Consider the following 144179-nt stretch of genomic DNA (forward strand, 5'->3'; position numbering starts at 1 on the left):
CTGCCGATGCAGGGGACACGGGTTCGTGCCCCGGTCCAGGAAGATCCCACACGCCACAGAGCGGCTGGGCCCATAAGCCATGGCCGCTGAGCCTGCGTGTCCGGAGCCTGTGCTCCGCAACGGGAGAGGCCACAACAGTGAGAGGCCCGCGTACCGCAAAAAAAAAAAAAAGGGAATAAAGGCCTAACTGTAAAAATAAAAACTATAAAACTCTCAGAAGAAAACATAGAGGGAAAGATTTGTGACACTGGATTCAGTAATGATTTCTTGGCTATGACACAAAAACACAAGCAACAAAAACAGATAAATTAGACTTTACCAAAATAGAAACTTTCGTCATCAAAATATACTATCAAGAGAGTAAAGAGACAACCCACAGAATGAGAGAAAATATTTGCAAATCAAAAATCGGATAAGGTATTAAAATCCAAAATATACAAAAGAACTCCTACAACTCAACTACAACAACAACAACGAAAAACACAATTTAAAAATCAGCAAAGGACTTGAACAGGTGTCTTGCAAAGGATTTATACAAATGGTCAATAAGCACATGAAAAGATGCTCAGTATCATCAGTCATTAAGAAATGCAAATCTAAACCACAATGAGATACTACTTCACATGCATTAAGATCGTTAGTACAAAAAAAATTTTTAATAACAAGTGTTGGTGAGGATGTGGACAAGTTGGAACCTTTGTGCATTACTAATGGGAATGTAAAAAGAATGCAGCCTCTGTGGAAAATAGTATGGAGGTTCCTTAAAAAGGTAAACATAGGATTACCATTTGATCTAGCAATTCCACTTCCAGGCATATACACTAAAGAACTGAAAGCAGGAACTCAAACAATACTTGCACACTAATGTTCATAGCAGCATTATTCACAATAGCCAAGAAGTGCAAACAGCCACTTTATCCATCAATAGATGGATAAACAAAACGTGGCATATACATAAAATAGAATATTATTCAGCCTTAAAAATGAATGAAATTGTGATACATGCTACAACATGGATGAACCTTGAGGACATTATGCTAAGTGAAATAAGCCAGATAAAAAAGGACAAATAGTGTATGATTCCACTTATATGGAACCCAGAATAGGCAAATTCTCAGAAACAGAAAATACAATAGAAGTTATGAAGGGCTAAGTAGATGGGATAATAGGGAGTTATTATTTAACAGGTACAGAGTTTCTGTTTGGGATGATGAAAGATTTCTAGAAATAGATAGTGGTAATGTTTGAATGTACTTAATGTCATTGAACTGCACATTTAAAAATTGGTTAAAATGGTAAATTCTGTTATATTTTATCATACTAAAGAATGAAGACAATGCATTTCTTTAAAATATGGTTATTTTCCTAATCTGGTGATCTATTTTTAAGCATTTTAGAATATGTGGCCTCAAAACTTCATCGATTCTTCTAAATATTTTTAGATTCTCCTTCCCTCTGCCCCATTCCTAAATCTCACCCTAGTTGACCAACTTCTATTTAGAATAGCAAAACATTACTTTCTTTTCTTAGAGCTTATTTCTAACAACCATCATCTAAATTAGCAATCAGCAAACTATAGCTCTGGGGCCAAATTTGGCTTACCACCTGTTCTTGTACAGCATGTAAGGTAAGAATGATTTTTACATTTTAAAATAGCTGAATAAATTAAGACAAATATTTCATGACACATGAAAAATATATGTGATTTAAATTTCAGTGTGATAATAAAGTTTCACTGGAACACAGCCATGCTCATTCTTCTATGCACTGTCCACAGCTGCTTTCATACTAAAAAGGCAGAATTGAGTGGTTGCAACACAGAGGACTTGGCCTGCAAAGCCCCAAATATTTACTATCTGGTCCTTTACAGGAAACCTTCGCCAACACCTGATGTAAACGATCAACTTGGAAAAGGCCAAACTGCAATGTAAAGCCACACTGAATTTTCCACTGAGCTAATGCAGCACTTGGTCATTTTTTTTTTAATAGATCTGGTGGCCATTTCAGACTGAACTGACCTTTACTTTCACAAATCAAATCAAAATTTCTGAAAGAAGCACAAAGTTATTTTAAAGACCATGGTGAATAAGAAATTGGGGGGGGGGGTCACCACTATATTTGAAGAGTTGAGTGACTGTGGCAGAAAATGCTAGTAGCTACCTACCCCATTATCTATATTCCCCTTCTTCTGTGATAACAGAATCCCCAATGTTTAGCTGCACCAGCTAGAAAGGCTTGTATGACACTTCTGTGAAGTGTACATGATTTGGGGGTTAAGGGAGACTACCCTTTCCTGCTGCCTAGAATATGGATGTAATGGCTGGAGGTTAAACAGCCATATTCGATTATGAGGCAAAGCACTAGAGAGGGCGAGTCATGAAGACAAAGATCCCAGGTCCCTGACCTTGTGAGCTGCCCTATTAACCCTGGATTTCTCTTCGGGGAAAGAAAAACAAGCTTTTATCTTGTGTAAGCCACTGCCATTTCACATTTTCTAACACATGTGGTCAAACCTCGTCCTAAATACTACAGTGGTATAAAGAAATAAAGGTACGGACTTCCCTGGTGACGCAGTGGTTAAGAATCTGCCTGCCAATGCAGGGCACACGGGTTCAAACTCTGGTCCGGGAAGATCCCACATGCTGCGGAGCAACTAAGCCCATGTGCCACAACTGCTGAGCCCGCACGCCACAACTACTGAAGCCCGTGCACCTAGAGCCCTGCTCTGCAACAAGAGAAGCCACCGCAATGAGAAGCCCGGGCACCGCAACGAAGAGCAGCCCCGGCTAGCCGCAACTAGAGAAAGCCCACGCACAGCAACAAAGACCCAACACAGCCAAACATAAATAAAATAATTAATTAATTAATTTTTTTTTAAAGTCTTGATTAACAGTAAGGTGAAAAACAATGAAGTGAATTAAAAATACATTTAAAAAAAGAAATAAAGGTAAAGTTAACCCTAAAACACAATTCTGAATGAGATGAATTTTAAGGACAAACGTATGGCCTATTTGGGAATGGCTGAGGGGAAGGACTCAGGCGACCCATTTGGTCAGGGCCTTACATTAACAGAGGATAACAAATGGGCATATTATGTCTCATATTATTTAAAAAGTAGGCTGCAATTTGTACATATGCTTGTATATTTATAGAAACTCTCAGAAAAGATACATAAGAAACCAAAAACAGTGGTGCCTTAGGCAAAAGGAACTGGGGGACTATTTAAACTTTTTAGTCATGAACCTGTATTCCCTTTAAAATTTTTTTTCTTAAATCTTAAAGTTCTGAAAAATAAATTAATAGTACAAATGCTGCAAACTCAAGCCTAAATTCCCTAGAATGCTTCAAATAATAATGATGAAAGATTTGGGGCAGTCATTTGTATTTTAAGACAGATTAGTATAGTCAGATTGCTTTCCATCAATAGACTAATTATTCATTTATTCATGCAAATACTCATTGAGTAACTACTATGTGCCACTGTCCTTATGGAAATATAACCATAAGTCAGTCATCAAACAAGTAAAATGCAAGTTGCAAATAACAAAAGGGCATTTCAAAGTCAGGAAAGAAAGGAGAAATAATGGTAGAGCCTGGGACACAGCGGGGCAGGCAGCCCTGGGTCTCACTGGAGGTCTTTGCACAGCCACAGGACACTGAACTCCTGAAGGATGGGGCAGCGGACAGCTAGGAAGGGGATGTGATAGAAGGACCACAGGGACCTGTAAGACATTTCCCCACGTCTCATGTCCGATCTCTCACCCCCGGCAAGCTGTTACTGTGATGGCACTCAGCTCACCTGTGGTGTCAGAGGGTGAAGAATGGGACAAATGGAGTTGGGGGGCACGGAATGTAAATTGGTGCAGTCACTATGGAATACTGCATGGAAGTTCCTCAAAAAGTTCAAAATAGACCTACCATATGATCCAGCAATTTCACTTCTGGTTATACATCCAAAGGAAGTGAAAACAGGATATCAGAGATATCTGCACGCCCACATTCAATGCAGCACTATTCACAATATCCAAGGCATCGAAACAACCTAAGTGTCCATCAAACGATGAATGGACAAAGAAAATGTGGTATCTATACACAGTAGAATATTACTCAGCCATGAGAAAGAAGGAAACCCTGCCATTTGTGACAACATGGATGGACCTTGAAGGAATTATATTCAGGGAATTAAGCCAGGCAGAGAAAGATAACTAGGACATGATAACACTTATATGTAGAACAACGAAGTCAAACGTCAAACTCATAGAAACAGAGTAGAAAAGTGGTTGCCAGGGACGGGAGGTAGGAAAAATAGGGAGAGGTTGGTAAAAGGTACAAACTTACAAACTTCCAGCTCTAAGATGAATAAGGTCTAAGGAGCTCATGTATAACATTATGACGATAGTTGATAACACTATATTGTAAAATTGAAATTTGCTAAGAGTGAAACTTAATGTTCTTACAAAAAAAAAGATAAATATATGAGGTGATGGATACATTAATTAACTAGATGGGAGGAATCCTTTCATAATGTATATCAAACCATCATGATGTATATTTTAAATATCTGTTTTATTTGTCAATTATACTTCAATAAAGCTAGGGAAAAAACTGTAAAAAGAAAAAAATCTTTCCAATAATGGTTTTAAAAGGGGAGTTGCGGAGAGGGAAGTGTGCCCTAGCCATTGTGGGGACCTTTCCAAGGACAGGCCAGCTCCCTGGAAGCACTTTTGAGCACGCATGCAACTTAGACCCTCAGCTAGGTGAACGCTGATGACAAGACCCAAAATTCATTAATCCCCAAATCAAAAGCAATTCATCATCCAGCTAATTGATGGATCAGTTTAGTCAAAATGGCCAAATTTCATACATGCAAACTTATTTCCCAACAAAAATCCATATTTTACCTTCAAATAAACAAAGATGCTTCATTTTAATCAGTGCCACACAGCTCCGGCAGACAGAACTGAATCTTATCTTTATTGCCCGTCCTTTTCCTCTCTGTGTTCAGAGAATAAAAGACTGATGCTGACAAGGTTACACTAAAGCTATTTTCTGTCTCTGCAGAGGAAAAAATAGTCTTTATTTTTAAAAATCTTCCAAATTTAAAAAAAAAGAAAAGAAAAAAAAATCCCAGCAGAGATGAGAAAGGTCAAAAGGGATTTTCAAAAATTAAGTCGCCCCAAAGCATCACAGCAGAAAACTCTCCAAGATGATGTTGGTTTTTAAGCAGGGGGAGAGGAGACCCACCACTTCTGAGATTCCAGCTTCAGCTGAAACTAAAAACTCAACTAGGAATACCCAGAGATATAGCGATGATGACATAAACAGCTCACAAAGAAGCCCCCCAGTTCTAAGATGTGGGGGAAACAGCAGATGCTTTTTTGGCTCTCTGCAAACTCCTGAGACCCCAGGTGGAAACTGTGAAGTAAGAGAAGCAATTTGGTATTTAAATCTGTGAGGAGAGGAGTACACAGAACAAAATGGAACGAGTATCAGAGAAAATCAAGATTTCTTGTGGTGTTATTCCCCAAGTGCAAGCACTCTGCCTACTAAAACAGCTGTGAGAAATCCTGACTTTCTTACACTCTTTCATTACCAAAGCCGTCAGATTTTCCTTTACTCATGCAATTTCCATCACCTTCAAAAGAGAATGTTCACTCTTTCAAGAAGCAAAGTCCATTAAAGTTTTGGGGGGTCAGGGGGGTGTTGGTTTACAAATAAAAATTATTAACCTAAAAAAAATCTTATATGAAGTTGAGATGTAGTAAGTTCATTTTCACTCATTCTGCACCTTACTCTTCCCAGGAGGGTCTAAAGTGCCTCAGTAGCTCTGAAGACCTCCTAGGGCAATGAAAGCCGCATTCCGTGGAGAGGCAGCCCTGACGGTATGAGGGCTGGAACCCCCATTTCCTGCCTGCTTATGAATCAGACTTTCCATCATGCTCACCTCGGATGGGAAATAAAGATGATGCAGGGGCTACTCACTGTTTCTTTACACTTCTGGTCCTACTATACAAACACTCCATGTAGCCACATTCCACGCTTCTAGAAACCCCAATCTTTCAGAGCACGGCCAAGAAGGTGGGAGCAGTTGGAGTACCCCCAACACTGAAGATCTCCCAGAGCTGACTTATGAGGCCTCCTGCAGGTCCTTTACTTGACTCCTCTGTATACATTGTTTGGTTAGCTGATTCTCCAGAACAGAAGCAGCTTATTAAAAAAACAATTACAGGCAGGCACACTGACTTCAAACAAGGCACTTTTTAAGAGAGGATCAATGGGTCCATATTTCCGTCATCACAGAAAAAGTTTATTAAAGAAATAGAAATGGTAAATAATAGTATTTTAGGAAATTTTCTTTCAAAGTGATTTACCTGAGCAGTAAACATGGAAAACCCTTCCCTTCTCAATAAAAGGGCATAAAGAAACATTTTATTAGACCCAATTACTATGATTATCTACCAAATATTGAACTTTTAACCACATGCCAGGCTCTAGGCTAAATGCTCTACATACATTATCTCATATAATTTTTTACCGTATCAAGGAACTAAGACACAGAAAGGTTAAAAATAAATGCAGGGGTCTTCCCTGGTGGCGCAGTGGTTAAGAATCCGCCTGCCAATGCAGGGGACACATTTTTGAGCCCTGGTCCGGGAAGATCCCACATGCCGTGGAGCAACTAAGCCTGTGCGCCACAACTACTGAAGCCCGCGCGCCTAGAGCCCGTGCTCCGCAACAAGAGAAGCCACCGCAATGAGAAGCCTGCGCACCGCAACGAAGAGCAGCCCCTGCTCGCCGCAACTAGAGAAAGCCCGTGCGCAGCAATGAAGACCCAACTCAGCCAAACATAAATTAATTAATTTACTTATTTATAATAAATAAATAAATGCAAGTCTGTCTAACTCCAGAATCCCTACCCTAGTCACTACACTATGCCGTCCTGCATTGCTCTCCCATTGTTTTATGTACATGACGAAACTGCACAAATTTTAAACTCTATAGAAATAGGAATTAAGTCTTCTACTTATCTACATAGTGCCATGAAACTCAAGCAAAGGTCAGAGCATCAAAAGGCATTTAAATACATGCCAAATGGACTTCAGTAGCAAATAACTCATTTTTTAACAGTCCTATTTCTGCAAATCCTCTAGAACTACCCAAGGAGGCATCCGAGCCATGGCCCCCTCTCTGACGAGGGAGGCAGGGATGGGCACAGTCACAGCATCAACACACACGTGTCTCTTCCTCCCTTTGCACTGAGAGCCCAAGGACCATGGGTGATTTTAGCAACCAACGGACCCAAGGAGACACACCCTGGAGCCTATGGAGATTCCCCATCAACTAAACTGAGCACAGGAGTGAAAATGACCAGAAATGTTTCCCAGTCAGCACTCACACCCCTCACCTGTCCAGAACTACGTCTTAGACTGTAAGACCCGAGGCTGGGTCAACATCCTTTCTGACTGAAGGCGAATTAGTGGAAAATGAAAGCAAAAACAGGATTCATAGGCTAGTATGTATGTATCTTTAATTCAGTATTAACTTTACCTAATGTCATGTGGCTATTTATTCAACCCAAACTGACACAGAAAAAAATTTACAAGTTTAACAGCCAGTTTTTTAAAAACCCAAGACCCAATTATTCCATATATGCTCTTTCTCTTCCCCCACTTTTCCACACTTCCACTTTTTTTTTTTTTTTTTTTTTTCGGTACGCGGGCCTCTCACTGTTGTGGCCTCTCCCATTGCGGAGCACAGGCTCCAGACGCGCAGGCTCAGCGGCCATGACTCATGGCACGTGGGATCTTCCCGGACTGGGGCACGAACCCGTGTCCCCTGCATCGGCAGGCGGACTCTCAACCACTGCGCCACCAGGGAAGCCCCACATTCTTATTAAACCACTGCAAACATTACCAGCATTTAGGATGGATAAAAAAGAAATGAGAGGAAACAATGAGGCAAAGATGAGCCACTTTGTTGTCTGAACCAAAGGCAAGCAAAGAGAAGAAAGCCAAAAGAGAAAGTAAGATTTGGAACCTTTGTTTTCACTTAGCTGTACTTAAGTCACCATATGCAGTTAAGAGCTAGTTTTATTTTCTTAAACCTTTGCAGATATCTTCAGGTACACTCAAAGGTGCTAAGGGGCCTCAACCCTAACACCGCCCAGAATACTTAGGCCTAAATTAATAAAATCATTTGTAATAAGGGATGTCCCTGGTGGTCCAGTGGTTAAGATTCCGCGCTTCCACTGCCGGGGTTGCAGGTTCAATCCCTGGTCGTGGAACTAAGATCCCACATGGCGCAGGGCGCGGTCAAAAACAAGAAAAATAATCATCTGTAATAGCTAAGATGTAAACAGGACCTGAAGTAAAAAACGGCACATGCGAATATAATTTAATAACTTATGGCGTTATCTACTGACTTGTATATCTGGCACAGACCACAGGGGCAGGGCGCAGACTGAGTCAGAGGCAAACATGGGAAGGCACCCATAGCCCTGCTCCCATAAGGAAGCCTGGCAGAGATGCTCCACGCAGCCAGCCCCTCACTACAGGCGGGGGCGTCAGAACATCCCAAGGGGACCTCCAAATGAGCAAATCAGAGCACTCCCCTTGCTCAGAATGCAGACAAGCAACCTGGCAACTGTATTTTGGCTTCTACTCCCAATTCTTCTAAAAGGAAAGTACACTCTGGCCAGCAAAACTGAGTTTCTAGGCCCCCTCGGCAGATACGTCTCGTTCTAAATTGAGAAATAGACATTTGGGTTCACGCATCAGTCTCTGCTGGCCTGGTTAGTGTTAAGGCACGCCCAGGGGTGACGGCTCAGCTCTTGGGGTGCTGACAAGCAAGATTCCGTGCCAGGGAGAAGCACTGCCGAAACATGCTAGGCTGTCTCCACGGATCAGGCATTTTCCCAGAAACAATCCTGCCTCATCAGCCTCCATCAGACCTCCACGACCTCCACCTAGGCTGAGCGGCAGCTCCCGAAGCTAACCGTAGGCCCTGCTTGCACACGCTTAGCTCAAACTGGCTTTCAGATTCACTGCTTAAGATCTGGAGGGGAAAGGAGTGCGTGCAAGGGTGAAGAGCACACAGCCTGCTGCAAGCCCATTCGGCATGCAAAACGCAGGTGGGCGCCCAAATAACTTCACTACGGTGACAGGGCCAGGCTAGCAGCTTCTGCAACTTTGACTTTTTGAGAGATTATATTGCCCTCTTGTGGGATATGGGAAGGTAAAGTTTCACGGCTCTTCCCCTTCCCTTATCCAAGGACACTATGGAGAGAACAAGCCCCAGCTTGGGGCAAGAGCAAGACGGTCACCACTTCGGAATGTGGGCAATGGTAACTGTCACATCTTTTACTTTTTCAAGAGAAACAAAGTCCAGACTTCTTAAAAATTGGGAAATATCACATTTTAGCAACCAATTCCTTTTTGGAGGAAAAATATTTGGCAAGCTCCCCATTTGTGAACTGGGTATTGCACGCTAGTCTGTAGAATAGTCTGGTGAGTCTGGAAAACAGGGTGATAGAATAGTTAGCATTCCGAGTATAGTTAGTATACAGGGTGTCAGCACAGCTCGGGGAGGCTGGAACAAAGTGCATGGTAGGGAATAGCGGGAAAGGCAGGGTAGGGTCTTGAATGATGGAGAGTTGGTTCTTTGATCAACGGGCTTTGAACTACCAAAGGCTGTGAACCCAAGCCACGTGATCTGAGTTTTAGAAAAACTGCTGTCAGAAATAGCATTGTGTCTAGTCCCAGCCAGAGCAGAAGGGAAAAGAGAACCAAGGAGCTCAAGTAAGCACCCTGCCCCCCAAACGTGGTAGAAAACTGCAAGATGCTGTGTCTGTGGGTGGGATCTTCTTGCTCAGATTTAAGGCTTCCTGAGAGAAGAGCGCAGAGGCTCAGGAGGGCCACAGCTGTGTCGCAGGTATTACCAGATGTCTCCTCCACCCACAACTAGAATGTGGGACCTCCCACCGTGGAGGCTCCACAGGCAGAAGGAAGCCAGTGATGCTGACTCTGCTCCTGTGGAGGTTAGGGCGTCCGTGAACAAGACCACTAGACGGGCCAGGGAGAACTGGAAAGCATTAAAAACCTCCCTGCGAGGTTTGACTAATACTTATGGGGGGCGGTGGCGGTTGAAGTGAAAGGTCCTTTCCCAAGGGGGATTGAGAGGCAAGTCAGAGCTCCAAACAGAAGACACTTCTCGCTGATGGCGATGGAGAGCGATGAGTGCCCGCATCACATGTCAAGGCTGCTTCCAGACAACCCTTGCCAAAAACTCCTGTAAGAACAGACTACATCTTTACCTTGCTTCTTTTTAATCAACAACTGAAAAGATCTGAAAGCCTCAAAACCATGTCTCTTCTCCTTAAAGAAACACATGCCTGTTATTTTTGAGGCCAATACTCCACGTAGGAGCTATGCGTTTCTTAACGTGTGGTCCGTAGCCCACCTGCATCAGAATCACGAGGGTTCATTGTTAAAACTTGCAGATCCCTGGACCCTCAGGCCCACAGAATCAAACTATACAGAGGCAGGGCCCAGGAATTCACGTCTTTCAAAGGGCTCTCCGGCGGATTCTTAAGTACACTTAAGTTGAAGAACACTGCAATTTCAGACATTCGCATGTCTGAAGGGCACCAGGTGGGGAAAGCTTTGTCTCTCTCCAAGGACAGTAGTATAAGATCCATTCCTGTGCTACAGTCGTCATTGCAAGGCTATCAAATCATAATCCGTGGTTTGAGAATGCCTCTAGCCCAGTGATTCTCAGCCAGGCGGATTTTACCCCCCAGGGAACATGCGGAGATAACTGAAAGCATCTTTTATTGTCACACCTGGGTGGCTGCCACCGACATCTAGTGGCCAGAGGCCAGGAATGCTGCTCAACGTCCTACCAGGCACGGGACAGACCTCCACGTCAAAAATACCAAAACGTGCCACAGCTGAGAAACCCTGAGCTAATTCTATTTTCCTACGTTGGTACTGAAATGTAAACAAGTTAATTTTCAGCAATTTCTTTTTTTTAACTGCCTAACAGCCGAAACCCTTCCTTTAAGGAACTCCCAACCACGTTCATCTTGTGAGAGGCAGTGCCCACCTCCAGAAACCAAAACATAAAACACGCCTCCCAACACCCAAGTCCACAGTGAGGCCTGAGCACGTGACCGAAGCACAGCAAATCAGAAACACCCACCTGGAAATTTTAATATAGAACAAGTGATGCAAAAATAAACAAATACAAAGTGGGGTGAGAGTGAAGAATTTGCTCTAGAGGAGTGACATCGGCAGGGCCAGGGCTATGTCCAGGGGCAGCATCCTCAGCAGATGGTCTCTGGAGAATGACTTGGGCTGTGGCTCTGGCCTCCTGGCCTCTTCTATACCTTCCCATCTGCCATCCTCGGCTCTCCACCCTTCCCCATCATTCTGTGCATTGCACCACAGCTTTTCGTTTGTTTAAACCTGCTTAAGCCAGCCAGTGTCCATTTAAGTTGCTTCAACCAAGAATTCTGAATACTATAGCCATCTTAAAAGCTCTCGTTAGTACCAGCATCATCATTAAAAGATAGCCACACCAAGTTCCTACACCTTATGCAAGGACTAGAAGCTTGAGAAGCTAAGGACAGCAAAACAGAGACCCTAAATCCACACACTATAAGGACTCAGAGAAGGCACCCAAGTGCGCTATGGGGATGGAAGACTTGGACCTAGGCACCATGTTTTTCTTTCCTATGGTACTGCATTATGTGACATTACTTAAGATCCCCCAAAGTCCTTTTGGGGAAGAAAGCACCTTAATAAAATCCATTTCTAAATAGAGCAGTAGAAGAGAAACAGGAAGGCTTGATTCATGGAAGTGTTAGAATTTCAGGAACTGCCATCATTGGCAGCAAGGAGCAAGGAGGGGCTTTCAAGCCCACAGCCCAGCTTAGAAAAGGCCCCAAGGTGGTGTGCAGTGAATCGTCACAAGGCAAAAGAAGCATGGGTCTCTCCGGCATTGCAATGCAACACGTTTCAAAAGTCCATACACTGCTTGTTGGACTTGAAATACATTTCCCACAAAAGTATTGCTTCATGTGATGGCTAGAGTCCCAGGCTAGCCCACAAAAGCCTCCTAAATATGAACTTCTACACGTAGACATAATCAGGGAAAGTTACGGAAGCAAAACAATGACGCTCCTTTATACATTATCCGAAGGTTATCAAAGGGCTCTCAGAAAAGAAGGGGCACCAAGTAATGAGGCAGGTTCAGAAGGAGCAGCGGATGGAGACAGGAGGCTCAAGTCTGCACATGTGCTTTACGCATTAAATACAAACGTCTTAATAACCCTCAACGTCCTTGGTTTTTCAGGCACATATGGATCTCAGCTTATTCTTCATATCACATGTACCCATAGTTCTTTCCTCTGCAGTAGTCTTTCAAGTTCAATCATCATATTAAAATAAATGGTATGCTCCCCTTCCAGAAATCTGGGTTTTCAGCGCTCAAAGGGACCCTAGAGATCCTTTCGTCAAAGCTCCTGTCCAAGCAGGAATCCTTTCCACAGCATCCCAACAGGCGCATGCCCAGCTCAAGGGCGAAAGGCAGTCCCCTTCAAGTCCCTACGGTTCTAACTGCTACAAAACTCTTCTTTCTTCGTATTCACCTCGGATAAGCTTGCCTGAAGTGACCACTCCGTGGTCTTAGTCCTACCCTCTGAACAACCCAGAACAAGTACAGACCCTCCTCTGCAGAATATAGCCTCACTGACTGTCTATCCGTCTACTGACCCTGTCAAGTTCAAGTTCTCTCACTTCCAGAATGCATTCCCCACAACCTGGCCTTCGTGATCACTTGCTGGTAGGCTTTTAAAAATACAGTGCCCAAATGGAAAAGCAACCTTCAGTTGTGATCGGATCAAGCCCGAGTCCAACGAAGTAATTACATCTGCTGACTTGGACACCCCACTGTCATTTAGCATGAAACGAAGTTAATGTTTCTTATCAGTCACATCATACCATCAAGATCATATGAAACTTGTGGTTAAGTAAAACCCCCAAGACCTTTTCACAAACTATGGCCAAGACAAACCTCTCCCATTATGAATGTGTAGAACTGATTTTTCATCCCAAATGTAGAACTTCATGTTTACTCTTAAGTCTCAGCTTGGTTTTGGGCCCTGCATTCCAGCCGGTCAAGATAAGTTTGAATTTTGACTCTGTCGTCTGTCACTTGCTATCTTCTTCTCATTTTGTGTTTTCGGTACATTTGATAAGGATGACGTCTACGTCTTCGTCCAAGTTTTGATAAAAATGTGGAACCGACAGAGCTAATGATGGAGGCCTATGGCATGGTACTAGTGATATTGTTCCAAGTAGGCAAAAAGCCAGCAGTCAACACTCTAACGGGCCTGCTTGTTCTATGAGCTAGGAATCCACCTCATTACACTATCATCCAATCCATCTTTCACCAACTTCATCTTCAAGGATATCTCGGCAAGAGTCTTCAAGAAGCTATTCATTTCTCCTAATCATTCTTCTTCCTACCCATTCCCTCTTATACAAAACGGCCCCCTCCCCAAACTGCCCAGTTTTTACCATGTAACTCCCACAGCTCAGCTGACTGGACCAAGAGGAAGGACCCCGGATGCCAGAGGAACCAGGTCACAGGCTGATCCAACCAGGCCCTCTTCCCCTTGAAATGTGGAAAGAGTACACTGAATTCTACTCAGTCTCTTTGGTTACCTGAAACGGTAAGCAGTGTAAAGCAAGGGCTGGGCAGCCACACATGGCAGAGGTGCAGAGTGCTGAGAGGAAGCCAGATAAGACATGCCCCCAAGATCACACTAGGCCACAACGAGGCCTGAGACAGACATTCATTCTCAGCAGCTACTGAGTAATTTTTGGCAAACTCAAGAGAACATCTGTCCATCTTCAGCTCTGTGACACATCTCCACTTTTCCCTCACTTCTCCAAGATCACCAACAGAGGCCCTAGGAGACCTCTGCAGACACCTTCAGAACACTGAGATGGAAATTCTCTGAATCTAGAAAAAAAAGCTGTTATGGACAATAGGGGCTACTGCATTGGGACTTCCCTGGTGGCGCAGTGGATAAGACTCCGCTCTCCCAATACAGGGGGCCCAGGTTCGATCCCTGGTCAGGGAACTAGATCCCACATGCATGCCGCAACTAAGAGTTCTCATGCTGCAACTAAGGAACCCGTCTGCCGCAACTAAGGAGCCCACCTGCCACAACTAAAACCCAGTGCAACCAAGTAAATACCTATTTTAAAAAAATAGGGGCTACCTCACTGTCCGAAGATCATTAATTTTTAATTTTAGTTTTATTGTGATAAGAGCACTTATCACACTTTAGATCTTTAGATCTATAGAGAACTTTAGATCTATCCTCTAAATATTCAGTGCACAGTACAGTACTGATGACTACAGGTACAATGCTGTACAGCAGATTTCTAAAACTTATTCACCTTATACAACTGAAATTATATGTGTTGATTAGAAACTCCCCATTTCCCCCTCCCCTCATGCCTGGCAACCACCATTCCACTTTTTAATTCTATAAATTTGACTATTTTAGACAACAGGATGAGGAGAATCACATTTGTCTTTCTGTAACTAGCTTATTTTACTTAGCATAACATCCTTGAGGTCCATCCATGCTGTCACATATTACAGCATTTCCTTGGTTTTTTAAACTAAAGAATATTTTATTGTGTATATGTACAATATCTTCTTTATCCGTTCATGCATCAGTGGACATTTAGGTTGCTTCCACATCGTGGCTATTGTGAATACTGCTGCAACAAACATGAGAGTGCTAAGATCTCTTCAAGATCCTGATACCAATCCTTTTGGATAAATACCCAGAACTGGGACTGCTGGATCATATGGTAGCTCTATTCTTGCTTTTTTGAGGAACCCACCATACTGTTTTCCATAATGGCTGCACCACTTTGCATTCCCACCAACAGTGTGAAAAGGTACACAGAATGGGAGAAAATATATATCCAATAAGGGGTAACTTCCAAAATACCTAAGGAACTCATATAACTCAATAGCAAAAAGAATAACTTGATTTCAAAATGGGCCTAGGACTTGAATAGACACAGATGTATGGAAAGAAATGCTCAACATCACAAATCATCAGGCAAATGCAAAGCAAAGCCACAATGAGATACCCCATTATTAAAAAACAAATACTGGGCTTCCCTGGTGGCGCAGTAGTTAAGAATCCGCCTGCCAATGCAGAGGACATGGGTTTGAGCCCTGGTCCTGGAAGATCCCACATGCCACGGAGCAACTAAGCCCGTCCGCCACAACTACTGAGCCTGAGCTCTAGAGCCCACGAGCCACAACTACTGAAGCCTGTGCAGCTAGAGCCTGTGCTCCGCAACAAGAGAAGCCACCGCAATGAGAAGCCCGTGCACCACAACGAAGAGTAGCCCCCGCTCACCGCAACTAGAGGAAGCCTGTGCACAGCAACGAAGACCCAAAGCAGCCAAAAATAAAATTAAATGAATTTATTAAAAAAAAAATACTATTTGTTCTTTAACAATACTATTATCAAAAAACAAAACTGATGATCACTGATTTTTAGAAGCCCAGAGATGTTAAAGGACCTGAACAAGTTCACAAACTTTATCATTAATCAAAACCAGGACTAGAATGCAGACATTCTGACTCACTGTCCCAAATTCTTTCCTTAACACTACCCACTGCCCTCCCATTTGAAGCAGGATACAAAACAAGGGATTCAGTCAATTCTTTGCTTTTCATCTTGAGCTCTTGTTCACAGATTTATGTAGACTTTATTTGGAGAACAGAGTTGAGATATACTTGAAAGAGAAAATGGTAGTTTAAGAGGAAAAGTTTTGATTTTTAAAAATAATCACGTAAATGGTAACGTTTCTAAACTAAGTAACTGACCAGCACAGGCAGAAATTTAACTTGTTCTTTACCTTACAACTCAATTTGTTAACATAAGAAGGAGGGGCTTTTGGATATCCTGGATATCTAAAATACATGGATATATCTGGCTAAGTGGTTAACTTGACAGCCATTTAGAAACACTGTCGTTTCCTTTTAGAGAAACAATCACAGATACTTCAAAGTTATTCTGAATGAGCCCGTAAAGAAAACTCCAGAACAGAATGGTAGAGTATGCTATGCAGTGAGGATGCCTTTAATCCCTGGGTCATTGTATTTAAGACTTGGAAAGCTCTAAACTGAACAGAAACTCAACCTTAATGTTTGTTAATGTCAGTCGGAACTTGAGAAGTATAATCATTGCTGGACTCAAGGGCAGACGGCCCTACAAGGGCAGACGGCCTCCCAGCTGTGTCAAGAGCAGATTCAATCTTTGCAGACCATCCCTATATCCTTCACATTTAATCAAGGTCCCCAAGCACTTCAGCACATCACTCTGCTTTCATTCTCTTCAGAGCATTTTTCACTACCTACCAGTGAATAAACAAAATTAACTCTCCCCTAGAGTGCAAGCTCTTCATGAGAGCAGAGATCTTGTTCACACCTCCCAGAACCTCATGACCTAGAACACAGACCGGCATCTTATTTATATTTAAATAGTAACACTTATCTATGCCTTCCGATGGACGCCAGGCATTGTTCTGTTTGCTTAATAAGGACATAAGCCTCACAACAACCCTATGAAGTAGGCTCTGCTGTCATCTGCATTTTACAGATGAGGACCCTGCGGCACACAGGAGACTGTGCTGTAAGATGGGTCAACGAGACACAGCTGGCGAGTGGAAAGGCTGGGATTTGAACCCAGGTGGTCTGGCTTCATGATCTGTGCTAACACCTATACTCAGCTGGCTCTCATACTAAATTCATCAATAAATTATTTGTTGAATTTTTTTAAATGCCAAGAATAGAGTGGAGATTATACATTTAAAACAAAATATTAACGAACTACAAATCCATTCTGGAGATCTAACTGAATAACAGGCTTAACGTCGCTCTGATTCAGACACTGGACATCTATTTTAACAGAAAAAGAGAAGAGAGAGAGACAGCGAGAGAGGGAAATGCTGCTCCTTTAAGTACTTCTTCTGGGGAGAAGAGTGCTTTATCTGTTATTCGCCTGCTCCAACCCGTCAGTGGCTCTCTTTGCTGCGTGAGCTCACATTCTGAGGCACGGACGGGCCCCCGTGCAACCTGCCTCCATGGAGCTTCTGGTATGATCCCCCGCTTCAGGCCTGAGCCCTCAACGTGGGTGTGATGTCTCCATGTCTCTGCCCCCCAGGTCCCTGCAGCTGGTGGAGACAAGCCCTCACCAACATAACATTTTCCTTCAGAGCTTGCCCCGCCTGCTAAGGTATAGTTATTACCCCTGTTTTCAACTTGCACAAGCTTGCACAGTTACAAAGCGACAGAGCCAGGATTCAAAACCAGGCAGCCTGACCCTGGAGCTTACTTTCCTGACCACCCCAAGCATATCATTTCCCCTTCCTATAGCTTGCACGGTACCCCCTCCCAGAGTGATCTGTCCCACCTCTGAAATCCTACGTCACTTATTGTATTCATCTCGTTCATTTGTAGCTTAGCTATGCTTTCCCCCCACGGGACATGTCATCTCCTCAAATGAACTTTATCACCTGAAGGCCAGTCTAAGATATTTTAATATCGATGGAGGGAAGGGTGTTTAAAACTACCCAGGACAGAATGGAATTGGAGTGGGGTTCTCTAAACTCATCTGCTTAGAAACTCTAAGACTGAGGAGATCATTTTAACGACTAATTTGAATTACTACTAAGCTGTACTCAGCAATTTCCTAATATCTGAAATTTGACTAATTATGTATACTGACTTATACTCATTTTACAAGATTAAGGGTATATACAAACAAATATTAATTCTGATATCACAAAAATACCATTATTTTTGATGAGCATATAACATTCAAGTGCATAAGTTCTACAATAAAAATAATTCAGTGTTAAAGTGAAAGATTTTTTTTTTTGTCCTGGCTTCTCTATCTGGATTCTGTTAAAGATAAAAAGTCACCAGCAAGCATCTATTAAAAGCTGTTCTTTGTCTTTTTCTCTTAATCAGAATTTATGAAGTCAATTTTATTTAAATTAAAAACAAGAATTCTTCTTGAAACATGTAATATCAAACCAACTCCTCGATTTTTTTTCCTTCCTCTTAATTTATAACAGAGACTCTAAGAAAATAAAATCTAAGGTTAAGGAAATTTCCATCGATGTGAAGAAAATATTTTCCAAAATTAAAATAACAAGTTCCTCCCTGGTTAACATAACTGATTTAAGTTGCAGATACATGGCTGCCCCTGAGATCACCTTCCTCCCCAAGGTCTGTGAAAAGGCCAAATTCACATCCTTTTCAACAATTTGCAAGTCCTCTATGGGACTACCTTTTTTATGAAATGCTGCACATACTACCAATGCTACATAAATATTTCATGATACATTACCCAGTCCTGGAATTTCCTGCAAGATTGCACAAAGTCTTTAAAACACTGCACTGCAAGCCATAAAATAATCAGATATAAAAGTAAGCTGTATCAATCCCTTGATTAACCACAATTTTTTTTTACAAGAATTTCAGAAAAAGTACTGTTACTACATCTTAATCTCAGGAGAGACATTTGCTATTTATATTACTTTACTAAAAGGCTTTTAGAATTACACCTCTTTTTTTACATCAGGTAATATTTCTCAAATGGACAGGAACCTTTCCGTTATAATCTACGCTCAAAAATTACCCAGTGTGACTTGAAAACAGATCATAGACTGAATTGTAACATCTAGCAGAGTCTGATACACAATAAAAGATGAAAAAAATTTAATTGTTGATCTAATTGTGCCTAAAGCTTAACAAAATGTGTTCTTGTATATTAAAATTAACCTCAATGCTTCAAACTCCTTATCTGTAAAATAAGAAGAGCTAGAGACTGCTAAGATCCCTTTCAGATTTAAAAAGCTAATAAGCAGGACTTCCCTGGTGGCTCGGTGGTTGAGAATCTGCCTGCCAATGCAGGGGACACGGGTTTGAGCCCTGGTCCGGGAGAATCCCACACGCCGCGGAGCAACTGAGCCCGTGCTCCACAACTACTGAAGCCTGCATGCCTCAACTACTGAGGCCTGCATGCCTGGAGCCCGTGCCCTGCAATGGGAGGGGCCACCGCAATGAGAAGCCCGCGTGCACCGCAATCCTCGCCACTAGAGAAAGCCTGTGCACAGCAACGAAGACCCGACACAGCCAAATAAATTTAAAAAACAAAAGAAAAAGCTAATTAGCAATTTATTTTATCTACAGCCCTCCCCAGAACCCTCCTCCTCCCCACCCCCAGTTGCAAATTTAGTAATCTGGGACAAGAACAGCTCAGTAAACAGAAAACATCCCCAGGGAAAATGAAGGCTAAGATCAAGGAATCAAATTTCCAAGCTAAGCCATGCTCCCCATGTTGAGGGACCACCCCCCACCCCCCGCAAATCCCGAAGGATAATAATGTATAAGAAGGTGCTTTGAAAATTTTCGAAACACTACAGAAATGTAAGGTAGTATAATACTGAAAACTGTGAAAGGTGGCCTTTTTTTCAGTAACAATAAGTACTGGGGACATTCAGATGATCTTATTTTCTCATATACAAAAGTAGGGTGACTACAAACACTCCAATCCCCCAGTGTAGCTCTGTTGTGTCAAGAAGATTAAGTGATAGGATGGTTAGAAACAACTTTTAAACTGTTCCATTACTGTATCTCTACAACTCATGAATATTTTTGCTTACTTGGCACTGATCGCGCTGAAAAGAGAGTATAACACTTTATGGTAATAATACCGATCGCCAGATCTTGATTGTCAAGTGGAGTGCTGCTGTGGATGGAAAGCCTTGAGCTTAATGCAGGAAAATGCGCCTGGTTTTTTAAAACCTGCAAAGCTCATTAAAAAGTTTTATGAGGGGTTGGAATCTCCAGATTTAGATATTTGCAACACCTTCACTTTGTCATCTGTGATCTACTCTCAAGGTATACCACTTCCTGAGCTCTGCTGGGCTCTAAACTCTAATTGCTCATTCTATAAAACTTAAGGTAAATCTATAAAAAATTACGCTGAAGAAAAACCCAGAACGAGGTGTTGTTTTCCCTTTAGGCTGATCTAGCAGTGAGACTTGGTTGGGAGAAGGCTGCCATCTTGTGGCCAAAAGAAAGAACTGGCTCCAAGAGCGCTGCCCATTCCTCGAGCCTCTGACAAGCTGCTCCCACACAGGACGGCTACCTATCCAGCTATCCGTGTGCATCCTGAGCCTCCCCAGTAACAAGAACAGAGTCTTCCAAAGTTAAAGTTGAGGACTTCCCTGGTGGTGCCCTGGTTAATAATCTGCCTGCCAATGCAGGGGACACAGGTTCAAGCCCTAGTCTGGGAAGATTCCACATGCCACAGAGCAATTAAGCCCGTGCACCACAACTACTGAGCCTGTGTGCCTCAAGCCCGTGCTCCGCAACAGAAGAAGCCACCGCAACAAGAGAAGCCACCGCAACAAAAAGCCCGCGCACCACAACGAAGAGTAGCCCCGGCTCGCCGCAACTAGAGAAAGCCTGTGTGCAGCAACAAAGACCCAATGCAGCCAAAAATAAATAAATTTTTTTTAAAAATTAAACTTGAAAGGACATTAAAGAACTATTTGCTCAAACAAAGCCTCAGGAGGAAAATGCAGTGGAAGAGGAAGAAAGAGATGTGGGCTTCCTTCCCTCCCTGGCAGTCCCAAGAGCCTCCACAAGTCTCCTGATTTTAAAAACTTGGAGGAACTGAAGCCCTGGGAAATCAAATGACTCACTCAGAAACCCCAGGCTCCCCTCTCCCACTGAAACACTCTCTCCTCTGACCAGTAGTGTTCATCTTCACACATACTTTTCCTCCAGATTTCTCATCAATTTTTCCCATAATCTCAGGCTGGCAAAGTAAAAAATCTTCGACTTCTAAAGCTTAGAGAACACCTATATAATTCCTCTCCTTCCTTCCCAACCCATTTCTAAGCAGATTTAATTGGGGGTGAGAAGGAAGCCTTCCAAATGAGACTCTAGGTCAGGGTTGTCCAGTGTAACTCTGCAATGATGGAAATGCTCCCTATTTGCACTGTGCAATAGAGTAGTCACTGCACATGCATAGCTACTGAGTGTTTGGAATGTGGCTACACACGTGACTGAGTATATTTTATTGAATTTCAAACAGTTTAGATGAAGTTGCCACATGTTGCTAGTGGCTAACCTACGGGACAGCACAGCTGTAAACCCAGGCTCCCTAATCCATTCCGGTATAACACCTTGACAAACAAAATCCATCTATTTATTCAAAAGGATATGTTTTGACTGCTCTGTGGAGAACAGTGTGTTAGTATTATACAGCACACACACACAAATAGAAAACATGAGCTCTGCTTTCCACGAGTACACAAAGAGGGGAGAAAGCATGCAGACAGATAACTAGAACCATTAACAGAAAATGGGGTCCCTCTCCAAAGGGAAGCTACGGGGCTCGATTACTGAGATAGGCAACAGATGCAGGGCCTTAAAAGATCATGCAACAGGAGGAGGTGACACAAGCATTTTAGAAAAGGGGCAGTAAGGGTAGGGGAAAAGAGATGGGGAGGGTCACAAGGTCTGCTTAGGGGATGCCAGGAAGCCCAATCCAGTATGAGTGGTTTTATGTAAGGGGGTCATGGAGAGAACTAGAAAGGTACATTAGGACCAGTTTCCAAACATAAAAATTAGAGACCCAAGGGGAGAACAATGAGAATAAAAAGGAAGGAACCAATATAGATTTCAAAAGAGGATGGTTCGAGACTTTGGAGATGATATGAATACTGGGGATGGTGGAGGATAAGAGATGATTCAAATTTTTAAACCCAGGATAAAAAGACAAGGATGTCCACCTAGCCACTTTTATTCAACATAGTTTTGGAAGTCCTAGCCATAGCAATCAGAGAAGAAAAGGAAATAAAAGGAATTCAAATTGGAAAATAAGAAGTAAAACTGTCACTGTTTGCAGATGACATGATAATATACATAGAAAATCCTCAAGATGCTACCAGAAAACTACTAGAGCTCATCAATGAATCTGGTAAAATTGCAGGATACAAAATTAATACACAGAACTCTCTTGCATTCCTATACACTAACAATGAAAGATAAGAAAGAGAAATTAAAGAAATAATCCCATTTATCATCACATCAAAAAGAATAAAATAGCTAGGAATAAACCTACCTAAGGAGGCAAAGACCTGTACTCAGAAAACTATAAGATACTGATGAAAGAAACTGAAGATGACACAAACAGATGGAGAGACAGACCATGTTCTTGGATTGGAAGAATATTGTCAAAATGACTATACTACACAAAGTAACTGACAGATTCAATGCAATCCCTATCAAATTACCAATAGCATTTTTCACAGAATTAGAAAAAAAAGTTTACAATTTATATGAAAACACAAAAGACTCCAAATAGCCAAAGCAAACTTGAGAAAGAAAAATGGACCTGGAAGAATCAGGCTCCCTGACTTCAGACAATACTACAAAGCTACAGTAATCAAGACAGTATGGTACTTGCACTAAAACAGAAATATAGATCAATGGAACAGGATAGAAAATCCAGAGATAAACTCACATACCTATGGTAACCTAGTCTATGACAAAGGAGGCAAGAATATACAATGGAGAAAGACAGTCTCTTCAATAAGTGATGCTGAGAAAACTGGACAGCTACACATAAAAGAATGAAATTAGAACAGTCTCTAACATGATATACAAAAATAAACTCAAAATGAATTAAAGATCTAAATGTAAGACCAGAAACTATAAAACTCTTAGAGGAAAACATAGGCAGAACACACTGTGACATAAATCGTGGCAAGATCTTTTTTGATCCACCTCCTAGAGTAATAAAAATAAAAACAAAAATAAACAAATGGGACCTAATTAAACTCAAAAGCTTTTGCACAGCAAAGAAATCATAAACAAAACAAAAAGACAACCCACAGAATGAGAAAAAAATTTGCAAATTAATCCTGACAAGGGATTAATCTCCAAAATTTACAAACACCTCATGCAGTTCAACATCAAAAAAACAAACAACCCACTGAAAAAAATTGGCAAAAGATCTAGACAGGCATTTCTCAAAAAAAGACATACAGATGGCCAAAAAGCACGTGAAAAGATGCTCAACATCAGTAATTATTAGAGAAATGCAAATCAAAACTACAATGAGGGGGACTTCCCTGGTGGCACAGTGGTTAAGAATCCACCTGCCAATGCAGGCGACATGGGTTCAATCCCTTGTCCAGGAAGATCCCATGTGCCGCGGGGCAACTAAGCCCATGCACCACAACTACTGAGTGTGCACTCTAGAGCCCACAAGCCACAACTACTGAAGCCTGCATGCTCTAGGGCCCACATGCCACAACTACTGAGCCCACGTGCTGCAACTACTGAAGCCCATGTGCATAGAGCCTGTGCTCCACAACAAGAGAAGCCACTGCAATGAGAAGCCTGCGCACCGCAATGAAGAGTAGCCTCCACTCGCCACAACAAGAGAAAGCCTGCGCGCAGCAACGAGGACCCAATGCAGCCAAAAAAAAAAAAAAAACTGTTAAAACTACAATGAGTTATCACCTCACGCCAGTCACAATGGCCATCATCTAAATGTCTACAAACAGTAAATGCTAGAGAAGCTGTGGAAAAAAGGGAATCCTCTTACACTGCTGGTGGGAATGTAAATTGGTACAACCACTATGGAGAACAGTATGGAGGTTCCTTAAAAAACTAAAAATAGAGCTACCATATGGTCCAGCAATCCCAATCCTGGGCATATATCCAGAGAAAACCATAATTCGGAAAGATACATGCACCCCAGTGTTCACTGCAGAACTATTTACAAAAACCAGGACATGGAAGCAACCTAAATGTAACTAACCATAGACAGATGAATGGATAAAGAACATGTGGTACATATATACAATGGAATATTACTCAGCCATAAAAAAAGAATGAAAGAATGCCATTTGCAGCAACATGGATGGACCTAGAGATTGTCATACTGAGTGAAGTAGGTCAGACAGAGAAAGACAAATATCATATGATATCACTTATATGTGGAATCTAAACAAAAAAAGGTACAAATGAACTTGTTTACAAAACAGAAATAGAGTCACAGATGTAGAAAACAAACTTACGGTTACCAAGGGGGAAAGGGGAGGGGAGGGATAAATTGGGAGACTGGGATTGACATATACACACTACTATACCACTACTATACATAAAATAGATAACTAATAAGAACCTACTGTATAGTATAGGGAACTCTACTCAATACTCTGTAATGACGTATATGGGAATAGGATCTAAAAAAGAGTGGATATATGGATGACTGATTCACTTTGCCGTATACCTAAAACTAACACACATTGTAAATCAACTATACTCCAATAAAAATTAATTTTAAAATAAATAAATAAATACACCCAGGGTAAATGGACAATAGAAGGCACCATTAATGGGACAGATACTGGAGAAAGGGAACGTGGTGACTATCTGAAGGTTGTTGAAGTTGAGGTTGATGAGATAACCAGATGGACCAACAAGCACTCTGAGAAGTGAAAGGAGACTGAAATAAGAGAAGAGAGGCTGAGGGGTGTGAGAGTCAAACCAGAGACCCCTGACTGAAATCAGAGTAGAGGGGTAGGTACAGGAGGAGGAGGAAGCAAAGAAGAGACCCATGGACAGACTCTGCATCCAATGGGAAACAGCCCCTTTTCAGGGGTGAAGGAGAAACAGAGAAGGAACGTCCCCTACTACAGGGACAGGACGGAGACTTCTCACTGCATACCCTCTGTACCTCTTCAAAGAGCATTCCTGGCTTCCTAACTGGAATGCATACTGGGCAAAGATGGAGACTGTATCAGATATTTCAATCCCAATGTCCACAAGGGAGCAAATTAAGCCCCAGTCCTACCTGAATAACTCAATACCTCAAGAAGAGACGCGAGGGTATGTAAAGGGCCCCAGCAGAGGGTGAGTCGTAGAGGTTTTGCCTCAGTATGTGGAAAATTAGCCCTAGATTAAAACACTGCTCTGGATCCCCCTAACCAACCTTAAAAAGCAGGACCCATGCTTCTATGTGATCTAGTTCAGCGGTTCCCAATCCTGGCAAATGGGGAAATCACCGAAAGACTGCTGGTGGGGCCCACCCTCAGAGAGGATGATTTAACAGCCTGGGAAACCAGTATCACTTTAAAGCTCCCCAGCTGACTCTAGGGGGCAGCCACGGTTGAGAACCACCCACTGATGCCAGAGATGTGTAAGATTTCTCACCCAGTTACTAGAGTTCCCTTTAATTCTCCCCACTACTGATGACATTTTCAATATTCACATAACAAAGTTAGCAAGTGTTTTTTGCAGCTTTCCAGATGCTAACGTATTTTAAGCACAACCCATTAGCAGGAGTCTCACACACATTATCTCATTGACTACTTAGAGAATCCTGGAGAAGTTCAGTTACCTGCCCAAGACCCCACAATTAACAACAGCCCATGAGGGCTGACCCCAGAGCCGCCCCTCTTTTCTGTTGCTCCTGTGCTGTCCTCAAGCCCAGCAATTCTTACATGTCCTAAGAAGGAGGTGAAAGAAGCACCTCAGGCGTTGTGAGATACAGGAAAGGAGTCAGCGGCAGAACTTTGACTAAAACCCGTGATTTCTCCCTGGAACCACCTGCTTCACCCAAGCATGGTTAATAAAGGCAATGGCCAGGAGAGACACCTGGCAAGGCCAGGACAAGTGAGCGCAAAAATAATTTCCTTTCCTTATTCTTGTTCAACTCTATACCAGTGTGGACATGAGTTTTAGAATACCTTACACTCCTAAGTAGTAAGAATTTCTCTGAATGAGAAATTCAGTTACATGAAAGGATTCCTCTTCCCCAAAAGGAGACCAACAAAAGATGCAAGACTTGGCCCAACCTGGCCAGGGGGGTTTCTATCCTTGTCTGACACTCTCTAGGCTGCAGGGAGGGGAGCACAAACTCTGCGGGTCTGTGCTCATTTTCAACGTCCGCGCAGCTCTCGGCGGGAAGGAAAACGGAGAAGGCCTGAGAACAGCCACGTTCATCGGGGCTGATTCAACGCGGCGCGTTAACTGCTAACAACAGTTAGCAGCAGCCTAAAAGAGGCCGCCGACAAGTGGACGCACCCACCGTGGTGCTTCCTGATCTCGAAGCTCAGGGTCAGGGCTCAGCCTAGCTTTCAGAGTCTGAAATTCCAGGTTCCTGGGCCCTAGGCGCGGGCGCGGACGCCTTACCCGCAGGAGCACAGGTCGCAGATGCACTTCCTCTTCATCGGGGCCATGCACAGGCCTGGAGGCCAGCGCAGGGCATCCCACGCCGCTGCCTCCTAGACGCCGACCGCCTCGCAGGGGGCGCGCCGAGTCTCCTGGGTCTTGGCAAATATCCTGAATACTGACTCCAGAGAAAACTTAAGTGACCCTTTTGCAAACTCCGGTCTTCCGTTTCCTTCCCTGAGCCGGCCTTGCACCGGGGCAGAACAGAGCGTGAACCACGCGGGCCCGGGAGACCGCCCCCTGCACGCACCGCCCCGGCCCCTCCACGCACCGGCCCCGCCTCTGCCCGCCCCAGGCCCGCTGGGCCTCTGTGACGTCACCGGGGCCACGGGTGCACCTGTGAGGTCAGGAATCCTGCAGCGGCTTGCCTGGCAGGCCCAGGACCAAGGTCCCCTGTTGGGCCTTGTTGAAACCTCGGGAAAAGCGAAGACTGTGACGACTTTGGAAAGCTCGTGGGTGCACAAGTCAGCAAACGCCCTGCTCACTTGGGCAAAAAGGCCGAAAACCCCACCTTCATCACACTGGGTGGCATTTTCTATCTCTAGGATCCATGGTGCCCCTTGGTGTAGAAAGGCATCCATTTCCAGATCTTCCTTGTGGAAATCGATGCCTTCAGCTCTTCACACAGGCCTCGCACTCTGAGAACAAAGCAGTTTCAGGGCGCCTCGGCCTTGACTGCTCAAGTGGGCGCTCAATCACTGCCCCAGGTGATAGTAATGATGCCGGGGCAGTGGTCCTCAAGTTTCCGTGTGCATCAGAATCACCTGGCTTGATAAAAGCCAGATAGCCACACCCTACCCCCGAGTTTCGGATTCAGTGGACCTAGCAAGTTCTGAGCCACTCCGATGCCGCTAGGCCAGGGGCCACACTTTAAGAAGCACAGTTTGGGAGATTATTTTGCCCTCTCTATAACCAGCCTTCCCCTATTATAGTGTTTCTTCAGCTCACCTGACCCTGAGAACCACTACAGAGCCTACCTAGAAACCACTGGCATCAATAACTCTAATCTGGGACCCTAGTTTCAACAAGAGGCCAGGTGATTTGAATCACAAAGCAAACTCAGGAGACACTGCTCGGATGGGTGGTTTGGAATTAAACACGATGATTTCCCCATTGTGGGACATGGGAACTTCAAGTATTGACAATCCTATGGTTGTTTTTTCTTTCCCACACTTCCTCACTCTTCCCATTAGTTTTTGTGAAGGAGTGAGTCAGTAAGTCAGAGGCATTTTAGACTGCAGAACACTTAATATTCAGAGGTTTTTGTATTTTGTTCTTCCACGTTCGGCTCTAGAATAGAGCTCAGCAAAGTATTGGCAACAGGCCACATTCAGCCGGCCACCTGTCTTTGTATGACCAGCAAGCTAACAATGTTCTTTTACATTTTTAAATGGTTGAAAAAAGTCAAAAGAATAATACACGACCCATGAAACATATAAAATTCAAGTTTCGGTGTCTACAAAATTTGTAGAAATATTCCTGATTTTGCCTCTTGGCCCACAAAAGCTAAAATATTTACTATATGACTTTTTACAGAGAAAGTTTGCTGACCTCAGCTCTAAAAAGTCAAAGAGGGAGATCCAGAGGGGAGCAAAGCTTACTGATCATTCTTAAGAACAGGGGAGGGTGAAGCTGCTCCTTGCCTTCTCAGTAGGAGGTCAGGGCCCTAACAGCTGAGGATGGAAACCTGAGGGGACAGGATGGAGACAGGGAGGCTATTGGAAGCCGAGGAAAAACCTGCATGCCATCCCTTGCCATTGACAGGGAACATCACATGGGCCTTACAGAGGAACTACAGTGATGAACACCAGCCTTCTCTTGACAGCTGTCTTAACATTACCTATGAATCTTCCAGAAGAAAAATGTCACACTCATGCCCCCAGACTTGGATGAGAAGCACCCCCCCACCTTTCAAACTGCCCTTGTGGAGAGCAGCTTTGTCAACAACCCATGGCACTCCCAACTTCCTCCATCCCTGCTCTCAACAGAGGGTGGAGATCTCGAAAGATGAAGATGGTATGGATAAAATGGCATCAACACTGGTACTTTTGTAGAGCTGGTGCTGGACAAGACAACCTTTCCTCCCCCTCCCTGTTACAATTACTACCCATGTCTTGTTAGTTCCAGACAACTCTACCGTAACTCATATAAACAACTCTCTAATCCTGTTCCAAAACGTCCTTGCCTATGAAGAATTTACTGTCACTTGCTATGCATTAAACACTTTTGCATACTTTCCCTTAAGCTCTCTTGTCCATCTCTTAAAACTGGCATAAATCTGTCTTACCCATATTGCAAACAAGAACACTGAAGCTAGGAGGTAAACTCACTCAAGATCACACAGCTTATGAGTACTAGAGCTGAGATTCAGGCCCACTTTGATCTTTCTTTTCAAACTTGTCCTCCCAGGAAAAAGAATGAATGGGTAAGTTGGAGATCTTAGGGACCACTGCAAATGGTATTTTATCTTAAAATTTTATATTTACTTCTTAATATGAGCATCTTTAATATTTCCCCAAACTCTTTTTGTAAAATTGACACTCAGTGAAGCTATACAATTTCTTTCCTGTGGCCTTAAAACCCATCCAACCCCAAACTCACTGCTGTATACCATCGGAAAATCTACTCTTTGTAGACCACTGTTAAAACTCTATAGTTACTCCTCTGAGTACAAAGCACTTTAGCAAACATTGCCTTTTTTACCATCTTTAATTATTTGAAATTGCTAAACTTCATTGGCACCAATAGAAGACTAGCCCATCATGACACATAAATTGGGCATCTACCATTCACTCCACAAACACTTACTGATCTCCTATGATGAATCAGACACTGTGCTGAATGACAGAGACAAGGAACAGGAACCTCATGGAACCTTAATATAGAAGGAGAAGCAGGTGACCAAAATATCGCCCAAGTGTATCATTATGAACTATGTTAAGTATCAAGAAGGATAAATAGGGGGACCTGGTGAATTCTATCAAATATTTGAGAAAGAAGTAACACCAATCCTACACATGATCTTTTAGAAAATTTGGGAACACTTCCTACTTAATTCTACAAGGCCAATATTACCCGGATTCCAAAGCCAGACAAAATTGTCACACGAAAACTACAGACCACTATCTCTTGTAAATATAAATGTAAAAATCCTTTAAAAATATGAGCAAACTGAACCAGCAATATTTATAAAGGATTATATGCCATGACCAAGAGGAGTTTATACCAGAAATACAAGGTGGTTTTAACACTGGAAAATCAATTAATGTAATATACCACATCAGTAGAATAAAGGACAAAACTACTTGATCTTCTCAATGATTCAGAAAGGCATTTGACAAAATCCAATAACCGTTCTTGATTTCTTTTTTTTTTTTACAAAATCCTCAGGAAATTAGGGAAAGAAGGGAACTTCCTCAACCTGATAAAAGTCATTTACAAAAAAGCTACAACTACCATCATGCTTAGCAGTAAGACTGAATATTCCCTGCCACTGTGAGGAACAAAACAAGATGTCTGTTCTCACCACTTCTATTCAACACCCTACTGGAGGTTCTTGCCAGTGGAATAAAAAAAAGAAAAAAGAGTTAAAGGCATCCAGATTGGGAAGGAAAAATAAAACTGTATCTACAGATGACATGGTCCTATACTTAGAAAATCCTAAGAACTCTACACACACACACAGAACTACCAAAAACAAGAAAGTTAAACAAAGCTGCAGGAGACAAGATCAATTACAAAATCAATTGAAATTCTACATACTAGCAACAAACAATCCAAAAGTTAAATTAATAAAACAATGCAATTCACAATAGCATAAAAATGAATACAACACCTAGGAATAAATTTACCCCTTAAGTGCAAGACTTTACAGTGAAAACTACAAAGCATTTCTGAGAGAAATTAAATAAGATATAAATGAATGGAGAGATATATATAAATGAATGGATCAGAATATTCAATATTGTTAAGAAGGCAATTCTCCCCTAACTGATTTATAGATTCAGTGCAATCCCTATCAAAATCCCAGCAAACTTTCTGTTACAGAAATTGGTGTGCTGATCCTAAAACTGTATACAAAAGGCAAAGGACCTAAAATAGCCAGACAGTTCTGAAAAAGAACAACAAAAAAGACTTAAACCATTCAATTTCAAAACTTAGTATCAAAATTATAGCTAAAGTAATCAAGACAGTATGATATTAGCTACAGATAAACATACAGATCAAGGAAAAGAATGGAGAATCCATAAATAAACTCTTACATTTGTGGTCGATTGATGCCCAAAAAGTGTCATGGCAATTCAGTGAGGAAAGGATGGTCTTTTCAACAAATGACACTGGGATAACTGGACATCCATATACAGGAAATTTAAAAAAAGAGCTTAAACACTCACACCACCTCACACAAAAATTAACTCACAATACACCACAAACTTAAATGGAAAACCTAAAACTGTAAAACTTCTAGAAGAAAGCATATAAGTAAATCTTTATAACCTTTGTTAGACAAAGATATCTTAGACATACACCAAAATCATGATCCATAAAAATAAAAAATTGACATATTGGACTTTATAAAAATAATTTACTCTTCAAAAGACACTATTAAGGGACTTCCCTGGTGGCGCAGTGGTTAAGAATCTGCCTGCCATTGCAGGGGACATGAGTTCGATCCTTCGTCCAGGAAGATCCCACATGCCACGGAGCAACTAAGCCTGTGTGCCCAAACTACTGAGCCCGCATGCCACAACTACTGAAGTCTGCGCGCCTAAAGCCCGTCCTCCACAACAAGAGAAGCCACCGCAATGAGAAGCCCATGCACTGCAATGAAGAGTAGCCCCCACTCACGGCAATTAGAGAAAGCCTGCACAGAGCAAGACCCAATGCAGCCAAAAATTAATTAATTAATATTTAAAAAGACAAGAGAATGAAAGGACAAGTACAAGCAATCCTGAGAAAGAAAATGGAGCTGGAGGACTCAGACTCCCTGACTTCAGACTATACTACAAAGCTACAGAAATCAAAACAGTATGGTATTGGCACAAAAACAGAAATATAGATCAATGGAACAGGATAGAAAGCCCAGAAAGAAACTCACGCACCTATGGTCAATTAATCTATGACAAAGGAGACACAAATAAACAATGGAGAGAAGACAGTGTCTTCAATAAGTGGTGCTGGGTTAACTAGACAGCTATATGGAAAAGAATGAAATCAGAACACTCTTTAACACCATACACAAAAATAAACTCGAAATGCATCAAACACCTAAATGCAAGCTGGATACTATAAAACTCTTAGAGGAAAACTTAAGCAGAACACTCTTTGACATAAATCACAGCAATATCTTTTTTGATCCACCTCCTAGAGTAATGAAAATAAAATAAATAAATAAACAAATGAGACCTAATTAAACTTAAAACCTTCTGCACAGCAAAGGAAACAATAAACAAAATGAAAAGGCAAACTTCAGAATGGGAAAATATATTTGCAAATGAAGTGACCAACACAGGATTAATCTTCAAAATATACACACAGCTCATGTTAGCTCTATGTCAAAAAACAAACAACCCAATCAAAAAATGGGCAGAAGACCTAAATAGACATTTCTCCAAAGAAAACATACAGATAGCCAAAAAGCACATGAAAAAATGCTCAACATCACTAATTATCAGAAAAATGCACATCAAAACTACAATGAGGTATCACCTCACAACAGTCAGAATGGCCATCATCAAAAAGTCTACAAACAGTAAATGCTGGAAGGGTGTGGAAAAAAGGGAACCCTCTTACACTGTTGGTGGGAATGTAAATTGGTACAACCATTATGGAGAACAGTATGGAGATTCCTTAAAAAACTAAAAATAGAGCTACCACATGATCCTGCAATCCCACTCCTCGGCATAATCCTAAACCATGATCCTAAAGGATATATGCACTCTAATGTTCACTGCAGCACTATTTACAATAGCCAGGACATGGAAGCAACCTGAATGTCCATCGACAGCAGAATGGACAAGGAAGATGAGGTACATATATACAATGGAATATTACTCAGCCATAAAAAAGAATGCAGCAATATGGATGGACCTAGAGATTATCATACTAAGTCAGACAGAGAAAGACAAAAATCATATGATATCACTTGTATGTGGAATCTAATTTTTAAAAAAAAGAAAAGAAACCAATGAACTTGTTTACAAAACAGAAACAGATTTACAGATGTTGAAAACAAACTTATGGTTACCAAAGGGGAAACATGGCAGGGGGAGGGGAAGGGAGGGATAAATCAGGAGCTTGGGATGAACACACACACACACACTGCTATATATGACAGATAACAAAGGACTTCCCTGGTGGTGCAGTGGTTAAGACTCTGCACTCCCAATGCAGGGGGCTGGGGTTCAATCCCTGGTCAGGGAACTAGATCCCACATGCATGCCTCAACTAAGAGTTTGCATGCCACAACTAAGGAGCTGGCAAGCCACAACTGAGGAGCCTGCTGCAACTAAGGATCTGAAAAAAGTGAACTCTCATCCATTGCTGGTAGGAGTATAAAATGGGTCAGCCACTTATGAAAAAGTTTGGTAGTTTCTTTAAAAGTTAAACATATACTTACTGTAATTCTACCCGTAGGTATTTACCCAAGAGATATGAAAACATGTGTCCATACAAAAACTTTAATATGAATGTTTATGGTAGCATTATTCATAATGGCATAAAAACTGGAAACAATCCCCATTTCCATCAACTGGTGAATGAACAAAATGTAGTAGTATATATTCATACAATGGAGCACTATTTAGCAATAAAATAAATGGAATACTGAAACATGTTACAATTTGGATGAACCTCAAAAACCTTATGCTAAGAGAAAGAAGCAAGATACAAAATAACTATATGATTCCACTTACATAAAATTTCTAGAGAAAGCAAATCTATAGAGACAGAAAGCAAAACAGTAGTTGCATGGGTCTCAGGTTGGGAGTAGAGACTGACTGCAAACAGAAGCAAGAGAAATTTGGTGGGGGGTGGTGTGATAGAAATATTCTAAAAATGAGCTGTGGTAATGGAAATGTACCTTATATACAATGGATGAATTATGGTAAGTAGATTATACCTCAATAAAGTTTTTTTTAATATTTCAATTTCATTGGTGTAGAGTTGATTTACAATGTGTTAGTTTCAGGTGTACAGTCAAGAAAAAATTTTTTAAGAAAAGAAATCACTTGCAAAAAGTCCCCTTCAGTGTCATTATCAAATTATTATTCAGTTTTGAATAATTTAGGTAAAGATTTTTCTTATTTCCAAACAAGGTGGTAGATTAAACATACAGATTTATCTTTCTCTCTCCAAAATCCCACTAAAATGAGAGTAATGGGAGGACGGGGTATGGACAAAGATAGAATAAGAGATAATAGCATCAAATTTGGGGAAGCAGAAAAGCACAAGGAAGAATGGTGCCTGACTTAGCTGACCCAAGAAAACTGAATCCTTAGCCAACAGCAGAGAAAGTTGGGAAGAAGAATTATTTTTACCACAGAACCTCCAAAATGTTCAAGATTCAGCAGCATCAGTGACAGTAGAACACTAGAAACAGAAGGACTGATTGAAGACCTGTTTAAGAAGCAGTTAGAGGATATATGGTGCAACACAGGGAATATAGCCAATGTTTTATAATAACTATAAATGGAATATAACCACCTTTAAACACTGTGAATCAATATGTTGTCTAACTGAAACTTATATAATATTATACATCAATTATCCATCAGTAATTTAAAAAATGAAGCAATTAGACCCACAGATCCCCTCCCCAATTCCAGATTGCCAGGCAATTGCTCCTCACCCACTAATCCCAAACACTTATCAGTTTTTACTCCCTGAAAAGAGTAAACCAGAGTGTCTATGAATTGGGGGAACACCAAGGACATTGAGGAATGGAGTACCATGTTGAAAACAGGAGGATTAAGTGAAGTCTGCCTATAAACTGAATATTAGGACACTGGTTTTCTTCTCCTAGAATGACCAGAATGTTATTTATCAGGCTTATATTCATCCCAGCCCAGCAGAAGAATCTTGGAAGAATCAAAGCAGCCAAACAGAACAAGTCTAAAGATGCAGGCAACAGAAGTTTCCTCAAAGAAATGGCTCAGCCAGATGACTTTCCAATGAACCTCATAGTCTGCCAGTGCTACCCACAGGCTTTAAATGAATTTAAATAGGAGCAGACAGCCAAAAATCACTAGACAATTGAGGAAAGTTTCTAACATGAAAAAGACAGACTAAAACAAAACAAACCAACAAAAGAAATTTGGAAGAAATCAAGACTAAACAGAGATAAAAACTTTCCTTAATGTTACCAAGATCCTCAAAGGTAAAAGATGTTTTGTCCAAGAAAATAATTTATATTTGTAAAGGAACTATCAGAAAAAGAAATAGCCTATGGAAATTTAAAATATGATACCAAAATTTAAAGCTCCAAAGAAGAGATGGAAGATTAAGATGATGAAAATCTCCTGGAAAACAGAACAAAAAGACAAATAGAAAATAAGAAAGGGAATATAAAAGCATTAGAGGATAGTTCATGAGATCCAATATCCAGATCACTGGAGTGTGGATAAGAGAGAACAGAGAATACAGAAGAAATGTAGCATCCAAAAAGTCCAGAACATTTTCCAGAATTAAAGGACATGAGAAGGCCCAGCACAAAGCAAACTGGGGCTCAGTTTCAGAACACCAGAGATAATGAGAAAATCTACGTTTTTAAGAGAGAAAAAATAGATCAATAATAATAATAGTAAATAGATCAAACACAAATTAACAGGCATCAGACTTACTAGAAGCTAAAAGACAATGGAGTAATGCCTCTAAGACTTTGAGGGAATATTGTTTCCAACCAACCAAATGTCAGAGTAAAAATAAAGACAATTTCAGAAAGGCAATGTCTTGAAACTTTTATTGCTCTCATGCTTTTTATCAGGAAGCTACTGGAGAATGTGTTCCACCAAGTGAGTGAATAAGGTAAAAAATGAGGAACGGATAGGATCAAGGAAAAAGGGTACTTAAGAAAGGGGAAGGAAATCCCAGAATGATAGTGAAAGGAGATCAGTTCACCTGTAGAGGAGACACTGAGGATCCCAGAACAGATGTCACCAAGGAGATGAAATTGAGTTTGAATATAATGAGATTTTCCATACACTATTTTGTATTATGACATTTTGCTGTATGTTTTATTTCCATAAACTAGAGCAAGGGAGGATATTTTAACTTCCTGTCTTGCACATATGTTAACATAGTGCCCTACACATACAAGATACTCAAAAAAATTTTTTAATTACAAGGTATTCTTTTTTTGTAATTATTATTTATTTTTAAAATTTTTGGCTGCGTTGGGTCTTTGTTGCTGTGCACGTGCTTCTCTAGTTGCGGCGAGCAGGGGTTACTCTTCGTTGCAGTGCACGAGCTTCTCATTGCAGTGGCTTCTCTTGTTGTGGAGTACGGGCTCTAGGCGCACAGGCTTCAGTAGTTGTGGCTCGCAGGCTCTAGAGCGCAGGCTCAGGAGTTGTGGCACCCGGGCTCAGGTGCTCCGCGGCATGTGGGATCTTCCCGGACTGGGGCTCGAACCCATGTCCACTGCATTGGCACATGGATTCTTAACCACTGTGCCATCAGGGAAGCCCAATATTCAAATATTTTTTATTTTATTTTATTTTTTTCTGAAAAACAGCACTGTTTTTAATCAGTTTTAGTCCAGAATACAAAGCAAGGTGCTAGTTGTTGCCTCAATGATAGTACGATGATAAACAATGGCTTTTTCTTCCCCCATTAAGGCAAGTTACAGATGTGTATCAGATGGACAGGATGAGACATTTGAATAAGTGAATGGAAGAATGGAATACCTGTATTTGTAGAGTATAGCACACTAAAAAGGGCTGTAAGGTGGATCTGGAGTATCCTAACTTAGGAAGCTTCAGTATCCTGAAAACACTGATAAGTTCTGAATGAATGATACTGAATAAAACTAATTCATTCATCTACTTAGAGACCAAGGACAGAACAATGTTATATTTTTACGGGGGTAGTACGGCCTATTATTAGGCAAGTAGACCCTGCAGTTATTCTATACGAGTTCAAATTTCTATTTCAACAACTATAACTAAATTATATTAATGGATACATACTATTAATTGAGGTAAATTATGACATCAACAGTATAAAATGTAGAGAAGACGTAAAAATGGAGAGTTCTTATACGCAAGTGAAGTTAAGTTTTTATCAGCTTATTTTAAGTCTATTTTAGACTGTTAAAACTATAAGATATTTTATGTAGGCCCTTTGTCATCACAAAGTTAATGCCTATAGAAGTTACACAAAAGAAAAAGAGAAAAGAATAGAAACACTACAAAACAAAAACAAAACACAAAGGAAGATAACAAGAGAGAAAAGAAGGACAAAAGAACTACAAGACAAAGAGAAAATAGTTAACATAATCGCAACTGTAAATCTTTCACTATCAATAACTACTTTAAATGTAAATAGACTAAACTCCCCAATAAATAGATACAGAGTAGCTAAAAGAATATGAAAACCAAGATTCAACTATATGCTGCCCATAAGAAACTCACTTTAGGGGCTTCCCTGGTGGCGCAGCGGTTGAGAGTCCGCCTGCCTATGCAGGGGACATGGGTTCGTGCCCCAGTCCGGGGAGATCCCACATGCCGCGGAGCGGCTGGGCCCATGAGCCATGGCTGCTGAGCCTGCGCATCCGGAGCCTGTGCTCCACAACGGGAGAGGCCACAACAGTGAGAGGCGCGCGTACCACAAAAAAAAATATATATATATAGACAGATCTGAGAGGAGAAATTAAAAGCAATACAATAATAATATGAGACTTCAATACCCCACTTGCAATAATAGACAGAACATCCAGACAGAAAATCAATAAACAGTGGATTTGAACAACACTATAAACCAAAGATATATACAGAACTTTTCACCAAACAGCAGAGGAATACACATTCTTCTTAAGTGCATGCAGAAACATTATCCAGGATAAATCACATTAGGTCACAAAACAAGTCTTAAAAAATTTAAGATCAAAATCATACCAAGTATCTTTTCTGATCAGAATGGAAAAACTAGAAATCAATAAAGTAAGAAAACAGGAAAATTCACAAATACATGGAAACTAAACAACACACTCTTGAATAAATCTCTAGGGCAAACAGGAAACCAAAAGGGAATCCAAAATATGTCTTGAGACAAAAGCAAAAACACAATGCACCAAAACTTATGGGATGCAGCAAAAGCAGGACTAAGAGGACTTAGGACGATGTGATGAAAACCTACCCTTAAAAAGATCTCAAATAAACAACCAGACTTTACACCTCAAGGAACTAGAAAAAAGCAGAATAAACTAAACCCAAAATTAACAGAAGAAAAGAAATAATAAAGATCAGAGAAGAAATCAATCAAATAGAGAATAGAGGGAAAAATCAACAAAACTAAGGGTTGGGTTTTTTGAAAAACTAAAACCAACAAACCCATAGCTCAAGTAAGAAAAATGAGAGAAGACTCAAATAAAATCAGAAATGAAAGAGGAGACATTACAATGGATGTCTCAGAAATAAAAAGGATCAGAAGGGACTATTATGAACAATTATGTGTGTGCAAATTAGATAAGCTACAAAAAAATGGATAAATTCCAAGAAACATACAACCTACCAAGACTGAATCAAGAAGAAATATTGTAGAAAGCTTGAACAAACCAGTAACATATAAGGAGGCTGAAGTAGTCATCAAAAATCTCCAAACAAAGAAAAATCCAGGAACAGATGACATCACTGCTGAATTCTACCAAACACTAAAAGAAGAATTAATATCAATCCAATAGAGAAAAGATAGTCTATTCAATAAGTGGTGCTAGGAAAACTGGACAGCTACGTGTAAAAGAATGAAATTAGAACATTCTCTAACACAATATACAAAAATAAACTCAAACTGGACTAAAGACCTACATGCAAGACTGGAAACCATAAAACTCCTAGAAGAAAACAGAGGCAGGGGCTTCCCAGGTGGCGCAGTGGTTAAGAATATGCCTGCCAATGCAAGGGACACAGGTTCGAGCCCTGGCCCGAGAAGATCCCACATGCCACGGAGCAACTAAGCCCGTGCGCCACAACTACTGAGCCTGAGCTCTACAGCCCGCAAGCCACAACTACTGAGCCCACGTGCCACAACCACTGAAGCCTGCGTGCCTAGAGCCCGTGCTCTGCAACAAGAGAAGCCACGACAATGAGAAGCCCACGCACCACAGCAAAGAGTAGCCCCCGCTCACTGCAACTAGAAAAAGCCCGCGCACAGCAACAAAGACCTAACATGGGCATAAATAAATACATAAATTTATTTTTTTAAAAAAAGAGAAAGAAAATATAGGCAGAACACTCTTTGACATAAATTGCAGCAATATTTTTTTGGATCTACCTCCTAAAGCAAAGGAAATAAAAGCAAAAATAAACAAATGGAAACTAATTATACTCAAAATCTTTTGCACAGCAAAGGAAACCATCAACAAAACAAAAAGACAACCTATTGAATGGGAGAAAACATTTGCAAATGATATGACAGATAAGGGGTTAATATCCAAAATATATAAACAGCTCATACAACTCAACATCAAAAAAACAAACAACCTAGTTTAAAAATGGGCAGAAGACCTGAGTAGACATTTTTCCAGCGAAGACATGCAGATGGCCAACAGGCACATGAAAAGATGCTCAACATCGTTAATCATCAGAGAAATGCATAGTAAAACCACAGTAAGATATCACTTCACAATGGCTATCATTAAAAAAAAAAACAAGTAGGGACTTCCCTGGTGGTCCAGGGGTAAAGAATCCGCCTTCCAATGCAGGGGACATGGGTTCAATCCCTGGTCAGGGAACTAAGATCCCACATGCCACGGGGCAACTAAGCCCACAGGCCACAACTACTGAGCCCGCACGCCTCAACTAGAGAGCCCACATGCTGCAAACTACAGAGCCCACGCGCTCTGGAGCCCGAGTGCCACAACTAGAGAGAGAAAAAACCTACACGCCACAACTAGAGAAGAGAAAACCCACACACCACAACCAGAGAAGAGAAAACCAGCACGCCACAATGAAAGATCCCTCATGTCTCATCAAAGATCCTGCGTGTGCAACTAAGCAACTAAGACCCAACACAGCCAAAAAACAAAAAACACAAATAGATGACCTAAATGGGAAGGAAATCCAAAAAAAGAGGGGATATATGTATACATATAGCTGATTCACTTTGCTGTACAGTAGAAACTAATACAACATTGTAAAGCAACTATACTCCAATAAAAATTTTAAAAAACCCCCACAAATACCAAATGTTGGTGAGGATGTGGAGAAAACGGAACACTTGTACACTGTTGATGGGAATGTAGGTGCAGCCACTATGGAAAACAGTATGGAGTTTCCTCAAAAAAATTGAAAATAGAATTGCCATATGACCCAGCGATCCAACTACTAGGTATGTATTCAAAGGAAAGGTCACTATCTCAAAAAGATATCTGCACCCTCATGTTCATTGCAGGATTCCTTACAATAGCCAAGATGTGGAATCAACCCAAGTGTCCACTGATGGATGAATGGATAAAGAAAATGTGATTGATATTAATATATCAATAAATATCAGAGAGACAGGAGAGGGAATTCAGCCATAAAAATGAAAGAAATCCTGCCTTTTGCAACGACAAGGATGGACCTTGAAGGCATTATGCTAAGTGAAATAAGTCAGACACAGAAAGACAAATCCTATATGATCTCATCTATATGTGGAATCTAAAAAAACCAAACTCATAGATGCATATTGGTGGTTGCCAGAGGTGGGGTTTGAAGAGGTTGGAAAAATGGGTGAAAGTGGTCAAAAGGTACAAACTTCCAGTCATAAGATAAATAAGTTCTGGACATGTAATGTACAGCACAGTGACTATAGTTAACAATACGGTATTGTATATTTGAAACTTGCTAAGAGAGCAGATCTTAAAAGTTATTAATTATCACAACAAAAAATTGTAACTACGTGAGGGGATGGGTGTTAACTAAGCTTATTGTGGTAATCATTTGGCAATATATACATATATCAAATTATTACATTGTACACCTAAAACTAATACAATATCATATGTCAAGTATATCTCAATAACACTGGGGAAAAGGGGGAAAAATCATCATAATCCAATATAAGTACTAGAAGAATTTAAATAAACTGAATGCTAAAAACCAAAAATGTTCAACTTTTCTAAGAATAGCAGGAATTCTTCTGTTGATATATTTTAGCTAAAATTTATGTCAATATCCACTTGTAGAATATGGTGTTAGAGAACATTCTTACTGGCTCGGAAAACTGAAGATGTGTTAAGTTTTGAACAAAAAAAATCAAAAGAAATCTTTTTACATTAAAAAAAGTAGAAATGGAGGTTTATATGTACAATGAAATATTATTCAGCCTTTAAAAGGGGGATCCTACCATTTGCAACAACAAGGATGAAACTGGAAGGCATCAGGCTAAGTGAAATAAGCCAGACACAGAAAGGAAAAACCTTGCATGATCTCACTTATCTGTAGAATCTAAAAAAAGTCAAATACATAGTAGCAGAGAGAATAGTTATTACCAGGTAGGGGGAAGTGAGGGTAATGGAGAGATAATGGTCAAAGGATAAAAAGTTGCAGTTATGCAGGATAAGTAAGTCTAGGGATCTAACCTACAACATGATGACTATAGTTAACACTGTATTGAATACTGGAAGTAGATTTCAAGTGCTCTCACCACATACACACACAAAACTGGTAACTATACAAGATAGGTTAGCTTGACTGTAATCATTTCACTGTGTATGGACTGTGTATTCACTGTGTATGATGGACACCTTAAATATATACAATTTATATTTTAAAAATAAATTGCACTTCATTATGTAATAGACGTGTAACTTGGTAGAGTTACCTAACCCCTGTAAGCTTCCATTTACTGACTTGAAAATGAGGTTATTTATTCATAGGGTTATTGTGAGTAGTAAGTAATGTTCTATATTAGAGTTTCCTCAAGCTTTGGAATTCTGATTATAAATCCCAAAGTCTGAGACTACCGAGAAAGAAGGTGTAAGAAAGGAACTTGCTTCCAAGTGGAAAAAGCACTACCTGGGAGTTAGGATATCTCCGGGGAGGGATTCACCACCATTCAGCTGTGTAGCAATGGGCAATCACTTACTTCTGAACATCTGTACAGTTTTTATCTCCCCTGTCCTTGTACTGAGTAAACCAGGGAATCTGAGGAGGCCTAACTGGGCGGAGAAGTTAAGCCTTCTTCGGCTTTTCCCTGTCTGCTGCTCAGGCCTAAAACCACGCAACAGCACACCGCGCTCTTCAAGCGCGTAGTGGTGTGCTGGGGTTTTTTCGGCCACGAGATGGCAGCATTCTCCCAACCGCCCACACGTACAATTTGCAACCGTAGGCCCCGTTTAAATAGCAGAACACAACACCAGATTCCTGGGTTCACCTTCCATTTTCTCTTTCGGGTGGGCCCTGCTGCGTTTCGTTAAAAGAGCGGCTTATCAAAGCTCGTTGTGCAGCGAAGGCCGAGACCGCGGGTTCTCGCGAGATCGCCGCCGGAAGTGGGTGGCAGCGGAGACGCAGAGGCTCTCCTCTCCGGAAGGCGAGCGTTTCTCCGTAGCGGTTGCAGCGGTTTACCCCACGGCGCTCTGCCCTGAGAAAGAGCTCACTGGTCGCCGCCTTCCCAGCGCCGAGCTCGCACCTTCGGCTTCTCCGGCTGCACAGCTGCACGGCCCGGCCGTCGGAGCCCCCGCAAGCCTCGGCCCCTCCCTCCCTCCGACTCGCTGCAGTTAGGCCGCGCCCTGAGGCCCAGTCCGCGGCAGCTCCGGCGGGTGATGCCAAATACAGCCATGAAGAAAAAGGTGCTGTTGATGGGGAAGAGCGGGTCGGGGAAGACCAGCATGAGGTCCATTATCTTTGCCAATTACATCGCTCGTGACACCCGGCGCCTGGGTGCCACCATTGATGTGGAGCACTCCCACGTCCGATTTCTGGGCAACCTGGTGCTGAATCTGTGGGACTGTGGCGGTCAGGACACCTTCATGGAAAATTACTTCACCAGCCAGCGAGACAACATCTTCCGTAATGTCGAGGTTCTGATTTACGTGTTCGACGTGGAGAGCCGCGAACTGGAAAAGGACATGCATTATTACCAGTCGTGTCTGGAAGCCATCCTCCAGAACTCTCCTGATGCCAAAATCTTCTGCCTGGTGCACAAAATGGATCTGGTTCAGGAGGATCAGCGTGACCTGATTTTTAAAGAGCGAGAGGAAGACCTGAGGCGTTTGTCTCGCCCGCTGGAGTGTGCCTGTTTTCGAACATCCATCTGGGATGAAACGCTCTACAAAGCCTGGTCCAGTATTGTCTATCAGCTGATTCCCAATGTTCAGCAGCTGGAGATGAACCTCAGGAATTTTGCCCAGATTATTGAGGCCGATGAAGTTCTGCTGTTTGAGAGGGCGACGTTCTTGGTCATTTCCCACTACCAGTGCAAAGAGCAGCGTGACGTCCACCGATTCGAGAAGATCAGCAACATTATTAAGCAGTTCAAGCTGAGCTGCAGTAAATTGGCCGCTTCTTTCCAGAGCATGGAGGTTAGGAATTCTAACTTCGCTGCGTTCATCGACATCTTCACATCAAACACGTACGTGATGGTGGTTATGTCAGATCCGTCGATCCCTTCTGCAGCTACTCTGATCAACATTCGCAATGCCAGGAAACACTTTGAGAAGCTGGAGAGAGTGGATGGTCCCAAGCACAGCCTTCTTATGCGTTGAATATTGCCAAAATGCGCTCTCTGAAAATGCTGAATTGCCTTCCCCCTTTTTCTTTTAATGTTCATAATGTCGTGTGCTTAAAAGTGGGCTTTGAAATGTGTGCTGCTTACTTCTTCCATCCCTTTCTTCCCTTCTCCCCAGTCTTCAAGCCTTGGACGCTATTTACTCAGCTATCCAGTAGAGCTTCAAGATGGCCTTTCTGAAAAGTTGGTATGGTGTTAACACTAAAGTAGGTGGTGGTGTGTGTGTGTGTGTGTTCTGATTACCTGGTTATAATAGATATACACATCAAAGCCTTTACAATATCTTCCTGTATTCCTTACAAGGTTGCAAAGGTGGAATGTTATTTTATCAGCAAGGTATTAAAATGCATTTATAAATTCTTTTTGGCTTCAACCATGAATAAACATTTGCTGTTAGCAATTTAAAATATGGTCTTATTTGAAATAATTTGAAGGTGGTTAATATTAAAGCTATAGATTCTGATTGCCCACAAGTATTGCTTAACTGGTAAGTTTGATTTTGTGATCTTGGCTCCCATCACCTTAACGATGTTTCATAGCAACTGTAGCAGTGTGGTTAAGAGAACGGTCTCGAGCTAGACCACCTGAGCTGAGTTAGTATTCTAGTCCCTTCACTTACTAGCTCTGTGAACTGGGCAAGGTACTTAATTTTACTGTGCTTGTTTCCTCATTTGTAAAATATGGATAAGGATAGCACTACTTTATTGGATTAAGATTAAATTAAAGCAACATGGAAAACATTTAGAATGGTACCTGGCACATACTCAGTAATGTGTCAGCTGTCAATACCACCCACTGAGCCATTCTTCCTCCCCGCTCCCAAATTACTGGATGTGAAGCCTAGCTAAGTATTTAAGCCCTTACTAAATCCCAGGTATTCTTAAATACTTGATGTGCATTTTCTTACTTAATCCTCACAACCTGTGAGGTAGATTACTTTTATCTGTTAATAGATGAGAAAATTGGTATGACCTTATTAAGGTTATACAGCTGAACCTAGGCAGTGTAATTGCAGATCCTCTCCTAACCTCTCCTAACTCTTCATCATAAAAATCCTAGCTTTTTAGCTGTACATTATTCCTTCATATAAATTCCCCAATTTTATAGATTGAGTAAACTGAAGCCAGGAAGTTAAATGACTTCTCAAAGAATAGTGTTTTGCTTTGGGCAAGATCACTTTCCCATCTGTATTTGTCTGGAAATTGGATAATTTTGAATCAGATTCTTAGATTACATACTTTGGGGGAAGAATTCTAAGGTTCCTATTTTGAATTGGCAGTGTGGTATAGTGAAATCAAAAAACAGACCTAAAGTGCCCCGTTACAGCCGCCTCATAGATTGTTTTAAATGAAATCTAGTATCTTAGAGCCAAAACACCTCTGATCAACTCCTCTCACCTCATTTTACAAATGAGGCATTATCTCTATTTACAGACATTAAATATAAGTGATAGGGAATTTCCAAACCTTTATAAAGTTATTTAACATTTATTAAATCCTTTATAGCAGCACCTGTGGATGACAAGATCCCTACCCATGAAGAGCAAGAAGCTGTTCAGATATGTTATTAAACTAGTCTAATTAGGGCCTTTGGCAATAAGCTAGTATAGACTCCAAATGAACTCTGAGGGTATATATGTACTTTTAAAAATCATTTTAAAATACATTTAATAAATCTAGAGCTAGGTGGTATAATACTGAATATTTATTCAAGACTAGTATGTAAAACATTTACAGATAGTCCCATGGAGGACTCACAAATATTTTAAATTCAACATTCACAGTGCGTAACGCAAAAGGTATATCAACTATGTATGTGCAACTTAATGTGAAAGAGAGCTTTACTTTAGCAAATACTTTCTTTACATTAAGGAAAATGTCCTTAAGCCTATCTTCTTTAATTTTAGTATACTCAGAGTAGGGGAAAAACAGGATTTCCTTTTATACAGGTCTCAAGAATTTAAATCAAATTGACTCCATAGATCATGGTTAAGAAACACATGGTAAAGAATGCTTTCAAAATACTTGTATTTTTGTTTTCAATTAAATTCCCCCAAATTGATTTTAACAACCAATAGTCTTTATTCCACTTGATAACATTTTTCATGTTAAGCAACATTATATGCTTGTTGTCTTTAAACATTTAAAACAATTAGAACATAAGGGCATTGTCTAAAGTTTCAAACTGATAGAGAAGTCAGTTTACACACCATCTTATGAATAGTGAATAAAACAAGGTATATTCTGCTGTGAATGTAATGAGAAAAAGTACTCTTACAGCAATAAAGTAGCCCTCCGTCTTTACCATTACTTTAATTCCATCACACAGAGGCAAAGAAAACAATTCCAATACTTCAGTATCTGCTAAGGATGATCTATGGCCCTTGGAGTATATGTATGTGTGGACACACCCCACACACATATCTACGTAAGTATATGTCTGTATGTATTTAATCAATACAACTGGAGAAATCACAACCATGAAAAAATACAATAAAAGCAATAAATGAAAAATACTAAGTGAATAAAAGTTAACATAAGCCATAGGAAATTTCAGAGAAGGGACAGTCCCAGGGATAAGAGATTAAGACTTCAAGGTGAAAGTGAGATTTGTTCTGAACCCTAAAGGACAAACTATAACTGAAAGGCTGGGAGATGAAGGTAGGATATTCCAGCTTCAGAACTGTGCATTAAGATTTTTAAAGACACATGCCCACCAAAGCATTTCAGTTAAAAAAAAGGTGGGGGGGAGATCATAGTGGAAGAGGGAAAAGAGGAATCTATGAAGGAGACCTTATATGCCTTTAAATTTGAACTCACTTCTGGAATTAACAATGAACCATTAATGGAATTTTAAACAAAGAAGTGATATGGTCAAAGCAGTCCCTTAAGGTCAAAAGGCAGGTAATGCAGGCAATATTGGATAAGGAAGAGGAGTCATAATCAAAATGGTTTAGGAGAAAGTGACAGATTTAATATACTTTTGTTTATACTACTGGCATACAAAGGACAGGGAAGAATGCCAAAAACTCTCAGCCTTTCACAGGTGTGACTCAACAACGATGTGGTTTTTTTAAATCTATTAATATCCAAAGATATTTTGGTCTTGTGATTCCCATTAATTCAGGGCCCACACTTATTGATGAACTTCAGCTTCCTTATCAGAGAGCTCATATCTCTAAAGCAGAATGTAATAGTGTACCTAGCTTCTTTAAGATACCCCAGGGCTAAATGTGAATCTCTATCCACTAGCAGTGGCTCTCAAGCTATTTATTGAGCCTAAGAATTACCAGGGCAGCTATTTAAAATGCAGATTTCTAATCCTCACTTTAGACCTACAGAATATATGTTTTTTTAAGATGTATTCCAGGTAATTCCTCAAGTCCATCTTAGACAAGTCATTTAAGCTCCCTAGCTTCGGTATCATTACCTGTAAAATAGGTACAATATCACTATCTTACAGAAGTATAAGACTTAAATGATATATTAAGTATCCAGGAATAGCTCTGGCCCTTTGTAGATGCTAATACCTTCTCCTTAGCATGTTAATTTTGGATTTACCAATATTAGGTTTCTTAAGACTAGAGGACAGTTTCCCAGTAGACTTAGAGAGTCCCTATTTGTTCTGTTAACTAATAAAAGGATATGGCACCTTAGGAGAAGCTTTTCTCTTCCTCTTTCTTTTCCACTGCAAAGAAGGCAGTTATTTGTGCTTTTCTTCTGTCTTTTCTCACAAAAAAAGACTGGCCTTCAAACTTGGATCAAACAAGCAACAGAGAAAGTAAGCCAAAATGAGTGAAGAAAGATGAAGTATTAAGCCCATCCACTTCCAGAACTCTTCAACTTTTCTCCTCTTCTTGCCAGTTTCTTGGCAAACTGGACAAGGCTGTGATGGTTAAGAGTTGAGGCTAGACACGGGTGCTGTAGGTGCTACCACCCTTCCAGTGTGTGCTTAACAACCTGGTTCGCAGAGGGCAATGGCATGTATTCATCACTTGGATGCTAAAGACAAGCCGTTTTCTTGGCCAGGGGGTCTAACTACATGAGGCAGGACACTGTACAAGAGGCCTCACATCTGACTCCCATTTAGAGTCCAGAAGGCCCACTCCTGCAGCCATATCCTAAATCCTGGCCTTTTAGTTACTTCTAGGAGGTCTTGTTGGTATATTAAGGAAGGAAAATAAGGTCAAATCCTAGCTTCACCACTGACTTAGCTGTGTAACACTGAACAAGTTATTTAACCGCAAATTCAATTTTCTCGTTAATCTGAAGCTATTCTGTAGGCAGTGAGGAACTGATGGTTTTTGAGGAGGAAAGTAACAATCAAAATTAGCTCCCTTAACCTGCTGTATAGCACAGGGAGCTCAGCTTGGTGCCCTGTGATGGCCTAGTTGGGTGGGATGGGGGGTGAGGGGGAGGGAGGTCCAAGAGGGAGGGGATGTGTGTATGAGTATAGCTGATTCACTTCACTGTGCAGCAGAAACTAACACAACATTGTAAAGCAATTATACTCCAATAAAAAAATTTTTTAAAAATTGAAAAAAAAATTAGCTCCCTTCCCCAAAAACAGTGCCCCTCCAAAAAAAACCAAACAGACTAATTTTTTAATTTACACTTTTTCTGTTAAAATAAAAAACTAGAGTTAAATTCTCAAAGTCTAAATTAGACTAAATATAAAACTGCTATACAACCCACTGAATGGATTTATAATGTCCCTCAAAAGTATCTAGTCATCTTCTGCCTTTTTCCTTTTTTCTAAATTCATTCTGCTCCAGTCTTCACTATCATCACATGCACTTTATTCCATCAAACATCATTTTCCAGGATCAACCTACCTGAATAATCATTAAGCCTCTTTAGAGCTTTCCCAAACTTAAACTTTGTCATTTTGATTATACACCCCAAAGCATTACTTTCCTCACTTTTTTTGTTTAGTACCAGAATGTTGTAAAAAGAAACAATAAAAGTTGTATATTTCCCTAAAAAGAAAGATCAGTATATCCAATGGCTATTAAGTTAACCACTTAATAAAACACATTAAAAACTACTCATCCTTATGTTAATTAACTGAAATTAGAACATAATGAATTAGTAAACCTAATACTATGCCATTTCATGCCCACAAGATTATCCAAGAAACCAAAATGGCTTCTCATAACTTGTTTGCTTTCCAAATACTTCACATTTCAACCCCATATCCATACAGAGAGAGAAAATCCAAACATACTCTCCTTACTTAAAATCAGTAGAGAAGGCTAAAAAGCATTATTTAGGACTTTTTTAGACCCTGAAAAAGTTACACTTCCAATGTGTATTTAAATTACAAATGTTTTTATCCTGTGACATTGCTTCAACTTAAGTTCATCATAGTTAAGTTGACTGGGCTACTACTTCATCTTTCAAGTCGGATGGAGATTCTTTGGCATCAAGGCTCTTATTCAAGATTTCTTCTTCTGCAAAATTGACTTCAAAAAGAGAAAAAAGGATAAGCAAACATTATAAAGAAAAAATAGGACAAATTCCAAGTAGTAGCAAATTTCAGTAAAAAGTTCACATGCAAATATGTAACTGCAATAAAATTACCATTATTCTGGGACTTCCCTGGTGGCACAGTGGTTAAGAATCTGCCTGCCAATGCAGGGGACACAGGTTCGTGCCCTGGTCCGGGAATATCCCACATGCCACAGAACAACTAAGCCCGTGCACCACAACTACTGAGCCTGCGCTCTAGAGCCCACGAGCCACAGCTACTGAAGCCCGCACGCATAGAGCCCGTGCTCCGCAATGAGAAGCCACCACAATGAGAAGCCCGTGCACCGCAACAAAAAGTAGCCCCCACTCACCACAACTAGAGAAAGCCCGCGCGCAGCAACAAAGATCCAACTCAGCCAAAAAGAATTTAAAAAAAAAAAAAAAAAAAAAGGTAAGATGGGAGTAGGATGGGCCCTTAATCTACAGGACTGATGTCCTTATAAGAAGGTACACGGAACACAAGGGGAGAATGCCATGTGAAGATGGAGGCAGAAATGTGTTATGCTGCCACAAGCCAGAGAACACCTGGGGGTTATCAGAAGCTAGAAGAATCAAGAAGGATCATCCTCTAGTGCAGAGGTACCCAACCCCCGGGCCGTGGACCACTACCCGTCCGCAGCCTATTAGGAATCAGGCCGCACAGCAGGTGAGTGACAGGCGAGCGAGCAAAGCTTCATCTGCCACTCCCCATCCCTCGCATTACCACCTGAACCTCCCCACCCCCCACCATGGAAAAATTGCCTTCCACGAAACTGGTCCCCAGTGCCAAAAAGGCTGGGGACCGCTGCTCTAGTGGCTTCAGAGGGAACACGGCCATGCCAACACCTTGATTCTCAATCCTAGCCTCCAGAACTTGTTTTCTCCAGAGACAAAAAATTTCTGTTGTCTTCAGCCACCCAGTTTGTGGTACGTCGTTACGGCAGCCCTAGGAAAGTAATACAATGACCTACCTTGTTTTGTCACTGCACCCCCATCAAATTATTTCAAACGAAACCACAGATACTATATTATTTATTTTTTAATTCAAATTTATTTATTTTTTGGCTGTGTTGGGTCTTCGTTGCTGCGCACAGGCTTTTTCTAGTTGTGTCGAGCAGGGGCTACTCTTATCGCTGTGTGTGGGCTTCTCACTGCCGTGGCTTCTCTTGTTGCAGAGCACGGGCTCTAGGTGCATGGCCTTCAGTAGTTGTGGCACATGGGCTCAGTAGCTGTGGCTCGTGGGCTCTAGAGCACAGGCTCTGTAGTTGTGGTGCATGGGCTTAGTTACTCTGCGGCATGTGGAATATTCCTGGCCAGGGAACGAACCTGTGTCTCCTGCATTGGCAGGCAGATTCTCAACCACTGCGCTACGAGGGAAGTCCCACTATATTATAATGATATTTAACATAGCGTTTCTCAACTTTAGAACCACCTTCCATTAGCCAAAAAGATTTTGACAAGGTTTACTTTCAGTAGTTTCTATTACAAAAGCAATAGGTTTCAGGTTTTTGGTTTTGTTTTCCACCCCTGTCCCATACCAATTGTAAGCTAAATCACTAGAAGGGCTTCCCCCTGTTGGCGCAGTGGCTGAGAGTCCGCCTGCCAATGCAGGGGACACGGGTTCGTGCCCCGGTCCGGGAAGATGCCACAGAGCGGCTGGGCCTGTGAGCCATGGCCACTGAGCCTGCGCATCCGGAGCCCGTGCTCCGCAACGGGAGAGGCCACAACAGTGAGAGGCCCGCGTACCGCCAAAAAAAAAAAAAAAAAAAAATCACTAGACATTCTGAAAGTACCCATAAAAATGATGGGTTTACTCTTCTCATCCTAGCTGAAGGAATAAGGAGCATATTTTGTCATATTAACAATAAAGATCATGTAACATTCACTGCATGCTATTTTTAGGAGAAGGTGAGAGAAAACTTCAGCAGGTTAATATGCACATTATCTAGTTAAATCTTACCTGTTAAATTAGGTAGACGTTCTCCAAGACTACATGGTACTGTGGTCCTCAATCTTTGTTCCACTGGAGAAAACTTAATTAGTGGTGAAAGAGACCGTTTTCTTTCACCAAGGGACATGCGTGAAGATGGTTTTGTACAGTCAATGTGCATATCATGAGTGCCCCAAAAGTTAAGCATATCATCAGTTTGCATGTATTGGGAAGTAAGGCTCAATTCTGGTTTGTGTCTTTCAAGTGTTTCAGGATTAGAGAGGCAAATTTCTTCCCTTTGCTTGGGCACAGATTTCTTCAGAGCCTCATATCCACTCCAAGTAGCCTGTAAATTAAAGTCTGATTCTGGAGTATTCTGTCTTCCTCCCACAGCACCTTCTGGGAAAATGCCACTGTGCATAGGGCTATTTGGTTCCAGTTTAAAATTGGCCTCTGTACTACTGGAGCTATTAAGACTTAAGTGACCAACTTCTTCCGGAAGAGTTTCATGTAATATGCCAAAATCACTATCTTTAAAACTGGAACTAATTCCACTTGATATCTGAAAAGAGTTCCATAACATACTTTTATGCATGGAAAGATCTTTGTAAGAAGCTTTCGAGTGGTCTGATATTTTAATATACTCTTCTTCACTGCTACCTATCACATCTCTCCTATTGCCTACAGCAGGGGAGGATGTCTCTATTTGGCTAGTTTCTAAAAACTTGTTCTGTAAAGCTGTACATTCCAAATCTTGCTTACAAATTATGTCCTTATTTAACAAATCTGACACATTCTGTGTTGTTGGTTCACCTATGCAACTGGTTACCACAGGTTTCTGAAGCACACACTTGAGGCAATCTGAAACAACTTTCTCTTCAGGCAAATGAGAATGGCTAGAATCGGACACAGTGGTTGCTGAGAAAAAACTGTCCACGTTAAGCTCTTTTTGATTATGCACCACAGGTAAGGATTCTGGCAATACTTCTCTATGTTCAGTATCCATCTGAATTGGTTCTGCACTTCTGTTATCTTCTATTTTAACAGCTTTTCTCCATGAGCTCCTAATTTCACTTACTGATTAAATGAAGGGGGAAATAACACAAGTTATTAATAAATTCCCAAATAGAACATGCAATTAAACATTTCATTTCTAGTGCTTAAGATAAAACTTCTGACTCAGTACATGTTCATAAATATGCCAGTTGGATGACAAGGCTCCACAATACACCAAAGCCCAACAACATCAAAGAATTCCATCTCCAACTGACCACACACAAAAAATGAAACGTGTTCCTGAAATGTGCATATACTTTCACACAGCACACACAAATCACATGTATTAAAGAGATATTTTCTTAACCATAATTCAAAGAGTCATGTACCACAATATTCATTGCAGCTCTGTTTACAATAGCCAGGACATGGAAGCAACCTAAGTGTCCATCGACAGATGAATGCATAAAGAAGATGTGGCACATATATACAATGGAATATTACTCAGCCATAAAAAGAAATGAAATCGTGTTATCTGTAGTGAGGTGGATGGACCTAGAGTCTGTCATACACAGTGAAGTAAGTCAGAAAGAGAAAATCAAATACCGTATGCTAACACACATATATGGAATCTTAAAAAAAAAAAAATGGTTCTGAAGAACCTAGGGGCAGGACAGGAATAAAGATGCAGACGTAGAGAATGGACTTGAGGACACAGGGAGGGGGAAGAGTAAGCTGGGACGAAATGAGAGAGTGGCATGGACTTATATATACTATCAAATGTAAAATAGATAGCATAGCTAGTGGGAAGCAGCCACACAGCACAGGGAGATCAGCTCGGTGCTTTGTGACCACCTACAGGGGTGGGATAGGGAGGGTGGGAGGGAGACGCAAGAGGGAGGAGATATGGGGATATATGTATATGTATAGCTGATTCACTTTGTTATATAGCAGAAACTAACACACCATTGTAAAGCAATTATACTCCAATAAAGATGTTATTTATAAATAAATAAACAAACAAATAAATGGAAAAAAAGATATTTTCTTGCCCATCTAGGCCAGGGTTTGGCATGCATATATATATATATATTTATTTATATACTTACATATATACAGTATACACACACACACACACACACACACAACACACACTTTTTCTATAAAGGGCCAGATAGTAATACTTCAGGTATTGCAGGCCATCTTATCTGTGGTAACTACTCAGCCACTGTAATGTGAAAGTAGCCATAAACGATATGCTGACAAATGAACAAGGTTGTGTTCAATGCCACTTTATGTACAAAAACACATAGGGTGGGCCAGATTTGGTTTGCAAGATGTAGTTTGCCAACCACCAATCTATACAGTGGCTAGGTTCAACCTGAACTGAATCCATTTAACTTTGGATATGTCATTTCTAGTAGCAAAATGGAAATTATATATCTAATCACTCACCCAGCATGATGTGCCTACATGAAGACAAGAATATCCGAACTTTGCCCACACAATACAGGTTGTAAGAAGAAAGTACTGGGGAGTCTGATTAGCTTGGGAGAGGTAGGTAAGATCTCTGTACAGAGTTTTTGGCTGATGCTGCTGGTTGTTGACTGGAAGAATACAGCCTCCATACTCTATAAATGTTGATCACAGATCAGGTGTGGAGGCAGAGGATATTTCTGAAGTGATCAACTAAAATATTTGCCACGAAAAAGCCAAGTAAAACAACAAAAACAAAACTGTACAGTTCCAGGGCAAAATAATACTGCTGAAGGACTGCCATATAGGTGACAGTGCCCACAGTTGATATTTCAATAAAAGTCCCCCACATGAAAACAAATAGAGCCAATGCCACTAAATTGAAAGATACAGAAAAAAAGTTTTAAAGTGAGTTTCCAAAAGATTTGTCAGACCATGGTTCTAATAGTAGTAATGTCTAAGAAAGAAAATAGTGACAAAAAACATTATTAACTTACTCAAGTTTTCTGGAGTTCGGGGAATTTGATTCCTTGTTAAGAATGGGTTGGAAGCTAGAGAGTCAATTAGTTCCTCTAATATTACTTCTTTTCCTTTAGAAGGCTGTGGTGAATCAGATAAAACTGCCCTTGCAACCTAAAACAGAAAAGAAAAAGTAAAGCAAAAATTACCAAGCCCACTGGTAGAATGCAACAAAGGCCCTGATAAGAACAATAAGCACAAAAATAAACTCAACAATGTAGCTCCCAGGCACTCCATATAGACTCTCCAGGCACAATCCTATTAAGGTGAAATCAAACCCAAACCCTGTTTCCTCCCTTATCTTAAATGGATATCCTGTTACACAGGAGAGAAAAGATAAGAAATCTTTACACTTGGAAAGATTTAGATATAGTTCTGACTGCAGTGATCTGAATTACTATCTGCCACACTTGAGCTTCACAATTCCATATCTGCTAAAATGACTGGTTCTAAAGCATGCAGGTTCTTCTTAATTATAATCCACCGCACAGTAACACCTCTACTAATAAACAGAGTACATTCTGACAACAAACTTCTTTGCCAGAAACCTCATCATCAGACATAAATTAGTGAAAACATAGGGATACATTTCTAAAATAGAGAAAAGAAAGTGTACAATATGGAAATAGCACTCTGTATTAACATTTTAATAAAACCAGAAAGCAAAAAACAAGCAAATTAAAATCTCTGCACCCTGAAATCCTGAAAAAAAGAAACTGCCTACAACCATAATCAAACTGACTCCTCCTCCATAAAAATAGAGGGCTTCTTAGAATTCTAACACTAAATATTCCTTGTCATAAACACTATTAAAGAGAATTAATTTCACTTTACTTTCAGAGTTTTATGAGATTTTAGGGCTCTCCTCTTCCATCCTATCTCATTCCACTGCTACTGTAAATTCTTTTAACCAGAAAATGTGCCTTTCCTCCCGTATCAGGAAAGAAAAAAAGAATGACTAATCATCTTTTCTTTATTATAGAGTCAATCAACTAATACAGAGAAACAACAGAACTTTAGAGATTTAAAAATATTTAGAGACCATGAAACTGGTCCAACTTCCTCAAGTTGCAAACAAGAAAAATGACTGACAGCCAGCTCTCTTATTTGGACAATATTTATTAACTTTTTTCACGATCAAGATAAAGGAGGGAACTCCAATACCTGAATCAATATGCACTAAACCAAACTTTTCTTTCAGTCTCTCAGGAATGTAAAACAGCTGATTTATTTTCTGGCTGTTTCTGTTTCTGGCAGATAATCCAAATTCAAACAATGGGAAATATGTAATAAAAATAACATTAAAGAATGGCCTGACCATTTCATTTGTATAAACCGAGTTCTGTAATACTCAGCAATAGTCGTATTATGTGGTCACTTGCCAGTGAAAAGTAGAAAATTATTAAGGAACAGAGCTGGTTAAGAAAACCAAGATCATAAACAATCATGTATTTATTCACTTTTGAAATATTTAAAAAGCAGAAGGACAAAACCTTCACTTGGTGATAATATACTGTATAGTCTTTGTTCTAAAATTCAAAAAAAGAGGAAGCTCAGCTAAGCAACAGATAACATTCGCAGAGTATTTTAATAAGTATAATCATTGGGTGTATTTATCCAACAATTTATGTAATGGTTAATTCCAAAAATATTATACATGTATTATTTTTATACTTTTGGATAGTTATAGAATGGGACATGGGTTCTAAACCACGGATATAATCTTAACTAAATAAGTTTATTTTATATCTGTTTCTACTTTTGGGGAGGACCAATTCTGCTTTAACCATGATTTTTATTGTCTGTGACCTCCTTCCCAAATTACACCTAATCAATAATTAACTGTACTTCACTTATAATCCCAACACCATTTAGAAAATGACATTTCAGTATACTTATTACAATCTCTTTCTAACCTCTTCTACCAGATGATCTTGCTCTTTTTGGAATGGATCACTTTTTTTAGCTGGCAGAGACCCTCCAAATGCACTACTCTTTGCAATATTTGATGATGAAGAGTCTTCCGCTTCAAATTCTGATGTTTTCTTAGAAACTGTTTCATTTTTCTCTCTAGGAGTCATCAACTTCGTGTCCTGAATAAGATAGACATGTAATGTTAAAACGTTAATAATTGTACCTGATCTTCATTGTACCTGATCTTCATTAATGTTAATCTATAAAAGGTTAACATTATTGTAAAATTAAATGTTCACTGGCACAGTTTAAAAATTCCAGTATTCCCATTTAGAAGTAATAACTAATGTGTAAACAGGAATGGTAGATAATGTGCACATACTAGGAAATGTGAAAATAGAAATTTAATTGGGATATCAACAAAAGTAAAGAATATTTTTATCATATGTGAGTATGGTCAGAATTAATTTTAAATTGTTTTAAAATGTACCTTTTCAAGTAGTGTAACACTGTTTCTATCTGATGGTGAAATGGGCTGCAACAGGAAAGAAGCAGGGCTAAAAGGAAAAAAAATTAATAAATCCAAGTTATGAGTAAGAAAGAATTCCATTCACTTGATGTATTTGAATATTCTAAGGAAACTGTCTGCCCCGTATCTGTCCGTTACGATTTCACTCAATTCGTCCCGGTCATCAAAAGGCAGTTTATTATTCTAGGGAAGTATAGTGACAATTAGAGCAGTATTTCAGCCCAATTTGTGTATCAGCCTCCCAAACTAATGAACATTTTCCTTACCCAGTATGTATTTTAAGTCAACAGCATTTTTTACAAGGGTTGGATGACTTGATGAACACTCAAAAACTTGAGTACAAGGTAAAAACAAATTCAATTAGGGACTTCCCTGGTGGCACAGGGGTTAAGAATCTGTCTGCCAATGCAGGGGACATGGGTTTGATCCCTGGTTCGGGAAGATCCCACGTGCCGCAGAGCAACCAAGCCCGTGCGCCACAACTACTGAAGCCCCTGCACCTAGAGCCCATGCTCTGCAGCAAGAGAAGCTGCCGCAATAAGCCTGCGCACCGCAACAAAGAGTAGCCCCCGCTCGCCGCAACTAGAGAAAGCCCATGCGCAGCAACGAAGACCCAATGCAGCCAAAAATAAACAAATAAAAATAAATAAATTAAAGAAAAAAATTCAATTAACTAGAATCACATTATTACAATGTCCTCAGGCTTCAGACCACAGAAGCACTGTAGCAGAGACTAAGATTCTTTTGATATTTCAGGTCCAAAATCAATTTCTCTTATGCTGAATTTTCTATAGCAAATACATTACACTTACAGTAAAGTCATGAGGTTATTCAATTTGAATTTGCAGCATTCCACACATAGTGTTCCTTAATCTCTTAGATTCTCTTGCCCCTTTTGGTTAACGTGAAAACCTTATGCATCTTTTCACTATAATTACAAAGTAAGTTATTAAATTTTTTAAGCCTTCAAAGTAATGATAACTTTATTTATCTTCATCTTGAAAGTGCCTTCAAATTCAATCATGGATTGGGTCTGCTCACTGACCAAAAGCTTTTCTACTCTAGGTAAAATGGAGGCAGGATTACCACAGAAACCACCTTCAACATCAAGCATGCCAGTGTTTTTCTTTCCGTTCACAGACAGAAAAGTACAAAATTAACAACTTTGCAAATATTTTATATAATAGCAAATATGCCTTTCAAACTTTTTCAAATATGCCCTTCTTGAAATCTACCTTCCAAACATAATTCAAAATCACTGAAATCGCTCAAGTTTCAAATTCGCTTCGACAGGATATAATCTAGATATCTAAGGCAAAAGATTAGTGATTACTATCTAGTGTGATTTTATCCACATTCTTCCCCAAAATTGACGTTAAAATGATCAGAAAGCCCTCTGAAGCAGGGCCAGCAAGCTATGGACCAATGCCATTAAGATGCCACCAAAAGACTGGTGAGCTCCTTGAGGATGATGACTATGTCTTACCAAAGGCTATTCCCAAGTCCTAACACAGTGCCTGGCGCTTGGCAGTGCCACACGATGGATCAATGAATAAATGTCACTTGAAGATGAGGTTCTATAGATGCCACCAAATTTTTCTATCTGAATCATTCTTGCAGAGTCTCATAATAGAGAAAAATGGAACCACATTCTATACCTCCTCTCTCTCGTTTCTGAATTGGCAACATGCTATTAGCCTTGTTAATATCTCAATTCAAGTCAACTTCAAAGCAGCCCTGGCTCAGTCCTTACTCTCTACCCACTTGCCAGGCCAAAACTGAGGCCCATGAAATCCAGATAAAAAGGGTATTGATCCCACTGTGGAAATTAACCCTAAAAGCACTACCAAAAGAAAAAAGACATGCTTTTTATAGCAGCAAAAATTTTGAGGAAAACCTAAAGTCTAAAAATAAATGAAATGTTAAAAAGCTATTTTAAGTGGTAATATAATGTTAAGTAAATATACACACACACTTTAAAAAACTGCATTTATGCTATGTTAATGTTGAGAAAATTTTGTATTTTAGAATACAAGACTTTGGAATTGGAAATAAAGTCTAAAAAAGAACTTCGGAAAGAATCTGACAAGTGATTTATTGGAAATTGGAAATTTTAGCTAATTATTTTTTATTTTCATTTGTTGTTGTTGTTATAATATGTCTACAATTAACAGAGAAATAAAAAAAAGAGAAAGGAAATAACAAAATGAGATTAGAATTCAATTTCTAAGACTAAGGATGTTTGTTTGGAATGCATGCAAGATCATACTGCCCTATCTCTGAAATGTAGTAAAGGAGAAACCGTAGAGGTTAAAGGTCTAGAAGAACTGCATCACCACCACTAGAAATATCATGGAACCCTCCTTTCCAGAAACCACTGCAAAGAAAGGTAGTACCCACAGTGTACAGCAAAGGCATCATCAATCACTGAATTCTGATTGTAAGTATGGTGCAGCCTCCATGAGCTCACTCTGATCAAAATCAAGCCAGGAGATCTATGGAGAAGACTACTTATTCTTTAGTACTTGTGAATGAAAACCACACGTGAAAGGGCAAACAACACACTTACCCTAAAAACTACATTCATCTCATGCTTTTTAACTGCATAATTATATTAACCATATCCACATATGAATTTCCCAATTAACTACACTGATACTGATGTAAGATGATGCCACTACAAATAAAATATTTAGTATAATACCTGAACTACATGCCAAAAATGGTATTTCTTTAAGTGCAGTCTCTCCACGTTACACATGAAACATTTTATTACAAAATACCTTTTACAGTAAAGAATTCTGAGCAACATGTTTACTTCCATATCCCAGTAACTCAACTCTTTACCTCTCTTCTGTTCTCCTATTAGGCAGTCATAATCTTTCATTTCCCATTAAGCGTTTATCCCTCATCACCAAAAGCCTTCCTCTACCTCCTTTCAATATCCCAACCTATAAGTAAAATAAAGAGTGAAAAGACAGTTAAAAGATCCAAAAGCTTAGAAAAGGATAAATGTGGAAGTCAAAATTATTTAATACAGGGGCTTCCCTGGTGGTGCAATGGTTGAGAGTCCGCCTGCCGATGCAGGGGACACGGGTTCGTGCCCCGGTCCGGGAAGATCCCACATGCCGTGGAGCAGCTGGGCCCATGAGCGATGGCCGCTGAGCCTGCGCGTCCGGAGCCTGTGCTCCGCAACGGGAGAGGCCACAGCAGTGAGAGGCCCGCGTACCGCAAAAACAAACAAACAAACAAAAACAAACAAACAAAAAATTATTTAATTCAACTTTTTCCTATATTAAGAGAATTCTATTTGAATTAAATTCTTAGGGGCTGAGCATCTGGCTCCTGTAGAATTCTGATAGTACATCTTAGTACAAAATTCTACTTCAAGAAAGAATCTTGAGGTTGAATGGAGTTCATAAATAAAATCAGATTTGTGAATTAATCTACTAACTCCATCAATCTTTAGTCCAACAAGAGACCTTAAATCAAAATATTTCATCTGTTCTCTCAAGGAAAGACAGACCAAAAACATAACTGAGATCGGGAAGCACCGACTATTTCCCTCTAAGAGGCATGCTTTAAGAACAATTGTGATAAGGGGGTAAAATTAGCAAGCCCAATAACTTTATAATTTCTTCACTTTACAAGGTCTTCACTGCAGATTTCATTCTATTTCTTTAGGTACTCAGAAAATCAACATCACACCCAGATCTAAGAACAAAAATAAAATTCTCCCACAAGTAGTGCTGACCTCCCATGAACCAGAAAATTTGCAGAGGAAACTGCCAATAGCATAATTTCACATGTAAGCTTTGACAATAGTTACGGTATTTCAACTTAATAACTTATTAAGAGTATACAGAATGAAGGGGGCCTCAAGTCATTTAAAATTTTCTTTTAGAATTATCCTAAATATTTTGTTTCCATATCTGTGCCTCATTAACATGGGGAAGTTGAACTGAAAATCGACTATTTAAATCAAAGGTTAATCAGAAAAAGCAAAATAATAAAGGAATCTATTTAGCATATCTGTGTTTGACTGCTACTTAATAATGTTTAGTTTCAATAAAGGACAAACACATTCACATTTAGTTTAGAGATTTCTGCTTTTATAATCTGGCATCAGTTTATTTAAGGGATAAATAGGATAAAAGAGGAAAAAAGACAATAAATAAAGTAAGAATACTCCTAGTTACAACAAACTAGCTAGGTTCAGTTTTTTCATATGCTAAATTTTGGGATTAGATTGAATCAGAAGTCTTCCCAAAAAAATTTTTTTTAAGTACAGAACTCTTTTTATCAAATGGCATATAAAGCCTCAATATATAGTACAGATAAAACAGAAGGCTGCTTAGGTTGAAGTGGGAAACGCTGGAACAGTCACAGGTTAAATTTGATTCATCCACAGCACCAGAGGGCGCTGCAGAACACAGACTGAAAACTACCAACTAGACTACCAACTAGATCATCTCAGAAGTCCCTAAACTCTTGGATTTAGTCGAACAGCCACAAGTGATTTCAAAGACGTTCACAGACACAAAAAGGCAAAAATTCCTAAACTTGCATTAAATAATTTTCACATATGTCTTTTTCTTCAAAAATTACATAATCCCCATGAGTCCCAACATTTAGATAAGAATAGAGGAAAAAAATGCCCTTGCATCAGAAATGTTGAATCTTTCCTGAAAACGTGGATCCGCAGTAGAAAAACACTGTCTGGTTAAGAGAAGAAAGTTACGAGCTATCTCACAGTGGAGAAGCTTGAAAGCTGGCTGAAGATGGGACTAAAATTAATTAAGAGAAAAAAAATCAATATGAAAATCAAATTTCTTTTACCTGTTGGCTAGATCACATTTAGTTTCCAGTATATCACTTGCCCTTCTGCAATCATCTTCCTGGGTATGTTGCTTACGTGTATCTAAAGGAATAGAAAAATTAATTACTCTTTAATTATGTTTGTACATTCTAATATTCAGAGATCTCTTGAAGTTATACAACAACCTCTAAACAGAAGAAAACAGAAAAATAAAATAAATGTTAAAGAAAAGGACAATTATTCAATTATTAAGTATAAAGTAGTATGCATGACAGTGACGGAGAATATGTACAATAGGCTTTTCTAGAAAGATAGCTCATACAAAGTTTCCCAAAAAGGGACAATTCATAATTCTCAAGTATTATATAGCCATGCTTCTTGTTTAAGTACACAGATAATGCAATTACCACATAAACCAGCCAAAAAGTTATACTACTTAGCATATTTTAGCCCAGCATCTATGACATCAGTCAACCTATGTATTTATTCTTCAACATATCATTTAATAACTATGTGTCATTACTGCACTAACAATAGGAAAAATAAATTAAAAATGGAGACCTGTCTTCAAGGAGTCAGTACAGAATTATGGTATACTGCTACAGTATTATGACACAAGTATGCACAGAATGCAAGGAGGCAGAAAGGCACCCGGCCCAGAGTGGGGAACATGAAGAAGCCATGAAAGTACTAAGAGAATAAGTTGCATGTTTCGTGTGCCACAGCATAAGGTATATCTAGTGGAAGCATGATAGGCAATGAAATTGATGACAAAAGCCATGGCTATGTTTCAAAGGATTTGATATTCCAGGAGCTCCTCTTCTTTCAACATGTTAGCTTCTGAAACACTATTTATACATGTGTCCAAAGTGTTACTGTGTAAGAAGCCAATGTGTATACTATGTAAAGTTTTCCTTTTAATTCATCATAATGCCACCTCATAACATTTTCAATACCCTATGCTTTTGAACCTACTAATTATGATGGAGTTACTGTTATTTATAAAACATTCCAAAAGTAAGCACAAATACAACTATACCACAAGCTTAGTAGACAACCATTAACTAAAATGATGATGATATATTCAACATCTTGTTATAACCTATAATGTTAAAGAACTGAAAAAAAATATGTATGTGTATGTGTGTGTATACATATATATATATGTTCCATTTCAGATCACTGAATCACTTTGCTGTACACCTGAAACATTGTAAATCAACTATACTTTAATTTTTAAATATTTTAAATTTAAAGATTTTTTAAAAATAAAAATGATGATGCATAACTTTAAACACCATCTGGTGGTGGTAGGCAGAGTTCATGCACATTTGTTCTGGTATGAAAGAAAGTCTGTAAGGTAAAAGCTGCTAAGTGAAAAAGCATCTAGAGCCTTTTTCTCTTTTCCAAAGGTGATAGGTGATCAAAAGTCACTGGTGGGTATTACACCAAGAGATGAAAAGGATCATATTTACATTACAGGAAGATCACTGATAGCCATTTGGAATACAGAACAGATAAACTATTGGAGGCAGAGTACCTAGTTAGAACACAATCACATGCAAGAAATGATGAAAACTAAACTTAAGATGCAAAGATAGCAAAGGAGGGCACAGTCATAATAGTGCATTTAGGAGGTTAAAACAAACTAAACTCACCACTACAAAGCAAACGAAACTAAAGCAGACACTGACTCCTACTGTAAAAACACTACAACTACTAAATAAAATGTAAGAAAAAAGGAAAGCCCAGAAGAATAAAAATCATCACATGACAGAACCAAAGACGGAAAGCACAACAAGCAGGGTAAACTTAAACTGAGAAACAAGGGCTCAATGAGGCAGGCTCCAGGGGCTGAACACAGGAGATTTAAATGCCTACATGGTAACAAGAAACATCATCTCAGGCCTCTCAGGCTGGGATCTGAGAGACCACCATAAGACAAGACACTGCAAAGACTGCTCTGCCTCTAAAAAGGGATTATAAAAATTCTGCCAACTGGACAGGGAAAGCCTGCTGTCTACCTGGACTCCTTGGTGAAAAAAAAGTATAGAAGGAAGGAAGGAAAGATATCTAAAACCTAGCCTACTCAAAAGGAGGTGTGAAATCCATAATTATACTGGCTACTTGTTTTAGGAATCCCAAACCAAAGACATTAACTGCTCTAGTTCAAAAGAAATCCCTGGGACTCTTGGCCACTCTGTAGAGACCCTTCTGCAATCCTGGGCCCACATGACTCCTCCAGAGGTGGGGAACCCACTGAAGTTGAGATTTCATTCAAATATTTAAATATTATTATTTCAATAGAACATCAGCAGGCAGAGCATACCGGAGAAGTACCCGAAATGAAGAGATACTGGGAAAATTGATAAAGATAAAAATCAATATATTTAAAATGATCAACAAAAAAGAAACAACAGGGGCCATAATGAAAGAAGATGACACCATGAAAAAGAATGGGTAGTTTTGAAAAAAGAAGCAAATAAAAAATACATTCATGAAAATTAAATACTAAATGGACAGGTCAAAAAGGAGATTAAACATAAATAAAGAGATAATTAGTGAACCATAGCGAGATACAAAGAAAATACCCAGAATGCAGGTCCAGAGTTACAAAGAGGTTATAAATATGAATGAGAAGTTATGAGATATGGGGGACAGAATTAGAAGTCCCAATAATATGAGGGATAAAAGAAAAGGACCAAAAGAATAAGAGAGGGGGGTAATATTACAAGAGATATTAGTGAATAAGTTTCCAGAACTGAAGAAAGATATGAGCCTTCACGCTGAATAAGCACACACAAGTTCCAAACAGGCTAAATAAAAACAAATCTACATTTAGACACAGCTCAGTGAACCTGCATAATACAAAAATAAATAAGTCTTAAAAGCAACCAGAGATCAAAAATTACCTACAAATGAACGACAATTAGAGAGACAGCAAATGTTTCGAAAACAAAAGAAGGCAGAAAGCAATGAGATCATATTATTAAAGTCCCAAGGAAAAATAAGTGTTGATCTTGAATCCAAACTATCATTCATAAGTAAAAACAAAGATATTTTCAAAGAAAGACTAAGAGATCTTACTATTCAGGGTCTGTCACTAGAAGAAGTGAAAGATATACTTTGAGGTATACCTCTCAAAAGGAAGGAATAGAACAAAAGTAATACTGACCAAAAAAATCAGTAAATATATTGGTAAATCACACACAATGATTGTTAAAAAGAATTTCTATCAATGTCATTTTTTTTTTAACGGGTAGGGCATTATCCTAGAATAAAAGTAAGAGGACAAAACAACCATATACAGTGAGTGAATCCTCCTTGGATCCTGGTTCAAAAACAAACATTTACAAAGAACATGTTGGGGGATAAGAGAAGTTTTATTTATAAACTTAAGAACAGCAGAACAGTATACGTATGGTTAGATTCAAAGTAAAATTATTTTTATAAACATACATCAGAATAAACTTAAGATTTAGGATAGTGGTTACCTCTGCAAATGCAGAATGAACAGTCAAGGCCAAGGGGTTAATATCCAAAATATACAAACAGCTCATACATATGAATATCACAAAAACAAACCCAATCAATGCATGCCGCAACTAAAAATTCACATGCCACAACTAAGGAGCCCGCAAACCATAACTAAGGAGCCCACCAGCCGCAACTAAGGAGCCCACCAGCCACAACTAAGGAGCACACGTGCCATAACTAAGGAGCCTGCCTGCTGCGACTAAGACCCGGTACAACCAAATAAATAAATAAAATATTTTTTTAAAAAGGGGCAGGGCTTCCCTGGTGGCGCAGTGGTTGAGAGTCCGCCTGCCAATGCAGGGGCACATGGGTTCGTGCCCCTATCCGGGAAGATCCCACATGCTGTGGAGCGGCTAGGCCTGTGAGCCATGGCTGCTGAGCCTGCGCGTCCGGAGCCTGTGCTCCACAATGGGAGAGGCCACAGCGGTGAGAGGCCCATGTACCACAAAACAAAAACAAAAACAAACAAAAAAAAAGGGCAGAAGATCTAAATAGACATTTCTCCAAAGCAGACATACAGATAGCCAACAGGCACATGAAAAGATGCTCAACATCACTAATTATTAGAGAAATGCAAATCAAAACCACAATGAGGTATCAACCTCACACTTGTTAGAACGGCCCTCATCAAAAAGTCTACAAATAATAAATGCTGGAGAGGATGTGGAGAAAAGGGAACCCTCCTGCACTGTTGGGGGGAATATAAATTGGTGCAGCCACTATGGAGAACAGTATGGAGGTTCCTTAAAAATCTAAAAATAGAACTACCATATGATCCAGCAATTCCACTCCTGGGTATATGGGCGGGAAAAACGAAAACTCTGATTTGAAAAAACACATGCACTCCAATGTTCATAGCAGCACTATTTACAATAGTCAAGACATGGAAGCAACGCAAGTGCCATCAACAGATTATTAGCTTAAGAAGATGTGGCATATATATACACACATACACACACAATGGGTATTTCTCAGCCATACAAAAGTGAAATATTGCCACTGGCAGCAACATGGATGGACCTAGAGAATATTATGCTTAGTGAAATAAGTCAGAGAAAAACACTATATGATATCACTTATATGCGAAATCTAAAAAATAATACAAATGAATTTATATACGAAACAGAAACAGACTCACAGACACAGAAAGCAAACTTACAGTTACCAAAGGGGAGAAGGAAGCGGGGAAAGGGACAAAGGAGTATGAGATTAACAGATAACAAACTACTTTAATACATGAAATAGATAAGCAACAGGATTTACTGTATAGCATAGGGAATTATAGCCAATATCATGTAATAGCCTATAATGGAATATAACCTGAAAAAAAAAAACCAAAATCACTATGCTCTGCACACCTGAAACTAAAATATTGTAAATCAACTATACTGCAATTTAAAAAAAAAAGAATACTCAAGGAAGGGTGGATACTCAAGGGTTAACTACACTAGTACTTTTTAAAAAAACTAAAGCAAATACTGCAAAGATTTGACAAGAGTGTTCAGTAAACAGGTATTTATAATATTCCTGTACTTAATAATGCTAAAATGTAATTTTTTAAAACTACTGAAAAGAAAAATCACTTCCAGCAAGATGTAATATGTAAGGTATAGGAGGGAAAAAGCTGTTGTACTTTAAGCAAAGTAAAGTGGTTTACTACAAAAAGTATAAAATAATGTTGAGGTTCCCCAGCCCAGACAAAGGCTCTAGAGGAAAAAAAAAAAAAGGAATCCCAAGAGTACAAACTGTGCAATGTGTGAAGGAAAGGGTTACCCCCAAAGAGCCTATCAAACACTTTTAAAATGTGGACTTCTAACTAAACTTCATAAACAGACACAAATATTCCCTCACTCTGAAGGCGACATAGAAATCTCCAAATGGACGTGAGGACAATTTCATGGTTTCACAGGGCCTAAACTAAGTATGCCAAGAGTACAAAGGCCCTTTCCATGCTGAAGTGAGAACACAATGGCAACCAAATATGCCAAGAACTATCAAAGTAATTCTATCATCATAAGCAATGCTCTGTATCTGAAAATCTTTTTCATTCATCAAACTATGCAGTCTTTTGTGTCTACTCTTCTGCTGGCACCTATCCTTGACCCTTGCTCTCTGGTCTATGATCTTTCCCAACTAGTGTCCTCCCCACATACACCTGACTCCCAAAGCAATCACCTATCCTAGCTGTGTTCATCCTTTTTCTTCCTAAGTCCTGTGCTAACTGCTGCCATGACCGATGGCCTGCCTAAACTCAACTGTAGCCTATACTTATTATCTGCTCCAGATTGGCTACATAATTCATACATTTTTTATTCATTTATCCCTCCACCTATCTACCTTACATTTACTGAACCCAATAAAAATTTCTTGTACACAAATACTAGGCAATTGGTGAAACTGAGTATGAAATTGATATTAGATATTGTAGAGAAATTAATTTTTTAGGTGTGATAATGGTATGATATTTGAGGAAACTGAGATAATTATTAATTTTAGGTGTAACATTAGTGTGGTAATTAAAGAGGAAAAAGTCCTTATTTTCATGGGAATGCATGCTGAAACAGAGTGAAGTGTTAAGGTCTCAGACTTACATGGTTTAGCAAACAAACATACACATTTAAAGCAAAAATCTCAACTGCTGAAACAAGCAACAGTTAAGTATTCAGGTAATTACTGTACTATTCTTTCATGTTAAAAAATTGTGGGCTTCTACACAAAACTTGTAAGTGAACATTTATAGCAGCATTACTCATAATAGCCAGATGGTGGAAATAACCCAAATGTCCATCAAAGGACAAACAGATCAACAAAATTCGATTCAATCATACAACAGAATGTATTCAAACAAAGTAATGAAGTATCGATACATGCTACAACTTGGATAAACCTTGAAAACACTGTGCAAAGTAAAAAGCTGTGCAACTGAAAGAAAGGAGACACAAAAAGCCTTATGTTAACGGAGGCTCATATGACTGAAATGCTTTGTGCATTTCACCACAGTAAATAACTGGGAAAAAAAAAACATGAAAGTTTATAAAAGAACTGTTATCACAGTGAGAAATATTAATGAGACTGAAGTTTAAAAGAGAAAAAATAACCAACCTGGAAGTGAAGCAGGGTACTGCAAAAGAATACTCTTCTCATATGCTTCTTCTGAGGCAGGATCAAACGAAAGGGGAGACATAGGTGGTAAAAGATCCACAGCCTTAAAACACAGAATTTGTTATTTTGAAATATACACACTTTACTCAGTACCACAGTAACAATACTAAGCAAACCTAGGAATGGATGGTTTTTTTTTCCCTAACGAAGAAAGAATTAGCAAACATACAAATTATCCTGTAACTATTTTTAAACTAAGGAGTATGATATTAGGAACAAGAGGACTACTTTGCCCTCCAACTATGCCTCAAATGTAATAGTACCTAAAATAAAGAGGAATGTCTCAATTTCTTTTTTTTTTAAATTGTAATCCTTACTGTTACTGGCCAAAAACTCTGGACCTAAATCCTGTTGTCTTTGTTGAAAGATGAACCAACTGCATGGAAAGGTTTGAGATGCACTGGCAACAAAGTGAGACTTGCTCTTCACCGAGATCAGAAGTATTAAAAGAGGATTGCACATTGTCCTTGTTTGAGTCACTTATTAAATGCCACTCGGGACTTCTAGCCGGGGTGTGTCCCATGGAGACTCACCCCCACCCCCACCCCCGCCATAGCTGTGAAGCTCAGAGCACTGCTTTGCAACAAACTAAATTCTCAACGTGTTCATAGGGACTGTGGGGCTTGGTCTTTGGTCAAAGGCTCAGCCATTCCGAGGAGTCCTACCATATTTTTGCTTCCTGCTCTAGTAGGTCTAGTGTCCTGGGTTTGGGGTGAGACATGTGGACTAGAGCTGTTAGATTGCACAGGGGACTGAGTGTTCTTCATGTTCTGCATCTTCGGGCATGCACAGACCCCCAGAGGATACGGTCCAGGTCCCTTCGCTCTGACGGGGAACTTTACCATGTCGAACTGCTGTGTTTACCATGTGCGTTTGTTACCTTTTCATCCTCATCTTTCTCATCAGAAACTTGTGGTTTTACTCTTTCAGGTTCTTTTACTTCTGGTCTCCGTTTGCTAGCTAGATGTTTGGGTTCACTTTTGTGCCTCTTTTCATCTTTGTCTTCTCCTTCATTCATTTCAGCCTGAGCTCCTCTGGGCCTCGCATCTCTGTCTGGCTCCTCCTTAGATTTCTGTTTAGGTGTTAGTCCTTCGGTTTGACTTCTGAGTCTCTTTTCTTCCTGGAGGTGACCAGGCTTTACTTTATCATCTCTTTCTTCTTCTTCTACGTGTGTTCCTGGTCTTACTCTTCCCGGTTCTTCTGCAGGGAGCAGTCCAGCAACTTGTTCTCTGGATGTAACTCTACGTCTCTTTTCCTCCTGGTCTTTTTCTTCTTCATCGACAGAATCATCTGATTTTGCTTTTTCAGTGTCTTCCTCAGGCTTCCGTTTGGCAGGGCCCCCTGTGAAATGAGATGTGACGGTGGTCTGCCTGGTAGTTTGCCTTGTAATCCTGGGGCTACATGAGACTTCAGATTTTGTTTCTCCATCGGACTTGCTTCTCCTGGGCATGCAGTTTGGAAACAGGTCTGGGGGACTTGTTCTTCTCTGCTATTTCCACTCTGTGGTCCTCACCACTTGTCTGGCTCCCGTTTTCTACACATCCATTCACTTCCCGACTGAAAGCATGAGCTCCATTCTCCAAGGACAAATCTTTATTTAAAAGGGATTTGGGGCTTCCCTGGTGGTGCAGTGGTTGAGAGTCCGCCTGCCAATACAGGGAACGCGGGTTTGTGCCCCGGTCTGGGAAGATCCCACATGCCGCGGAGCGGCTGGGCCCGTGAGCCACAGCCGCTGAGCGTGCGCGTCCAGAGCCTGTGCTCCGCAACGGGAGAGGCCACAACAGTGAGAGGCCCGCGTACCGCAAAAAAAAAAAAAAAAAAAAAGGTATTTGACTTGTGCCAGGTAGCCCTCCTCTGATAATTCTTCTTTATGTAATTTGGTTTCCAAGTCACATAACTGATTCTTTTTTTCTGTCTGCAGAAATTCATGCAAGAGATTCCACTTCTCCTTCATGCATTCCTTTTCTGCTAAACTATCTCTTTCCAAATCTTTGAGCCGGATGGTCTCGAGGATTTCGTGAGCAACATCGTGAGGTTTGTCGTAGACCGGCAGCGGCCACAGGTAGACAGCAGGCTCAGCCCCCACAGGCGACTTGAGCCTCAGCGCCAGCTTCTCCCCGATCTCATTTTCTTTTTAATACAATCCACTGAATCTAAAAATATAAACTATATCACAACAGCAGCTTAATGAACATTCTAATATGTATTTAGAAAAATCACAGAAACCGAAATATTTGAACTTAGGCTCAGATGCAAAGATGAGAAGCATACACACATATAGCATTTCCAGGTCATTTGTACCATGATAAATCAAGAGTTTGCAAGAGATTAAACTACTCTCCAAAAGTCAAGTCAATATTACTTACTGGAGTCCAACCTTTTATTAGACTGAAAGGAGACAGGCCGAGAAATTCTTTCCAATTTTTATGCCATTCTTCTTGTTTTTCAACAATAGAATGTTTTATAGTTGAGACATCTTCTTTTATTTTATACCTGTAACGGCATAAAAAAGAACTTCATTCAAAACATGAATATATAAAAAGAAGCACTGAGAAAAAGTGTTGAAGTAAGAATATTATAGCTCGTAGAGAAAGGGCAGAAAGTATAACTGAAAGTTCAACCAATTCAGCACACCTAAATTGCATAAACTCTCCCATTGAGAGTTCAGAATCTAAAATACCTTGTTTCCTTTTAATACCAAATAGCAATCATACATCTGTACCCTATTTATCTTTAAAAATATTGGGTTGGCCAAAAAGTTCGTTCGGGTTTTTCCCTAAGATGTTACCCAAACGAACTTTTTGGCCAATCCCATACAATTTTTTCCTGGTTCTGAACTCAAGTTGAAATTCTACTCCTACTCTCTATCCATTTCTAAAGAGAACCCATACCTCCCGGTCACCCTGCTCAATATAAACAAATTTTTTAAAACCTAGTTCTATTAGTAGACCCTACAAAAGAAAAGCTAGAGAAAAGTCAGAATTATTTGATAAAGAATTATCACTCAGGGCAAATAATATACTCCAGACAAAAGAAAACTACATTAATTTTCCTTGCTACTTCATGTGTCTCTCTAGAAGTTGGTGACATAAGGTTTTTGAGTACGAGTAAAATTTTCACACTTGTTTGCCAAAGCTACTGAGTTGTTAACTAAACAAGAGTTGTGCTGAGAAATTATCAAAACCACCCTACTCCTACCCCAGTGAAATAACAGAAGATCTTTCTAGTGTACCTCATATGCTTCAGATCTGACAATCTTTCTCTCTGAACTTTGGTCTCTTTTTCAAGGAAGTGAAGGTCTATTGTCAGTCTTGCTTGGTTAGCCTGACAATGTTCATATTTCATTACTTTCAAGACTTCATTTAATAACTGAATAACTGTTAAGAGATTCAATTTTCCAGCCTCATAAACATTTCCTATGTGCAACTGAAAAAAAAAAGTAGTGAACTATAGATTGTTAACATAGTAAAAATGCTACAAAAATATATTTACATTTTTCACTATTATATAAAAAGGTTACCTTAAAAAAGAGTGGAAAAAAAAGAACGACTGTCTACCCAAAAATAAAACTATGTAAATAATTCTGGCCCAAAGAAAACTACTGTGGAAGAATTAACACACCATGCTACACTTGTATATCATGCAAAAAAGCTGAAACTAGAATAAAAGAAATGCAAATAAATGGAAAGCAAAATAAAGACTGAGGAGAAAGATCAGGTTTGGAGAAAGATCATGAATTCATGTTTTACCAAAAGTTGCAAATTAAAGGACCCCTAAACGTTGATTCCAAACTTAAGACATGTTTATTTGGCCTACACAGTTCCAATGTTTTAAAATCATCTGAATTAGTTGCTAATATTTTTTAAAATCACAGATTTCACACAAAATTAGTACCCCAAAGATCTCATCATTTCCTACTTTACCCCTATTGTTACACATAATTAGCATACTTCATCTATATAGTATTACCTGCCTAGCCCCTGTAGGAATCTGAGTTTACAGATCCTGATTTTTATGTACTCTGAATTTGAAGTGCCTGACATGTTACCTATTAAAGTGAAAACTCTTCAGGGTCACAACAATATTTTATCTTTATATCCCCTTCACTATAATAATATCTGGCACATAGGAGATGCTCAAAAAATTTTAAGTTTACTAAGAAAAATAAACGTAGGCTATTCAGATGGAAATGTCCCATAAGCAAGTGGAAATAATTTGATGTAGTTTGAGTTGAAGGGGAGAGACTGGAAATACCAATCTGGTAATATTATTGTATAGGAGGCTGATGAAGCCATGGAATTGGGTAAGAAAATACAGATGGATTTATAATGTGGGAAAGAAAAGGGGCCATTAAAGGAACCATGGGGAACATGTTCATTTAAAAGTTAGAGAAAAAGGAACCAGTGGAAAACTGGAGACAGCAGTCTGAAACACCACAGGAAGACAACAACACTGAGGTCACAAAAGCTAAAGGAAGAAAACACTTTAAAACATTTAATACCATCAAGACGAAAGAAAACCGAGAGAAGAGTTTTTTAAAAGAAATTTAGCATTCAGGAGATCATTGGTGCTCTCTTTGAGAATTTATAAAAAACTAAGTACCATATCATCTTCCTACTAAGTACCTTCTACTCTCTACACTATATGATGTAGCGCCGTACAACGTTCGGACAATGAATAAAGGTCAATAGATGTGAATATAAACACCTTTAACAGTACCCCTCTTACCAGATATATTCACAAAGGTAAATTCTGAAAACAGTAGAAAAACACTGTGAGAAAAACAATATACAACATATAAAAAAATTCTGTGAAGGGAGTTTTCTCAAAGCTCCCTTAATTATCAAATGCTTACCTGACACATTTGTTTCTCAATTTTGTCAAGTAAGAGCCTTGGAATATTGATAGCAACATTAGTTCCATCTAAAGTATATTGGTTAACAACACTAAGGACTGAACTAACAACTTCTCTCTCTTTTTCCAAAACCATGAGTGTTTCATTCACTGAAGCCCACAAAGACCGAACCTTCAAAAACAGAGACAAAGGAATTATTAAAGTCTATACATAATCTATACATAAAGATATGTAAAATACAAATATATGCTCATTCCTAGGAACAAATTAGGTATTCCTGGAATGGCTTCTGGTAAGAAAAGTAACTATTTTAACAGTCTAAAAGCACTGATATTACTTTCAAGGGCACTTTAAAGAATTTCTCAGGAGAATCTAGCCCACTATGATTTGCAAAACATATCTAAGAAACCTTATACTACGGAGATGCAATTAGCATTTCCTGTATTCTGAGATGCCATCAGGGAAAATAAAAGATTTTCAGGAGAAAATAAAAACACTCACATCAATTTTAAGAGTCATTCAAGTTTCAAAAAGTTAAAATGTTGAAAACCATGCATTAAGCTATGTTTATTAAATCACATAAAAGAATGTTCACAGCACTATTTGTAATACTCAAAAACTGCAATCAACCCAAAGAACTACCTTGAATAAAAAGTATACTTTCCTTTAATCATAAAATAGAACATTATACAGCAATGAGAATGAACACATACAACAGCATGGATAAAACAGCATGAGTGAAAGAAGTCGAACACAAAAGAATATATTCTATACACTCCCCATTTACACAAAGTTCAAGAACGGGCAAAATTAATCTTTAGCATAGGAAGTGAGGATAGAGCTTCCCTGGTGGTGCAGTGGTTAAGAATCTGCCTGCCAATGCAGGGACACGGGTTCGATCCCTGGTCCAGGAAGATCCCACATGCCGCAGAGCAACTAAGCCCGTGCGCCACAACTACTGAGCCTGCACTCTGGAGGCTGCGAGCCACAACTACTGAGCCTACATGCCACAACTACTGAAGCCTGTGTGCCTAGAGCCCATGCTCTGCAACTAGAGAAGCCATCGCAATAAGAAGCTCACGCCCACACATCACAAGAAAGAGTAGCCCCCACTCGCCACAACTAGAGAAAGCCTGCATGCAGCAATGAGGACCCAATACAGCCAAAAATAAATTAAATAAATTAATTTTAAAAAAACAAACAAACAAAAAAAGAAGTGAGGATAGTGTTTACTCTTGGAAGGAAATGGTCATGAAAGAAAGGGGGCTCAATGCTCCTGGGGTGACGGTAACATTCTGTTTCTTTAACTGGATGCTGGTTACACGGATGTGTCCACTTTGTGAATTTTGTCAAGCTTCACACTTACAATTTTTGCACGTCTTTATATGTATGTTATGCCTCAAAAGAATTTACTTAAGTGGGAAAGAGGAGGGGAAATACACTAATTATATTTGTGTTAGTGTCTGTGTCTTCTCACAGTACAAAGTAAAGTTGTTTCCCCAAAGGAAGACTCATTGGCTGGCCATCTAAAGATCTCATAGGATGGCATTTCCTTGGTGAACATACAAAGATCCAGGATCTGGTTCTCAGATTTTTCAAATCTAGAAAGTTTACCTTCTCAATGGCTCAAAGTTGACTGGACTCAGGGAAAACTGAACATTACCCAAACTCAAGAGAGACTGCTATGAAAACTCTTAACGGGTTTCATACCAACCTAACCTATTAAGCCTACAATCAAAGATACTACATTCAGCGATAGGAATATTCATATTCACTAAACTGGAAGCTCCATAAAGGAAGTGACTCTGCCTGTTTTCTTCAGTGCTCTAGTCCATAATATCTAGAAGAATGCCTAGCAAATGGCAGTTGATCAATAAATATTCACTGAATTAATGAATAATTACTACCTGAGGAGGGCACTCACCTTTTCCAGTGACAAAGTGCCTAAAAAGCCAAATTAATACCCCAAGGCAGCTTGGTGACCATGGAATCAAAAGAGCTTGAGAGACATTTCATCCAAACACAAAGGTATAAGAAAACACTCCTACCCACATTTGTTAAAGCCAACCTCTGAAAGCCTCAGATCATTTATATCTGCCAGATTCCTCTCTACTGCCATGTCAGCCTCAACATGACTTCTCATCGTTCTTCCATACTTACCATCTGCCTTCACGTAATGTATTTTATTAGATAAATATTACTGATTAAGTTAGAATCAAGCTGAATTTTCCCTGCTGGCATGAAAGATTTTAAATTAACCAAATTTAAACTGGTTAATTTAAAACCGCTTTTGTATATATTTAGTCTGATAGATTATAAGCTAATTTTTCCATTATATTCAAGTGTTCTAAAGGCACTCTGTTAATACTTTTATACATATGTCACTTATAATGAGTAAAAAAAAGAAAAACAAACGAAAACACTGCTACAAAGAGAGATATACGAGTTCAATTAAGTAAACACTGCATAACACAAAAGAAAGATTAAATTCCTCCCTTCAAAAGTTGTCTTGGGGCTTCCCTGGTGGCGCAGTGGTTGAGAGTCTGCCTGTGGATGCAGGGGACACGGGTTCGTTCCCCGGTCCGGGAAGATCCCACATGCCACGGAGCGGCTGGGCCCGTGAGCCATGGCCACTGAGCCTGCGCGTCCGGAGCCTGTGCTCCGCGGCAGGAGAGGCCACAACAGTGAGAGGCCCGCGTACCACAAAAAAAAAAAAAAAAAAAAAGTCTCTCAGAAAGAGAAATTAAGGAAACAATCCCATTCACCATTGCAACAAAAAGAATAAAATACCTAGGAATAAACCTACCTAAGAAGGTAGAAGAACTGTACTCAGAGAACTATAAGACACTGATGAAAGAAATTAAAGATGACACAAACAGATGAAGAGATATACCATATTCTTGGATTGGAAGAAACAACATTGTGAAAATGACTATACTACCCAAAGTAATTGACAGATTCAATGCAATCCCTATCAAGTTACCAATAGCACTTCTCACAGAATTAGAACAGAAGTTTACAATTTGTATGGAAACACAAAAGACTCCGAATAGCCAAAGCAAACTTGAGAAAGAAAAATGGACCTGGAGGAATCAGGCTCCCTGACTTCAGACTATACTACAAAGCTACAGTAATCAAGACAATATGGTAGTGGCACAAAAAGAGAAATATCGATCAATGGAACAGGATAGAAAGCCCACAGATAAACCCACTCACCTACGGTCAGATAATCTATGCCAAAGGAAGCAAGGATATACAATGGAGAAAAGACAATCTCTTCAATAAACAGTGCTGGGAAAACTGGACATGTAAAAGAATGAAATTAGAACACTGCCTAACACCATACACAAATAAACTCAAAATGGATTAAAGACCTAAATGTGAGACCAGACACTATAAAACTCTTAAACAGGAAGAACACTCTGACATAAACCACAGCAAGATCTTTTTTGACCCACCTCCTAGAGTAATGGAAATAAAAACAAAAATAAACAAATGGGACCTAATGAAACTTGAAAGCTCTTGCACAGCAAAGGAAACTACAAACAAGACGAAAAGACAACCCTCAGAATGGGAGAAAATATTTGCAAACAAATTAATGGACAAAGGAATAATCTCCAAAATATATATACAGCTCATGCAGCTCAATATTAAAAAAACAAACAACCCAATTAAAAAATGAGCAGAAGACCTAAATAGACATCTCTCCAAAGAAGACATACAGATGGCCAAGAGGCACATGAAAAGCTGCTCAACACCACTAATTATTAGAGAAATGTAAATCGAAACTACAATGAAGTATCACTTCACACCGGTTAGAATGGGCATCATCAGAAAATCTATAAACAATAAGTGCTGGAGAGGGTGTGGAGAAAAGGGAACCCTCTTGCACTGTTGGTGGAGAACAGTATGGAGCCACTATGTTCAGCCACTATGGAGAACAGTATGGAGGTTCCTTAAAAAACTAAAAACAGAATTACCATATGACCCAGCAATCCCACTACTGGGCATATACTCAGAGAAAACCATAATTCAAAAAGACACATGCACCCCAATGTTCACTGCAGCACTATTTACAATAGCCAGGTCATGGAAGCAACCTAAACGCCCATCAACAGATGAATGGATAAAGAAGATGTGGTACATATATACAATGAATTATTACTCAGCCATAAAAAGGAACGAAACTGGGTCATTTGTAGAGACGTGGAAGGACGTAGAGACTGTCTTACACGGAGTGAAGTAAGCCAGAAAGAGAAAAACAAATATACATTAACACATACATGTGGAATCTAGAAAAATGGTACAGATGAACCAGTATGCAAGGCAGAAATAGAGACACAGATGTAGAGAACAAACATATGGACACCAAGGGGGGAATGGGGGGTGGGGTGCGATGAACTGGGAGATCGGGATTGACATATACACACTATATGTATAAAATACATAACTAATAAGAACGTGTTGTATAAAAAATAAATAAAATAAAATTCAAAAAAAAAAGTCTCACCTTTTGAATTTTCTCTTGTATATTACTTTGGTCATCATAGGGTTCCATTCTAGTTAAAAATTAAATAATCTCATTAGTCAATAAAAAAACCATATGGTAATTTACCATCCAAAGAGCTAATTAATCTGCAAACCCACCTGCTAACAACCACCTATTAAAAGCAAAAATAAAATTCAAGCTCAAAGCTATCATAACTTATTAGAAGAACTGGACTAGGAATCAGAATTATGTTCCCATCCTATTATCAACTAGCTATTGATATGTTATTTTAACTAATCTCAGTTTCCTTACCGGTAACATGCAGGAAGCTAAACTAGTATCTCAAGGAACTTTCAACTCTAAAAGTCACTTACTTTTTTATCTCGTTTTGCTGTCCTATACATTCTGATCTCAAGTTCTGTATTTGTTTAACTGATAATCTGGAAGAAAACATACAAAATGACAACTGTAAATCTATTACAACTAACTAGTATAGCCCGCTTTGATATTTTCCCTCATTTCATATCTTTGCTCAAGGCCTCTGAGGACTACTCTTCCAATTATACCCAGCAGACAGTCATAAAGGGACTCCAGACTCCCTTTAAGACTTACAGGAGTGGTCTAACATATACGCGGCTATTGAAATGGACCAGGACTTCTTGGCTCATATACTCTCTGACTTCAAGTAAAAATGTTGGAAGTCAGTTAAGACTACTCTGCTCTCTTATCCTTATCTCACATACCATGGGGATAATTTTAAATGTTACCTAAAACAGGCAACATTGTAGTTTTAAGGAGATGTCAAAGGATTCTGTAGCTTTGGGAATAGAAAACAGCATTTAAAAAGTTATCTTACTATAGTTGTTTATAATTGTAAAAAATTGGACACAATTTATGTCTAGAGAGTAAGAACCTTGCTTGTCTTGTTTAATGCTGTAGGACTAGTGTATAACCAATATCCAGCACACAGAAGTAACTCAAGAAAGAAAAGTGCTGAATAGATGAATGTAAATGTAAGACAGTATAAAATGGCTAAAGAAACTATGGAATACCTCTTCAACTAAGACACTAAGTAGAAATTAAAAGTAATACATTATGGCAGTATGGAAAAATTTATAGAATGAAATATTAAGAGAAAAAAGGATACAAAATAGAATGAGCACTATAATTACAGCTTAAAAATTTATTTCCATGTTTAAAAGAAAAAGCACCTAAAGAAATTGAGTTTTTGAACTAAAATGATATCTTCCTTTTCTCTAAATTTTCATTTACAGTATGCCTAAAGTTATAAAACACTTTATTCAGAAGTTATCAGGCTTTAAAATGGAAAGATAGGGGCTTCCCTGGCGGCACAGTGGTTGAGAGTCTGCCTACCGATGCAGGGGACTCGGGTTCATGCCCTGGTCTAGGAAGATCCCACATGCCGCGGAGCAGCTGGGCCCGTGAGCCATGGCTGCTGAGCCTGCGCATCCAGAGCCTGTGCTCTGCAACGGGAGAGGCCACAACAGTGAGAGGCCCGCGTACCGAGGGGGGAAAAAAAAAAAAAAAGGAAAGATAACAGCCAGGGGGTTTTGAGGTAGACATGAATTATTGCCATTGAAAGAATACTGATGAGGGACTTCCCTGGTGGCGCAGTAGTTAAGAATCTGCCTGCCAGTGGAGGGGACACGGGTTCGAGCCCTGGTCCGGGATGATCCCACATGCTGCGGAGCAACTAAGCCCATGTGCCACAACTACTGAAGCCCGCACGCCTAGAACCCATGCTCCACAACAAGAGAAGCCACCGCAATGAACAGCCCGTGCACCACAATGAAGAGTAGCCCCCACTCACCGCAACTAGAGAAAGCCCGCGCACAGCAACGAAGACCCAACGCAGCCAAAAATAAATTAAATAAATAAATAAATATTGATAGAATTAAAAATAAAGTGCATACACCAATGGGTTAAAAAAAAGGATACTGATGACATTTGTTCATAAAGAAAGGAATTTACATTTTCTAACTATCACAGTTTTCTAACTATCACAGTATTACTTACTGTGCATTTTCCTGGTATTTTCGGGTAACATAATCTTCTCTTTGCAAAATTTGTAAAAATCTGTTACGTGCTACGTGGCATCTGGCAATGCACTTGTGCAAATCTTGTGGCTTTATGTTAAATGTCTCTGTAAAATGTACAGAAGAATCTACACAGAACACAAATAAAATACACAAAACTTAGACGTACAAGCTAATAAATATAAAAGTGTGAGATTACTGAGAGATTAACAACCTCATTTAACTAACAACTCCTTAAGAGCTGGCATGCCACATACACAAAAAGATACAACTAATTTCAGCAAAAGCAAGGATGACCTATTTTTAAATGAGGCAATAAAAAAGGATATCTGAAGTTGAGTTATTTTACATAATTAAAAATTCTCAGAGTCCATGTGCCCCAAGTAATTCTTATTATCACAGCGTGATACATCCATGAACAAATACATCATCACACATAAGCAACTTCTCAACTGATCTTTTAACAAAGGAAGAAAATCAATTAAAAGAGATGAGGTGAGATCACATCACCTTCATTGCTGCCATCAGCGTACTTTTCTTCCTAGTAAGATCAACAGGACAAGACAACCAAATAAAACCAATCTCTATTTCTCAAGTAATTCTTGGCTATGTTACTAATGATCAAAGCAGACCCTGACAACAATCCATCTAAACATTTGAGAGTCCAGGTTTTCACCTGTAATAAAATGTAATAAATCCTACTTTAAGATGGCTCAATACAATAAAGATGGATATTCTGGAAAAGAGTGACCCCACACCATACTTAACATTGTAAATCCAGGTCCTAGATTACCCGCAAAGAAATAACCAAAACGCCTAAATATTTAACAGGGGATGAGTTCGCTGGATGTAGAAGTCACCTAGAGACTGAATATGTTGAATGAAACTGCTTTAAATGAGAAATATGACAACCCATGCTTAAAAGCCTTATGTACAATAAATCTTGCCAAATCCAAATACACATAATTCATATAAAATAGTTTGGGTTACATGTAACTGGAATAAATCTAACAGAAAAGCTGGTAAAATGCTTATGTTACATTAAATTTAAAATACGTAGGGCTTCCCTGGTGGCGCAGTGGTTGAGAGTCCGCCTGCCGATGCGGGGGACACGGGTTCGTGCCCCGGTCCAGGAAGATCCCACGTGCCGCGGAGTGGCTGGGCCCATGAGCCATGGCTGCTGAGCCTGCGCGTCCAGAGCCTGTGCTCCACAACGGGAGAGGCCACAACAGTGAGAGGCCCGCGTACCACAAAAAATAAATAAATAAATAAATTTTAAAAATAAATAAATAAAATATGTAAATGCTTATAAAGCAAGATCACATGTACATGTTTTAAAAAATCACACACAGAAGATAAACTGGAAAAAAGGTATGTGTTTGAGTGCATATATACATATATATGTATACACACACACACATACAATATATACTTGTACATACACAAAATGATATATGTATAAAGTTTGTCACTGTAGCATTATTTTTATAGCAAAAGATTAGGAAAAAAGCCAACTGTCTGTCAGCAGAGCTGATTTCAGAACAAATGTGTGATTAAATACACTATGACACATCCATTCAAATATGCAGTTCTTAAGAGAGAGACAGAGTAAGGAAGATCTATGAACTGACATGGGATGATCTCCAATAGACACTGCTGCATAAAAAACACAAGATTCAAACCCAGACGTATGTCACCATTTAGGGTTTAAAAAACAGAATATATACACATTTGCTAGTATTATTCATTACAATGGTTGCTTCTGGGAAGGGAAACTAGGTAGTTAGAGATGGAAGACACACTTTTCACTTCCTGATTTTTGAATCATGAGAATCTATCATTTATTCAAAATAATTAAAACATATAATATGTGCATTTAAAAAAACAACAACAACAACAAAAACACCTAAAAGAAAACAAACCAAAATATAAGCAATGGTTGTCTCTAGAAATTGGAAGATGGGCTATTATTGCATCAACTTTTCCAGCTTTTACCTCCCATGTTTTATGAGCATAACTCAATTAAACTGAGCAGCATACTTAGTAAGCTACAAATAGCATTCTTTTAAGTCTTAGGTGAAAAATCCAATATTTTGTTTCTATAATTTAGCAAATAGATCAAATCCCTTTAAAACAGCAATTGTGAACCAAAATATTCCAACACATTGCCAGTAGCCAAAATAAATCTCTAACAAATTCAACACAACATTTAATACAATGAATTATAGGCAAACTATAACCTGCAGGTCTAACCTGGCCCACTGGCTGTTTTTCTGAGATCAGAAAGCTAGAACTGCTTTCTACATTTTAAGGGGTTATATTACAAAAAATAAAAATTTAACAACCCTCACAAACAGGTATATGTGACAGACACTCTTATGTGGTTCACAAAGTATAAAATATTTACTGTCAGGCCTTACACAGAAAATGTTTCCCAACCCCTGTATTAGAACATAAGAAAATAATCTGTATTGCTACCTATGTTCATTACAAGAGGATTTCAAACTACAGTTCCAATAAAATATTAACCATTTGCCTTTTGAGGTAAAGTAATATTTTTATCTTATTTTATTTTATTAAAATCTCTTAATGATTTACAAATTATAAAAAATAATAAAAACTTAAGAATCAAAACAAAAAAAACTCCTACTGTGAGCTTAACTTACTTTTAGAATGGGTTTTTATATAATTTATTGCAACAAATCTTGCAAAGTGATACATCAGATGAATAAACTTAGGACCACCAGGAGAAAGAAATAGTGAACCAACAACTTGAGGGAAGCTACTTCCACATTCAGCCTATGGAAAAAAGAAACAAGATGATTTGAAGACCTTAACAACAACAACCTTTATATTTACATCACACTGTTTTGAAGCATAACAGGGTTTACCAGAATTATTCCATTTGAACCACAAGTTGAATTTTTGAATCCTTCTAAACTCTTGGTGGACTCAGTCACAAAAAGCAATTAAAATTTAAAGCCACAATTATTGATACTATTTGGGGACATAAGCTAAAATAATCTATGGTAAAAAAAAATTTTTCTTTAAACAGAAACTGTGATATAAATTCCCAGGAACTCAAAAACCTATTTCTAATGCACTTAGCCAACAAAGCTGGCTTCCCAGAAATATAGAATCCCAACCAAAAACCACCAGAAAGTATTATCCTGATTAGTATTTCTTGCTTATACTGTTAGCATAAAAGCACTAAAAAGATTTCACCTCTAAAAAAATTAATGTACCTCAATAAAGCCTGAAAAAAAATTACCTCTTAAACGTTTGCACCTTTCAGAAAGAAAATACTTACAGAAATCTTTTTTAACCATTCACAGCAATGTTTTCGGAATTCAGTATCACTTTTTTGGTCAAATGGAGGCCAACAAAGTCTTTAAAACAAAAATAAAAATTAGAATTATGAATAAAAAAGCAAACTCAGCAAAACTTTAAAACATCAAAATTATCTCCTATACTAGAAATATTAATGCTAAATCAAGGCTAACATTCATAAATTTCAACTAAAGAGAAACACCAACCTGTAAGAAATTAGGTCTTTTTCTTTATGAATATCTATAGAGTTGAATTCAGTTTAGTGCAAATTATCAATGAATATATAAGTTAAATATAGGGAGAATCACTATTAAAATTACTGAAAATCAGCTAAAGAAGACAACACTCTCAATGAATTCACTGGACTAATGCATAAAGATGGTATAAATAAATTAGGATAATAATTAATGCCTGGGGAAAAAGAGAAAAACACATGGTTACACATGAAAAGCACAGAAAGAATGGCATAAGAGATCATGACCCCTAGAGATAACCTATATTACAGTGAGGGGTGCTACTGTTTTGTGGACAAACAAGATATGAAATTATTAAAAATTCAGTTTTAGTCAAAAATAATGAACTTTAAAATTTGCCTATTGCTTTCTCCTTATAATGTTTTGTCTAAATTTTTATTATGAGGCAATTATTTGATTAGGGCCCCATTTTTTTTTGTATTTCTATAGCATAACTTACATGCTATATTCATAGAAAAAAATTAAGTATGCAAAGAAAAAAAGACTAAAAAGCTGGAATGTCAACAGTGATATTCTCTAGTTGGGTTTAGGAATAATTTTTACTTCCTTCTTTAACGTTTCCTGTATTTGCTGAACTGGTTAAAGTAAGCTGTATTTTGTTTATAATCTAGAAAAAAAATCAAAAAATCTATTTTTATTTGAGCAGAGGACGCCCTATACCTTAATGATAGGGATTTCGAAAATATGTTTCAAATACACTTGTTCTCCTGGTCACTCATAACTTTAACTGAAGGCAAAATATTAAAAATAAATTACCACAAATAAAAACAATGCCCTAAACAATGGACTTACTATATAAGAGGATGAGGGCACAATATAAATATTAAAACAAATTTGAACACTTTTTCTTATAGATGAAACCCAAATCACATGCAAAATAACTTAGAACCAAGGCTAGTGAATATTCACATTTTTATATTTTTATTTTAATTTACAATAATTTTACAAAAAAAAATCACTCAGATTTATAAAGGTTAAGTACTAAATTTGTAAGACTCAAGCCTAATTTTTATAACATCCATTCAAAATAATAGTTGAAGTCCAAAGTTGAAATTCTGGCTTATATAAAGTCTTAATCCCTTTTTAAATCCCCTACAAAAAGAAAATGAAATAACTTTTACTCACTTGAAAACTTCTTTAGTGAGAGACTGGTCAAGCGTTTGAAACAAAAAATAAGAAACTATCTGAAAGGCATCACGGTTCAACTTGTCAAACATGTTCCTAATGGTTTAAAAAGAAATAGAAGTAGGAAAGAAAAAAGAAAAAGGTTAATAAAACTAAGCATCATCAAAAGCTGTTTAAGAGTCTGGCCTATTAATATTTTTCATTCTGTTCAAGAGGTCAAGGCAAATTAATTTTTCTAATTCATGTATATATTTATAAACAATTAAACACATACAAGTTTTTGTTTTCATTCTGAAAATGTAGATCGATTAGAAGAAAACTAGAAGAATTGGCTTTACTGCCAATGAAAACATTCTACAAAAAGAAAAGGAAAGACTAATTAGGTAGAGAGAAAACCATGGTCTAACATATGGTGAAAATGATGATACCCACCAACATTTTCTGACAATAAAAACAGCTAAATATTTATTGAGTTTATTATTTATCAGATATTATTTTAATTAAGCCTTTTACAAGCAGCAACTCATCTAATCTTCAGTGCAATCATATGAAGTTAATAGCTGTGCTTGCAGCTTTAACATGAAGTATTTTATCTAATCCCAACAACATTAGAAAGCAGTTTGATTATCTGCATAATACAGATGACATGACAAATAGATCTGAGTACTCCCGTGAACACATAAAGCTATTTTCCTGAAATAAGCTTTGAGTTGGAAAAAAGAGTTAACATTAAAATTCCCATGCTTATCCTTTTGTCAAACAACTCTTTTATCCTTGGAATGTTTCTATTCCTCAACAAATACAAATGAAGTTCCTACCTCCTTATCATCTCTCAAACCTGCTATTTTTTTCATATAGTATCCTGTTCTCTTCAACACTTCTAATTTTTAAAAAGATATTTGTTAAAGGTTTGCTCACCCACTGGACTGAAATTTTATAAGGGAAAAGTTCACGTTTGCTCTGTTCACCACTGTATACCCAGGTCCAATACTGTGTTCAATTAGTATCTGTTGAATAAACAAATGAATGGGGGGCTGAGAGTGCCTTCTGCTTTGCTTCGGGCAACTGAAGGCCTAGTAGAGCCTGGGCTGATTCCATGGAGGGGGCTGCTTATGACCTTAAGGGTCGGTGTGCTAGAGAGAACTGCAAGTACCTTCACCCTCCTCCACATTTAAAAATGCAGCTGGAAATTAATGGACGGAACAATCTGATTCAACAAAAGACTGCTGCAGCCATGTTCACCCAGAAGATACAGTTTATGCTCCAAAATGCTCAAATGTCATCACTTACTTCTTTTCCTGTGACTCCATCCCTGGAAGCTAATCCTGCCATGGCTTTCAATCCCTACTTACCTCATCCTGGGATGGGCCTGGTCCCTGCCAAACTTTTACCAAATGTAGCTGTGCTGATTTCTGGAAACCCACCTCTCCCAATGCCAGGAGCTGCTGGTCCAAAACCGATGCATTCAGATAAACTGGAGGTATTTGTGCAAAAATATATAAATCTCTATAGGGCAGATATTAACCTTATGCATAAACATTCTTAGAACCCAATGTTTTGAATGCTTTAAATAAGTACATCTGAATTTTAAGCTTATGGAATATAACCTCAGAAAAATGTTAGACAATTTACTACTGCAATTTTACCCTGTTATGAAGTGCACAGTTGTACAGTAGGTCTAACAATGTCTTAGTGTACCCAGCCACAGACTCTGCATCTCCTTTGCTATGGCACAGAAAGTCTGGTGGGAATGCTCCTTTTAGCCAGCCTCCAGCTTTGCAGAGTGGGATTACTGTGTTCGTTGATGAGTCTCTACTTTCTAGAATAATCAAAAAGTCAGCTCTATTGGCAGCCCCTTAAATGCCTTGTCATGTATTGAACTGGAATCTGTACATGTCCTTTAGTCATGGTCCACAAGTCTGCTTGTAAAAAGCACATTGCGGGACTTCCCTGGTGGCACAGTGGTTAAGAATCCGCCTGCCAATGCAGGGGACACGGGTTCGAGCCCTGGTCCAGGAAGATCCCACATGCCGCAGAGCAACTAAGCCCGTGCATCACAACTACTGAGCCTGCGCTCTAGAGCCCACGAGCCACAACTACTGAGCCCGTGTGCCACAACTACTGAAGCCCGCGTGCCTAGAGCCCAGGCTCTGCAACAAGAGAGGTCGCTGCAATGAGATACCCGCACAAGAGTAGCCCCGCTCGCTGCAACTAGAGAAACCCTGCGCGCAGCAACAAAGACCCAACGCAGCCAAAATAAATAAATAAATAAACAAACAAACACATTGCTGTGTGATAAAGACACATCTCGGACCCTAACAAAATAACCCCCTCTTGCAAACTTAGCTAATTACACTTCAGGCTGTGTGTCAAGTGGAGGATTAAAAACTGGTTTTCAGCAATACCTGCATTTCAATGTAAGGAAAGCAGATAAAGTTTTCCTTTGGGAAAACTGGATTTTTTTTTCTTCCTTGGAATAGAAATTTTGTTTAGGCTTATATCTCATAGTGAATATGGCTCGACATTATCCTTCAGCTTTCAAAATTTTTCCTAAATAGATGACAAAAGAATGTATATGTTGCTCTTACACATTCACTGGCAAAATAAATAAAAGCGAATCACCTTCCAAGCAAAAAAAAAACCTACAAATGAATGAATCACCTTTCCTTTCCATTCCCACTGACTCCTTAGTTTATGTCTACCTAACTGCAAAGCCCTGATTCCCCCTCTAATCCATTCTCTGTAATGCAACCAGAATGATTTTTCCAAAATGCAAATCTTTTGGGCAGATGCCTAGGAATGGAATTGCTGGATCATATGTTAAATGTACATTTAACTTTATAAGAAAAGTGGCTACACAATTACATGCTCACAGAAACTAGAAACACATAGAACTGCACACCAAAAAGAATGAATTCTAACATATGTAAACATAAGTGAATCAAAAAAATGTTTTAATTTTGAAGTAAATTTGATGCCATTCTTGCTTAAAGCATTTTAAAGGGGACATCTGTTTTAGTATATCCCTCCCACTAACCAACTGAGACAACTCTAAAGACATGGGAGGGGGGCAGTGAATCTATAACAATGTTTAAAAAAAAAACTATCATCACTGAACCAGAACTTGGCAGATTTTATTTAATTTTCAAAGGCAGAAAGAAGACTGCAATTGAATAAGCCAGAGCAGAGAAAACTAAGATTGCCAAAACAATAGAGAGGATGCAGTGGCAATGGGAACCATCCTCAGTGGAGGCCTGGGAGAAGCTTTAAGTTTTTCTGCCATATGGTGGGGCATCAAATCATGTGAGATAGGTGCCACATTTATTAATACATAATCATAACCTGAAAAATGCTACCCACTGGTTGTCAATTTTTAGACTAGACTTCTAGACAAAACCTTTCTACATATAAATAGTAGTAACTTCCAAACAGTTACCAAACAAAACTTAATTACAGCTCTAAACCTTGACAGTAAAACAGTTCTAATACAGCTGAAAAAAGTCAAGAGGGAGAAGGCAGAGGGTAGGTAAGTGTAGGTGCGCTAATTATCGTATAAATAGCAGCCTTCACTGTGAAATTACATCGTGGGGAATCCAGAGATACTTTTGAGATTGATACACCACGAAACAGAGGTCTAAGCACATCATTTAAATACTGCCACAAGAAAAACGGAAATAACGTAATTACAAAAGTCAAGAAGATTGAGAACAGGAGATAGCCTATGTATCCCAAATTTTCCTTAGCCTATAGTGGGCAAGATAATAGAGACTGTCTAAAGTTGATAAGCTAAGACATAGAAATATAAACAAAGCATTAAGTTTTTTGTTTTCTTCCGGTACGCGGGCCTCTCACTGTTGTGGCCTCTCCCGTTGCGAAGCACAGGCTCCAGACGCGCAGACTCAGCGGCCATGGCTCACGGGCCCGGCCGCTCCACGGCATGTGGGATTTTCCCGGACCGGGGCGCGAACCCGTGTCCCCTGCATTGGCAGGCCGACTCTCAACCACTGCGCCACCAGGGAAGCCCAAGCATTAAGTTTTATGATGAGATCTGTAACATCTGTAGCAAAGCAGGAAGGGGCTTTTTTTCACTTTTCATCTTAATACCACTCTCTACTAGTTTTTTGCTAACTGTGGCAAGCTTCAGCCTGCTATTTCAGTTAGTGAAAATTATAAACTAAAGATCAACTACCTTGAAAGTCTCCCTCGAGTCCTAAAGGCGTTTGCACCTAACGGAAGGCGTTCCCAAGTCCCTCCGTTACCAAACCGCCACCTCTCCCTCGACTTCACAGACCACCCAGCTTCACTACCAAAGCAGGAATAAGCCGCCCCTTCAGTTTCGCCCCAACTGCAGACTCTACTCCCCTACAAGGCGCTCCCGGCAAGGTCCCGTAACAGACAGTCTCCTGCCACCAGGCTGGCTGCCACTGGAAGCAGGAACTCTGCAGCCAGTGCCGGGCCCCAGTAACCGACTACTTAATTCATCAACCTACGAGGTCCGCAACAAGGCGGGTCACGCCAGCACGGCCAGGCTCAGACTCCCCCGCCCCGTCGGCCCCGGCCTCCTTACACTCCGAGGTGCGTGTGCGACACGATCTTTCCACCGGCTACGGTCGCCAAGCCCGGCTCGAAGCCGAGCGCCTGCAGATACATCCAGAGATGCTCCTTCTCGAAAGAAGGGACCCAGGCCGAACTCATCTTCGCAGTAGGCAGGGCCCAGCAAAGGAAGAAAGCGCAGGCTCCAACGACTGCGAGGGCCCCTCAGGCTTTTTCCCTACGGGCAGCCTGAGATGGCGGCGGCCCCTGTATTGCCACCGCCTGATCCTCTCTCGTCCGGAACCATTTCGCCTCAAATGGCCTTAAATGCCTCAAATGGCCTGAGACTCTAAAGTTTCAGGGAAACAGAGCCTCTACCGGTTGTACGGCACAGCGGCCTAAGCGAAGTCACGGCCTAAGTCACCACAAAAGAAGCGTCCCGCGCCTCCAGAAGAACGGTTTGCGCCGGCGCTACCCGGCTTCCGGAGGAGGAGGGGCTTCTTTAGAGGACCGTCTCCCGCCATGCAATGCACCCTTGCCTCGGTCTTTTCCGGTTAAGACCAGCCGAGAGCATACAAGACCCACAAGGCATTGCGGGGCTGGCGAAGTTCCTCGTGATTGCGGGGTTTTGCTGGCGTCTTGCGGCTTCGCGTTTTCTGATCCTTTTTTTCTTATCTTTGTAGTTCCTTTTCTCGTATATGCCTATTGCGTCAGATAAAAACCATAAGCTGTTCACTGTAGTAGAAAAGCATTGGATTTCCTCAGCTGTTCTCACTACATGTGTAACCCTGAGCAAGTCGCGTAACTTCTGAGCCTGGGATCTATTATTAGTAAAATCTTGTTTGCCCTCAAGTGATGAATGTTCCTTTCATCTCCTTGCTCTAAGAAATCTGGCTCTCCCCTACGCATACACCTTTCCCCTGCAACCCTGTCAATTGATGACTACTTTCTCCTCCACATGCCATATACAGCAGAACCTGGAAATGGGGTGGATAGCCTACTTATTTCTCATTAACACTTTACGCAATTATTGCCACACTAAAACCACCAGCTCATTTGATAAGTATGCTATCACCCACAAGTCTTCCTTGTGGAGGTCAAGTGTAAGATCTCCAGGTTGCTGGACCTCATTCTGAGATTTAGCCCTTAATTCTCTGTCTCTCCCAACATTACTCCTGGAATAATTTTTGATGATTTCAGTATCCATGTAGGTAATCTTTCCAATGCCCTGGCCTCTCAGTTCCTCGAACTCTTCTCAGCACCCTGGCCGCTTTCTGTCTTTGCCAGATTTATCTGGCAGAATCCAAATGGCTATTATATCAATTCTCTGCCTACTCCGTACCTGCAGCTTAGCAGCTAAATGCAATTATGATGCCTGGCATTACCCAAAATTCATGACAACTGAAGTAGACTCTTAGGCCTGCCCTCTCCACCCTACTATTTCCCCCAAATCTCACTCTCCTTACAATTACATGTATATTCTTCCCTCCTTTAAACTTCCAATACCCACTTCTTCCTCCTCACTCTCAATGATGTCCTTTGTTCTTAATTGATAGATGCTTCCAAAAAAGAACCTCCACCAACAGTTTACCAACCTGCCTATATCTTTGCCCATATAGTCTTCCTTGTCTTTCGTTAATCGGGGTGAATCAGGGTGTGCCTACCTAAGACCAGTCCTCTCACACATTCGATGGACTGTATTCCCTTTCTCACACACAAGGAGTTTGCTCCAGCATTTGTCCTCTACTCTCTCCTGCAGCATCATCAGTTCTTCCCATCAGTATATAAACATGATGTAATATCTTCCATCATTAAAAAAAAAATCCTTTGACCCCAATGCCTTTCTAGCTATCAGTCCATTTCTCTTCATAGCAAAACTTCTCCAAAAAGTTGTCTATATCCACCTTACTGCTAGTGGTAACTTTCCAAAGCCACTTGAATCAATTAGCATTCTTTGGTTGCAAGCAGCAAAACTGACTCTGAAGGAGTTTTATCGGATGGTCCTGAATAGCATCAATAAAGAACGGAAAGGCCAGATAATAAGGCTCAGGAAACAGCAGGCCCATGTGCCACTCGACTCAAGATTTATACCCCAGGCACTCCAATTTACTTTTTAAAAATAGCTTAATGTATCATTATAAGTGAACATCATCATAACTATCACCTAGAACAAGAAATAAAAGTTCTCCATCCATTCCAGAAACCTCTCTTTTCCCGAAAGATAACCACCATCCTCACTTTTATAATAATAACTTCCGGGACTTCCCTGGTGGCACAGTGGTTAAGAATCTGCCTGTCAATGAAGGGAACACGGGTTTGATCCCTTGTCCAGGAAGATCCCACATGCCGCAGAGCAACGAAGCCCGTGCGCCACAACTACTGAGCCTGAGCTCTAGAGCCCGCAAGCCACAACTACTGAGCCCACGTGCCACAACTACTGAAGCCTGCACATCACAACTACTGAAGCCCATGCGCCTAGAGCTCATGCTCCGCAACAAATGAAGTCACCGCAATGAGAAGCCCGCACACTGCAATGAAGTGTAGCCCTTACTCACTGCAGCTAGAGAAAGCCCATGCACAGCAATGAAGACCCAACACAGCCAAAAATAAATAAATAAATAAATAAATTTATATTTAAAAGATAATAATAACAACTTCCTTGCATTGTCTTGTAGTTTGACCACCCAAGTATGCTTCCCTAGACACTATAGTTTAGTCTTGCTTTTTTTTTTTTTTTGGTCTTGCCTCTTTTTTTTTTTTTTTTAGTCTTTCCTGGGTTTGTTTGTTTGTTTTAAGTTTTTATTGGAGTATAGTTGATTTACAATGTTGTGTTAGTTTCAGGTGTACAGCAAAATGATTCCGTTATACACATACATGTAGCCACTTTTTTTTTAACTCTTTTCTCATTTAGGCCATTACAGAGTATTGAATAGGGTTCCCTGTGCTGTACAACAGGTTCTTATTAGTTATCTATTTTATGTATAGTAGTGTCTATATGTCAATCGCAATCCCCCAATTTAGCCCTCCCCACGACCCCTGGTAACCATAAGTTTTCTACATCCGTGATTCTACTTCTGTTTTGTAAATAAGTGCATTTGTACCCTTCTTTTTAGATACCACATATAAGCGATATCATATGGTATTTGTCTTTCTGTGTCTGACTTACTTCACTCAGTATGACAATCTCTAGGTCCATCCATGTTGCTGCAAAAGGCATTATTTTGTTCTTTTTTATGGCTGAGTAATATTCCATTGTATATATGTACCATATCTTATTTTTTTAAAAAATTTATTTATTTATTTTTGGTTATTTTGGGTCCTAATTCCTGCACGTGGTCTATTCTTTAGTTGTGATGAGCGGGGGCTACTCTCTGTTGCAGTGTGCGGGCTTCTCACTGTGGTGGCTTCTCCCATTGTGGAGCACAGGCTCCAGGTGCGTGGACCTCAGCAGTTGGGGCACGCAGGCTCTAGAGCACAGGCTCAGTAGACGTGGCACATAGGCCCAGCCGCTCTGCAGCATGTGGGATCCTCCCAGACCAGGGCTCGAACCCGTGTCCCTTGCATTGGCAGGCGGACTCCCAACCACTGCGCCACCAGGGAAGCCCCAAGTACCATATTTTCTTTATCCATTCCTCTGTTGATGGACATTTAGGTTGCTTCCATGTCCTGGCTACTGTAAATAGTGTTGCAATAAACATTGGAGTGCATGTATCTTTTTGTTTGTTTTTAATAATATAATTTAATTACACATTTTTCTCATTCCCCCTCCCCTTTTTCTTACAATTAATCTGTTGAAGAACCAGGGCTATTTGACCTGAATAATATCCCCTAGTCTGGGTTTCACTGATTGCATCCTCATGGTACAGTTCAACATGTTCCACTGTCCCTGTCCTCTGTACTTTGTTCAAATTGGCACCTGGATCCAGAGGATTGATTGGACTCATGTATGATCACTTTGGCAAGATTAGATGATGGTTGGTATATGCTTTTTCATCAGGAAATATGTAATATCTCTGTTTATGCCATTGACAAGCAATAATGCTAAGTGCTTAGATCCATTATTCACAGGTGATTGCAAAATGTTGAAATTCTCATTTGTCATTTGTTATGGGCTGAATGTTTGTGTCCCCCCCCCACCAAATTCATATGTTGAAACCCTATTGCTCAATGTGATGGTATTAGAAGGTTGGGTCTTTGGGAGGTAATTAGGATTAGATGCAGTCATAAGGGTGAAGCCCTCATGCATAGAACTATAAGAGTCACAAGAGGGTTTGCTTCCTCTCTCTGCTCTTTTCACCATGTGATGATACAAAGAGAAGTCAACTCTCTGCAACCCAGAAGGGGGCCCTCACCAAAACCTGACTCTGCCGGCACCCTGATCTCAGACTTCCAGCCTCCAGAACTGTGAGAAATAAATGTTTGTTGTTTAAACCACTCAGTCTAAGGTAATTGGTTATAGCAGTCCTAACTGACTAAGATATCATGTCTTTTTCATTTGTCAGAAGGAATACTTTTATGAGAGAGATTTTTCCTCATTTACTATTTGTTTACCTAGTGATGAAGACATAAAGAAGGATAAATTCTTTTTTAATTTTTTTTGCCACACCATGTGCGGCTTGCAGGATCCTAGTTCCTGGAACCTGCACCCCCTGCAGTGGAAGTACAGAGTCCTAACCACTGGACTGCCAGGGAATTCCCAAAAAGGATAAATTCTTGATTCTTTCATTTTATTTTTTTTTAAACTGTACCTCCAGCCCTTATCTTTTCTTTTTTTTTTATATTTGTTTATTTATTTATTTATTTATTTGGTTGCATCAGGTCTTAGTTGCAGCAGGTGGACTCCTTAGTTGCAGCTCGAGGGCCCCTTAGTTGTGGCATGCGAACCCTTAGTTGCAGCATGCAAACTCTTAGTTGTGGCATGCATGTGGGATCTAGTTCCTGGACCAAGGAATGAACACGGGCCCCCTGCATTGGGAGTGCGGAGTCTCAACCACTGCACCACCAGGGAAGTCCCGATTCTTTCATTTTATTTACCAGTTTTCAAGATAATAATTGGTTTGCTATCATCCCCTGAAAGTGACCAATTAGGTTGTTTATATAGATAGATAGATAGAGATATATTTAGATTTTGATGGGGTTCATATTTGATGGGGTTCAATCTATTGCAATTATTATCCCTATTGAAGTTCAGATTGTCCCATCCTTAGTTAATTGGAACCTCTTCCAATTAATGGAACCAATTAATGGAACCTCTCCCAATAAATCAGCTTCTTTTCTATCTGAAATAGCAAGAAGTTCAAGGCTCATTTTGTACATTTCCTGCCTCACACCTGGAATCAGCCATTTCTCCAAGAAGCACTGATTTCTTTTAGTGGGAAAAGGTATTACAATACCTCTTTCTGACAAATGAAAAAGAATTACAATCTGGACACTGGGGGTGCTCCTCAATACTGGTTTGGCCATTGTTTCTACAATTTATTTAACTAATACTTATTTAATGTTGTTCTGTGCCAGGCATTGCTCTAAGATTTTTTTTTTTTTTTTTTTTTTGCTCTAAGATTTTATAAATGTTTATTTATTCTTCATAACAAACCTACTATTATCCTTATTTTACAGATGAGGAAATTGAGGTACAGAGAAACTAAGTTATTTGTTTAAAGTAACGTAACTAGAAAGTAGAAGAGCCAAGATTGGAATCCAGAGTCTGAGCCTTTACCCATCATGATATGCTTCCTCCCAAGTGACCTGTTTTTTAGTCATATGCCTACCCCCTAGGCCAGGGGAAAGCAAAAAGACCTTGACTAGCAGATGCACTGAGACCACATCCCCAAAAAAAACATAAAGGTGCTGTTACCAGAAGAAACAGGAATGAATCCTGGGAGGAAAAAAGAAGTCCACTATATCAGTGTTTAAAAAAAACACTCTGATTCAAGATTATAAGCCCATTTTTATTATAGGCATTTCAAAGATTAAACTTTGAAGAATTATATAAAATAATATATGATGCAGAACGAGACTCTTTTACAGAAGTTTGGGTCAATCAGAGTTTCATTACCAATTAAGACCAAGTAGCCAAAAAACAGATTAACTCCCAATAGATTAATCCCCAAAGCCACAGGAATAAACACATGAGCAAACATGAAATTTAATGTGACACAAACTGTGTATTCAGCAAAAGGAGATTTTTCTTATTAGTTATTCAACATTTTGCCGTGAGAAGGCTGAGGGCAATTGGCATGTGAATGACTTGGTCCATCCTCCTCTTCCAAAGCTATAATATCTGGAATTTCATCAGCCTCAGATGTCAAGTCTGTGACACTGAAATCTAGTACCTGTAAAAGAAGAATCTTGGATATTAAAACAAACACTAATGAAGTGAGTTTTCAAGTCCAGGTGAGCTCTTAGAAACATAAATTACTGCATGTGCATGAACCTTACTTTGTCCATAACTATGCTGTCTTCGATATGTTTATAGTCTTGTTTCCACAATTCACTCATATTATAAAAGCACTAAGGAAACTTCTCTTTAAAAGGAAACCAACTAGTGGTAGAAGGAATTAAATGAAAGCTTTTGAAACTACAAGCTATAAAGCATTTCTGGTTATTCATCTGTTTATTTATCTATTATTCTCTTAAAACCAATAATACTCCTCTTTTCCATAAGTTTGATTTTCCATCCTATAAACCCTTTGGGAAGTGTCTAGGAACTAAGGAAGCAAAAAGGTCTTTGAATAGTTGAAAGAGCCATCACAAAGCCCTAGCTCTTCTCTGCATAGGAAAGGCTTTTAGGGATAAGAAGTTCTATTAACCGTTACTTTGCATACCATTTTGATAAGCCAAGTAATATTTCTTAACCAACAGAAGATTAGAAGCAGAAAATTAGTAAGGTATAACAAGTTACTGAAGGCTAAATCTTGATAGCAGAGGAAAAAATTAGCTGATTACCTGATAGAGGCAAAAAAACTAACAGTAACAACAACAAAAAATATCCATCGAAAAATAGACAGAAGGGAAAATGAGGAATTATTGTCTAATGGGTTTATGCTTGGGATGCTAATAAAGTTCTGGAAATGGATAGTGGTGATGGCTGCACAACACTACAAATGTACGCTTAAGAAGATGGCTAAAATGGTACCCTTGATGGTATGTATATTTGACCACAATTTTTAAAAACAGTTAAAAAACAAAACAAAACACGAAGCGAGAATCTTGCTTTTTCTTGGGCCCCTTACCTGGCTGTTTGTGGCCGTTATTGCACTTTTCCGTAAGAACTCAGGAGCTCAGAGGACTGTCTGGTCTGAGGTAAACACTTCCACTATTTATTCCTGAGCTTTCTATTTGGGGAGATCAACCTACATTCTAGATCTTCATGAATGTTCACTTTTCAAAGATTATACCCAATCTGACATCCACAAAAGCCAACACTGCTTATATAAATTGATTCAGGGCATTACCCAGGCAAGTCAACTATTGCAATTTTAGCCTTTTTAAGTTAAAAGATGTACCTTGCTTAGCTCTCTGTTCGGATCTATTTCTATTAAATGTATATTTTAACATCCATTATCACTCTGTTTTTAATAAATGTAAAATAGAACAGGAAGCTATAACACAAGAAGATATAGAGAGAGGGATTTTCTGGATCCCAGATAAGGAAGCAAGCAGCAGTTGTCTCCTATCAGTGGCTAGAATGGAAAAAATAAGCACTTTGACATCAGTAAGACATTGGACTAAATCCCCACTCTTCTACTTAACTCTTTTCAACCTCCGTTTCCTCACCTGTCAAGTGAGGAAAATACCAAATTGATTGCATTGCAAATGAGGAGTAAAGATAGTATACGCCTAGCTTGTAAAAGGTGCTCAATAAATTTCATTCTCTTCAGTTTCTTAAATACCACCCTCTTACACACACAAACCTCCAAAATCGCCTATAGATCAGGTAACTACTGGCCTAAAGTAGAGTTCTTTGCAGAAGATTGGAGATTCCACACTTAGGATTTAGGAAAAAAGCCTCACCAACCATCAAAAAAAGTAGCTCTAGTCCTTGAGATGATTTAGGAGAGCCATATGGATAATTCATCTTCCATATATCCAGAATGAATCAGAGTATATAATTTTCATTATTCAGGACCATCACCAAAACCTATTTGGGGGGCTGGGAAGGAAATAGGGGAGGGTGGAGCAGCTAAGAAGTAGCCACAGTCTATCAAGTTTCCGTGGTGAGTTTAATTTAAAATGTAGTGGTTGTGCCTGACCATCTTCATAGGGTTTTTAGAAATGTGGCACAAGAGAAATCACTTCACAGATTTGTAAGATAAATTCCTTTTCCATTGACATAAACAACAATAGTTTGGACCATCAAAGAAAGAGTGTAAGGAGTCTCTTGCTGAGAATGCCCATCAGGCATTCTGAGGCCAAACTCAGAATCACATGCTTGCTGAAATAACCATAGTCCCTCCCTGCAAGGACACTCTTTTCAAGAAAACCAAGTGACCATGCCAGGGTTCCAGGGAGTTGCATAATTTTTGCAGGTTGTTCACCATACAACCATAAGGGGGCACCACTCATTCATAAACTTCACTGATTCCTGTATTTATTATGACAATTTTCCAGAAGGTGGCACTACAAGTGTTGAGGATAAGGTGCCATTTTCTAATTTGCATAAAACTCCCAGAAGAAAACATAGGCAATACACACTCCTTGACATTAGTCTCAGTAATATATATATTTTTTTATCTGTCTCCTCAGGCAAGGACAACAAAAGCAAAAATAAACAAATGGGACCAAATCAAACTAAAAAGCTTCTGCACAGTGAAGGAAACCTTCAACAAAATGAAAAGGCAACCTGCTGAATGGGAGAAGATACTTACAAATGATATGTCCCATAGGGGTTAATATCCAAAATACAGGAATAACTCAGACAGTAACTCAATATCAAAAAGCCAAAAATCCAATTAAGAAATGGGCAGAGGCCCTGAATTGGCATTTTCCCAAAGACATACAGATGGCCAACAGGTATAGGAAAAAGTGCTCAACATCATTAACCATCAGAGAAATGCAAATCAAAACCACAATGAGAGAGCTTCCCTGCTGGCGCAGTGGTTAAGAATCTGCCTGTCAATGCAGGGGACACGGCTTCGAGCCCTGGTCTGGGAAGATCCCACATGCCGCAGAGCAACGAAGCCCGTGCGCCACAACTACTGAGCCTGTGCTCTAGAGCCCACGAGCCACAACTACTGAGCCAGCATGCCACAACTACTGAAGCCCGCACGCCTGGAGCCTGTGCTCTGCAACAAGAGAAGCCACCACAATGAGAAGCCTGCGCACCGCAAGGGGAAGAGTAGCCCCTGCTCGCTGCAATTAGAGAAAGCCTGCTGGCAGCAACGAAGGCCCAGTGCAGCCAAAAAGAAAATAAATTAAAAAGAAATAAATTTATTAAAAAGAAAAACCACAATGAGGTATCACTTCACACCTGTCAGAATAGTTATCATCAAAAAGACAAAAAATAACAAGTGTTGGCAAAGATGTGAAGAAAAGGGACCCCTCATGCCCTGTTGAAGAGAATGTAAACTGGTGCAGCCACTATGGAAAACAGTATGGAGATTACTCAAAAAATTAACAATTAGGGACTCTCCTCATGGTCCAGTGGTTAAGACTCCTTGCTCCCAATGCAGGGGCCTGTGTTCGATCCCTAGTCAGGGAACTAGATCCTACATGCCACAACTAAAAAGATCCCACATGCTGCAAGGAAGATCCCGCCTGCCGCAACTAAGACCCAACGTGGCCAAATAAATAAATTTTTTTTTTTTAATTAACAATTGAACTACCATACATCCTGAAATTCCACCTCTGGGTATTTATCTGAATAAAATGAAAATATATATGCATCCCAATGTTCATAGCAGCATTATTTACAATAGCCAAGATATGGAAGCGACCTAAGTGCCCATCAACAGATGAATGGATAGACACACACACACACACAATGGAATATTAGCCATAAAAAAAAAGTATGAAATCTTGCCATCTGCAACAACATGGATAGACCTGGAGGGTATTATGCTAAGTGAAGTAAGTCAGACAGAGAAAGACAAATACTGCATGATATCACTTATATGTAGAATCTATAAAATAAATGAACAAATGTAACAAAACAGAAACAGATAAAGAGAACAAACCAGTGGTTGCCAGAGGGGAGAGGGATGAAGGGGATTAAGAGGTACAAACTAGCAGTTATAAAATAAATAAGTCACAGGGATATAATGTACATCACAGGGAATATAGTCAATGTTTTATAATAACTTTGTATGGTGTGTAATGTACAAAAACTTCGAATCACTATGTTGTACACCTGAAACTAATATTGTAAACTATACTTCAATACAAAATTTTTAAAATTAAGGTAAATTAGAGTAGGTCTTTCTAAAATGACATTTTATGGAGTCTACACCAAGGGTCTTGTTAAATTTTGTTTTTATTATTATTTTTTTTGGGCCACATTGCGTGGCTTGTGGGATCTTAGCTCCCCGACCAGGCTCAGCAGTGAAAGTGCAGAGTCCTGACCACTGGACCACCAGGGAATTCCCAAGGGTCTTGTTAACTAAAGTAAATTAAGAGTAGCTCTTTTTTTTAAATTTATTAATTAATTAATTTATTTTGGTTGCGTCAGGTCTTAGTTGTGGCAGGCGGGCTCCTTAGTTGCAGCACGTGGGCTCCTTAGTTGCAGCATGTGGGATCCTTAGTTGTGGCATGCAAGTTGCACCATGCATGTGGGATCTAGTTCCCTGGCCAGGGATCAAACCCAGGCCCCCTGCCTTGGGAGTGCAGAGTCTTAACCACTGTGCCACCAGGGAAGTCATGCAGCTCTTTTTAAAGGAAGACATTTTATGGAGCCCACACCAGATTTCTTGTTTGGAAAGAGTAGGACTGTTGGTAACCCTAGCCCTATCTTTGTTTCAGATTAAAATCATTTGTTTCCTGTTTCCTTCATTTCTGAAAGTATGATCGTTGGACCACCTGCATTAGAATCACCTAGGATGTCTTTTTTTTCTTTTTTTTTAAGCGATGCTTTTTTAAAGTGCAGATGCCTGGTACTACCTCCAGACCTACTAACCAGATTCTGTAGGGGTGGAACCCAGGAATCTGCATTTCATCAGTGTCCCCAGTTGATAATCCCTGGCATAGATAAAGAGGGCAGAGGAATGCTCACTGACAGACGGCATGGTTTTATCCATGCTGAGAGCTCACTAGGGCCATTTCATACAAGGGAGTCAGTCTGATAGATACATTAGCTACCTCCTTACTGAGTTGTCCTGTGCTCTAACCTGAGTAGACAACGAAAAGGGAAAAGTGCTTGATTCATACTATTCAACATCTACTCCTATTAATGCTAAGTTATAATTTAACTGGTTGGCTAGAAAAAAATAAAGAAAAAAAATGGTCGGCTAGAATCAAAAAGTCAGATAACAGGTGTAGGCGAGGATATGGAGAAATCAAAACCCTCATGTACTACTGGTGGGAAAGTAAGATGGTGCAGCCACTTCGGAAAACAGTCTGGCAGTTCCTCAAACAATTAGACATAGAGTGACCATATGACCCACTAGTAATTCTACTCCTAGGTATATACCCAAGAGAAATGAAAAAATAATTTACATGGTAACCATTTCTTCATCACTGACATTTACACAAAAGCACCATTTAAACTATTCATTACTCCTGTAAAATATCAATTAACAACACTATCTACTACCTTCCTCACTTTCTTAAATTCTAGAAAACATTTTTTTCAGTGTTAGCCAAAAACATAGATATTATGATATAGCTCTCATGTCGTTAATATGGCTCTCTCAAACAGCACTTTCATAAAATCTGTACCAAACTAAACAACCTAGGTCTATTCTACAACAAGACGAGGCTCCTCTGTGAGACTTAAAACTTTTCATTATATTATATCCCATTTCTCTCTAATCTGTAGGCCCAGTTTAACCAAGTTAAGCATGGAGGAGAAATCCCAGGCAATTGTCTCCCCTCCCCCAAACACTGTGCTTTCACACTGCCACCCTATCATTCCACTTAGCCATCTTCCTGACAATCTTAACAACTAAAGATGCATTGTGTTAATCAGCAATCTCACCTGTCAAATTCAACAGGGCCATGGGCTGCCTGCCTCTTACTACCTTATCATCAATTGAGGGTGTGATATTCCTAGTCTGCCTTTTCCACTTGAGCACCCAGCCTCTGCTCAGCAACCCCTGGATAGTGAACAAGAAGGCCTCAACCCCAACCAGCCCTAAAAATATGACCTGAACCTATCCCAGTAAGGGTCCAGGTGACACAATTTCTTCTAGCAATTGGTAGCTTCTCAAACATGAGGGTATGGCATCAGAATCTCAAAAGGTAAGCAAGGGGAACAGGAAAGATACCATAAAACATCTTTCTTTGGTCTAAGTTGACCTCAAGCCTGATATGACTTCTTATTCTTCTCCTTCTCTGCGAATAGTCCGATACGATTTCCTTTCCAGTTTCTCCATCTTTCAGATGAAGTAGGCTGCTACAGGATAGCCTGGGAACTTAGACATCCAACAGTGGAATTATCCAGCATCTTTTCCTTACTAAATAGCGACTGTGAAAATATGATAGGATATCCTACATTATAGGATATCTTTGGGGAAGGTGGACACTTACAGCATGAAGGTATTGCCCTTTGAGATACAAGCAACAAATACCTTGGTTTATAAGGCAGGGACATCTCACAAGACCATCACCCATGCAGGCCTCTGTGCTACGTCACTCCTGGAGCTGGATCAGGACTGAGGCCCAGCTGGCCCAGTCTCAAGTCCACGAGAGCCCAGGAAGGTCAGGCTGGCAAGAGCCCTCCTTTCCATCCCCCACCTGCTCCCCCAGGCATCATTTAGATGCCATTTCTTAGATCTGTGCACAAATATCTATCCTTCTCCTTATTCCTCCTTCCCTCACCAGTCATCTCCATGAGCTAAATGACACTCTAAAAGGGATATCTCAGGTAAACCAAATTTCAGTTTTTCCTGTTTCACTTCAGTATTCCTTCAATATCTATCATGCCTTATCAAAGTGGATATATTTTCCCAATCATGATCTGATATTATATACTCACTACTCACTCTGGAACTGGCCAGTTAAAGACACTATGTGTCACTGTCCCACAGAAGGTATCCTCATGACTAGTGCAAAATAGAAAGACACCCCATCCTCAAACACTTCACTTGCATCTGTTGAAAAACATCACTAATTTTACTTTACAGATGATAAAACTAAGGCTAAGACATTAATGGCTAATATACCATGTTCCTTTTTTTGCCCGGAACTAATTAGAAAGTTCACATTATAATTACATGCAAAGGAAAGAAGTAGGTTTGTACACTCAGGCACACTATGCCAGGCTTCATGTAGCCAAATACTCAAGAACCGGCCGTAATTAGAGACCGTGCTAGGCTTAGTCAGCTTTTTTCCCCTCAAAATAATTGTCCTCTTTGGGAAAAAGTTTGTTAAACTAAAACTGCCAGTTTATGCAACAAGAAAACGAGGACACCACAAATTCTGAGACATGTTGACAACAAAATGAAATGCGTGTAGGCACAAACTTGAGACACAGAGTCATACAGACAAACCAAGGGCAGTGGTATTCTTCTAGAAACTAAGGTCTCTTTATATTCTGTCTTGCTCATGAAGAACAGCTTTGAGAACAGTCTCTTTTTCCTAAGCAATTCAGTAGGTACTACAACTCTTATGAAGGGGAAACACAAAGGTTTATGTTCAGTATAAGAAAGTCTGTGTACAGCTGTAGTATATAAATTTTCCAACCATTTAGAATCAACCACAAAATACCAGCCTTGAAGTTTTGAGGCAAATGACAGCAGGATCACATCCAATTAGGACTAATAAAAAAAATTTTTTTTTTAAGAGGTAGAGTCTCTAGAAAAACCAGTCACTAGGGATGGGCAGGCCACTGCATGGATTGGTTCCACCCTGGAAGCCCATAAATCATTGACAGTCCACCGTCCCAGAAACCAGAGGTTCCTTAGCTTCAAGTATCTCAGGGAGTCCCTCCAACTGAGCTCACATGTTTACTGATTCCTGGAGCTACCTCAAGGGGAAAAAATTCATTTCTCTAACTTAGTAAGCTTTGATAAGTTTATTCACACAAGTCCGTGTAAAGTTATACGCTGCTTCCTCGTTTTCATGGGGAGACAGGGGTGAAGCATGGTAGAAAGAGGAGACAAATTTGACTTAGACTTCAGTTCTGCTGAAGGGCAGGACACGTAGAAGCAGGCAGCTCTATTTCACGAGTTCTAAGACTGGCTTTTTTGAAAAGGTTTGGCATACTGCAGCTTTGTCATGAGGAGATCCGTATTTCCTAAATAATTAACCCACATTAAGGGGATTAGAAGTCTGGACACCCTAGGTAGGAGGTAGGAAGAACCCTTTTCTACAGGGGGTCCAAAGTCTTTTTTTTCTAATTATTCTCATGTGGTCTTCTAAAGGCATTTCACCCACAACTGAGGTTAGTGATTTCTCCCAATGTGACAACATGGTACCTTAAGTCCAGCTGAGACTGGACACTGAACAATCTCATTCCTTACACGTTAGATGGCCCCTTGGCAAGAAATACTGCTATCTTTACGTGAGGCTGCTGCGAAGAGTCACTGCTTCCTCTCAGCTCTGATTTCTTTTCAGCAAGGCAGTCAGTCATAAGTGGCTCCTTCTGCTAGTTTAAAAACCTGTTCTCAGGGGTCCAGTAAATGGGCAAATGAAAGGAACCACCACCACCTAATAAAATTCTTATAGGAACATTAGCTTTTAATTTGTTTAAAACCTGTTATCAAACATTCCATTTTTAACATTAGTCTTCCAATGTTATTACAAATTCCCCAACAGCCCATTTGAATTCATGTGTATTAATAACCCTGTCATGCAGGCAAAGCAGTTCCAAGAAAGCCACACTAAAAGCACATGTAACACACAGCATAAAAGTGATCTATTCTGCAGTGAATTTTATTGAATTCAAAGGGGGCATTCCTTTATGAAAAATAAAAAACTCAGGGTGCACAAGCATGCATTGTGAGACAAACCAGTGCTGAGGCCTGCTCAGACCAAACCAGAGCAGACACCAGTTCATACAACAGCCCACACGAAGGTGTTTTTATTCAATACAAACAGACAGCAACAGTGGCAACAGAATGAGGCCATAAACGCACTGGGACATTTTGTGAGTTCTGGATAGGCTCTGAACAGTCTATCATTCTTTTCTTTCCAGCCAAGTGAACAACAGAACTCATCCGTTAAAGTAGAAACTTTAAAGCTCTTAATCCAGTTGGCAATGACTACAATAGAGGACCTTTTTTTCTCGATAGCTGCTTCCCCACTTCAGAGTTGTCTAGCAGGTTTCAACGTAAGAGGAGGGGTCATCTGGCTGGCTGCCCTGTGCATTGCTGACAGGGACAGGTGTAATGTGTGTTGCGCTCAGGCTGCCGGGCCTCCTGGCTGTACCTTGGGCCTGAGGACGCTGAGACTCAGCCACCTGAGGATAAAAGGGACCTACCAGCCAGTTGAGGGGTGTGTTGTTAACAAGATAATCCATCACATCATCTAAAGACTCCTTCATTTTCTGCAGCTGCCCCTTGCTGGAAGCGAGGAGGCCGTCAGACACTTCCTTAAAGGAGGCAACGTTGCGAAACACTGAGTAGATGTCACCAGCCATCACCCCCAAGTGGTTGGCCTGATCTTGGATGTTCTGTGGTAACCCTTGGATGTTGGACAGGAGGGTGTGGCACGTGGTCTGGAGCTGCTGAGTCAGGTTTCGGGCAATAGCAAGAGTACGTGACTCTATGTGCTGCAAATAAGACAAGTTTAAGAATTAGCAGTGGATCCAACAGTCCTATGTATGAATTAGTTCACTTATAGTCAGCTGGTTATACATCCACCACGCATGTGGATTCTTTAACTTTTTAAAATCCGCATAACAACCCTGCGTGAAGCAGTATTATTTCACATTTCATAAACATGAACGTAAGCTTAGAGTTGAAATAACATGCCCCAGTTAACAGCTGGAGTGTGGATTTGAACTAGTGCCTGAGTCTTCAAAGTTCATGGTCTTAAGCTGAAGAAACCTAACAGGGGAGACCGGACAGAAGGAAAATACACTCCATATTAGTAGGGCAACTTAGATATTCTCTCCTCAAGTGAGATATGATATGAACAAACAGTTAATATTGATTTCAAGGGCAAATGCATACTAGCTTTTGGAATGCAAAGGACCACGTTCTAGGGCTACAATATGCTATTTCTTCTGTCTGGAACATTCGTCCCCTTATTGCCTTTTCACCTAGTTTATTCACCCCTTAGGTCTCAGCTTACCACTCATCTCTTCCAGCAAACCATCTGACTCACCCATCCTCACTCCAAGGTTGAGTTAGTACCCTTCCTATGTAGTATTCTCATAGCAGCTATATTTATGCTATCAAAAAACCACTATGACCGTAAAGATGCCTATATTCACTTAGTCTATAGCCATTGTAAGGGCAATGCTCGTGTTTCTCAATTAGTTGTATCCTGATAGGGACAATATGCCTATCTGTAAATTGTTAGATAAAGTTGCACATTTTTGCTTTTCGGTCACATAACAGGCAACCTATGTATACTGTATTGTTCAAACTTTTGATAGAGTATTCTAAGAGGAATAATAAGAAACTTATTAGTAAGTTTCTAATAAGAAGTTTTAATAGTAAGAACGTCTTCAGAAGCTGTAGTGGATGACTCTGTCCCAGTTGTCTCACCTCAGCACAGTGGGACTCATCTGTATCATCATAGCCGATGCTTCTCTTCCACTCCAGCCAGGACAGATAGAGCTTATCCTGAGCACCCTGAATTTTCTGGTTGGCATTATGCACATTCTTCCTGGCAAATTCAATCTAGAACACGTTGAAAGAAGACAAAGGAACAAACTAGTCAGACCTTCTTGTTAGCCTGTTCTCAGATCCATGATGTAAATCAGCCAACATCAGCTCTTACAGCAATTCTTGGTTTTTAAGGAGACCTGTCCCTGATAGCATTGTTATTTGTTATCAATATGTGTAAGTCAACCAAGCAGTCATAGTACTTATTGCCTCTTATTTAATTATTAAACCACTGTCTCCAATTTACCTCCAGTTTAACATAGGCAAGGCAACTGAAATTCAATACGTGTAAAATATAAAATTACAAAAGAGAAAGGAACTCGAACTTCTTCTTCCCTGTTGCCAGCCACCTACTTCCCCTTCCAAGAATAAACTGGTTTCTAATGGCCATACAATACATACTGTTCTGTAACTTGGCAATCCTTAATGGCCACACAGTAGTCTTTTGTGATGTATCAATGTAATCAGTCCCCTGTTAGTTGATGTGCATTGTTTATACTCTTTTGCAATTCTGAACAAATATACTTATCTGTGAGATAGGTTTCTAGAAGGAAAGCTGCTCCAGGCATAGGTGTGTCTGTAACTTTCCTATAAGAGCCCCTTGAATCCTCTGGAAGTACAAGAACACAAGTACTGCTCTTTCTCTACACCATCGCCCACAGCATCTAACTTTGCCAGTGCCATTGGACAAAACCGGAATCAGTAATTTGACCCCTCAGAGTAAGATTAACGCCACTTCATATATTGATAGTTCAGCTATTTATACTTTCTTTTTTCTGCGAGTTTTCTGGATACTCTTTGCCCATTTTTCTATTGGATTGTTCATGTGGTAAGATTAAAATTCTTGCATTTCATGATATGTCTACTCCCAATCCTCGAGATAAATGAACTCACTTCAGATACCTTTAAAGGAAGTTGTACTCACCAGGTTGACAGTGGCATGGAGCTGAGAAATGGTCTCCTGGCTTTTCTGCTTAGCTTCTTTCACCCTGCTGAGGGCCTGCTGGTAGGCCCATGAGCGGAGCTTGGTGGACAGGGATCCCAGTCTGATATAATAACTTGGCTTCTGAACAGGATCAAATCCTTCCACTTTTTTGGCTTCTTTTTCTGAAGTTACATAGAAGTGACCAAAAAAAAAAAAAAAAGTCCAGGATCACAGCTCTAAGTGACAAGGCCTGGAATCTAACCTGGATCTTGACTTTGTTGATTCCACTCACCCATCTAGCAATCATGCACCCCTCTTCCCAAGATGCCTCATGTCTGCTGCTGGGCTTAGCAGCTCAGAACACATCCCTATATGTGACACATGTCACCTACACAGGTCTCTTCCCACTAGAGCTTCTTACCTGGCACAGAGTGAGCACTAAATCTTTAATGATTCTATACAGCAGCCCATTAAGGACAATCCATTTATAGAAAGTATTTCTCTAGGCTAATTTCTCCCGAAGTTTCAAGACTTACTACGTACAACTCAGTGTGAAACTTAAGAGTGCCTTAAGAAGGAAAACTATAGGGACAGAAAGATTAGTGGTTGCTCAGACAGTGGGGGTGGTGGGGGGATGGAGACTGACTGCCAACAGGCATGAAGGATCTTTTATCTTTGGGGGGTGATAGAAATTGTATAACTGGATGATGATGGTTATGTAACTGTAAATTTAGAATGAAAAAAAGGTGAATTTTTTTGGTATATAAAAGTATATCTCAATAAAGCTGTTTAGAAAGATTGCTTTAAGATATAAAACATTGGGAGTTCCCTGGTGGCCTAGTGGTTAGGATTCTGGGCTTCCACTGCCATGGCCCGGGCTCAATCCCTGGTCGGGGAACAGAGATCCCACAAGCTGCATGGCACAGACCAAAAAAAAAAAAAAGTAAAACATTATTTCAAGAAAAAAATCCAATTACCTAGTTCATCCTTGGTGAGAGGGAGGTACTGGTCTACCAGCAGCTCTGATTTGGTGAGTGCATTTTCTACTCCACTGCTCACCAGCTGCATCATCCGACTTCCTAGGACTATGTTAATGCCGCCACTGACCACGGATTTGGTCTTCTCCACACTGCCAGTCACTGTTCCTTTGGTCTTGTCCACCACCCCAGTGATTGTGTTGGCCACAGAATCCTTGGCCCCAGTCATAGTAGTCGTCACAGCATCTTTTGCCCCAGTCATAGCTCCTTTGGCATTGGCCACAACCTACAGGGAAAAAGGCAGATCATTTGGCTGGTGAGAAGCATAAAAACCTAGTTAAGTTCTTAACTAAGATAGCATAGTTGAAGAGTTAAAGAATGAATCTGGTCCTTTTACTTTCTAGTTGTAGGTCTTAGACAAGTCACTGAGAGTTGATGAGCCTCAATTTCCTTATCAGGTATAAGTACCCTACTTGCCACCACTCAAGGGTTGTTGGAGGACCAAATGAGGGAAACAGATAAAAAATCTGTCAACTTGTCAAGTTTTTTTTCTTAATTTATTTATTTATTTTTAAAATTTATTTTATTTTTGGCTGCGTTGGGTCTTCGTTGCTGCACGCGGGCTTTCTCTAGTTGCGGCAAACGGGGGCTACTCTTCGTTGCAGTGCACGGGCTTCTCACTGCGGTGGCTTCTCTTGTTGCAGAGCACGGGCTCTAGCCACATGGGCTTCAGTAGTTGTGGCGCACGAGCTCAGTAGTTGTGGCGCACAGGCTTAGTTGGTCCACAGCATGTGGAATCTTCCCGGACGAGGGCTTGAACCCATGTCCCCTGCATTGGCAGGGGATTCTTAACCACTGTGCCACCAGGGAAGCCCAAGGTTTTTTTGGTTTTTGTTTTACACTAGATGAACCTATAGTAATTAAGGCACAAGGAGTACTCTAGAGAAAATGGCATTTTCCACACTGACATGCTTATACTGAGCCCCTCATGCATGCCTATAAGTATAGATATAGGTATCATGCACACCTGGCCCTATGCACACAGCCCCAAGCCAAAACACAGGTAGAGGTGTCAGTTCTCCATCCTACTAGATGTGCTCTCAGGTACCAAGTGAGAAAAGGCTCTATTTCCCACCTCTGCATTTGTCCAGTACCACATGGGAATCAGTGATTTGAGAAAGCCATTTCGCCTACAGAGATGAAGCCACAAATTTAATAGAGATCAGACTACAGGTGTTCTAGCCCAAAGGTGGATAGCTCATCTCTGCTTCTTAAGACAACCTGACAACAGTTCAGGAGGTAACGGAGTGATCATTACTCTTTCAAAAATATATCCAAGGTTGAGGGGACAAACAAGTATTACCTGTTTACAGTCTGCACAGCCTGTGTTAAACAGATAAAACTTAAAAATGCCAGGTGGCAAGCCTCAGCACGCTGGTCCCAAGCTCACCTGGTTTGTCGGCTGATTCAGAATAGGCAGTTTCTCCTCAATCCTGTCTAGCCCCTTACAGGCATAGGTATTGGCAACGGCAACTAGAAGAATCACAAATGATGAAAATGTTAACAGTCTGGGTAAGAGTGAATATATATCTTGAGCCTTCATTCTTACTATAAAAAAACAGCAAAAATGTTCATTTTAATTTACCATGCAATACTTTGCCTGGTTTCTCTGGTTCAGAAAGAAGATTCTTGCCAGGTTTCTGGCAACTTTCTTCTACTGACAGGGAAATAAGGATATGGGTGTGGGAAGGGTGGGGGGAGCAGCAAGCAGAGGCAGTGACAAGCCAAGTAGGATGCTGGCCAAGAAGCCTCTTACTCATCAACTGTCCCCTAAGGTTAATGCCAGGAGAAGCCAGGCTTCACCTGAACCCTCATTCAGGGAACGAGGTATATGAAAACTCAAAATTAGCATCTCCATGCTAGTTTAATCCTCACCTACACTTAATTCAGTAGGTGGCAGTGTACTTTGGGTTATCACCAGGAAACAGTATGCTAACAGCACCCTGGATCTCCCTAAAAAGACCCGGATTTTAGTCCAAGCTCCCCCCACCCCCCAGCAATGACCAAGCCTAGAACTACTACTATACTCATTTGGGAAGTAACAGAGTTGGAAAACTGATCTCTAAAAGGTTTCTTATAATCCTAAAAGTCCACGACATAACCACTTGGAGAAATGTGGAGAAATTGAAGATTCCACTCCTAGGTATATACCCGAGAGAATTCAGAACATATGTGCACACAAAAACTTGGGCACAAGTGTTCACAGTAGCATTCATTATTCATAATAGGTATAAAGTAGAAGCAACCCGAACATCAACTGATGAATAAAATATGATCTATCCATGCAATAAAATATTAAATTATTCCATATTAAAAAGGAATGAAATACTGATATGACGCTACAATTTGGATGAACCTTGGAAACATTATGCTAAGTGAAAACTAGCCAGTCACAAAAGACCACATATTTTATGATTCAATTTACATTACACGTCCAGGATGTGCAAATCTATGAAGACAGAAAGTAGATTACTAGTTGCCTAAGGTGGGGGGAGGGGGACAGGGAGTGACTGTGAATGAGTATAAGTGTACAATTCACAGGCATTCACAATACTGTTCATTCACAATATTGTGCAACCATTACCACTATCATTTTCAGGACTTTTTCATCACCCCAAACAGAAAGTGGTACGAGGTTTCTTTCCGGGGTGATGAAAATGTTCTAAAATTGATTATGGTGATGCCTACACAACTCTGTGACTATATTAAAAGCCACTGAATTGCATGCTGATGTTATTTATTTTTTTTCTTAAAGCAGTTCACATATACTGTGTAGTCCCAAGGAAGTCAGCTATTTCAGTTCACTCCCTCTTTCCCCATATGACCTCACTTGCCAACACAGAAGCATCTCCGGGGGATTTTTTTTTGTAATATCATAACATCTGCCATTGTTATGAAGCAGGCCTTCTATAACAATGAGGGTCACCTGGCAGTTTCTAGGGAAAGGCAGCATGTGTCTCAGGAAAGGCTGAGGATTCCTGATGCGTGCTTAAGGCATAACACTGGCATTCACCATATTCAAGCCAGCTTCCGGGCTCACTCCTGATGAGTACGTAGGACTAAATTTTGAGGGGGAAATCAAAACTCACTTTGTGGCTCTAGCTTTTGGATGATTGGCAGAGCGCTCGTCACGGCCACCGAGGTGATGGTCTTCACGCCCTTCTCTGCCATCTCACACACAGACTTCAAGTAGGGATACTGATCCTTCGTATTGATGTAAGCCGAGGAGACGAGGTCATATGTGGAGCTCACCAAGGGTAGGTTGGCCACCCTTGTCACCACACTCTGCAACCAAGGAGGAGGGAGAGCTTAACTTCCAAAACACACTGGGGAGGGAAAGGAATCAAGAAACTGCTATTTATAAATCATACCGGCTGTGGTTCAACTGCAACAGATGCCATTTTTCTTCCGGAGAAAGAAATCTGCAGAAGAGAAACTTGGTTCAGGACACTGTAATAAGACTCCCAGATTCATTCTCCACCCGAAGCAAATGCTAATTTCAAGTAGAGCAAAATTCAAGTTTAGTCTGCATTTCTTCCCACCCTCTGGCTCTCAGAGCTCTCCTCTGGGCAAACTGAAAGAAGGTTTTTAAAGCTCACGTGTACAAGTCACCCACTTAAAATGTTCAATTCGTTTTCCCCACCAGAACATTAGAGATGCCTTTTGAAGATAAATATGTGTCCACAAAAATGCTAACCAACTTAAAACCCATGGTAAAACTAAAGAGATATTCCAAGTAGAAGACATCTTGTACAGTCAGGACGATCAAGACGGAGCACTTTGGTGGGGGGCGGTGGTTACTCCTTCTTTGTCAAAGAACTGAAACTAGTTCAGGGGACACTAAACACACGAGAAAGGAGGTGCTCCGCGGAAATGAGAAACTTTTCCGGACGCTTTAAAATGTCAATTTAGTGTCCCCAACGACCCACAGCCACACAAAACAGCCTCACTGCTAAGCAGCAGAGCTGGAAAGTTAAGAACCCACCACTTCGGAGCCAATCAGTTCACCCTCCGGCCAAGGGTCCCACTTTTACAAGAAATCAGAACCACGCTAAAGGCGGAAATCAGACGCCAGCATCAACAGCCCGTCTGTCACTGCGTACCCCACAAAATTCTGTTTCAAGACGATTTTCTCACGCGTTTCCTTTTAAATAACGTCCTTTCGGGACGACTGGAAACTGTTACCCGCAACCAAGCCAAGAAGCTACAACGGCACTAAGGCAGCGGGCAGAAAAGCAGCCTGAATCAAGGAACAAAAGCGAGGTTGCAAAGCGCAGGCCCAGGAGACAGCCCCTTCCCAGCCGGGGCCCGGAAACCGCCACGAGGCCGCCAGCGTCCAGCCTGGAGCCCGCGGGGGGCCGAGCCGCGATGGACCCGGACCGCAGACGTGACGCGTACCCACCGGCTGGCAGCAGCCCAGAGTCCAGGATCCAGCGGGTCCGCCTGGCGTTCACAAGGCCCGGCCCGCGGGCGCCGGGCTATATACCCCGCCCTCCCCCGCCCCCGCCCCCGCGCCACGTGACTGGCGGCTCCCTGACACCCGACCCCCAGAAGCCGGGCCGAGTCCCGCCACCTCCCCCAACTGCAGGGCCGCCTCCAGGGGTGGGGGCCCCTTTCGGGGTGGGCGTGGCGGGGGGGCCCTGCCTGGTTCAGGGGTGCTGGGGTTCCCCCGACAAAAATGCGGCCGGCGCCCACGCTGCATTTGTAGTTTTGCAAAAGGCAGTGGAGGAGTCGCGCGGACAGACGAACAGTAACTAACCTGTTGATTTCCACCAGTCCTCAGAATAGAATTGTCTTTAAAAATGGAAGCAGTGACGTCTGGACTGTTATTTATAACAACTTCTTAAGTTTTGTGAAATTCTAAATGATGACGGACGTGTAGAGATGGCTGTTTTGCTGTTCTTTTGACTTTAAAGTCAGTTCCTCAAACATCGGTCTGATTTAAGGTTGAATCGGAATTTCCAAAACAGGGAATTTTTTTGAGAATACCGTTTGTTGGTTTTGTTTGTTGGTTTGTTTCAGCGAGACTTAAACCCAAATCACTCCGGGATGATAGCTGCCTATGATTACTATGCAAGATGGCATTTTTTTTTTTTTTTTTTTTAAGAAACAAATCAACGTCTGAGTCCCAGTTTCTTCTTGTGTAAAATTCAGGATTTGAACCAGATTATGTGAGCAAACAAATTGTGCAACTGCCCCATCCCGGGTAGGAGCTCTGTGGACCGCTCCCTGAGTGAGTGGCCTGGGATCAGATGACATCGCCGAGGGCCTCGGCCTCCCTGCTCCCTCTCAGGGAAGGTAAACAAGAAAGCACAGGTGGGAGGTGCAAGGGGGAACTGGCGCCGGGTCCTCGGTCTCCGGAATTGGGAGCAAGCGGAGGCAGGGAGGACGCAGGAACCTGGCGGCGGGCTTTGTCAAGCTACAGAGTTTGAACTGTGGGAAACCCTCAAAGGCATTTACCTTAATTACGTAACTAGTGTTGCATGCACAGAGATCCTGTGCATATTTAGAGCTCCAAACCGACTCATTAAAAAATGTATCCTTTACACACGACGGAAGACATCTGGAGGCCCCCAGCAAGAAAAACCAAATATTGCGTCTTCCCGCCCCGCCTACACACACCAGGTCATTCAAAACAAAATGCAGTACTTCCATAAAATAACTGTTAGGAAGTCCAAAAATGTATGGGTTTTTTTCTCCTATGTTGACATCTTCAATGCTTTAAGCAATCAAATTATTTTTTTCTCTTCTTTTTGCTCTTCTGTCTTTGTTGGTGCTCTAAGCAGATGTTTAGTGTGCCTCTTGTTAATGTCACCACCCTAATCTAAAACGACAGGAATTTGAGTGATGATGGTGAGGGTTTTTGTTTTTTTTTTAAACTTCTCACTGTTCTGGCCTCTTATTTTGCAACAGAAGGCTCTTGCGCTTTCACCTGTAAATGCCTCCATGCTTTTACTTGTTTTAAACCTGTGAGTCACTTGCCCTCTTTAAGGATAAGCAAGCTTCCTTCTGTTTTTCTATACCTGAGAAGGAGAGGGCTCCAGAGACTAATGTTGGGGTCTAGACTTTCCAAGTCCCCGGAGGATAAAGCACACCATATTCTGCACCTGCTTTTCTTTCATCTTCATGAGTCTGGGACAACATGGAGCTAGTGGCAACAATAACACCCAAGTCCTCCAGGTGATTCTGTTGGTCTCTAACGTGTGAGAACCTTTGTTTTACAGAGGTGATTTTTCATAGTTGGTCTTGGGACTAGTGCATCAGAATCACCTAGGGTGCTTGTTAAACATTCTGTCTCCTACCCAAGCCCTACTGAGTTAGGAGCTACAGGGGATAAGGCCCAGGAGCCTACATTTTCAAAAATACTTTCTTTAGTAACACCACTTTACTCTCCGCAAAGCACTTTCACATGTTCCTCATTGTTTGAGCCTCCCAACAATCTGGGAACTCAGTGCGATAGGGATTATCACTCCCATTTTAATAATGAGAAACAGTCTCAGAGGCATGAGGTGATTCTGCCCACAGTCATGACTGACTAAGTAGCAAGCTAGGTGAGACTAGATCCTGGGGACATAACCTGAGCTAGTTACCTAGTGCTCTTTGCCTTAGTTCCTTCATTTAAAAACTGGAAATAATAACAGTCCTTTATCTTCTAGGTAAAGGGTATATGGTTATTCATTGCATGTACTAGTTTTTCAACTTTTCTGGGGCTTTAAATGTTTCATAATAAAAGGTTGAGGATACTACCCAACAATGAGAGAGAATGAACAGACCTATAACTACGTGCCATGTAAGTGAAAGAAGCTGCCTACAAATAGTACTGGACAAAACAAGCAAACTAAGCTCTGTTGTCAGAAGTAAGGCTTGGTAGTTGCTTTTGAAGGAGGGGAGGGCTAGTAACTGGTTGGGGCCACAAGGGGCCTTTTGTGTGCGAGTAATTTTCTTGTTCTGGGTGCTAGTTACATGCATCTGCTCTTCTTGTGAAAGTTCATTAAACTGTACACTTTATTTTTTATATGCATGTTATACTTCTCTTTTTAAAAGTTTTGAAAAGTTGAGAAGAGAAAAAAGTAGTGGTGCTTACTTCATAAGGTTTTTGTGAGGAGTAAATGAATCAATACATTCAACAGAATAATGCCAGGCACATGGAAATGGTATCTATTATTTGTGGGGGTTTTTTAACTTTTGAATTTTATTTTATTTATTTTTTATACAGCGGGTTCTTATTAGTTATCTATTTTATACACATCAGTGTATACATGTCAATCCCAATCTCCCAATTCATACCACCACCACCACCACTACCCCGCCACTTTCCCCCTGTGGTGTCCATACGTTTGTTCTCTACATCTGTGTCTCTATTTCTGCCCTGCAAACCGGTTCATCTGTACCATTTTTCTAGGTTCCACATATATGCGTTAATAAACGATATTTGTTTTTCTCTTTCTGACTTACTTCACTCTGTATGACAGTCTCTAGGTACATCCACGTCTCTACAAATGACCCAAGGAAATGGTAGCTATTATTAATGTTTTCTAACCACACCCAGAGCCTTTTTGCCCAAGAGAGCCTTGCTCACAGGGGAAGCAGAAGCGGCTCCAGGGAACGGGCCATATCCCAGGTCCCACCTGATCTTCCTTCCTGGACTACAAAGTATGGGAGACTCTGTTGACAGAGACACATTTCTTAGAGTTCGTAGCAACTCAACCTGGGTGTATTATTGATACAAAGTAATAGTAAAATAGCAAGAAAAAGAAAATCTGACTTGAAGTTTCCTCTTCCAGAGGTAGGGCAACTGCCTCCTTCCCCAGCCCTTGTTCTTTTTTCTTCCCTTCCACAAAAGCACTGTATGCACCAGCTACATCCTCCTGTATCCCTGCCTCCATGCAGTGCTCACTCCCTCACAGACCTCTCTCTCTGGACAAACCCTTGTTGCCTCTGCCTGGAGTGCCTGCCCAATTGGCAAACTCTACTCACTCTGTACTACTCACAGCTCTCCACTTCTGTGAGGTCCTCGGCTCCCAGATCACTAGTGAGTAGTAGGACTGGGCCTGCAACCAGGTATGTTTGACTCTAGAGTCTACACTGTTTATTATTACTTGGTGTGTGCTCTTAGGCAGTAAATACACTTGGCCCTCAGTGCCTGTAAGATGAAGGAGTTAGATGATATCTAGGGTTCCTTCCAGCTGTATTATTTTAACCCAAAAAAATAACAATACCTTACCTTGTGTATAGCTTTACAATGTCCTTTTTTTTTTTAATTTATTTTTGGCTGCATTGGGTCTTTGTTGCTCTGCGCAGGCTTTCTCTAGTTGCGGCGAGCGGGGTCTACTCTTCGTTGTGGTGTGCAGGCTTCTCATTGCGGTCGCTTCACTTGTTACGAAGCATGGGCTCTAGGCAGGCGGGCTTCAGTAGCTGTGGCGCACAGGCTCAGTAGTTGTGGCTCGAGGGCTCTAGAGCACAGTCTCAGTAGTTGTGGAGCATGGGCTTACTTGCTCCGTGGCATGTGGGATCTTCCTGGACCAGGGCTCGAACCCGTGTCCCCTGCAATGGCAGGCGGAGCCACCAGGGAAGCCCAGGAATCTTAATCTGGTTAGTCGTATCCCTTGAGGAGGAGCTAGGACTCTGTTTTATTGCTGAACTATTGTCATTACTTTTCTTGCTTAGCTGCTTTTTCTTTGTTTCTGTATTCTCTCATTTCCCTAATTAGCAACTGCTTTGCCTGCTCTCTGGAACTCAGGGAAGGCCTAGGAGACTAAAGCCTTTTTTTGTTACCAACAAGAAACGGGGGGGAAGGGAGGGGCTTTAGTACCTGGGAGGGCCCCACAGGGTCCTGCTCCGTTTCAATCCCCCCTCTTCTTTTTTTTTTTTTTTCCCGGTATGTGCGCCGCTCACTGTTGTGGCCTCTCCCGTTGCTGAGCACAGGCTCCGGACGCGCAGGCTCAGCGGCCATGGCTCACGGGCCTAGCCACTCCGCGGCATGTGGGATCCTCCCCGACCGGGGCATGAACCCATGTCCCCTGCATCGGCAGGCAGACTCTCAACCACTGCGCCACCAGGGAAGCCCCCCCCCATTCTTTGATTCTCCTCAATCCTGAGGGGAACAGAGGCAGGACAAGGAAGGGAATGGAATACAGTTTTGGATAGAGAGGTTCATCATAAACTCAGGAGGGGAACTCGGTTTCAAAGCCAGAGATTCTGATTCACCTCATTTAGGAAATAGTCCAGAAATGTTTAAAAAGTAGCCCGGGTCATTCTGATGCAGGTAATCCAAGAACTATACTTTAAGAAAACTAAAAAAAAAAAAAAAAAAAAAAGAAAACTGCATTTGGGACTTCCTTGGTGGTCCAGTGGTTAAGACTCTGTGCTTCCACTGCAGGTGCATGGGTTTGACCCCTGGTCGGGGAACTAAGATCCTGCATGCCTCTCCATGCGGCAAATAAAAAAAAAAAAAGAGAGAGAAAAAGAAAATTGCATTCAATTACAGTATTATATATAGAAGGGATAAACAAGATCCTACTGTATAGCACAGGGAGCTACATTCAGTATCCTGTGATAAACCATAATGGAAAAGAATATGAAAAAGAATATGAAAAAGACTATATATATATATATATATAAATGAATCACTTTGAAGTACAATAAAAATGAACACAACATTGTACATCAGCTATACTTCAATAAAATAAATTTTTTTAAAAAGAAAACTGCATTCAAACCACACTCTTCTGAGAGACCAAGAGGCTGGGGGATCTGCCTAAGGCACCGCAGCGTGCAGAATCGAAACTAGAATGTGAGGTGTCCGACTCCATAACCTTTCCGCCATGTACACAAAAATACAACTCAACAATAAGACCATTGTATGAAATCATCTTGGCGTGAAGAATTGCCCTTTATAACATATGTTTATTGATTTAAACTCTAAACCGAGCTCACTGGCCAGCCCCAACACTAAAAAGAAAGCCTGTTCCCAACCTCACGGCCTAATAGCCCCGAGAACATATGATTCGGGGGTTGCTGGAGCATATGGCACTTTGCTTTGCAGGATGAGTGCTCTTCGTCCCTGGTAACCTAAGCAGCTCTGCTTGGAGGCCAGGTCCACTGTGTATCCAGATCGCAAACAGTCAGGGCCTGACCGTGCAAAGTATTTTCTGAGGGCCCCTCACCTACTCTTTCAGCCCCTTTTCTCCTCCTTTGAGAATCCTCCTTTCCCTAGGTTCTTTGCGTCTCCCTACTGCAGTATCCTCTCCCCAACACACTCCAGTCCTAACAAGCCTGTGCTCTCAACTAAAAACTCAGATGCATTTCATAAATGAATTCAAACCCAAATGCTAAAGACTAGTTTATTAAGTGCCCTCCCCTAGGGGCATTTACAAGTTAATAAAAATCTTTTTTTTTTAAATATATGATCCAATTTTTTAAAATTTAATTTTATTAATTTATTTATTTATTTATTTTTGGCTGTGTTGGGTCTTCGTTTCTGTGCGTGGGCTTTCTCTAGTTGCGGCGAGCGGGGGCCACTCTTCATCGTGGTGTGCGGGCCTCTCACTGTCATGGCCTCTTTTGTTGCGGAGCACAGGCTCCAGATGCACAGGCTCAGTAGTTGTGGCTCATGGGCCTGGTTGCTCTGCGGCATGTGGGATCTTCCCAGACCAGGGCTCGAACCCGTGTCCCCTGCATTGGCAGGCAGATTCTCAACCACTGTGCCACCAGGGAAGCCCCTAAAAATCTATTTTTTTAACAATTTATGAAATATAGTCACATGTGAGGTAGGAAGGATATGCTATGCCTATTCTGTGCTCTGACTCAAAGTCACTTGTCCAAACCACTTATTAGGTTTGTAAGCAGTAAAGTTAAGTCAAAGATCCTGTCTACAACCTTTCAGCTATATCATGCTATCTCTGAAGAATAAACGTCAAAGTTCCCCAGTAAGTGTTTGTTGAATGAATATTCAAATAAAGAGCAAGAGGGAATGAGGTAGTAAGAAAGGAAGAGGATAAAAAAAAAAGATCAGGGGCATTTCCTCAGGGGACTAGAAAGGAATTGTTCTTGGTAGATGGGGAAGAAGGCTTTGTGAAATTACGAAAGCCTGCCCCAAACAGACACACAGGCGCACACTGCCTTCCATACACTACCTATGTGTCATTCCCCAGGCTTGATCAGTTCCCAAAAGACATCAGGCCTGTGGATAAAATGTTTATTTCTTTTTTGTTCTTTCTCAGGAATTAAGTATCATAGGTCATTTTAACTTTGGGCCACCAAGCCCAGATGATAACCCTAGAATTTTAGAGCAGGAAGAGATTCTTCTGATTATCTAATCCAGTGGGTCTTTATGTTCATCTTCGTGGATGAAAATTGTTTGGGGCACAGATCTTCAAACAAGCACCTTCTCCCGGGATGGCTTCTTCAGCAGTTTTCTTGGAGGCAAAAGCTGTGGGCCAGCTACCCTTGGAAAGTGGTCCTTTGGGCCTGGCTTCATCTTTGAAAAGATGCCTGATCCCTCCATTTCTCTGAGCTCTCTATTGGTCGAGGGCAAGGTGAGAAGTAGGGGTAGGAGAGGAGTGGTTTTTGTTTCTTGCTTAAGTATGCTAATTTTGGAAAGATGACTGAGCCAAAAGTTTTGGGAATGACAGCTATTATATTCACTGTCAACCTCCACACTCTAGCTCTGGAATTAGATTTGGCAAAGATGCTTTTTCTAGGTTGGCTTCTGACAGAGCCCATACTAGCAGTCCTCAATGACTCAACAAAAAACTGAGGAGGAAATTGTGGGAAACATGACTTTACCCACAAAGGTCACTGCCATTTCGAGAATCCTCCCACTCTCTGAGCTGCAGAATGAAACCCTCAAGGTCAGGATACATTTTGTCATCCAAGTATGAGTCATTCCTTTTTTCTGAGCCTATTAACCAAAGTGCCACATTTGATTTAATGTTTCATTAAAGAAAAATCCAAAAAGCTTCACTAAGTAAAGACAGGGTTATATCAGGATCCAAAGTTCAGCAGACATGCACAGCCACACTACTATAAACGTTATAAAATTCATCAAGAATTCAGAATTGATCTTCTAAAATTTAAGACCATACTGATAGGAGTAGCCCTGATATTACTTTAACAGATCTGTATTTTTTTCTATGTAGGTATATTTATCTAACTTTCATTTTCATAAAAGTGGGTTTATATTACTAATATTATTCTGTAGCTTACTTTTTTCACTAAATATATCACGAACATTAAATATTCTGCAACTGGGGACTTCCCTGGCAGTCCAGTGGTTAAGACTCTTCTGCGCTTCCACTGCAGGGGGCATGGGTTCGATCCCTTGTCAGGGAACTAAGATCCCACATACTGCGCGGCCTAAAATAAATAAATAGATATTCTACAACTGTGTGTACAGGGTGGCTGTTTACCCAGTCACCCACATGACTCCAATCTAAGCAACATGACTTAGATTGGATATATCTCTGAAGACAAAATACTTACAAACACTCAAGGAGGAAATACAGAAACAACTTGGTTTGAAATTCGGAGGCTAGAAATGTCATAGCCCATTTGAGGATCAAACTAAAGCAGTGCTAATCAAGGTCCAAGGACTTTGCTCTGTGGATCAATATAAAGGTCTTTTTAAAAAACAAATTTCCTCAAAAAATGTAAGTAAAAAAGAATGCCATTTGACAGAATGTGTATTTAAATAAGCAAAGCAAACTAATTTATTATCTCCTTCACAATCTGTATTAACAGAATGTATTTTCATATCTTCATAAAGAAACATCACAGCTCTACGTGTCTTTATACAGAAGATAAGGATTACAGATATCTAAAACCCTCAAGCTTGCCACCAGGGTTGAATAAAAATAATTCATGGTCAAATGTTTTTGAAAAATACAGATGATAAAGCATTTCTGTGAAGAAAAAAGAAAAACATCATAGTTATCCCTAAGTTGAAATAAAAGGAGAAAGGAAAATTTTCTCATACAACTATATAACATCTATTTATTGAAAGCTTATTAAAGCAAGAAGATTTTCGAAGAAAATATGCCAAAATGTTATAGTTACCATTTGTAGGAGGATTACTGCTCATTGTTTTTTTAGTGTTTACCTCTATTCTCTAAAATGAATATCTATTATTTGTGGCAGAAAAGGTCTTTTCATAAATAAGTTTTTTATTAGCTTATACTTAATGCTCAAAAACAAAACGATTAGCCAGAGGAGTCACCAATGATTGCTAAATTTTATCTAGCAACTTGATTACAGAAAGCCAGTAACTGAGTACGGCTCACTTGTTCCAGAAAATCCAACTGTGAGCATTCACACACATAGCTGAGTCAGGAACTCCCACAGCTCCTCGGAGATGGCCAGTTAGGGAGATTCAAAATTACAAGTCTAATTCATAAACTAAGACATATTCTCTCAAATGTTCTAGAAAAGTGTGGGTGTGGATGTGGGAGCATAGACTGAGCAGAGGCAGCCGCAGTATCACAGGACCCATTCCTAGAGGCCTCTTAGGCCTCTACACCTACCTGTTCCAAGCAACATATATCCCCAACTGTCCAGCACCAATCTCTGGAACTGCTTGGTGGGTGGTGCATCCCTAAAGGCCCATGGTTTCAGGTCCATGAGGGTGTCTTAGTTAAAACTGTGGGTTCCCGGGCTTCCCTGGTGGCGCAGTGGTTGAGAGTCCGCCTGCCGATGCAGGGGACACGGGTTCGTGCCCCGGTCTGGGAAGATCCCACATGCCGCGGAGCGGCTGGGCCCGTGAGCCATGGCCGCTGAGCCTGCGCGTCCGGAGCCTGTGCTCCGCAACGGGAGAGGCCACAACAGTGAGAGGCCCACGTACCGCAAAAACAAACAAACAAACAAAAAACTGTGGGTTCCCAAACAACCATTTACAAAAGGACTTCTCCTCAAGCCATCACTCCAGGATATCCTTGCTAGGGATCTAAGACATGGCCCCTTCCCTCACATGCTCATAAGAACTTCAGGAATCCTTGGGTGGAAATCACATCTAGGCCACCAGGTTCTTGACAGCTCTCCAACAGGTGAGCACATATGTGGCTCATAGCTCATAACCATTCCATTTATTCATTCATTCATTTATTCATTGGGTTAATTCTGATTAGGGCATTCTGTGACTGAACTAAATTTTAACATATTCACGTTAAATAAATGATGTGGCTACCTAATTCATAACACTGTTTCCTATAAAAGATAAAAATCAGGAGCATTTCCCAGAAATGGAGCAGGGGCAATTTCATCACATTCTGGCTGGCCGTCTCTCTCTTTTACATACATACACACAGCCTGGTTATGTATACCCCAAACTGTCAAGGAATGTCAGTTTGAAGTGGGTGCAATTTTTTTTTTTTTTGGTCAGAGATACTGTATATTAAGACACAGTCTTTCAGAGAAAGATAAATTCTGTATGGTATCACTTATATGTGGAACCTAAAAAATACAACAAACTAATGAATGTAAGAAAAAAGAAACAGACTCACAGATATAGAGAACAAATTAGTGATTACTAGTGGGGAGAGAGAAGAGGGGAGAAGCAATATAGGGGTAGGGGATTAAGAGGTACAAACTATATTATGAATAAAATAAACTCTAAGGGTATATTGTACAACACAAGGAATATAGTCAATATTTTATAATAACTATAAGTGGTGTATAACCTTTAAAAATTGTGAATTACTATATTGTACACCTGTAACTTATATAATATTGTACATCAACTATACTTCAATAAAAAAATGAAAAATGAATTATTGAATGAAAAAGAAAAAAAGAACTGTTACAGAAACTAGAACATAGAAAAAGAAAAAATAAGAGACACGATCTACTTCAAAATCACAAAATATATCATCTTGAGAGAGACATATCAAATAATTGGCAATGGCAATTTGGGGTAGGCATGCAGAGATTGTAAAAAACTTCTATTTTCATATATTTTTACTACAACATTTGAAAATGTTTAACGAGCTGTAGTTCCAACTTTGTAAGCAGAAAGCATAAGAGACAATTTAAAAACAAAAAGCATCATACGTAGTGTGAGAAACTTGAGCTTTCCCACTAAGATCAGGTACAAGACAAAGATGTCCCCTCTCACCAATCCTTCTCAACATTGTATTGGAAGTTTTAACCAATGCAGTAAAACGATAAAAGGTATACAGATTGGGAAGGAAGAAATAAAACCATCTTTATTCACAGGTGACATGATAGTCTATGTAGAAAATCTGAAAGAATTCCTGGAACGAATAAGTGATTATAGCTAAGATTATTGCAGGATACAAGGCTAATATACAAAAAGCAGCATGCACATCCCTTAGTGATGGATCACACATTACCATCACTAGCTTCATGCTTTCTTGTGACTGTCCTGCCTATCACTGAGAAGCCCTAATATAATCTCCAAGCAGCTGTGGGAGTCCGTGAGAAGATCTGGCAGCTTCTTACCAATCATCTGATTAGGTAGGAAATTGTGCAGATATAAATCTTGGAAAGAGTAGAAGCCCCCTGGGCTTCCTCTTCCTGTGACTCCTTCTCTTGAGTCTGCAGGCACTGTCTTCACCTGTCAGAACGGGCAGTTTCCCTTTAGGTCCTCGCACCCCGCTCTTCATCCCCCACCTTTTGTTTACATTTGATTCCCCAGGCTACTCAGAAAATGGCTAATAGTCGTAGGGGTTTCATCTAAATGGACTCTTGGCAACAACAAACTTCATGCTTAGTCAAAGACATGTGTTAGAACTGGACTGTTAGGTAGAGCTCTCAAAATGTGTGGGTGAAGAATGCTGGAAGTGAGGTGAGGAACTTTCGTGCTCTTGTGCTAAGAGCTCTGGGTGCTCTTAGCAGTGCATACTGCCAGGAAGCCAAGAACCCATTTTCCATGATGCCCAAAGTACAATACGCTGAATTCAAGGAGGCCCTGCCATGTAACAGACGCAACAGAAGGAAAATTCGTGCCTCCTACTCTCAAAGAGACCTAAATATAGTTAAAATCTGAGGATTCTGACTATTGGAAAGAGGCAAGGTAACGTCGTTCCTTCTCTCTCATTCTCTCTCTCTCTGTGCACGCACTTGCACACATAAGGTACTGATTCCTGCTAATCACCAGTCTGCTCACATACATACACAGTTCCTTAACAACACTCTTCATTTCTTCACCAAATCAAGTACTGCTGCTCGAGTTCTCACTTTCTTTTGGCCTTTCTGGCTTTGGCTCTCCTCTGACTCTCCAGCCACCCTTCCTGTCTCCATAGGGCCACGTGAGCAGGTGAGCATTACAATGCTCCAGTCTGCTGCCTCTGGGGGTTTCTTCCACAAGACTATTCTTTCGAGTTGCTTCAAATTCCTCTCCACCATCCTTACTTTGTAGCCCTTCTTCTATGCATCACTCCAGGGTCAACCACTCCCAGAATATTGGCCACTAAGGGGTTCCTGCTTTCTTTCCCAGTCAAGCACACACTGAAGGAAGCCCTGATTATTCTGACAAAACTTTCTGTGCATTCAGAATAAACTCTTGATGGCGTCCTGGAAACCTGTGCGAACAGCCAGCCAGCTTGCTGCCAGCCAACTCCAGGAAGAACCAAGTAAGCGCCTGCTGGTTCCTCTGCCTCCTCACCCACCCCCCATGTTAAATGGGCTCCTGCTCACAGCTTACAATGTCGCCATTCTCCTGGTGACACCATTTCCACAGACTTAAACAGCTTCCCCTTTAGACTAGCATCTGTGGTTTTATTATATTCCCTGCCAAACCATAAGGGCATCCTGCAAATGGTAGGTAGTTCTTCTGGCCTGTGTAAATTCCGAGAATCTCTAGGCTGGCCAGCGTAAAATAAACCCCAGAGTGTTAATAAGGGCAATCAATAGTGGAGATGGAGAATGGTAGAAGACAAATCATCTTTTTTTCCTAAGATTTAAGTGTATTTATTTTAGGCTGTGTTGGGTCTTCGTTGCTGTGCGCAGGCTTTCTCTAGTTGTGGCGAATGGGGGCTACTCCTCATTGTGGTGCCCGGGCTTCTCATTGCGGTGGCTTCTCTTGTTGCGGAGCACGGGCTCTAGGCATGGGAGCTTCAGTAGTTGTGGCACGTGGGCTCCGTAGTTGTGGCTCGTGGGCTCTAGAGCGCAGGCTCAGTAGTTGTGGCGCACGGCCTTAGTTGCTCCGCGGCATGTGGGATCTTCCCAGACCAGGGCTCGAACCCGTGTCCCCTGCATTGGCAGGCGGATTCGTAACCACTGTGCCACCAGGGAAGTCCCTGGAACTTTAATCTTATGTGATCTCTAAGAGTAAAGGAGAAAAGAGAGCTTTTAGGTAAACTCTATAGAAATAAATTATGTTTGGGGAATGTCTATGTAAAATAGTCTCTCCAGATTTTGGTCACTTGAAACTAAACAAAGTTAAATGAGAATTCGACTATCTGGGTCAATTCAAATAGGATAAAATACTGGAACATTAATTGCTGGGCGGGTCTGAGTTTACCTACCCTCGCCTTCTTAGGAGAGGAAGACTAAAGCATAAGTTTCCAATTAGGAAATGCACAGTTACTTGCTCCTTGGTTTTTGCCAGAGATTAAGGTTTTGAAGGGCTATGATTATTATCAGTCAGAATTCTAGTTATTGTAACCAAGGTTCTTTATTGATTACATTGTAATCAGGTGCTTAACCGTGCCTTTTAAGTCTTGTCATCTATAGACAGTTATTGTTGTATTCTGATGCTTTTGCAGAAGTGCTTCATCTTCAAGAAGATCCATAGGAAGAACCTTTTGACAATAACACGTCCCTGATAAATGTCAGATTATACCGCTGAACAGGGTAAGAAATTAAAGCAACCTAACGGAAAATCTTATGGCTTCATAAAGAGATAACAAAAGGATTAGTTATTGAGTGGACTGGTAAATATGGTTATAATTTTTATGGGTTTTGTCTGGAATGTTACTGGTTTTTATCTGTGTTTTCCAGATAGAGGGAAGCCCTTCACCTCAAGTTGGTTATGATTTATAGCAATTTGGTAAATTACTCTTGTGGGTAGAATTAAAACGTTTTTCTTTTCTCTTTGCCTGGTCCCTCCAGAAATTGGGAACTCCAGTTCTGAGCAGCCTAATCAGGTGAATGGGAAGGACTGGCATGTCTTTCTGGCATGTGCAAGAATCTCAATATTTGGGGGACTGAGAAATCCACTGAGGCAGAGCCTGATGTCAGGCCTTGGGCTTGACTTTCCTGGCCTTGAGAAGCCTGTTGGGAATTCAGTCTGAGACTCCTGGGGAGTTCTACCTCAGCCAGTTTGGAGGAGCCTATATGATCAACCGACCAGACTTGTTTTGCAAACAAATTAGTCTTGATTTGGCTGTATTTGGTGGAGATGAGGGTAATTTTAGAGAGAACAATATTATGTTTCAGTGGATGTTAAATTCTAGTTCTGTTCATTGAGGTCTGTATTTATGAAAGTTATTATGTTATCCATACTTTTGCCCTGATGCTCCGGATGGAAAAAAAATTATCTAGTGAAATTGTCACAGAGTATAACTACTCATGAACTGTGACACTGCTTGTTTTAAGTCTGCTGCTAAAAGCACGTGTACAATGCTTGCATCACAATGAGGTATAAGTGATAAAATGTATAGCCCATAAAGTGTTTCCCCATTAACATACCTCTGAGCCTGTTCATGAGATCTGGTTAGTCTTCCCCCAAAGTGAATGACTAGGCAAATATAAAGGAGGCCTAGCGTGGAGGGGCATGATCTGAACCGAGGGTAGGAATCAGCACTGAGGTAGGAATCAGCACGGAGGGACGGATATTTTGATCATCAATGCTTTCTATTGAAAGATTTGCAGTCAAAAGGGGAAATGAGGGCTTCCCTGGTGGCACAGTGGTTGAGAGTCCGCCTGCCGATGCATGGGACATGGGTTCGTGCCCCAGTCCGGGAAGACCCCACATGCCGCGGAGCGGCTGGGCCCGTGAGCCATGGCCGCTGAGCCTGCGCGTCCGGAGCCTGTGCTCCACAACGGGAGAGGCCACAACAGTGAGAGGCCCGCGTACCACAAAAAAAAAAAGGGGGAAATGATGGAAAAATCTGCACATGTTGAGGTCTGAGGAAGTCAGAAGGTTTATACATGGTTTAACTTGAATTTTACTGATCAGAGCAGCCTGTTTTGTGGCCTTTCAGACATGCATTGTACATCTGCTTTGGCCATTGAGGAAGGGGATGGATTTGAAAGTCAAAATGGAGTAGCTGTGGTTCAGACATCCAAGATAAAACTAGGTGGCCATTGTGTACATGATTTGGGGCACATTCCTGTATTACTGAAAACTTGAGTTTTCTGAACTGTATTGCAGAGGAGGACAAAAACCATAGGTGGGTGTGGTATTATCTCAGAATGTGGTTACTGCTTGTATGTTGCTTAATTGTCATAATTTTCCCTGTGCTGTGCCTGTTATATGTCTTACATTCCCTCCCTAGCCTGAGGGAGGAAATCTATTCAAGGACGGAGCAGCAACACGGGCCTCACTGTGGAATGAGTCTAATTGCTGGGTCTACAGCGAGATGCCATTGCTGTCCTCCTCTGGACTTCCACGAGAAACTGACCCGGCTACTGTGACTGTGGGGACTACTGACCATGGGGGAGAAAGATTCTCACCATCTTCCTGTCCCACAAGCCAGTACATCAGAAGGACCCCCACTGGTAAACGTTACTGTACAACTGACTGCCCTTGAGTCCCCCCAGACTATGCTGTGTGGAATGGAATAGGCTGGCTTCTGGACACACAAATCCAACTAGTGGGATTAACCGGGTTTTGTTTGGAAAGACCTAATGGGTCCACCCCTGGGCTTCCCTGGTGGCGCAGTGGTTGACAGTCCGCCTGCCGATGCAGGGGACGCGGGTTCGTGCCCCGGTCCAGGAAGATCCCACATGCCGCAGAGCAGCTGGGCCCGTGAGCCATGGCCACTGAGCCTGCGCGTCCGGAGCCTGTGCTCCGCAACGGGAGAGGCCACAGCAGTGAGAGGCCCGCGTACCGCAATGGGTCCACCCCTAATGGCACTCCACATTACATGGGGTGACAGATCTGTACTGTGACCAACACAGTCTGTCTGGTGGCTAGGCCACCAGAATATTTCTTTCAAAGCCAGGCCTTCCCCTCCTCATGGGGGTGGATCTGGGTTTGTGAGAAACAGAGGTGGCCTTACCTTCCTTATAAGTGGACAGGGCACTGCTGCTGTTGACTCCCGTTCCATTGACTCAGTAAGCTCCAAAATTTGCCCATATCCGGGCAAATGACTGTCCTGAACATACTAGGTATCTTATTCTTGATACTCTGACTGCTGCTGTCTGTACTGAATTTGTGGTATCTGGTTGCAGTGCCCCCTGCATACCTGACCCCGCAGAAGAGGGGAGGACCAAGATGTAAGGGTTGTGCAGGGTATGTAGGGGTAGAGTGTGTGGTCAAGATGGCTGCTCTCTTGCTCCCTGTACGTCGCCTGCCTGACCAGTGCCCGCTTCACCCACACCTACTCACATGACCCACCTTCCTACGTACTTGTCCCTGGCCCCAGCTGGTGATAGCTTATCAGAGGGGCGGTGAGGGGCGTGCCCCTCTACTGGTTTCCCTGGTAACTAATGAGCCCACCTGACGTCAATTCCCCTTTAACTGGTAATTCCCCATCCCGCACCCCCAGCGAAGACCATGCCACCATGTCCTGCCTGCCCAGCGCCTCCCATGGTGGGGTGTCACTCCAGGACCTTGTTTCAGACGTGTAAGCTCCCTCAACCATTAAACCACTGATGTCTCTGTTGCTGACTCCCGGCTCTTTCTTCAGTCTTGAAGCTGGGCAAGCACAGGCCTTGTAGGCCTGTGGGGTGCAGCCCAACAGTCATTAAATTGGGTTACTGTGTTCTAACAGCTGGTTCTCCAACTCAGCTTTGCCAGTGTTTGGCTAAGACAGTGGAGGGTAGGGATGGTGATAAGTAGGACAGAAAGACGAGAAGGGCAGGTAGAAAATGGCAGTAGCAGTAAGATACGGTAAGTCCCCTACATAGGAACGAGTTCCATTCCAAGAGCGCATTCTTAAGTCCAATTTGTTCGTAAATCCAACAAAGCTAGCCTAGGCACCCAACTAACACAGTCGGCTATATAGTACTGTACTGTAATAGGCTTATAATACTTTTCACACAAATCATACATAAAAAACAAACAAGAACTAAAGAAAATATTTTTAAACTTACAGTACAGTGCCTTGAAAAGTACAGTACTGTGGTACAACAGCTGGCATACAGGGGCACATCGAGTGAACAGGCAAGAAGAGCTGCTGACTGGAGGACGGAGAGGAGGTGGGAGATGGTAGAGCTGAAGGATCGTCAGCAATAGGAGACGGAGGGCAGGCTGCAATTTCACTCACGCCTGACGTTGATGGAACGCACGTTCGTATCTTTCAAAGCTCACAACTTGAATGTTCATATGTAGGGGACTTACTGTAGATGGAGGGCTTTGTGTTCTAACAAGTTCATGGCATAGTGGTTAACGGTATGGGCTCCAAAGCCAGGCTGCAGGAGGTCTAAATCCCAGTTTTCCTATTAAACAGCCCTCCAGTATTACCTTAAGCAAATTACTTAACCTCTCCGTGCTTCAGTTTTCTTGCTTTTATAAAATGGAGATAATCATAATAGAACCCACCTCTTGTGAGTAACCCTAAAGGGCTGACAATAATACCTAACATGTAGTAAGGGTTAAATACATATTAATTATCATTATTACCACAGGATGAAAAAGATAGGCAAGTGCTGTTTTCTATGGCTGAGATGGAAGAGCGGTTTTAACTTTAAATGTATGTGCTAATATTTCTGATGTATTTAGAGATCTCAAAAATCAATACATTAAAAATTTATTAGGCTCACTGCAATACTATTAATAGTTTCAGGGAATCACATATCTAGGTGAAAGTTCACGGAAGAATATGTGTTATTGCAACACAAACTAGGCCAAAGTTCAGAGCTAGAGTTGCTAAGGTTTTCATTCATCTTATCGTGCTACCAGTGAACCTTTAGCACCACAAAGTGGACGCTCAACAGGAAATTATTCAGATCTAGAGCAAAGTTCATCCTGTACCCAATGAAAAGTTGTGCAAGGCAAAAATGATGAGTGTTAAGTGTCACGCAGGATGTGCTGATACACTGCTCAAGATACTCTATGCAATCAGTCTTTGCAAGAGTCAGATCATCCTCTCACTTTAGAAAAGCTTTCCATTTGCCCTAGACACTTTTACCTTCTGGGTTCTTTCCAAAGTACATTTACCTTAAACCAACAAGCAAAGAAAAAAAATGTCTCAAGTGCTCTGAGTTTATTATTCCCTTTTTCTAGAGTCTGTAATCAGGGTCATATGAGTATAGATGAGGTTCTCCATGAAGATCCCCTGAGGAGATTGAGTGTTTATGAACTTAAGAGGTTAAGAGTGGCTACACCTGGAGCTGTGAGCCAGGAGTCACAGGGGCAAAGGCCTAAAGTATTCTCATAAAATTGAGAGGGCTTAATGAGAATCATCTTCTCAAATCAATGGCATGGGGAGGCAGATCAATATAGAAGTAGTTTTAAAGTCAGACAGACCTCAGTTATAGTGTCAATTTCTTCCTCTGCAAACGACCTATGAACCTGGCAATTCATTTCAGCACTGTTTATAACAACAAATGACTAGAAATATACTAAGTGTCCACTAGTGGGAGACTAATTAAATAAATTATGGTAATAACCATGTAGAAAGTTATCCAAATGGAAAAATATATAAATTTTAGCAGTGTATAAAGTATGTACCCTTTGTGAAAAAACTAAAAGAAGGAAAATACTTCCTACTTTATATCTGTTTGTTTATGAAGTAAAATGTCTCTGGAAGAATGTTCAAGAAAGTAATAAGACTGATTGCCTATGGGAGGGGAAGTGGATGGCTGAGAAAAAGGTCGAAAGAGAAACTTGTTCTTTCAATTGTAAACTATGTGATTCTGTCACATGTTCAAAAATTAAAACAATGGTTTGTATACAAAGAGTAAGGCACTATATATATTTGGAGAATACTTACAAAAAGGAAAAAAAAGAATCCCAGTTTTCCTTTTTACTAGTTATACAACCTTGAACAAGTTATATAACTTCTGTAGAGCTCAATGTCCCTGTGTATAAGTGGGGATAACAATAGATCCTATCACCTAGGTTTGTATAAGGATTAAATGGTTAACTATAAATGTACATCAAATGATTAAATTTACATTTAGTGGTACCATGCCTGGCACATAAGTACTAGGTATATATTAGCTATTAACATTATATTTGTTGGGACTCTGCTTATGAAGTCACTATTGAGAGATGGCAAAGAAACAGAAGACTCTGGCTATGCCTGTAAGGAGCTCAAAAAAAAAAAAAAAAATATATATATATACATACTCCCCCCCACCCCGAGTAACTCCATTTTTCCAACAGTTCAGGCCAAAAGTCTTGCAGTCATCCTTTTTTTTTTTAAATATTTATTTATTTATTTAGCTGCACTTGGTCTTAGTTGTGGTACAAGGGATCTTCGTTGCCGCATGTGGGATCTTTTAGCTGCAGTATGTGGGCTCCCAGTTGCAGCATGTGGGACCTAGTTCCCTGACAAGGGATCACATCTTGGCTCCCTGCATTGGGAGCGTGGAGTCTTAACCACTGGACCATCAGGGAAGTCCCCTTGGAGTCATCTTTGTATCCTCTCTTTTTCTCACAATCCACATTTAAACTATTAACAAAATCTGTTGGCATTATCTTCAAAATATTTCCAGAATCCAGACCCTTGTCACCTCTTTCTTCCATACTACCCTGGTCCAAGCCATCAGCTTATCTTGCCCAGCCTTCTACAATAGTCTCTTAACCTGTCCCTTATGGAAGCCGCATGTCCACACCCTCCTAGGCTATTCTCATTACAGCATCAATGTGATCCTCTGCTCACAACCCTTCAAAGACTCAACTCGCTTGTAATAAAATCCCAAGACTTTAAGACATGATCTGGCCTCGCTGCTTCTTTGATCTTAACTCCTACTCTTCTTAACGTTTGAACCACACACTGGCCTTCTTGCCATCCCACAAGAGTATGAAATTTGTACAACAAAAAACACTTATTCAAATGATTGATATAGAGCTCTGCAACCAACAATGAGAGAAAAGTTACATTTTTTAAGCACAGGAGGATCATTTAATAAAACTGACAATGTACTAAGCCAAAGACAGTGTCCAAAAATAAAAAATCAATACAGTAAGTCCCCTACATATGAGCCTTCAAGTTTAGAGCTTTCGAAGATGCGAACATGTGTTCGCATGTCCAATAATGTAAGTTACTTCACACGTCTGGCGTACATTGTCACCTGCGTGCATCCTCTACAAATGGTTGTGCTTTTGTGTACTTTACTGTACAGTACTGTATAGAGTACAGGAGTACAGTATCTTTATTTCAAGCCCAGGATGTCCAGAAGCAAGCATAAAAGCAGTGGTGATATAGCTGGTACTACTGTACTTTTCAAGGTACTGTACTGTAAGATTAAAAATGTTTTCTATATTTTTTTGTGTTGGTTTTAATGTATTATTGGTGTGAAAAGTATTATAAACATATTACAGTTCAGTACTGTATAGCCAATTGTGTTAGGTGGATACCTAGGCTAACTTTGTTGGACTTACGAATGCACTCTCAGAATGGAACTTGTTCATATGTATGGGACTTACTATATTATATAAACCAGATCCTCAAATCACAATATAAGGGCTTCCCTGGTGGTGCAGTGGTTAAGAATCCACCTGCCAATGCAGGGGACATGGGTCCAAGCCCTGGTCTGGGAAGATCCCACATGCCGCGGAGCAACTAAGCCCATGCACCTCAACTACTGAGCCTGCACTTTAGAGCCCGAGAGCCACAACTACTGAGCCTGCGTGCCACAACTACTGAAACTTGCATGCCTAGAGTCCGTGCTCTGCAACAAGAGAAGCCACCGCAATGAGAAGCCCGCGCATCGCAACGAAGAGTAGCCCCGCTCGCCGCAACTAGAGAAAGCCCACACAGCAACGAAGACCCAATGCAGCCAAAAATAAATAAAATAAAATAAATTAATTTTAAAAAATCACAATATGATAAAATGAAAAATCAATAACAAAAAATAACTTAAAAATACAAGTCACCCATCCTTATATGGCCTTTGATTTTCAAGAAAGGCACCAAAGCAATCCAAGAAGTAAAGTTATTTCAATATATTATGCTGAAATAACTGAATATTCATAAGGAAAAAAATGAATCCTAACCCTTAGGTCGCAGCATACGCAAAACAAGCCTAAATGTAAAAGCTAAAATCATAAAGCTTTTAGAGGAAAACATGAACATGTCTTCATGACTTGGGATTAGGCAAAATTTCTTAGATTAAACACAAAAAGCAATGACCACAAAAGAAAAACTTATAAAGTAGACTTCCTCAATATTAAAAACTTCTGGTCGTCAAACGTCACCCTTAAGGAAATGAAGAGGTAAGCCACACACTGGGGGAAAATATTAACAAAATATATATCAGATAAAGGTCAGGTATCTAGGGTATATAAGGAATTCCTACAACGGAATAATAACAACAACAAAAACCCAACTCTTTGAAAAATAATGGGCAAAAGAGTTGAATGGACACTTCACCAAAGAAGGTAAGTGAATGGCCAGTAGCACAGGAAAAGATGCTCAACGTCATTAGTGATCGGGGAAATACAACCTCAAATCAAATGTTATACCACCACATACCTACCAGAACAGCTAATGGTGAGGATGTGAAGCACCAAAAATCCATACATTGTTAGTGGTAATTAGAAATTTAAAGTATTTTAAGGAAACCTATTTGTGTGTTCCCACTGAATGTTCTTCACATTGAGCAACATATACGAAAGACAGGCAAAAAGGAAAAAGATCGGAGTGCCACAGAAAAAAATAGCAGGTTTTCCAAGGACAGAGTGTGATAACAGAGAGAAGAATAATGGCAGCAGAGTAAATAATAGAGACAAGGCAAAACATGGGCTACAAGAAGGAAAAAGGCAGTCAGGAGGAGGGGAATCCGAGTGGGAAGCCACTTAAATGAAAGCTTAAATGAGGTGATGTATAAGTGCCTACAACAGTGCCTGGCGCAAAGGGTGCATAGGATCCAAATATATTTATTAACTATAAATCAAGAGGAAAATTAAAGGAGGGAATTCCCTGGACGTCTGCACTTCCGCTGCAGGAAGCATGGCTTCGATCCCTGGTGGTCAGGGAACTAAGATCCCGCAAGCCTCCAGGGGTGGCCAAAAAAAAAGGAAAGGCCAGGTATTCAATAACTGTTTCTTAAATAAATGTCTAGCCGCTCTGGCAATGTATACAAATAAATTGGTTATAAGTATTCTGTGCTAAATTCACATAGCATTTTTTTCATAATTCTATTTTTATTTTAGCGTGCTATTGTTTTAGGTCTATTGTTGAGTCAGCAAGGAATTTCAGGATGTAATTGAGTTTCTCATTTTCCGGCAATGACCATGTGAGAGGCAAATGAGAGCCTTTCACCAAAGGGCTTTTTTAATGTGTAAAAATGAGAACAAATATTAAGTGGGTCAAGTAATCCACTTGTGGCTAAATAAAATTCAGTCTTCATCTGATGAAACCAAAGTTCACTATGAAACCAGGATTACACTCAACGTTCTATACTGAACTGTGGTGCTAAGCCAGAACACTTACGGCGTGGGAAAGTCTCTTAACTGTGCCTCAGTTCCCCTGCGCAGGTTGTGAAATACACAACCAATGAAAAGTGATTTTAAAGCACTTCTTGGGAATTCCCTGGCGGTCTGGTGGTTAGGACTCCGCAGCTTTCGCTGCCGGGGCCAGGTTCAATCCCTAGTGGGGAAATAAGATCCCTGAAACCTGCGCTACGAAGCCAAAACAGAAAATAAAGCACTTCTCAAGAAAGATGGGAACAGGGGCTGGTGAATGCCAGGACTTTTTTTTCCCAAGGGGAGAAAGAAATATGACAGAGGATGCCTATATAATGCTGTGCGGTTTGGGGGGAAACACCCACGCGTCTGGGGCAGTGTAAGTGGGCCTTTGATCACCTACCTGCCAGCTGTCATACTCAGCTCCACCCCTCCTCCCTCAGGCCAACGTTTCCCTTCCCCTTCTCAAGTCAGCCCAAAATGCATCATATGCCACTGTTACTCCACCTCATCCCAAGCCTTATCAGTTTATTAACCCACGACCTATTAATCATTGGCCAGGCATGAACTTTTCTTCTCCTGGGTATCAGGGTGTGTGTTCTACTCTACCCCTAGCAAAGCTTTCACTGGAGTTTTCTGGAAAGCCCATCTTTAGCTGTTGTATGTCAATAAAACAGAGACCGCAATTGTTAGTGATGAACTTAACTCATTTCTGAAAGTGTTTTATGTGAAAATTGCTAACTTCTCAGAGTTATGGAATATCAGCTCTTTTGCACGATGACGTCACAAAGATGCTTTCGCGGAGAAGTGATATGATGAAGGAGGGAGGAATGAAAATGTCAGGAACATAAAAATGAAATATATTTAAATAATTTCATTGGCCACTCTTTTAGCAAGAAACAGATATAGCTGACAAATCTACAATGTATTAAGGTCATATGAGGCCAGAAAGCTTTTCATATTATTATAAGGAAACAGAATACACTCAAAGATTATATCAGGTCATAGCTAATCTGTCAACTGAAGTATACATATTAAGGATTTTGGTAAAAACTATATATATATATATATATATATATATATATTTTTATATATTTTTTTTTTTTTTTTTTGCTTATAGGTTGTGGGATCTCAGTTCCCTGACCAGGGATTGAATCCAGGCCACAGCAGTGAAACCCCAGAATCCTAACCACTAGGCTGCTAAGGAACTCCCAAAAACTATGTTTTGTTTTTGCTAAATTAACCAGTCTCATATGTCATCTTTTAGAGAGAGAATTTAGCACATCTTTTAGAGAGAGAATTTGGCACAATATAGAAATGTGTCAACCTGAGATCTGTTCTCCTGAGACCTGTGTCATAAGACACAATGCTCCCTTGTGAGATTCTTTTTATAAATTTATTTATTTATTTTTGGCTATGTTGGCTCTATTGTTGCTGTGCGCACACTTTCATTAGTTGCGGCGTGCAGGGACTACTCATCGTTGCGGTGCCTGGGCTTCTCATTGCGGTGACTTCTCTTGTTGCGGAGCACGGGCTCTAGGAGCGCGGGCTTCGGTAGTTGTGGCTCATGGGCTTTAGAGCACAGACTCAGTAGTTGTGGCGCACGGGCTTAGTTGCTCTGCAGCATGTGGGATCTTCCCGGACCAGGGCTCGAACCCGTGTCTCCTGCATTGGCAGGCGGATTCTTAACCACTGCACCACCGGGAAGCCCTGAGATTCTTTTTAAAGTAACAATTAAGATTGTTAACAAAACATTCAAATGGTACAAGAGGGTTTAGAAAGTGGTTCTTAATGCCAACTTCACATTAGAATCACCTGGGAAGCTTTGAAAACAATGCCAGTGACAGGGCCCTTCTTCCAGTTTCTCACTTAATTGACCTAAAGTGGGCAAAGGGAACAGTAGTTTTAAAAGTTCTCCAGGTGATTTTAATATGCAACCAAGGCTGAGAACCACTTGTGTAGAATGGGAAAAAACTCTCCCTTCCACTCTTGATCCATTGGCACTCAGTTCTCCTGCCGGATGCAGTCACAACAGGCTGTTGTGAATCCACGTGGCACATACACACACCCTGCCTTTAGAAAACATGGCACCTATATATATCCCCTGCACATAAATGTGGTACACTGATTAAGAGCAAGGGCCCTGAAATCCAGGCTACTGGGGTTTAAGTAACAATTCTTCCAAGCAATCGCCAGAATTTGGACACATGATTTAACTTCGCTCTGTTTCCTCATCTATAACGTGGTGATAAGTTCCAACCTCTGAGGGTTTCTATGAAGATTAAATGAGAAACTCCATTTTAAAGTGCTCAACAGGGATTTCCTTGGTGGTCCAGTGGTTAAGACTCTGCACTCCCAGTGCAGGGGGCACGGGTTTGATCCCTGGTCAGGGAACTAAGATCCTGCATGCTGCATGGCCACAAAAAAAATCAAATAAATAAAGTGCTCGATAAACGTTAACTGTTACAACTTCTTCACTTTTCCCCACCTAGCAATTTTCTAATAATATATCTTGCAGACGATTTTGTATCAGTTCCTATAAACATACTCCCTTCTTTTAACAGCTGCTTGGTAATTCGCTGTAAGATGTACAAGTTAACCAGTGCCTGTTGATGGACATTTAGGTCACCGCTAGCCTTTTGCTACCACAAACAATCGTGCAGTGAATATCTCCTTACACTGATATTTGTGCATGTGTGCAAGTACTATACACCTTTAGTAAAAACGTCTAGAAAAAGAATTGCTGTGTTTAAAATTTTGACAGATTGCCAAATTGTCTTCCAGAAAGTATAAACAAGTGTACACTTTCACTAAGAATGTATGGGATTGCCTGTTACCCTAAACCAAATATATTATCAAATTTGTGGCTATCTGCCAATCTCCTACGTGAAAATGGCTTTTTCTTTGTAGTTTTAATGTGCACTTCTTTTATTAAGAAGGAGATTTGGAATCTTTTCTAGAATTTGGGGAGACATTTGTAAACAAACACAATAACAAAAGTATCGTGACAGAGATTTTCCTGCAGTGCTCTGGGTTAAGGAAGAGGGTCAGATAAGGCTCCACAGAGGAGGTGGCATTCGAGCAGGACCTTGAAAGATGAGTGGGAATTCTGCCACGGAGTGCTTTCATCCTGGTATGTCATAAACCAAAGGCTCAACTACTGTATGCTGACCTAATTGGCAAAATTGGACATTTGCATAACATATTTTCTGGATGGTTGAGGGGATTTCTGGCTATATACAGCAAGACAACTGACGCACAGATACCAGTACATGACTAAGCAAACTGCAGATTCAGACAGTGAGACGGGGCAGGCCCTGGAGGACCAAGCAGAAACTTAATAATGCACAGCTGGTTTCTTACATTTCATGGATATTGAGCGACATCTAATGGTCAAATAGAAAAAAGCAGTCTGCATTTTCAGTATTTTATTTTCAAGTGTACCATGCACTATTCTTAGCATTTAACACTATTAGGTTCTTTAATCCTCACAGCAATCCTATAATACAAGTTCTTTATCCTCATTTTATGGATGAGAAAATTGAGAAACAGAGAGTTTTTTTTAACTTGCCCAAGGTTACATAGACAGATAAGTGTATCCCTGGCTGTGTATCCTTGGACAAAAAGAGAATGTCATGGAGATTTAACCTAGTCAGGAGACTTTGGGTGTATGTAAAGAGTAATTACTATCCATTGCATATATGTCCAGTTCAGAACTCTCTGCTGAGCTCCAGATCCATAAATGCCTACAGACCAACTCCATCTGGATGTCCAATAGGCACCTCAAAATCAATACATCCCACATCAAAGTCTTCTCTTCCCCTTAGGCTATTCTTCCTATGTTTTCTATCAGTAAATTCACTAGGTTACCTAGGCCATCAGTTTTACCCAACATTGATTTTGGACACTGGGTGCAAAAGTCAACACAGGAAAAAGGCAAATAAAATCTTTGTATTATTATAAAAACACTTTTGATCTTTCAAACTTCCTGAAAATTCTCAGAGACTCCATGGGTCTGAGACCACACTTTGAAAACTGCTGTTCTAGCTATGAAATCTCCTGTGGACACTGCAAATGTGTCTTTCTTTTCCGGTCTATTTTTGCTCCAGGAAATTAAACAAGGGATATCCTAATGTGCCCCCAGATCAATTTGCATTAGAATCATTTTAGGTGCTTTAGTAAATGCAGGTTCCCAGACCCCACACTTTATGTACTTAATTAGAATAGGGAGAAGGGGAGATTCGCGCTTTTTTTTTGCAGTACGCGGGCCTCTCACTGTTGTGGCCTCTCCCGTTGCGGAGCACAGGCTCCAGACGCGCAGGCTCAGCGGCCATGGCTCACGGGCCCAGCCGCTCCGCGGCATGTGGGATCTTTCCAGACCAGGGCACGAACCCGTGTCCCCTGCATCGGCAGGCAGACTCCCAACCACTGCGCCACCAGGGAAGCCGAGATGTGCATTTTTTAACAGGCTTTGTGGACGATTCTTAAGCATTCTGGTCCTTTGCTTTCTAAAATTAGTCCTTTTAGAAATGCCTATTTTTAAGGCATTTGTGAAATCATTCATTTTCTTTGACTGGACTAAGGGGCTTTATTAGAGAACACCAGGATTACAAAGGACTTGAACTGGCATTGGAGCCCTTCTTCTTGCCAAAGGTGGGCACAACATAGACAAAGTGCTGGATGTACTGCTTGTCTTCTTTTTCTCCTGTTTGGCCACCTTGGGAATCTGACCTCTCACATTCCCAGCACAGGCCAGGGAACTGTGGACAGGGAATGTTGTCTACCATTCCAGTAAACACAAAATGTTGCTTACCATCCCAGTTCTACAAGGATCAAGCCATCAGCCACTTCAGCCACCTACCAAGGACAGTGCGCCCTGAGGGGAATTCAGGATAGAGAAAAACAGGAAGCATTCTGTGCTTTGGATACTGGACTTAGTTAAGATGCATATCTAAGAAATAATTTCAATGAACCCAGATGCTTGCATCTTCCCATACATAGATTCATAGAAAAGCACTAAAATCATTAACTTGAGATGTCTGTTCTTTGTGATTAGCAGTAATCTTTTGATGTTCAACTACATGGTTTTCTTTTTCCAGCAAAAAAACCTCCTAAATATCCTGGCTCCTCTCTTACCACTTCATAGCAGTTCCTGAGAGCTATCTGAGAGGTTGTCTCCCAGGCTATAGTCTTCAGTAAGGTCCTGGAATAAAACTTAACTCACAACTTTTAGATTATGAGGTTTTTCTTAAGTCGACAGAAATATTCCTACACCAGCACAATCGAGTGAGAATACTGCTGGTTCCTTAGCTCTTCGTTCCTCTATTTCCTTCTATAATGACCATGCAATATTATCAGAAATGGCATTTTGGCAGGGATAGGGGGAAATAGAGAGGTAAGAACAGGGGAGGTATTAACAACCCTCTTCCCCAGGACTGTCTCATTTGATGTTACCAGTGAAGGCTTGTGAACTCTGATTTAGCTGAGTTAATTTCATGCATAAAAATGAGTTGCAGTGCTTGTTAAAAAATGATAGATTACTGGATCCTTCTCTAGCGATAATGATTCCTTAACCTTCGTGATTCTAATGTAGGTGGCCCTCAGGCCACACTTTGGGAAACAATGACTTAAACCTGGCCAAGAAAAACTGCAAAAAACTATCAGGACATGTGGTCTCTTTTGAAATCAAGAGGTTGGCTATTGAATATGGACAGCTTTGTTTTCCCGATTGGTGAAAATGATCCCTGCTGGAAGGAATTGATTCATTTTGGAAAGAGTGTGTTCAGTAATCTTTAAAGCACGGAAACATTTTTTCCATTCTTTGTGTGCAAACAGATTGTCGGCCTTCTTCAGGGATGCAGGCCCAGACAACATCTCAGCAGTCCCTTTCGGACAGAATTTTTCCACAGATGAAACTAGGTCAAGGAGAAAATTCAGAGCTGTTTGAGACAGAAAAAAAAAAAAAAAAAAATCCAGAAATGCAACATAAAGCTGAGGGGCAGGGGAGGGGGGCAGGGGGTGGGGTAGACGACACCCACCTGCTTTGTTGGCCCTGGTGAAGGCCGATGGTTTGTCACATGAATCTCAGGCCTTCCTGTTCTCTGCAGCTGCCTTCTGAGTCACTGCGGGTGGCCAGGGAGGACCCTGTAACTGTCAGGGAACAGAAGACCAACCGACAGACCGACTGACCCTATGACTTTTAGGTGAGGCCACTGTGCCAGGCCAATTTCAAAATTAAAGACCAACTGCATCGTTGCCTATTCTCATTTATCTTAAGAAGTTCTTAATCTAGTTTTGCCTATGACCGCAAATCAGCAGAAGGCACAAAAAACAAGCTGGTAAGTGGAATTTGCATCTGGTAAATGAGAACCGGTTCCAGTCCTATTAGTCACTAAGATCATTTAAGGGTGGAGTGTGCTAGCAGGATAAACATTAAACCAAAAGCAACACTTCCTTGTAACAGTTGGGGTTTCCTAAGAGATCTTTAAAATGAAAACCCAGATGCCTAGGCAGGCAAATACTATAGTTAAAAAAGCCAACATTTACTTTTCTCTTTCCTCTGGCCTCAGCTCTTGCAGAATAGTGCTGGGTATATTATACTCATGAATTAAGATTTCTCTATTAATCATGCTTACATTGTATGAAAACCTCCCCCAAATTTTAAAACGTTCAGTCTTTTGCACCGAAGCATTCAAGAACCACTCCAAGTAATAGAAACAGCATCGAGGTATAATGCATTTGAACGTGGCATCCTATCTCTATCCCTCAGCCCAGTGCCTGGATTCAAGAGGTGCTTAATAAAGACCTGACTATGTGATCAAATTATTAGCTGTAGAACAGAGTTATAATAATTGATTTACTTCTCTGAGCCTGCATTTTCATTTCTGTGATCGGGAAGAAAACCTCTTCTGTCTACCTTACAGAATTTTTGTAAGGATCAAATAAAATAATGTGTATTGAAGTTTTGCTTTCTTATAGCAGAAAAATGCATTAAATATCTCTGAAAGGATAGATAAGAAACTGGGACTAGTTGTCACCCCTGGGTAGGGGAACCCAGAGACAGGAGTCAGGGCTAGGCAAAAGATTTCCTTTTCATTGTATATACAGTACTTTCCATCATATGAAAATAATGCATATGTAAGAATATTGGTATGAAATTTAGGCTTTAATAAAATCTTCATGAAAATTCAGAAGCATGTCATTTCATTTACATTCAGATCTGTTGTGTTGACTGCAATGCCTTGTAACAGAGTCTGAACTCGGTGTGTTCTACATGAGAATTAAAATTACACAGTAGAGGGCTTCCCTGGTGGCTCAGTGGTTGAGAGTCCGCCTGCCGATGCAGGGGATGCGGGTTCGTGCCCCGGTCCGGGAAGATCCCACATGCTGCGGAGAGGCTAGGCCCATGAGCCATGGCCGCTGAGCCTGCGCGTCCGGAGCCTGTGCTCCGCAACGGGAGAGGCCACAGCAGTGAGAGGACCGCGTACCGCAAAAAAAAAAAAAAAAAAAAATTACACAGTAGAGGAACTTCCCTGGTGGTTCAGTGATTGAGACTCCACACTTCCAATGCAGAGAATGCGGGTTTGATCCCTGGTCGGGGAACTAAGATCCCCGCATGCCACGCAGTGCAGCCAAAAAATAATAAATAAATAAATAAATAATTAAAAAACTGCATATCTTTTAGAGTTACATTTCTTTCTCTCTCTCTTTTTTTTTTCAATTGAAGTATAGTTGATTTACAGTATTGTGTTAGATTCACGTATACAGCAAAGTGATTCAGTTATACATTTTTTCAGATTTTTTTCCGTTAAAGGTTATTCCAAGATATTGAATATAGTTCCCTGTGCTACACAGTAGGTCCTATTGTTTATCTATTTTATATATAGTGGTGTGTATCTGTTAATCCCATACTCCTAATTTATCTGCCCCCCTCCCCTTTGGTAACCATAAATTTGTTTTCCGCGTCTGTGGGTCTGTTTCCGTTTGTTTTTCTTCTTTAATTTATTTAATTTTTTAATTTTTGGCTGCATTGGGTCTTTGTTGCTGCACGCAGGCTTTCTCTAGTTGCGGTGAGCAGGGGCTACTCTTTGTTGCCGTGCGCGGGCTTCTCATTGCGGTGGCTTCTCTTGTTGCGGAGCATGGGCTCTAGGCGCCTGGGCTTCAGGAGTTGTGGCTTGCAGGCTCTGGAGTTCAGGCTCAGTAGTTGTGACTTAGTTGCTCCGCGGCATGTGGGATCTTCCCGGACCATGGCTCGAACCCATGTCCCCTGCATTGGCAGGCAGATTCTTAACCACTATGCCACCAGGGAAGCCCCTGTTTCTGTTTTGTAAATAAATTCATTTGTATTATTTTTTAGATTCCACATTTAAGTGATATCATATAATATTTATCTTTCTCTGTCTGACTTATTTCACTAAGCATAATATTCTCTAGGTCCATGTTGCTGTACATGGCAATATTTCACTCTTTTATGACTAATATTCCATTTTATATATATATATATATATATATATATACACACCACATCTTCTTAAGCCAATAATCTATTGATGGGCAGTTGGGTTGATGGGCACTCAATTATTGTAAATAGTGCTGCTATGAACATTGGGGTGGAGTTACATTTCTCATCTGATGAAAATCAATGCCCTTGAACTTTTTTATACAATGGAAACATTAGTTCAAAGACCCTTGAAAAGGCAAAATAGAAAGAACAGTATGGAATTTTTATACTGGAATCTGATACAGTCAGTACATGTAAATCTAAACACTTTTTATCCGGAGAAAGTCTGAAAACAAGACTATTGTAATAGTTAATCCAATAGAAAATATATCATAAGCTTATTGCACACCAACAAATTTCATTTATTTAATATTTTGATACACCTACAACCTCTTTTTTGCTTAGACCTTTGAAATTGGGGTGAGGGTCTTTGAAAGTTAGAACTCTATCAGAGAATTGCATCTGAAATGTATAAATCCTCACCTGGATGTTTCAATAGTACAGCAATAACCACTCAATAAGCTTTAAAAAAAATAAATCTGAATAGAAGTGATGGTGAATACACACCACTATATATAAAATAGATAACTAATAAGAACGTACTGTATAGCACAGGGAGCTCTACTCAACACTCTGTAATGGCCTGTATGGGAAAAGAATCTAAAAAAGAGTGGATATACGTATATGTATAACAGATTCACTTTGCTGTACACCTGAAACTAACATAACATTGTAAATAAACTATTCCCCAATAAAAATTTAAAATTAAAAAAGTGATAGTGAAATCTCTCCTTAAGTTTCTCTTTTTCAGTAAAGTTTTTAATTTTTTTAAATTTATTTTATTTATTTTTGACTGCGTTGGGTCTTCATTGCTGCACGCCGGCTTTCTCTAGTTGCGGCACGCGGGCTTCTCATTGCATTGGCTTCTCTTGTTGCAGAGCACAGGCTCTAGGTGCTTGAGCTTCAGTAGTTGTGGCATGTGGGCTCAGAAGTTGTGGCACACGGGCTCAGTAGTTGTGGCACACAGGCTCTAGAGCGCAGGCTCAGCAGTTGTGGTGCACGGGCTTAGTTGCTCCGTGGCATGTGCGATCTTCCTGGACCAGGGCTCGAACCCGTGTCCCTTACATCGGCAGGTGGATTTTTAACCACTGTGCCACCAGGGAAGCCCTTCAGTAAAGTTTAATTCAGCAAACTTGAATCTTTAGTTGTCCAGAAAAGGATTGGGTAATAAATGTGGTAATCATAGAGTAGATAGTCATCAGCACTGTTCAAAAGAATATGTATCCCTTGAACAATTCAAGAAGAAACTAAGAAGGAAAAATGAAGAATTTGTTTCCCCATAAACAAGATACAAGAATGTCCATAACCATTACTGAGCATTAATCATTTGAGTATCTCCTTCACATCAACCTCAAGAGATTATCATGTCTCTTCCTTACTGTCAGGAAACCTAGAGTTCTGTCCTGGCTCTGTGCTATAGTCATATGTTGATCTTATCCTCAAAACTTTAAAACCCTTGTCTTTATTTTGAAACCAGAATGACAGGGGAACACAATGAGATTGTTGCCAAGTCATAGAATCTTGAGCTGAAACAACCTTAAAGATGATCTCATTAAGTAGTTATTCATTTTTTTTAAGCAGAACTCTTTTATTAAAACAAAAATATAAGAAGTAAGATGAAAGCTAAACAGTTTTGGTTGAAGGAGGGTGAGTGTTGAATGTCTGCCAGCTGGTCTTCCATCCTCTCCCCTGCAGTC

General features: G+C 40.4%; 3 protein-coding genes and 1 non-coding gene across 7 annotated transcripts; 1 reads left to right on the plus strand and 3 right to left on the minus strand.

The window, feature by feature from the left end:
* Positions 1-41882: 41882 nt before the first annotated feature.
* RRAGA (Ras related GTP binding A) lies at positions 41883-43706 on the plus strand. Its single transcript, XM_027105932.1, has one exon. It carries the CDS (start codon positions 42335-42337, stop codon positions 43274-43276), a length of 942 nt encoding a protein of 313 aa, XP_026961733.1. The 5' UTR covers positions 41883-42334; the 3' UTR covers positions 43277-43706.
* A 4348-nt stretch (positions 43707-48054) lies between these two features.
* HAUS6 (HAUS augmin like complex subunit 6) lies at positions 48055-88807 on the minus strand. Of its 2 annotated transcripts, XM_027105930.1 has the most exons (17): positions 88369-88807; positions 83802-83897; positions 82403-82481; positions 81759-81891; positions 79073-79220; positions 77410-77475; positions 77057-77105; positions 72547-72717; positions 70924-71117; positions 70058-70184; positions 67632-67734; positions 61013-61094; positions 56135-56201; positions 55647-55823; positions 53709-53844; positions 50770-51816; positions 48055-48763 (listed from the first exon to the last, which is right to left on the minus strand). In XM_027105930.1, exons 1-17 carry the CDS (start codon positions 88494-88496, stop codon positions 48669-48671), a joined length of 2898 nt encoding a protein of 965 aa, XP_026961731.1. In that variant the 5' UTR covers positions 88497-88807; the 3' UTR covers positions 48055-48668. The 2 variants fall into 2 exon arrangements, with proteins under 2 accessions (XP_026961731.1, XP_026961732.1); XM_027105931.1 differs by lacking the exon at positions 77410-77475.
* On the minus strand, positions 56284-56417 carry LOC113620304 (small Cajal body-specific RNA 8). The gene has a single exon (XR_003432746.1).
* Positions 88808-94261: 5454 nt separating the features above from the next.
* Positions 94262-111698, minus strand: PLIN2 (perilipin 2). 3 transcript variants are annotated; one of them, XM_027105934.1, is made up of 9 exons: positions 111627-111698; positions 110596-110646; positions 110314-110509; positions 108615-108697; positions 107165-107450; positions 106188-106369; positions 105143-105277; positions 103909-104199; positions 94262-94666 (listed from the first exon to the last, which is right to left on the minus strand). In XM_027105934.1, the coding sequence occupies exons 2-9, from the start codon at positions 110623-110625 to the stop codon at positions 94526-94528; spliced, it is 1344 nt and encodes a 447-aa protein (XP_026961735.1). In that variant the 5' UTR covers positions 110626-110646; positions 111627-111698; the 3' UTR covers positions 94262-94525. The 3 variants fall into 3 exon arrangements, with proteins under 3 accessions (XP_026961735.1, XP_026961734.1, XP_026961736.1); XM_027105933.1 differs by lacking the exon at positions 94262-94666 and having other exon boundaries at positions 103341-104199; positions 111627-111695; XM_027105935.1 differs by lacking the exons at positions 94262-94666; positions 103909-104199 and adding an exon at positions 104207-104476 and having other exon boundaries at positions 111627-111696.
* Positions 111699-144179: the final 32481 nt, after the last annotated feature.

Source organism: Aethalodelphis obliquidens, unplaced genomic scaffold, assembly GCF_003676395.1.
Source record: "Aethalodelphis obliquidens isolate GAN/ISIS:26980383/991018 unplaced genomic scaffold, ASM367639v1 scaffold7, whole genome shotgun sequence".
NCBI lineage: Eukaryota > Metazoa > Chordata > Mammalia > Artiodactyla > Delphinidae > Aethalodelphis > Aethalodelphis obliquidens.

Bases quoted from the DNA above. Each gene is read 5' to 3' on its own strand.
- RRAGA (XM_027105932.1), top strand. From the start codon at position 42,335: ATGCCAAATACAGCCATGAAGAAAAAGGTGCTGTTGATGGGGAAGAGC.
- HAUS6 (XM_027105930.1), bottom strand. From the start codon at position 88,496: ATGAGTTCGGCCTGGGTCCCTTCTTTCGAGAAGGAGCATCTCTGGATG. The intron at 79,221-81,758 runs GTAAGTTAAGCT...TGTTCTGTGTAG, and splicing joins TATAAAAACCCATTCTAAAA to ATTCTTCTGTACATTTTACA. The intron at 61,095-67,631 runs GTTGGTTATTTT...CTATTCCTTTAG, and splicing joins GTACCCTGCTTCACTTCCAG to ATACACGTAAGCAACATACC.
- PLIN2 (XM_027105933.1), bottom strand. From the start codon at position 110,625: ATGGCATCTGTTGCAGTTGAACCACAGCCG. The intron at 108,698-110,313 runs GTGAGTTTTGAT...TGATTCTTCTAG, and splicing joins CCAAAAGCTAGAGCCACAAA to TTGCCGTTGCCAATACCTAT. The intron at 105,278-106,187 runs GTGAGTACAACT...AACGTGTTCTAG, and splicing joins TCCATGCCACTGTCAACCTG to ATTGAATTTGCCAGGAAGAA.